The 144,179-nt window shown below is 39.1% G+C and overlaps 1 protein-coding gene across 1 annotated transcript; it reads left to right on the plus strand.

Moving 5' to 3' along the window:
- Positions 1–10,539: 10,539 nt before the first annotated feature.
- On the plus strand, positions 10,540–117,003 carry ATXN10 (ataxin 10). The gene is given in 12 exon segments (XM_059816780.1): positions 10,540–10,667; positions 15,718–15,909; positions 18,862–18,944; positions 40,827–40,923; positions 41,863–41,923; positions 41,925–42,028; positions 54,090–54,170; positions 60,192–60,357; positions 65,399–65,507; positions 68,820–68,989; positions 99,406–99,469; positions 116,331–117,003. Coding segments are annotated over 12 exon segments (1,443 nt in total). The 3' UTR covers positions 116,519–117,003.
- Positions 117,004–144,179: the final 27,176 nt, after the last annotated feature.

Genomic DNA, 144,179 nt, shown 5'->3' on the forward strand with positions numbered 1-144,179 from the left:
TTGCAGACTGGCACTGGCTTCAGCACCCTGCTGAATTAAGGCTTACGTGGCCAATCTGCATTATATTTTTTAATTGCAGTGAACAATTTTTGGTAACGGTGTTTTTTAACTAAGTCTTTCTGTAATAACAAATGAAAAAGTGGGTATAGATAGCTTGGGGCTGCACATAACTTTTTCCCAAGCAATTCTTATCTTCTTATTGATACTATTTTCCTTTTCTGATACAAATAATTCAGCCCAGGAGACCTGTTCATAACTGCATGATGAATAACTCCTAAAGTTAAACACTGAATTGAAGAGACTTCTTACAGGATCATGACTTGTTCTTGAGGGGTACTGAACCTCTAGTTACTAGCGTTTGCTAATAATTGTGAATTAATTTCTCCCCCAAGATCCAACCATCGTTCCAACATTTCTTCCCATTTTCATCACTATTCTAGTGACATTCTCAAAGTTTGGGCTACATAATTAGCACTGCTAAAACATGGTCATTTAAAAATGCTACTAAGATGGAACAAATAGAGCTAGAGGTTCTTAGCTCATCGAAGTTTAGGAGCAACAACAGAGGATTATTTCCCAGAAGAAAAAAATACACTGCATGCCTAACATTATGGAAGGGAATAAAACCATGATCCGTAGTTGGATAATCTTTGTAACTACTTTCATTAGTCCAATAGAGAAACAAAATTCTTCTCTGATATGCGAAGTTTTAAATCTATGGCAATTTATTCAATGCTGGAGTTTTCACAGTTCATAATGTACATGAATGATTAAAAAAAATAAGTTCTTAAGAATTTAAGTGGTGTTTCTTCCCAGGATTATTTTTGGAAGTTCCTATTTGCTGTACGTTATTCCTCTCCCTTCTGTCTTGAAACATAAGTGACAGTGAGTTCGTAAGCAGCTTCTGTTGCAGATCTGAAGAAGGACGTGGGTACATAAGAACTCCTCTGGTTTCTGCAACTCTGTTAATGGTCTAACAAAATATACCTTTTCTTGCAAATCTTGCCTCTTTTAGACCATCCCGACTACAGCAAATTCCCGGTACTTCCAGACACAGAGGACAGCCTGCTACTGGAGCAAGCGGTTTCCCTGCAAAAGCACCCCATCGGGACACCTCTCTCGGGACATCCCGTTGACTGTGCCGTGGTGACGTGCACGTATAGAGGAGAGACAGGGGAGAGCGGCTGCACGGCACAAGGAGGAGGGGGAACTCCGTTGACCTTCCCTGGGAAGCTCCCAGCCGGGTGATGGTGCCACACCACATCACTGCTGACAGTTCCCTGAGCAGATTCCTTCCATGGGTAATTAGCCATCACGAAGCATGAATGGACTAGTTTTCTATCAGGAGGCTGAATTTTAGCTGACAAATTAGACAGATTCCCCGAGGCCAGAGTTATGCAGCTCTGCCAGTCTCACTAAAAATGTGATTTATAATAGATTCCTCAGTACAGGCACTCCTTGCTTCAGGAATGAAGGTGCACACCACGCTCAGACTCTTCGCCTAATGTGACGGTCTTATAAACCTTCGTCTTCTGCTAGGAAAAACTGACTCTGTTACCTGCTTTTTATTTACCAAGTGACTCCTCTTTTGCCTGACTGAGCATGATGGTGCTGGGAAACTACAGTCCGTATTCAGAAGTCAGGCGTGCAGAGGTGTAAATAAAATTTTAGGAGGTAAGGGGACCTTAGTTTGGGAAGTCATACCAGATGTAGCTGCATAGAGTTTCTGGCTGGGAAAACAACAGATTTCGCCTAAGATACGTCTCTGGCTTTCGATGCCATTGGCATAAAACAGAGCAGAAGAGCAGAGGTTGTGGCCCGCGGAGTTCAGACCTCTTACCTTGCATTAATTACACAAGAAATACCTCATCCTGCTTTCGATCCTGCAGTCATCCTGCATGTTCCCCTGCACTGGGGCGACAAACGGCATGAACCCCGATGCCTGTTATTTCTGAGCATAGCCCCAGGGGCGTGATGAGCCTGCTATGCCAATTCACCCTGCAGGCAAGGATGGCGATGTGCGGGGTGAGCACAGGTAAAAGACAAAACTGAAGTCTAGCAGACACAAATGCCATATTTTGCTTTATTCCCCTTCTCGTCCTGCCTCTAAACCAGACCACACAGAAAGGGAGACAAACAAGATGTTTTCCCAAGACTAATGGGAAGACCCAGAGTCTTGTGCAGTTGCAGAGTCCCAAGTAAAAAAAATGATGGGCAAGGAGAAAGGGGAAGAGAGAAGTCAGGAGGGGCTTTAGACTAACATAATCCCAGACCCAGTTCTTGCCAACAGAGGCTCCACCTCCGACTCACCACTCTGTCTTCTCCTTATTTACCCCTCCAGTGAAACCAGTTTGTATTCGGTGAATATCAGCACTTGCTCAGATCAAAAAGCAGGCTTGCCCATCCCTGACAGTGTGTTGAACATGTCTGTGTTTGCACAGTATTAATAGTTAATATTTATTTTAATTATTAATTTATATTACTTAATAACTGCATGCAGTGTTATTGAGGTACCAGGCACATCCAGAGGCAGGTAAATGATGTGGGGAGAGGCTAATAAAACCTACGCGGTCTAGATCTAGCAAGCGGCTAATGTGTGGCAGACAGATGCAGACACGGTGGGCTGATTTAATTCGTGCGAGTTTTGGGCTTAAGGAGGACACTGCACAGGTGAACAGATGGACAAGCCCCTCCTTCAAAATTTGCTTTTATCTCCATGTGAGCTGGGAAATTTATAGCTCCATAGCATTATTACTCCCAGTCGTTAAAGAGTGGGGGATTTTTAAATTTAGAAAATCAGAATCCTGTAATGTAAATACAAATAATGACTTCTGCAGAGGCCGAATCTTATAATCAGCACATGCAGAAGGAAACTATCTAATTTAATTTATAGTAACTTTATATAACTTACAGAAGTTAATATGGCGGTTTAAAAAAATAATAATCTATAGATCACTTAATCTTAGTCCACTGACATGATCTTGTGGGAAAAAACATATAAAACATGAATGGATAAAAGCTTCCCTTCAGATACATAATTCAAGGAACTTTTTGGACAGCCTTTACATACTGGTTTAAAAGAAATATAATTTTCTTTTTTTCAGGTCCACAGGTATGACAGCAAAGTTTCATCAGGTATTTCTTTGGTGTGTTAAGGTTTTAAAATTAAAAGGCAGTAAAATATCCTCATATCCAAAAATCTTCTGAAATCTTCTGAAGATGTTACTTTAATAGCAATATTTGTTCTCTTTTTTAAAGTTTAGTTTGCATGTTTCTTTCAAAGGAATATAAAGCTAGCATAGGACAATTCTAAGAAAATAAGTTCTGAGATTTTTAACTAGATCTTCATGTGTTTCATAGTATTATATTAAAATCAATACTCACTAATTTTCACTACTCTTTTCTGATGAGTATTAAGCTGCTCTTATAGTTGCAAAAGTTGACAAAAACCTAAAGAAAAAAATTCTGGAGAACCGAAGTTTGAACTCATTATTTCTCAGTTCTGTATCTGTCAGTCAAACAGCTCCATCTACATAATTGGATATAGTCTGTACTTAGAGAGAGACAGAGAATGCATGTGGCAACTTCTGAGTTACCAACAGCATCTTCTAAAATAGTATTTCTTAAGGCGACGTAAGACTGGCTTTCATAAATGCTCCGAAACCAAACTTTGTAGGCATTTGTTTTCTAGCACCCAGTTAACCCCAGTTAATCTAAATCCCAGTCCTGTTACCCTTATCTTATAAAGCTTATCTGCTGACACAGTATCTTAAGGAAGGAAAACCTTTTAAGTCTTGTTTTTATGTGATTTAGTTCGCGCCTCATCTTATTTCCGTGTAGGCTAAAGGAAATGCTGCAAATTTACTTACCATCTCCTGTGATTTAAGTTTACAATAAAGAGTCATAGATTCACTCATGAAATTATTTCATATTTCAGAAATGGAATTATAAAAAAATAAATGAACTGAACATCTGTGGTGAATAATATGAACTCGGGATAGTCGTTCAGAGAGATGATTTTAGGTTGAGTTCTGCAGCCCATTGTTTTACCTCCACTAGATGTCAGTCTGGTGACAGAGCTGGAGGGGTTTAATCCCTCTTTCACAGTGAGGAGCATGGTCAGGATCACAGCCACAATTCTTCACTTCCAGTCACCAGCAGACATCCAAATTGGAGATACTCTGAGTCACTAGATTGGTTTTTCTTGTTCTTTGCTCTTTTAGCCCCTGTCTTTTCCCTCCAGCAAATTTCTCAGCATTGACAATGTCCACCAATGCTGATAAATGGGAGCGATGCTGAGTAACGCAGAATTCCCCGCGGGCATTTCCCTTTGCTCAGCCATTCATAAGGGGCCAGGCTTGACACATCTACTCAGGAGGACTACTTCACTTGTGAGTTCCTCAAAAATATTTAAGCACATGCATTTTGACTTGCTGACAGCAACCAGGTGGTGAGGAGCTTTTTGGTTATTTCTGTTCCTTAGGAGGGATATTTTTTTTTATTTTCTGGGAAGGAGATGTAATTTCAGAAAGTATTCTCACCACTCCAATACTATCTTTGTAAGACAGCTGAAGGAGCCAAGCTTAACTACAGGCTTAAGCAGATGAATTGAATTCCCCAAGCAGCAGAATCAGAGTAATGTTTCCAGGACTGTACAGAGGATTTTGGAGGATTTTGCGCACAGATGCTAACTGGTGGCTTCTGCAGCCCCGAAAAGGTAAGTTGCCCATGTGCAGCTCTGTAACCATCATGCAAGTCCAGCATGTCAGGTTTAATGTGCATGTGGAGAGTGACTACACACTGCATGTAAAGGTAGTGAGTCTGCTTGAACTCTCTGTCCTGTGACACAGTTACTCCATGTGTACACAAAAGCCTGGTGAGCTCAGTATAGAGCACAGGAGTGACTTTTGTGCAGGTACTTAATAGCAACTTTTTGGATGCTCAGCTGTCCAGGCTGCTGAAAAACTGTTGCTGCTATAAAAACACAGGAAAAGTCAAGATTTTCACATGAGAGATGAGATCCGATTGTATTTGTACAGGAAATCTGTATTATATGGCACAACTTTCAAACTTAGCACTGCTCATGGGAGCATTTTCACACAGGAGTCTAGGACTTAAAATAACACTGGATAGTTGAAAAGGTCAGAAAAGGAGAGTAATAACTACACAGTCTCACCTTTACTGTCCTCAAGGATCCTCCTCTCCCACAAAACCTTAAACAAAATGCTTGTAACTTATTTCAGCTATCCTGTCTCTATGCAGCACGATCCATTTCTGGGCATGCCTTTCTGCAAACCCGCTGCTTACTGTCACCTTCCCCACATCCGTCTTTTCTTCTTTACTCTCATGATCAGTGTCAACGGCAGCCTGCCTTGTGGAAAGAGATGTCCTTCCCTGCTTTGCATATTGCCTGGAGCATCCCTGTCCTTTCCTATAGACTTTAAACTGCAGTCACTGCATTTTTTCCCTGCCACAGTGTTAAACTATATTACTGTCAACTGAGACTCCAAAAAAGGAAAAATCTGTGACTTTTTTAAGGTTTAGTTTTATCCAAGTTTGCATTACCTCAGTGTACAGCAAGAAGAAAAACATCATACACAGTGTTTGATGTGTCAATTTGAGTCCTGATTCAGTGTGCACTGTACAATAACATAGAATAACTCCCCATGCTTTTTACAGGTCTTCCTGTCTCTGATACGCCGCATGCCATTTTATACGTGTAAGCAGGTGCAAACACACATGCAGTCATGCACAAACTGAAGAGGATGTCCGCTTCTGTACCAGTGGGTGCTGTGTGCCGCAGACAAAAGGGATCCTGCCGTGCCCGTCAGGCACTGGGGTTTTAAGCAGGTAAGCCCTGTATGCGATGCTGCTCCTGCAACATGGAAGTCAGTATGGGGTCCGCCACTGGGTTCCTTCCAGTCCTGGTAATTAAATCCCAAAAACCTGTCAAACCCTGTAACAGGGAGATTCTCTATCCATGAGAATAAATTTCTAAACAGAAGGAGGCCTCTCCCTGGCCAAGGTTTTTGCTTTGCTTGCGCCCTGGCAGCATGGGAATCACTTCTTGTCCCAACTACAAAATGCCTGCGAGGGAAGAGGTTGCCACGACAAGGGAGGGAGCCAGTGGAAAGGCAAGCAGAGAAAGACACTTGCTAGGCTCTCCAGAGGATGCCCGGCCAGCTCGCATCCAAGTTCAAGCAGCCCAAGAGGTATTTTCAGCTGGAGGTCGGGAGAGGCGGCAGCTGGGAAATGCATGGAAGGTGCGGGCAGAGCAGCACTCAGCGCATATGCGTCGGGATGAGGAAAAGGAGGAGGTGGTAAAATAGCACAAGCTTTTCCTCTGTCCTCCAAGGCAGCTGTTGCCAAGGGCAAAGCTAATGACAAGCAGAGAAAAAAATAGACCCTTCCCTGGGTGCTTCCTGGTAGATACTGTTTAAAATCAGAATGATGGAGAAGTGCAGAGGCAATGAGCCAGGGCTGACACGTACTCTACTGATGTGTAAGACAATCTCTGTGTCCCTTACACACAGAAAAATGCAACACTATGTAAGTCAGAGTGCAACCAGCCTCCTTTAACTTAGCACCAGCCTTCTTACAATTCAGCTGCATTTCTTGCCATACCAGACCAAAACCCGATGTTAAATTCTACATACTATATATCAAATACATGAATGAGGTGAAATTCATGTACTGTGAAATTCATGTACTATGAAATTCCCCAGGTTATGAAGGAACTAGACTTTGGGTAACAGATATCCTAAGCAGCATCTCTCCAGTCCAGCTGAATAGGGCAAGGATTGTGTCCTTCCATATGCTCGTGCAGCTGCCAGACACGATGATGATAGTGCTCATCCTGACAACACTCCATGCAGATGTGGTGTAAAATCTTTGTGAAGGGCACACGACAGTTATGAAATTCCTCATTCACTCTGGAAACTGGACTGCATCTAACAAATGAGGCGAGAATAAATGCAGTGATTCTGAGCCTGACAACTGTCCAGCGGACAGGATTTCATCCATATTTACTTCTTGGAAGACACCACTCCTTTGAAGGACAAACTGCAAGCACTTTGAACATCTCCTCCAGGGCCTTGCAGGCTTTCTTTCCAGCCGGCGGGATTTCTTTCTTATGAAAAATTAAATTTACTTCTGCTATTACATAACAAAGGAGTGACATGTACATCTCAACATCAAATGCAACCGCTCTTTTATGGCCCTCGGATGCACGTGTAACATCTCATTTGAAGCCAAATAACCTCTTGAGTTGTTGGCTTAGGACTGCAATAGCTGTTCTTGGCATTAAGACAGTCTGCGGTATCCATTTCATATGGATTCTTCATTGCTCTTGAATACCTGCAAAAAACATAAAAGCTGCTTTGTGTTCCATCTCTGGCGGTTAAGAAGATGGTGCTATCTCCTCTCAGACGTGGTCTTCCTTGTCTTAACATAGGTGTTCAGAATTCCTTGGCTAATTACTGTAATTTGCCTGGTATAAGCGGGAAACTGAGGACCAGTGTGAGGGTGCGGTGTGCTCCTCGGCTCAGTGGATCCACCGTGGGACTCGCTGCTCAGCAACAAAGGCTAATCAAAAGCATTTTCCCAAGTGCATCAATCAATTTCACTAGATCCTATTAAACACTAGACCAAAAATAAAAGCTTTGGTCTATAGCTTCAAAGCTCTCTGGCCCAAGTCATACTTAATCTAATACAGGCACAAAATAAGAGACAGAAAACTAATATTTATGCCGGAAATATAACATGCTGTGGGATTTGCTTCTTTAGTGTAAAGTAACTCTTTCCAGAACCCAAATTTTATCTTCGGATGGAAGTTACCTCCAATAAGAAAAAAGGCAAGGCTAGTATACATCTTGTGATTAAAACAAGCAGCCATCTCTCAACATTTGAGACAGGAGGGATTCCGAGTCTTTGACCTGCTTTGCCACCTGCAGAGCCAGCACTTGCTGAAAGAGGGTAACTCTCTCCCTCCAGAGTCTCAGCTGTGACAGATCTTTCTCTGCATCCAGCTTCAAACACCGGTGCCTCAAGAGACTGGTCTACCTCTTAATTTGAAGCAGGACTCTTAAAAATAGGTTCTGCATCATTTTGTTTTCAGATGCAGTAGTTGGCTCTAGGTGGATCATTTTCCTTCTTGTAGTTCTCTAAATCTGTGCTAAGAAAAACTAATGTTATTTAGATTGTAAACTCTCTGGGGGAAAACCTGGATCTTTAAGGGATCTGCCTGTGTTCACAGAATCAGGCAGATCAGATGAGCTCAAGATACCTGTGAATAATCTGGTAAAAATGACTAAATTCTATAACTGATATCCCTGAGAGCCTGCAAAAACTCCCTTATGAGAAGCCTATCTCAAAATATTGCATAGCCTTGTAATAAAGGTGGTTTTAAGTATGTTGTTGAGAATGAATGAAAGCACGGAAAGACTAAAACGAGGAAACCCAAAAACGCTGTGGCTGTTTAAGGCAGAAAAAAATTTCAAAAGAGATCATATGCATAGGCAAAACTATTTTTCACAAGGATCCACAAGCAATAATCAATAATACCAATTCAAGAGGCATTTGATGAAACAGGCAGCAAATCTAAACATGGTAATGCTGGCCTATGGAAATTGTTGGAAGAAGATAGCACCAAGATCAGGACTCTGTTAAAATTGCCAGAAAAAAAAGACTTTTCTGTTCTGCATTGTTTTCTAAGTGTTCTTAAAAAGAAAATATTTATATATGGAGCTGCTGTATGCTATCTAACCTTCCCCCAGGGTAAGCACAACTTACTTTTGTTTTCCTTTATGTCAGCTGGGGTTAAGTCGAAGCCTTAACAACGTACTAGTTCGTATTACAGAACTAATGCATCTCCATCCTGATGTCGTGGACACCTATGGTCTAGTCTGTATTTTCAGCTATTTGACCTGAAATATTTTGCAATGTAACTCATCAGTACACTACATGAAAAACCTGTCTACTTAATGGAGTAAAAGCTGGATAACTGTTGCCTTAAAACATCAGATGTCATTGAAAAAGTCCCTAAAAAGAAATGTTTATAAGGGGTAAACAGGAATTTGTTGATTACAAGATTTGTGTTTGACAAAAGACAGGCAAAATGGCAAGTAAAAGATGATGAAAGTTGAATAAAATCAGACTGCTGGGCACACTGTGTCCCTTCCCAAACAGGGTAGGATAAAACCAAATACACAAATATGTATTTGCAGATAATTTTCACAGAGCACATGTGACTATCTTGTTGGATTTTAGTGTACTCTACTGCTTCCTTCATTGAAGTTGTGATCTGCTGGTTGCCCAGACATCCTGAATCAGCAGTCAGCAAGAATGTGCAGAACAATGCGTAGCCTTATCTTCCCCGGAATCATCACTGTTGGGCACAACACACTCAGCCACAGCCGGGACACTTCTGACGCTTCACTAGTCTTAGTCTTGAGTTTCATTGCAATTGAAAAAATTACTCTTTCCTCATGAACAGGCAATTCTTAAAAGTAATAGGAACTATTAAAAGGAAGAACTTGCGTGATTGCAAAGGCTCTCGCCTGGCATCCTTTGCGGACTTAATTTCTACTTGTTATTTGAACTAATTTATTTTTGCTGTAGAGCTGTCGAGAGCTGCTTGTTTGTGCACTAGTAAGTAATACACAATAATTACCCGGAAGAGGCCTGGAAATGGCACTTACTGATGGACAAACAAGTTTGGCAGTGGACTTAATAAACGGTCGGCCCCACTGGTAACCCAAGGCATGCAGGTTTCTTTCTAAAAGAGGGAGACATCCTTCAGGTGTGTAGGGATGGCTCTGGGGTGGCAGCGAGGTCCCCTCCGCTCCCTGTAGCACTGGGCACCGCTTACGTGGCCTCGGGTACCAGGGGCACGCGGGGAAGCTCGGAGGAAGGCGTGAACGGGGAGGAATGAGCCACCGGCGCGTTTTTCTGCCATGCGGTTTCTGTTGGAGGTATGGCTTTCCGGTTCCTTCAACTACCTTTGGGAAAATTAGTTCAGTTCCAACTAATGAGACTTTCTACAGTATTTGGCCACAATTATCCACGGGAAGCTTTTTTTTTCCTCAACGTATATATGTTAACTTGCTGTACACACACCTAAAACCTGCTGAAATATTTATTTGGACCATTTAGAGGCAGGCATCTCCGAAAGCAGATGGGACGAGCGAAAGGACCGGAGCCGAGATCTGTGGTGTGCAGCCAGCCCTCACCCCGCTCCCTGAGGAGAGCCGAGGGGCAGCCCCGCGGGCCGCTGTCAGCCCGCGGCAGGAAGCGAGACCGAACGCTGTCCCCACGGTTTGTTTGTCACGGGGGGAAAGGCAAGGTTTACGCCTCGTGGACGGACGCGGGACACGGACCCAGCGCCCGCCCGCGCCCCCACAGGCGCGGCCGCCATTTTCCTGCCGGGCCCCGAGCCGGGCCTGTGAGGCGCCGCGCCGCGCGCACCGCTCCTCCGCCAGGGCCGGGCCGCCGCCATTTCCGCGCGGCGAGGGGCGGGGCTGGGCCGCGCCGGGGCAGGCGATGGCGGCGGCGGCGGGAGAGCTGCCCGCTGCGGCGGAGCGGCTGGGGCGCGCCGTGGCGGCCGCGCCGGAGGCCCGCCTGGAGAGCGTGCGGGCGCTGGCGGGCCTGTTCCGGGAGGCGCAGCCCAGGTAGCGGGGAGGAGGGGCCGCCCGCGGCCACGTGGGCCGGGGGAGGGAGCTCCGGCCGCGGGGAGCGGTGGTGCCGGCGGGCCTGGGTGGTCCCTGCGGCGGCGGGCCCGCCCGTGTGCCGGCAGGCGGGGCTCGCATCTGCCCCGAGCGCGGTCCTGCCCTTCGGGGTGTCGGCTGCGGGCTCCGCTACGAAGGGGGCCCTCAGTGCCCACAGAGGGGTGGCCGGGCGCCGCCGGTTCCTGCTGTGAAATCGCTGCTTCCCGGGGGCCGTTCGTGTGGAACCCGGGGGTCACCTGTGGGGCCCGGGGCCAGTGGGGGTGACCTGTCCCTTCTCCCCTCCTTTCCCTTGGGGTCCCACGGGGAGCTGGCAGTCTGCTCGCGTCCCTGCACTTGTGTAGCCCCAGGGCAGGGAGGAAAGCTTTGCCTCTCCCAGTCGCGGGTGAGAACAGTTGCCCTTCTAGGCAGGTACGCTCAGGTGGGTTGTAGCTGTGGAAGTAGCTGCTGCGGGGCTAAACCCCACAGCGAGCCCTGCAGGGCTCAGGTGCCTGTGTGAGGCCCTGCTGGGCGATCGTTCCCTGCCTGTGTGAGGGCAGGGCCTTGGCACGAGGGTGGTTGTAGGCCTTGGCACGAGGGTGGTTGTAGGCCTTGGCAACCGAGGGCACATGTTGTGCAGCAGGATGGCTGCTATGGCTTCAATGGGAGGAAAGGTTGGATGCCCCTTAGTAGCTTTAAGATACAGAGAGAAAGCCATGGGGTTACTGGAGAAAGCAAGGGGCTGGTATAGAACATTGCAGTTCCTGTGAGGTTGGGGGGACCTCTGCAGTACCGCACAACGCTGTTGGCTTTGGCGAAGTTTGGGCATGTAGAGGTTCAGCTGCATGACTGGGCTTACATTAGGGGTTTGTGCTCTTCCTGGAAGGTGTGAAGCGGCATAGGGTGCTGTGAAGCTCATGCTCACTCCTCCTAACAGTTGCTGTTTGAAGGTTATAACACATAAGAAATCAAACTTTTTAGCTTAGCATAAAATTGTGGTGGTGTTTTGTTTTTTTAAAATTCCCAATACTATTTTTGTTAATTAAACCACATTTAAAAGTTGGGGGCAGGGGGGAAAGATGTACTTACAAATATTTTCTTATGATCTTTGTGTGTACAGGAGACCACCTTCTGGTGTTCATCTCAATTTCTCTAGGAAGAGAGGAGGACCTGTGCAAATTTTGGGTTTGCATGCTGATGCTTTCTCTGCCTCCTTCTTGCCTTCCTCCCTGAAACCTCTGCTACTGTGTTTGACAGAAGAGTAGATATTTCCCAAAATAGCCAAATTTTGTGGGTGCAGGTGGGCTGGAAGAGAGATGCTGTAATTGCCCTTCCAGAAGGACAAGGCTATAGTGTTAGCTTACATCCTATAGGACATGACAGAATGGATCTGAGAGCAACTTTGGCAATAAATTTGTCAGCTGTGGAAAATACTGTTGTTGGTGCTGTTGAACCAGAAGACACAACCCAATTGATGGTTGGTATTTGAAGTTGTGCTATTCAGTGACAATTCTTCTGTTATTACATGATTGTTCAGTGCCTGTGGAAACAAAATAATTTAAAAATGTGAGTTCTAGTGGTCTGTAATTCAGAAGCAAATGTGAGGAAAATAATGCCCCAACTATGAGACTGTGGCATGGAGTTTAGGAGACTTGAATTCAGCTGTGTGCGTTACACAAGACTTCCAGTGGTTTCGAGCAGATGACTTGATTTCTTTATGCTTCTGTTACTAATCTACAAAAGGAAGAAAATGGCTTTATTCTGTTTCCAGGAATATTGTGAAGATAAATACTTTAAAGGCTTTTTAGGGACTGTGCTTACAGGAGTGGAATTGTGTAAGTACCTAAAACACAGAGTAGAAATAGAGAATTGCAAACTGCTGGATTGTTTGCGTAATTCCTGACTAATGTAATGATTTTTGGAGCCCTGGACTTTAGAACAGGGTTGCATTAATGTTTTTAACTCTGTGTTTACTAGGATGTTACCTTGTACAGTTTCTATTTTTAATAATCAAGCACTTAGATCTTACAAGGAGTGACAGTAATCTTCCTTTTGGCATGGATACGTGAATTCTGACTCTTTGTTTTGGTTTACCAAGAAACTGTGCGTGTCTTCCTTGTCTGAGAGCTGGGATTCTGTACCCTTTGCTTCTGCTTCCTTTTGCATTCCTGCAGAATGCTTGATGCTGAAATCAAGGACAGGTGGCAGTAGCAAATTGTGAAGGTCCTGTCTTAGGCAACAAAACATAGGAGACAGAAGTTTGTGGAATATCCACAGAGCAGTTCTGAATGAATGTCAAGGCCTGTTTACAATAGAAGCTATTTTTTAATCTAAAAGCTACTTAACAGGCTCTTTCCTATTTTTATAGATTAATATTTAAAGATTAGGGAAAAGGTTATGGAAGGAAAATATTTTCCGTTTCAAAAATACATTTTTAAATGCTTGTAGCTGCTATTTTTATCTGTATGTGAATCTTTGTAATACTGCTGGAAAAAGATTATTTTTTTTAAAAAATGGTGTTAAGCATTGCTGTGAAACAGTTAGCTGAAATCACTCCTGACTGATTTCTTAACATAAGATGAACAGTTCCTGCCCTCCTCACTAATTGGAGAATTTCGGTTTTTGTGCAGAAAGATGATTTTAGTTAAGAATCCTTTGTAGTACACAGTCAAATTGCAATGTTGTATAAATGCTTAAGTTTAATGCATTTAAATTTTTTCTTGAATAGAATCTTGCTTTACTAAACAGCCTTTAAGTCATTCCTTGTTTGTTGTTGCTTGTTACTTGGGTTTTTCTTTTTTGTTGTAGGAAGGGGGTTGATTTCTGCCCAGAAAGATCTGGCTTGAGCACATTCATTTTCTTTCATAGCGTGCACGAGAGAGGTTTGGAGTTCTGTCTCTTCTCACTGATACATAAAAATCCGTATCTACTTCCACATTCACAGTGAGGAGAGGCACTTCCTTGTGTACCTCACATTCGCTCCGTTAAGACAGGCAAGAATTTCATCTTCGTATTTTACTGGAAACACTCTTAGGGTTTTTTTACTTTAATATTAAGAGAAAAGTTGTCACAACGGCCCAGTATGTTTGTGATTCAGTATCTGACTAAAACGTCTGTTCTGCTGCATGACTCTGTAACAAGAGTAGAAGCTTTTCCAGGATAAGAATAACTTTAAGGTGTCCTTTTAATGGCAGAGTCACAAGAATGCACACAAAAGTACTTGCAGCTTTTTTCATTTCTGTTTTACCAATTTCAAATAATTGAATGTTGTACAGAGTACATGTCTTGCACTGACCACTGATTTCTCTATTTTGAAGTTGGGTCAGGAAATGACCAGTTTCATGTGATAGTCCAACACATGGCATAGGCAAATATAAGAGAAACTGAAGTTGGACTGAGAGTTTCCTATTTTAGAATAATGTCAGTGTTTAAAAACTCAGCTGACTAACAGCTAATGGTTCTGTATGGCATCTTCGCTCAATAGAGAAAATACGGCTTTTGTGTGTTTGGGACGGGGCCTGGCTGGGCACTCCTTTACCAGACCTTAGCTCTTCAAATGTTTAGAAGAACTTATGTCTGGATGCGTTTACCAAGTGTAGCGTGGTACATCAGCCATTGAATCTTCTTTGGCATGCGTGCCTGTGATGAGACGGCAGGAGCCGCAACACTTCTTCTAAGTGGAGGGTTCAAGTCCCATGAATGGTCTTTTCTTAGGTCTTAAAACCAAATTCCAAACCTTCTTTCTGATTATATAAGGCTCACTGATTTCTTTATGACAGCGGACCATGTCTGCTTTTGGTCTTTCTTGTGCCACTTTGGTATTGTTCCCTCAGTATTACACCACTGTAAAATGCAGCTGCCGCCCCCCCCACCTCCCCCTTCCCTGCAGATAATTTGCGCTGATGGTGTGGTGGTTTTTTTAATGTACCTGGAGAGTGTGTAAGTATATTGGTCTTGATCAACTGTGAGGTTGTAGAATAAAATACATATTCCCTGGAGATCTGAAATCTAATGTAGTAATTTAATGCTATTTGTGTACATGGTTTGTTTTATGGAGGTGTGATCACTTATGATAAAGAATAGGTAGTATTTCTAATTGTGCAAATGTTTAGACATTTGAGGGAACAGCAGGACACAGGTAATACTGTATCATCCACTAGTGTTTGATCAAGAAATTTTAAAGCTCTCCTTTAGGAAGAGTTTTCTGTGTGAACATGTTTTGTTTAATATAACTTCCCATTTCATCTCACTTTCTTCTGTTCATAGCTTAGGAGGTATTTCTCAACCTTATGTCTCCTAACTTTCCTGTTTGATCTTGAGTACACGATAAGTCTGTTTAAGGTTCACGGAGGCTACATGTGGATTTTGACTCTGGCCAGAAGTATTGGATGAGCGAATTTATTGAACTTTCCTGTAGCAATGCCATAAACACTCTTTGGTGTGGCTTCTTTGCACCAGCATGTAGTATCAAAACTGAGTTAGCAAGGTTTGTAATGTGTTGCCCTCATCTCCTTTCTGAACATAAAATCAGGGGAAAGAGTATGTGAATAGCTGTAGTTTGGAAACATTGTGCATATCTGTGTGACAGATAACCTGCAGATGTATGTGTCAGTCCTGGGGAGTCTGGTCAATCTTTGAGGTGCAGCAGCATCATCTCTCACCCATTCATGTGGTATCTGTCTATGTGCTTATGGTTTTGTATTGTCATGTATAACCATATTAGCTATATGCATTAAGGAGACCTTTTTTTTTAACTAAGATTCCAAAGAACTGTTGGAAAGCTGTGAGGAATACTAAGGCAATGCAACGCTTTCACAACCCCTTTTCTGAAAAGGCTGGTGGGATGATTGTGTGCCTGTATTTTGCTCTTCCTACTTGAAAGACCTTCTATACTATGGATAGTTAAAGATCGTTGCAGAAATATCTTCGGGTTTACTGTAAGAGGTGTAATTGTTGTAATATGAGGCTTTTTGATAGAAGTGCATTTTTTTGTTCACGACAAATTTATTTATTTCAGAGAAATGGCAAAAGAAAGTATATTTCGGGATCTCCTGGAAATCCTGATGAGTGCCTCAAGTGAAATTGAGCAGGCTGACAAGGACTCCTGTGAATTGGTAGATCTAGACACCTGCCTGTTGCTCATAGCAGAGTGTTTCAGATGTCTGAGGAATGCCTGTGTTGAGTGTGCCAAGAATCAACATGTCATGAGGTACAGTTATGATCCATTTTAACCCATACAAAAATATAACCTTCTGATGTTTGTGTGGTTTTATATAGAGATTCTTATTTTACACTACTGTGTTAGTTGATTTATCAACTGGTATTTCCTGCTTGATGCAATCGCTTGAAATGAAGTATGCAAGGAACAAAAATAGTTGACCTATTTGTAGGTCAGAGTTTGGGGCACTGCTGAATAATAGAAGAAAGTGTTTATGTCCTTAGTATGAGTTGATTATGCAAATGATGGAAGCCTTTGGGAAGTCTGACTGTAGAACTATCCTTTTTTCTCTTTCATTTCTTTAATTTTTTGGATAACATAATGAATAAGTAAATAGTCTTAATTATCAGTTACAGGATTAGTATGTTTTTTTGAGGTACATTTAGATCTGTCTGACACTCAGAGCAAAGTACAGCATGTAGAATTGTGCATATCAACCCTGATACATATACAAGTAAACTGATATGAATGGATAGTAAGAAGTCAGTCTGGCTCCTTAAGCTATTTAATCTCTCTTTTTTTGCCTGCATCTGTTGCAGCATTGAGTGGATGCTTGGGGTACAACCAGCTGTAGTTACTGAAAACCTGGTAGTCTACCTGCTGTTTTTAAAAACAAAAACAAAACAACAACAACCATCTCCACTCCACCCCACCCCACCCCCCCGAACCCAAAACCAATCAACCAAAAAAACCACCCCAAAAACCTGTTACTAGTTTGTTAGATCACGAAGAATTGTTGTGGAGTATAATGTTAAAATTTGGTTTCTTGGGACTTGCCAAATTCAGTTTATAGAACTAAATATAATTTTGACGTGGGACAAAGTCGCAACTTCTGTGCTGGGGCAGGATTTTGTTAATGCAACAAAAGTTGCAGGACTTTCCATAGAAGGCATTAGTTTTAGAAGAAGGTAAATCTAAGTTCAGGCTCTTACCTTTTTGTTCCTGGCAGTGTTAGCACTTGTGATCATGTTGTGGGTCAAGGAACTGATCTGACAGAAAATTTATATGCTTGTTCATAAATTTTTGCTGGGTGGATGTTCAACCAGTCTGGGTTACTTATTGTAACTTGCTGTAGCTCCATAGTTAACTCACGTTAACAAAATGGGGGGAACAGAATTGCATGGCTGGGCGTTGGTAGGATTGCCCTTTTCAGTAGCATGACAAATACAACCTAGTTATATCTGAATTCCATTAGAAAGTAAAAAGTAATTTTTACTTTCTAATGGAATTCAGATATCCATCCTGCTTCTGAACAAAAATGTGCTCTGCACTGGTTATATTGTGTTGTGTACTTGCCCTCACTAGGCAGTTAGCATAGCCTTACTCATTTAGGAAACTGGATGCTAATAATTGTACTTTCCTTTAGACTGCAGGAAGGGGAAGGCCTGTGTGGCTTTGAGCCAGCTGTATATTAGCCATATGTTTGTGCTGATTTTTAACAGTTGCAAATGCACAACTTGTTGAGGAATTAAATGTCCTGTATGGTCAAAAGTTGTGAATGGAAAGAAAATTATGTGCCTTTTGGTGTTGGTTTGAAGTGTGCAACATTCAGATATTCCAAAACCCCCAAACTACAAACTTTTGGTAAAAATCAAAACTGATTGTTTCTAGGAAAGAATGCAAAGATTGTAAACACAGGGATTGTGTAACAGCTTTTAAACTATTGGGGAATATGAAGCTTTCTTCCTTCCAGGGTCAGTTTTTCTGCTTTGTGTGCTGTGAAGTAATTTGGGGTCTGAAGGAATGGGAAATGTTTTGATTTTAATAGATTGTATGTATACCAGTGTGCATGTGTGTATTGTATGTTTATAAATGTATCTTTGGCTTCTCATCTGTGTTAGAACTTAATGAGAAGGAGTATATGTTTGTCTAGAAAACATCTGCAGAAGACAATTATTCAGCATTCATATGTGATGATAGGATATTTTTTAAGTAACTCGTGCATGTTTGTGGAGGTTTGATAGAGATAGTATTGCTGTGCTCTGAAGTTTCAGCCACTCTATCTTGGCTGATCTCTTCTCAAAAAGCTTGACTACTAAAGTACAAACAAGTCAAAAGCTGAAAACTTCATCTGCTTATACTGTATTCTTTGACTTTCGTTTTTTTCTCCTGTTGTGTGCGCATCCTAGCATGTATGTTGTCTGCCTCCAGGATGGCTGATCTTTTGGCTGTAGAATTAATTTGGTGTGTTTCATTCCAAATGCCTTCACTGCACTGGTTTGTCTTCACTATCACCATGTTTTTCCATGTCTGGAAGAGTTCAAGGTCAGATTGGATGGGGCTTTCAGCTACCTGATCTAGTGGAAGTTGTCCCTGCCCACGGCAGGGGGGTTGGAGTAGATGATCTTTAAAGGTCCCTTCCAACCCAAACCATTCTATGATTCCACCTATGATTCCTTCTCACTGGAGAAAGGATAAATGACTACTTGTCCTTCCCTGCTTCCCTCTGGGAGTTTTACATGTTTCCCTTTGAACTGGCTCTGTTCGTTTGATGGCCATCACTAATCATTTTGTTGGTATTTGAAATCCTCAAAGTTTATTACCAAGTAACTTAAGTTGATACTTCCCCTGAATACTTGAACTTCAAACAAAGCAAAGTTTTTACACAAATAAAGCTGTTTAAATTACAGGAATAACCTGCTAATTTTTAACATCTGATTTAGAAGAATAACAAAAAGAGAGGAAAAGGTACTTAGCTCTGAAGGTACTGTGTCCAAAATTGTTAACATGCAGGCTGAGGCAGTAAACCTGTTCCTTTTGCTTCTGGTGGCAGTAGTGTGGCTACTCGTAGTCAGGCACAGTTAAGTAGGAGAAACTGCTTTTTATTTCAGAGTTTCTGAAGATGTTAAAGACTTGCTGTTAACTTCAGTGAAAAACCTTTTCGCTTATCTGAGTGTGTTTCATATTGAGTGACTTCTTTTTTTTTTTCTGATTTTATGATAGGAACTTGGGTCTCATCTCTACATCTGTCCATTTGATCAAATTGCTTCATGGAATACAAATCAAAGAAGAATTGTTATTGACTGGTAAGGCTGTGGATTTTATGAAATATATAGCCTGCACTATGTTTTTTGTCATGGAAAGTCTTGTGGTGATATGATGGCACCTTACTGATGCATTTTTTTTGTAAGTAAGCTTAATTGTTTCTTGAATTGCAGTTAGGAATTAAGGGGCCTTCTCTTACGCTGCTTGAAAAAGATCTCAGCCCCCAGTCTAGTCCAATTGTATTTTCCCTCAACTGTTCCCTGTAGATTGTTAAAGGAAAGATATGTGGAAACTTCTTCAAAATTAACGAGGATATTTGAATTGCAAAAAGGAAAAGTTCCTGTAATACATCCATTCAAAATATGTTCTGCTGTTTTACTGTCTTTTTACTTAACCTGTGAACATAGTGAAATGAGGAAATACTTCTTTTTTATTTTGATGACACTTGAAATAATTTATCTGATTCCAGGAAACAAATTTTGGCTGTGACTTTTGAAAATTATTTTTTAATTTTCATTTCTCTACTGTGGTTGCTGGGCAGTCAGGGTATTATCTGCCGAGAACTAAGTACTGATTTGAGTAGTGTTCGCATTTCCTTAATGGATGAGGATTTTTTCTTTTCATGCAGTGAAGAGAAGATCTGACTATAGTATCCCTTCTCCTTAACGGCAGTTATCGCTACCGATTTCTACCAAACTAATTTCATTGGATATTGAGGCATTTTCAGTAGTTCTCTTCCCAATCTGCATTTCACTGTGTGTGCATGTGGGGCTTGATACAGGGCACTGGACCCCAGTTTTTACCGTCTGTGGTTGCAGAGAGTAGGGAACATTTGGTTTCTCTTCCTTCTTGTATTTCTTTTCACTCCCTTTACTTGGATGAGGTTTTTACTGGGTTCCTGTTGCTGCTTTTCTATCATTTTGTGAAAGCAAGTGAAACTACTGTCATACAGTAACTTACCCTCAAACACCTTTATGAAGCTGGGAAAGAGCAGCGTAGTCCAGGATACTGTTTTTCCTTTTGCTGCTATGTTTGGCTCAAAATGAAGCCTTTGAGGCACGTGACCTTATTATGCTTAAGCCACGTTCACTCCTTCAGCTGTTGCTGGAATCCTTCTTCCAGGGAAGGATCAGTGATGCTAGCACAGCCCTTCAGCGTGGGAGGACCAGAACTAAACCCTGTGGGTGGCAAAAAGAGGGCTTGCTCAGTGACCGTAAAGAGGAGGAACTGACAACACACAGGAGTGACTCTCAAGCAGTGTCACAGGGTCAGACAGGGAGGACTGGGAAAAGGCATGGGGGGCAAGAATGTCCTGCCCCACAGTTGTGAACCCCTTCGTAGACCAGTAAGAGAAAAGGAAAAGCAATGGGAATTTAAATGCTGGTTTTGTCCAGCCTGACATTGTCCCTGCTAGGGTCCATGACAGCAGTAGGCTGGAAAGGCTGTCCTGGGGAAGTGGGCTTCCCACCTTCAGCTTATTCAAAGCATCAGGAATTGTGGTGTGAGAATACCACCTTTTGGTGGAGCCTTCCAGCATCTGCAGGAGAGTGAGCAGGATGTACCCCTTGTTGGTTACATGCATGGCCTGAGGTTTCCCCCTCAGTCTTGTGGCTGCTGATGCCTCCTTGATGGGTTATCATATGCATGTGTGCTGTTCTCCTGCTGCTGGGATCTGAAGAAGCAGCAGTGAGTGTTACTCAGCAAAAAAGAAAGGAGAGGGTGGAATGCAGTAATTTGACTGCTCCAGACTCCTTTTCCTAGACAGAGGATGTTGTAAAATCTCTTCTTATCACCATTGAAAACTAAGTGGGGCATTAACGAGAAAGTTTTTAACAGTATTTCAATAAAAAATGTTTTTTGACTGTTACTCTACATAGCCGTTCAACAAATGAGTTTGAGTTGTAACTAAAATTTGATGTATTGACCCAGGATAGATGGTTCATTTGATACTGTATGTAGTATTGATCTCATTGGGAAACACCTGTGATGAGTGTGGCTTAGGTATTCCATTTATGTTAGTACAACAAAAAAAAATTATAGAGAAGCAAGTGTTGCTAATTCCTTGCTGAGTGATCTGATGAACTTTATTCTAAGTGAAAATTAAGCTAATGCCTAGAGCACCAGCTCCTTCTACAGGGTATACCTCAGAAATTAACAGTTGCATTCAACTGTGGATTATTAGTCGTACTTTCAAAAGCGAAGCAAATTGCTAAATTGGACTTGGATAGCACTGCTGAAACAAAAGAAGCCCATGAAATTAGTAAATGTTACTGTGTTTATTAACTATATTTCTGCTTCATGATTCTGCTCCTCATATTTCATCTAGGAAATCCGGTGACAAGGCTAGAGTAGCATGTGTATTTTGTTCTAGCAGATAATTAGGCGTTAAGTGAAATATTTCAAGTTGTTCATTTGGATATGTGTCCCGTTTCCTCCTTTAAATGGCTGCTTGGATTTGATGATCCCTCTCGGTGCCTGTTTATATCCTTAAGGTATTTTAAATACCTTCATGTTGCTTCCATAGCGACAAAATACAAGGATAAAGAGGTAATGCTGTATTGCAGAGTGAACAACACTGAATAATGTTTCAGTTCATGTCCCTGTGAAAAATTCCCAGAGCAAATCATTGTAGGTTAAATAAATTTGAAGTTCCAACATTATTGTATTTATAAAGAAGAGAGATAGAAAATTCCTTATGCAGACTGAAAAATTATTTTAACCTGATGTTAACGGTGGCATGTTTTCACTCTTTATTCATTGGTAACTCTTAAGACTGGTAAGTCTCTGAGTGGTGTGGTAATTTTTTGTAGGAAAGTTCAGTGTAGTGCAGTTTGCCATGGATAAAACCAGAAATGAAATAAAGTATATATTCTCTGGCCACTACTGTGACCAGTGTGGTGGTTCTAAGGGAGGGGATGAACTGACTGTTCTAACAATACATTAGTGATCAAAGCAGAAAAAAAGGAGGTGCTGTGCAAAGTCGTGTAATTAAAACTGTTACTAAGATTCATTCAATTAAATCCAGACTCCTTTGCATCTTCTCTGCTAGGAGAAATATTTTTTTGTAATAGTTTATCTTAGGCCCCAGTGTTACATACATGGGTACTTTGGCTCCTCACTTCAGTATATTTACTGAAACAGCTCTACTGCAAGTTTTCAGCATCTCTCTCTTTTTTTTTTTTTTTTTTAACGCTATAAAAAGTTAGATAAATTCCTGTATGCTTGTAATGTGCTTGTCCCAGCCAACTGTGGAAAAAGCTGTTGTTTTGAGTGCATGATATGCCACTAAGGCAATGAGCCAGAAATCTTGAAGGTGAGTTAGTATGTCTGTATGTCTGTCCTGGAATAGTTCTTTAAGGCTTCAGATAGGTTTAAAAATAACTAGTTAATTCATACATATGGCATATAAAGATTGTCCAACCCCACCTGCAAGCCAGCCATCCCTGTAATAATAATCTTCTTTCTTTTTAATACATTTATTAAAAGAACATTTTTAGGCCTATCCCATGTGGTGAAAGCTACAGATAGCTGTTTGTCCCCACTCTTCCTCCCTTCTTACTTCCCAAGTTAGTTTTAGTCACATTCCATAGCCTAGTTTCTCTTCTCGAATTTGCTTACAATCCATAGTAGTAATTCGTCTTGAGCAATTCATATTCTGTAGTACTTAGAGAAGGGAACCTGCTCTAAGGAGTTGCACAGTGAAAGCCAACAGATAGGTAAGTGCAGGGGGTTGATGGGCAATGATGCTTAACAAGTGTTTAACGTTTGGTAGTCCTTCTGGGCAGTGTCAAGACTGATTTGTGTCAGATAAGTCACACATACTTGTACATGGCTTCTGTTTTCTTGTTGCTCCAGCAGTCCTCCCTCCTTCTCTCTGCAAGAGAGAGAACTTCCCAGTGAAGTAGAGAAAAATTCAAGTGCTGCACTTTGACAGTATCTGAAAACTGGACTTCACCTCAGTGTTCTTAAAACTATACATGCTGAAAGTCTAGGAAGTGGGTGATTGTGTAAGGAGGTACTTCACTTTTTAAATTACGGAGCTTGGATATTCCTGGTGGAAAGACAAAGATGACAAATGCTGCGCCCCTCTCCCCAGTTCAGAATTAATTTGAATAGGGGCTGAAGATGCAGGAACTACCTACTCATGCAGAAATGGTGCATGCCAGAAGGTCCATCACATTTCTTCGTTAACTGATTTGAGACCACGGTCTTCCAACAATTAGCTAATAAGATATTCCAATTTTTACTTTGAGTCTTAGGAAGAAAGTAAGTCTCTGCAGAATATAGATTTAATGGAATTTTCATAGCACCCTCTCCACATCCCTTTTGTTTTAGTTATTTTTTTAATTAAAAAAAGCCTCATCATAGCAAGCTTTTTTTTTCTGCTGCGGGTACAAAGACCAAGAACACTTGCCAGAGGAGCAGGCTGATGTAGCTGCCAGATGAACTTTAACTGAACTTAAAGCAGACCCAGATCTCTTAAGAGCTAAGAAGTAGTTCAGTATGTTAGGGATTGCAGCAGACATAGGAAGTATCCTTGTCAGAAGCCCAAGTAGAAAATCTCCTTCACTTCATAGCATATGTCTTGGTTTGGGTGTGGGTTTTTTTTTTTTTCCCTTTTTCCTATGGCAAATCTTAAGCTTTCCAGCAGAATCTAGCAGACCTGTGGGAAGGTACGTTGAAGTTTGTCAAGATGATGGATCTTTAGATTCCAGAGTGTGAGATCTGGATTTAGGATTCATCTCTGAAATCTGGATAAAAATGATAGTTTTGTTTCTCCTTAATAAATTACAGTGAGGGCATGCCTGTTTTGAAGGAAGCTTATGTTCAATAGGCTGTGTCCTATTTGATCCTTTCATTGATTCCCACCCCCACCCCATCCCAGACAGAAGGAACTTTAATCTTTTTGTTTGTAAATAGATCATCTCAAACCTTTCACCGCTTCAAAATATGGCCGATGCTGAGGAATGTGCTTTGAATTCCAACGTAATTGCTTAAAAAGTATTTATCTGCCAAAATACTTTTCTCTCCTCTAGGATGAAAAGGCATTGAATGCCTGATAGCTTCCCTGCGTGGGACAATTTGTTGTGCAAGCTCTCTGAATGAGTTGATTGTCCTCTCTGAGCAGAACTGAGCGCAACTGCACCATATCGGCCGCAGAGCAATACTGTGCTGTTAGTGTGTGCCTGAGAGAGGTGCTCTGAGCATCGTACCAGCATTCCTCACTTCCAGGCTGCTGGTGATACTCGAGATAGCTTTAAACCAAGCAGCACAGGTATTATTACCATTACGCTGTGCTGATGCCGTGCCTCTTAAGTTTTTAGGGGTTTTAACCAACCAGGCTAAGCTGCATAAACATGCATTAATGGGAGGGTATTAACAGCATATGTTAATGTCATGGGTACTCCTGGAGATCTCGGTCAAAATCAGGGCCCAGATATGCTAGCTGTTGTACAAAGGTTTAGGTCGTTTGCTGCTCCTAATGCTATGAAGTCCAGAAACATTGGTAAATTATAGTGGATGGTGAGCTCGAATCCTTGAACAGGAATTTGACTCTGCTTCCAATTTTCTGAAAAGTGTTCAGGTGTAGTTAAACTGCTACAGGTACTCTACTCAGAACAGAACTTAAAACATTCCTTCAAAAGCAGTGATGAAAGATAACTCTATGTAGATTTTTTTAATGCTGCGCTTACTATAATAACTTGAGCATTTTCTGGTAGGATGTTCAGCAACATGAATATCATATGTCTAACACCTGTTCACACCACCTTTCTTGAGGGAGGATGTGTGGGAAAATACGGAATATCTTCTCCAAATGCCATGTACTTACAAGGGAGCTATAAAGAAATGTTTCTTGCGTTGAGCAGAAGAGGAGAAAGCATGTGATGGTGTTCAGGTAAAGATGACCACAATGAATCTGAAATGTCTTCAGTGCTTCTTTTTTATTTTTTATTTTCCTCTGCCTGCCAGCAACAGTAATAATAATTTGGGTTCAGCTTCAGTCAGTGTTCTTTAAGTACTCAAACTGATTTGGACTTGATCAGCTATCATGTGTGTTTTCTTTTAGTTAGTGAAAAAACAATTGCTCTTGACCCGTTGCTGCCTTATGGGTTGATCATGGTCTAGGAAGAAGGTGTGTTGGAAAGTACTTTTTAATCTGTCAATGCAGAAGAGAAGTACTCTGCAGAAGAAATGGCAATAAGTAACCTTGGAGTTCAGAACTCTTTAAAAATAAAAACATCATAGCTCCTTCATAGAGATTAAAAAAAAAAAAGCATAAGTGTGTGTGTGCTTCAAAAATAAGAGGTAAGGAACCTAGGCTATATATAGCTTCCAGAGATACTATTTCTTGCAAAAGCCAGATGGGATGGAAGCATTTCATCTTTGATGAAATAACAACACAAAAACTTTCTCTTGAGGTCTGCAGGAGGAGAACATGACACAATTGAGCAAAGTAGGATACCTGATTTCTTTGTAAACTCTTGAAGGTGAAGGCATGCTGTGTTTAAAAAGCCACTGAATCATAAGCTGTAGGTGTTCATGTAGTACTAGAAAATCATGTTGACATTTCGTTATGAGAGATCCCTGAAAAGAAATGGGGAAGAGGAGATCAGAAATTCCCAGAAGCTGCATTGGGTAGCTTATCCCTTCTAAAAAGTTGTTAATTCAAAGTAATTTTCAAGGGTTTACAGAAAAGGAGATGTTTAATCAAATGTTTTTGTTTTCCTAAAGTAGAATCTGAGTAAAACAGGGAGCTTTGAGTTGTTATGTTTGCAAAAGTATTCCTGAAAACAAAAATGAATGAATACCAGTTAAGTGATCCAAGTGATTTCTCCTTCCTCAGGAGAGGCTAGGAGAAATAAACCTTTCAGTTCTGTCCTCACTCAGTGAAACGAAACATAAGATGTTTCTTTGCTCTGACCTGTTCCTAGTTCTGCACTCAACCATTTGCAAATTGAAATTGCACTGGAAAACCAAGACTGGCCAATTTTGAGGGTATGGAAAAGCAGGGGAAGGTGACGTTCTCAACCCTGCCAAAGGACACTAAATTGATTTTCCTTTATGCTTTTTTAAATGGGCAGCCATGTGTCCTAACCATTTCTTGATTCTTGTCAATATTTATTTATCTATCTATTTATTTATTTTCTTCCCCAGAAGGCAATGGCAACAGGGAGATTGTTAGTTTTGGTCCCATTAAAAAGCCTATATCCTGGCAATAGGAAAATGAGCTAGAATTAAATACTCAGACCTTTTCAGAATGCATCTGAGTGGTACCTTTGCAGAACCAGTTAGCTTGAAAATCGGGGCATTTAGAGCTTATGTACTGGCATAGGCGGATAACTATATATGGCCTAGTTTTGATACTTTCTTTTTTTCTCTACTTTATCATTTGGAATGACTGGTCATTCAGCAATGTATTTTAAATTAACAGGAAAGAGAAACAGAGTGGTCAACTATGGAACCTAAGTATTCTTTAACGAATGCCAATATTGACCAAAGGAGTCTGTCTCTTACCTTTTGCGCTTCTCTCTTATTTCCTGTTCAGTATCTTTCATGTTTCTGTTTTATTCTTTAAAAAATTTGCATTCTGCTTTCACTGCTTTTTGTACTTTAATCATGTTGCACTGAATGGTTTCATTCCCAAATTACTGCTTGTGTTTTATATGTGAAAAATAAATATTTTAAAATATGCCTGGAAAGTGTGATGGAACAGTAAATTTTTACTAGACAGACATCATAGCAGAGCGAATATCCAGAGCTCACCCAATAGATTTGGGAAACCATTGCTAAGTTTTATTGCCTATAAACAGAGGTCTTTTTTGCTGTCCGAACAACAAGTGTCTCCACACAGGCTTGGTTATATGGATTTGACTGTAATGTGACTACAGTTGGAGAAGGTGTAACATTTAAATTGTATCCTGGAGAGTCTCAAACACAATGGCTTCTAAATTTAAACCAACAGGACTAAGGAAGGAAAGTTAATCCTTCCTCTCTTCCCACATCAGTGCCCTCTATATTTATCTCTGGAGGAGGAGGCAAACTGTTTTGTTGGGGTTTTATTTTGTTTTGGTTTTGTTGTTGTTGGTTTGGGTTTTTTGTGAGCAAATACTGTAAATTATTACACTGCAGATTTGTTGTGCGAATCATATGTTATGTGCTGATTTACGGGGAATGAGAGAGTAAGTGGTTATAAAGCTTGAACCATTTTACTTGCCTACAGAGTCAAAACATCATGAACTGTTAATAGGTGACATTTGTCAATTTAAGTTCATATTCATATTAGCTTTTCTTTCAAGGGAGAGGAAGTGGGAGAGAGCAGTTCCTGAATGGATCCACAGTCCATGGGGTTATCCCAAAAAGCAGCATGAAAGGAGCATGCCTCAGGTGCTTGGAAGAAAAGCAAATTTAAAAAGCTGCACTTCCATTTATTTTTGTATTTGGGGTTTCCTTTTGCGTTCTGTTAGCATAATTAAACTACTTATGTTTTACAGCTTAAATAAACCAGTTGCTAATTTAAGCAGGTTTTTTAGCCATATAAATAAGGGACAGCCCTGATCTTAAGAGTTGCCAGTTTCCACGTGTGATCTTTGCTTTGTCTGTCTAGGCTTTTTGTATGGGGGATTGGTGCCAGTACTTTGCTGCCACTGTTAAAGCAAAAACTATAATTACATTGTCAAAATAATATTTATAGTATTTTCAGGGAATAATTGTGGGAGTGTGACGAATATATTATACTCATCAAACTTTTATGTAAACATAAGCATGAGTTTTTTATTTGAGTTATTGCTGTTGTTTTTGGCCTTTGTGTTTTTCCAATCTGTAAAAATAATATTGGGATTTTCATGGTCTTTGTAGCATTTTCAGAGTGTATGCCCTAACAATCAGTTGATATACTATCTGGTAGAAGTAAACTGCTATTTGCACTTGTATTGGGATTTTGGTTTCATGTTTCCATAGCTTAAGAAAATCCTGTGTTTTTTTGAGTTTTGCTATCCCCTAATTATTATAGCTCAGAGCATTTTACTACTTTACCAAACAGGAAAGTTTTAAGTAATTGGTTTGTTCTCTTGGTACCATTTGGGGTTATTAGGGTTTTGGTTTGGTTTGTTTGTTTTTTTTGTTTTTTTTTTTTTGTTCCTTTGTGTTTAGCTCATTAATTTTTATTTTTTTTTTAACTGAAAGTGAGTCTAGGTGCTTTTGAAAGGTGACTGTGAGCATCTCCCAGAAACATCTATGCTAGGAAGCAAGTACGAGGCTTTCTAACAATAGACAGTTGCCCCTTTGATAGTTAATGGTGCAGGTAGGACTTAGGCATTCTTGCTGCTGGGCAGTGGTAAGTTACCAGATGTAAAAATACTTCAGTCCTGCCCTATACTGCAGTTTTAACTTTACAACTGCTCTGTCTGTGCTGTGTTTTGGTGAATATTGCCACAGCTTTTTAATGAACTGTCTGTCTTCAGAACATCTACAGCAAGGATTACAGCTATGCAAGCTTCACCCTTCCTAAGCATGTCCACATAGTTTGGTCCAAAATCCATTAAAGACTGTGGAAAGACTCTGATTCGGATGGGCCTTGGTTCAGGTCATTGTTCCAGGTCCTTGGCCTTTTTTCAGAAACTGCAAAACAGGGAGCCAGCTTTTACACTTCTTTCAGCTGTCAGCAGAAGGAAAAGAGCCAAATCTGGGCTAAGGCAAGTCAAGCTGGTTAATTGTCCTAAGTTAGCAAACACTGAATTCTCTTTAGCTCTTGTGTGTGTAGTACTGCCCCTCTCTGCAGTGGTTAACTCTTGCTCCATGCACTGAGAGTCCCGCACTTTGAATCTTGTGCAGTGCGTACAGGCACAACTAACTGTGCCCTGCGTGGTTAGTACAGTAAACTATATTTATGTTGTACAGCAGTAACTGTCATTTTGAGTAAATGCCAGTGTTACCATTGTTTTCAGCCTGACACATCTGTGTTTGCGCACATGGCTTGGCTGTGTCTTCTGGTATTAATATGGAAACTTCATACATGCCTTAATTTCTTTTTATAACATCTGGAGTGGAGTGAGGTTTGAGGAGAGCAAGTTCAGATCCATTGAAGAAGGGCAGCTTTAGGACCAGGGACACTGTTTAAATACAACATTTTCTTAGCTTAATGGGGGGAAAAAAAAGGAGGAGGGAAGTGGGGCTTCCAGCTTCCAACAGGGCCTGGATCATCATTACTAGACTCTTGATACCATAGGGAACTGTAGTTGTAGGATCTTGTGTCCGAATATAGTAAGCTCCAGCTTGCTGTGTTTATCCCTTGTTAGTCCTGCGGAAGACTCCCCTCTTATTTTAAAACCTTTTCCTACCTCTGGTCTAAATGTCCTACCGAGTTTGAATCCAGTGGTTCTTGATATTGCAGTTTTTTCCTACCTTGGCTTTGATTCTCTGCTTGAGTCCTGTTGCTTCTGCAGTGACTGACTGAAGCTGTCCTGAGCTGAATTACTTTATTTACCGTGGACTGTGAGTATAAAAATGTATTTTTGCAGCGGTTTGTTAAGGTACAATTTGAACTACAGACCAGATCCTGCCTAATGAGGTTCACCTGTCAGGTACTGATGACATGGATGGCACTAGAAGCAGATTTTGAAATAGTGACAAAAAAGCTGCTGCTTTCCAACAGTTTGATGTTTGTTGCACTGATGATCAAAACTGTCCTTTCCATGGTACTCATGGAAAAATTTTTTGATTGCTGGACTGGGAGACAGAGGCCATGACTGTCTCAGAGTCAATGTAAATAATTTTTCTCCTTCTAGGAGAGAGACTAACCTGAGCTAATATCCTGAAGTTGTAACAATCAGTAGATCAATGGGCTGCCTTGTAGGGTTCCCTTTTCTAGTTGATGATGCTGCTTTTAGGCAGTGTGTATAGCTGTTTTGGTTTTTTTTCCTTGCTCCTGCAATTTGGAGACTTTCTAGTACAGCCTGCCAAGATGTTGCTGATTTATGACACATGCATAGTGGTTTTATAATGTGGACTGATATCCACTTGGAGCACAAAGGAAATGGGAGTTTGCTGATGTCTATTTAATTAGAATGGTTTCTGGTTACTTTGGTTGAGGCTTGAAATGAACAGTAATGCCTATATTTCTGTGGACCTTTAAATACAGTGTTCTGTAAGCCCTTTCCTTCCTTCCTTCTTTCCTTGCTCTTTACTGTCCCCTACACTACCAGCAAATAATGCCAACAAGACTCATAATGAGGCAGGTTTCTAATCTGCATAAATACATGTGTATCAAAACTTGCAGAAATATATGTAGATTTAAGATGGTCAACCATTGGTTGACTGTAAAGGTGTGGGGAAAAGAAAAATTTCTGTTCGATTACAGATGGAGAATTTGTTGCCTGCCTTTTTCTTTTGATGTAAAGGCTGTGGTGTTTTTACTTTGCTCTGACATTGTGTGCTGAATCAGCAGCTGCACAGGGCAAATATCATAATTCTGATCATCTTACCTCCCAGCAGCTGCTCGGTGGCTGTTTCTAGCTTCCTTCTACATCAAAGACAGGAAGAGGAACCAGTCTTTATCTCATAACCTGCTGCTAGACTTTGGCCAGGAAAGGGCAGGTATCAATCAGGTTTGCCAATTATTTACTGTCTATAATAGATCCTGTGGTTATTGGCAATGATGGGCATAGTGCAGGACACATGCTTCTTCCCTGTTGTCGTGGTTTAGTCCCAGCTGGCAACTAAGCCCCACACAGCCGCTCACTCACTCCCCCCAGGTGGGACGGGGGAGAGAATCGGAAGAGTAAATGTGAGAAAACTCGTGGGTTGAGATAAAGACAGTTTTACAGGTAAAGCAAAAGCCACGCAGGCAAGCACAGCAAAACAAGGAATTCATTCACTACTTCCCATCGGCAGGCAGGTGTTCAGCCATCTCCAGGAACGCAGGGCCCATTCATGTGTAACGGTTACTTGGGAAGACAAATGCCATCACTCTGAACGTCCCCCCCTTCCTCTTTCTTCCCCCAGCTTTATATGCTGAGCATGACATCATATGGTATGGAATATCCCTTTGGTCAGTTGGGGTCAGCTGTCCTGGCTGTGTCCCCTCCCAACTTCTTGTGCACTCCCAGCCTACTCACTGGTGGGGTGGTGTGAGAAGCAGAAAAGGCCTTGACTCTGTGTAAGCACAGCTCAGCAGTAACTAAAACATCCCTGTGTATCAACACTTGTTTCCAGCACAAATCCAAAACACAGCCCCATACTAGGTACCATGAAGAAAATTAACTCTACCCCAGCCAAAACCAGCACACCTGTCTTACGGCTGTGATGAAGGAGAAGAGATAAAGGATAAATAATTGTACAGATTCCATTATGTTCTTATGGGATATGACCAGATCTAGGTTGGTTTTGTTTTTCCCAGCAGGGGCGTCAGGATCGTAAGATCAAGGTAGGAAGAATGGGGCAAACAAACCTTTTGATGCAGAGAGCTTCCTAAAGACAGAGCATCCTAAATTTGATGTAGGAAGAAGCAGCTTAGCTGTTTTCACATGTTCTGAAAGGAAATGTGCCTACTAAAGAGCCTTCCACGGAGGCCCAGGAGTGCTATAGTTCTTACTCCAGGGAAAGTGAAGTTGGAAGGAGGTGGAAAGGAAGTGGAGGAAGATCCAGGCGAAGAGAAGAATGTGAGGCATCTGCTTGTCTTCGGGTAAACTGTCACCTGTTTGGATCAAAATCCAAGTAGTTATAATTAATGTAGAAGTTCACCAGGGCATTCTTCCAACCTTTTGATTATCATTGCTATGACACAACTTCCAGACTCTCCAAGTTACACAAGCATTGTTCTGATAGAAAAGGAGGGGGCCATTTGTAACCGTGGCTTTTCAGGCACAAGCTACAAGACTTTTTTTCCATTCTGCACTGTCCTTTTTGCTAGCAGGTTTGGGCTGGGAGAGAAATGCCTCACTTCTCAGTGAGAATTTTAGGGAGTATTGGCAGTGTAGAAAGGAAAAGTTACAAGATTTGTACCAGGAGACATCAAGATCTTTCCTTTTCTTCCATCCTCCGGACGTATATCATATGCAATACGGAAGGAACTGTAACAAGGTATAAAAAAATAAATAAATGGTAATGCCCAAAAAAGTGGATGCTAAAAGTGGTGCTGTATATTAATGTGGATATGCAGGTAAAAATACTAAAAGTAAGTTTACTTGTTGATCTCTGCCTATTGCAAAAGGAGCATGATCCGTTATTAGCCAGGTAAAGAATATGAATAGTCCAAGGGAAAAAAAAAAAGTCGTCTGATATCCTTTCCACAGACTTACAGAAAATGATCATTTAGCTTTTCTAGGGAAAATATAAGCAATTCAGTGGAAATTTTGGTTTAAATGAAACAACATCCACAGTATGCCATCAAAAATAATTGGAGAAATTTGCTCATAATCTTAGTTGGTATTGTACATGTTAATAATTTTCTTTTTTTCTCTTTTTTTCAGACCTGTACAAGGTATCATGTCATATGGTTAGATACCACGAATAACACATAGTGGGTGGCCAGTCCTTTTTGTTATTTTTCTTGGTTTCCTGGCATGGTTGAAGTCCAGGTTGAGACTCGCCAGTGCTTCAGACTTGCTGATTTTTGCTAGACCTGGATCTTTTAAAGAGACATTGTCTGCTAGATTTAGGCTCAACTTTTAGGTTGGTTCAAGAAAAAGATTTTACATCCTAATGCATGCAGGAAGCTTATAAATGCAGTTCCCAAGTCTGCAAGCACTTACATGTGTTTTACTTCACATAGGAGAGTAATCTCAGGCATGTGTTTTTGCTACTTGTGGGGATATAACAGGGCTCCCATTTGTTATGCCTTTAGACTTTAATAGATAATTTATTAAAGAACTTACACACTTATGATGTTTACTTTCTAAAAATAAAACAATGCAATTAAAATACCAGAAAATAAAGAAAACGGTCCTATTTCTGTATTTAATAAGCATTGCTAATGTTGTATGAATTGGAATCAGTCTGAAACTGATCTCATGTTGGGCAGTGGGCTGTCAAACTGACTCTTTTCCTAGGAAATGCACAAATAAATTTTTTCGAATCTACCATTATGAGATCTCATTGGAACTTAATTTGCATCAGCAGCTAATTTGAGGAGTGGTCTGATGGTTTCTTCCAGTTCCCTTCTAATTCACTTGTAACTCCACATTTTTAATAGCTTGGTGGGGATTTTTCTTGTCTTTGAGTCAAATTCTCCTTTTTATTAAGAACAAAGTGTTGATGTTTTGACTAGATGTTTATCTTCCGAGGACAGAATGGTTGTCCACGCACTGTACATAATGTTCTGTTAATATTAGAGTTGGCATTTCTGAAGGGAAGGAAAAAAAAATCAAGAGTGTTACTTTATTTTGGAGGCGGAGGAGATGAGGAGTGGGAAGAGAAACTTATTAAACACAACATTCTTGGTATTCCACAGATGGTAAAAATGGGTTACTAGTCTGCACTGCAGCAAGTGCAGTATGATCAAGGTGGAAATATAATCGGTAACTAGACATTCATTTTATTTAGAGAAATAAAATACTAAGCACTATTTTAATAACTTTAAATGACAGAGCCCATATATGTATTGTAGATTCAATTTGAGTAGTCTAGACAGACTGTTTTCCAAGGAAAATACATTTTCATCAGTATTTGTGGTATGATTCATGGTGGTGAAGAGGCAAATAACTCTTTTTATGACTGGAAGTTGCTTTAACTTGCAGCCACAAGGAAACAAGTCAATGACCGGATGATAGTGGTGGAAACTAACATTTTATAGTAATAGAGGTCTACACCTTATGCTGAGTTGAAGGTTTTATTTTTCCAGGGATGGCAATATATCACAAAAACATTCTGCCATTGTTTACAACCAACCAAAGGTGGTCTGTGTAATGGCTCGCAGTCCACAATTTAGATTTGCAAAGCTCACAGGTGACTTAAAAGGTGTACAGGCTGTTGGGAGGCTGTGATTTGGTCTGAGTAGTTGTAAACCTTTGTGCATGCCCCCAGTATAAGAGGGAGCATACCAGCTATGTCTTTGGTTAGCAGAGCATTAAAGAGGTATATGCAACTTTGCTAGCCTTATGTTTGCAGTCTGGCAAGTGATGTTGTACAGCTTCATACATGCTTTGGTGGATTTATTTTATATCTCTATGTAACTCCAGTAAAGGCAAAGGACTGTACTTATAACTATCTCTGTGTTGTCTGCCCCAAATAAAAAGAATGGAAGTATCTTCTTGTGACTGTTGTAAGCCTCTGCATCTGAGGTCAAGGTTTTTTGAAGTGATTGGTGAGCAAGTTCATGGGCTCATGTTCTTGACTAAAGAAACTCTAGTAGGAACTTGAAAGGTAAGTCTGATTACCCACCAGGAAAAAAACTCATGTTCTGTAAGGAAGACGTAAAAATGTGTATTAATATAAACTTTTAAATAATATTTTGCTGTAGTGTATATGTTGCATAATAACATAATGGTTGTGTGTAGCAATCTAATCAGGAAAGATACTTGGGGGGGAGCAAATAGCAGTTAATCTTGTTGATAGAGGCTTACCCAGCGATAAACTCTTCTGACAATCAGTACTGGAACTTTAATCTTTTTTTTTTTTTTTTAAATATTATCACCTAACCATGTGGAGCAGAAGCAAACAATGGATTGCTTTTTTTAAATCATAATGCTTAAGATCTTTGCTCTAATAACTTCAAAGATTTAAGTTTTCATCTAATACACAATCTGATTCTGCAAATGCCACTGAAATTACGTCTTCATGAGGAGCATGATGCAGGGTTAGGCCTGTGAAAGGTTCATGTGTGTCCTTCAGACCATCTGGGTAGTACTGCAATATTAATTGTTTAAATGAAAAGTGTGCACTAGAGCTTGGTTCAGTTATTGTGTGATCATAAGAGACTGAAAGGAACAAATGGAGCTGTGATCTTGAAGGTACTGAACTGCTGGGGTGTATTTAAGCCATCCTCATGCAGGCCCCATAAAGTAATACCAGCTGCCTCACCTTTTGCCATGGGTGGCATTGAGCGACTCGAAAAGATCAGTTTACATGTAGACAAACATTTAGGTACCAAAATTCATTAGGAGGAGAGTCAGTGCTTTCCCCTTGTACACGTTGCCACCATTGTATAAAGAGGTTATTTTTGTAGGACCTAGAAAATTCTCCATAACCCATTGCAGCTGGTTGTGAAAGCAACATGTAATCTGAGTATTTGCGTTTGCTAAAGAACAATCCTGCTTTTATAGGAACCATTGAAATCTCAAAGGGGGGAGGGGGGAATTTCTTCAGCTCTAGGGTCGATCTGTATATCAGAAGTTACATCTTAGTACATGTAATTTCACAGCAGTTGACCATCAGATAAAAAATGTTGACCACACACAGCGTAACTTTTTTTCTAAAATTAAAATTTAGCTGTGCTGATAGCTACTTTGTTAAAAGTCAGTGCTTATAGACACCAGCAGCTAGGAAGTGGACTTAAGATGTTAAATAAATCAGTCCTATGGAAAAGACATACTTTTTTATAGTTTTATTTCCCAAATACTAGCTACTGCAGCTGGAAAGAGTGGTTGACAATTATTTTTAGCTTCATAAAGATCTTTAAATTTTCAGGGAAAAAAGTGAAATAGTCTTTTCTTTTTTTCCTCCCCTTTCTTTTCTTTTTTTCCTCCCCTTTCTTTTCTTTTTTTCCTCCCTTTCTTTTCTTTTTTTCCTCCCCTTTCTTTTCTTTTTTTCCTCCCCTTTCTTTTCTTTTTTTCCTCCCCTTTCTTTTCTTTTTTCCTCCCCTTTCTTTTCTTTTTTCCTCCCCTTTCTTTTCTTTTTTTCCTCCCCTTTCTTTTCTTTTTTTCCTCCCCTTTCTTTTCTTTTTTTTCCTCCCCTTTCTTTTCTTTACCTTTCTTTTCTTTTCCCCCTCTTCTTTTCTTTTTTCCCCTTCTTTTCTTTTCCCCCCCTTCTTTTCTTTTCCCCCCCTTCTTTTCTTTTCCCCCTTCTTTTCTTTTTCCCCCCCTTTCTTTCTTTTTCCCCCCTTTCTTTTCTTTTCCCCCCCTTTCTTTTCTTTTTCCCCCCCTTTCTTTTCTTTTTCCCCCCCCTTTCTTTTCTTTTTCCCCCCTTTCTTTTCTTTTTCCCCCCTTTCTTTTCTTTTCCCCCCCTTTCTTTTCTTTTCCCCCCCTTTCTTTTCTTTTCCCCCCCTTTCTTTTCTTTCCCCCCCCTTTCTTTTCTTTCCCCCCCCTTTCTTTTCTTTCCCCCCCCTTTCTTTTCTTTCCCCCCCCTTTCTTTTCTTTCCCCCCCCTTTCTTTTCTTTCCCCCCCTTTCTTTTCTTTCCCCCCCCTTTCTTTTCTTTCCCCCCCTTTCTTTTCTTTCCCCCCCTTTCTTTTCTTTCCCCCCCTTTCTTTTCTTTCCCCCCCCTTTCTTTTCTTTCCCCCCCCTTTCTTTTCTTTCCCCCCCTTTCTTTTCTTTCCCCCCCCTTTCTTTTCTTTCCCCCCCTTTCTTTTCTTTCCCCCCCTTTCTTTTCTTTCCCCCCCTTTCTTTTCTTTCCCCCCCTTTCTTTTCTTTCCCCCCCTTTCTTTTCTTTTCCCCCCCCTTTCTTTTCTTTTCCCCCCCTTTCTTTTCTTTTCCCCCCCTTTCTTTTCTTTTCCCCCCCCTTTCTTTTCCTTTTCCCCCCCCTTTCTTTTCTTTCCCCCCCCTTTCTTTTCTTTTCCCCCCCCTTTCTTTTCTTTTCCCCCCCCTTTCTTTTCTTTTCCCCCCCCTTTCTTTTCTTTTCCCCCCCCTTTCTTTTCTTTTTCCCCCCCCTTTCTTTTCTTTTTTCCCCCCCACTTTCTTTTCTTTTCCCCCCCCCACTTTCTTTTCTTTTTTCCCCCCCCACTTTCTTTTCTTTTTTCCCCCCCCACTTTCTTTTCTTTTTCCCCCCCCACTTTCTTTTCTTTTTCCCCCCCCACTTTCTTTTCTTTTTCCCCCCCCACTTTCTTTTCTTTTTCCCCCCCCCACTTTCTTTTCTTTTCCCCCCCCCCACTTTCTTTTCTTTTTCCCCCCCCCACTTTCTTTTCTTTTCCCCCCCCCCACTTTCTTTTCCCCCCTTTCCCCCCCCCTCTTTCTTTTCTTTTTTTTTTCCTTCCTCTTTTCAGAAAGCACATGGCTTATTGAATGGATGTCAAAATGGTTTCAGCTGGTATACTGTGCAATGAAGTCTGTCTTAATCAGCTTCTAGATTTTCTTGCTTTTGCTGTAAGGACAATGAAATTGTTGGTGATGAGAAAAGCAGTATCTGTTATTCTACAGATTTCTAAGCATAGCTGAATCATGAATCATGTGTTGCAGCAGTCAAGTCCAATAAAGGTAAAACAAAAAAGAGAAACATGGAAACTGAATGCTAAGAAGAGACTTCCATAGTTGGAAATGCAATACTTCATTTCTATTGTAGCATTGTTTGCATTTTTAACACATGCATACCTTGCTGTGAATTAACAGCTCTGGTTGGATTTTTTTGGGGTTTCTTTTTTAAAGCATAAATACCAAAGCATGAATTTCCAATGCTTATATCAAAATTCACTGTCACTTGGTAACTTGGTGCTAGGCTATTACGTTTTACCTGGAATCATCTTTGGAGAGAAGCACTGCATGTGAGACATTTGCATACTCCAAGACCACCAGGTGCACCTGTGGAGTTTTGTCGGGGGGAGGAGTGTTTGGTTTTTTAAGCATAACCACACAGATACTACTGTGATGTGATTCAGAGAACATACTGTGATGAGCTGCCCTAGTTGTGGGGCTACAATGACTGTTAATGCTGTTTGTCCCTTTTCATCATTGACTTTCCATCTGAGACTGCTGGACATGGCACATAGAATCATAGCATGGTTTGGGTTGGAAGGGACCTTTAAAGATCGTCTAATCCAACCCACCTGCCATGGGCAGGGATGTCTTCCACTAAATCGAGTTGCTCAAAGCCTCATCCAGTCTGACCTTGAACACTTCTAATGATGGGGCCTCCACAGCTTCTCTAGGCAACCTGTTTCCGTGCCTCACCACCCTCGTCATAAAAAAAGGTCTTCCTTACATCCAGTCTAAACTTACCCTCTTTCAGTTTAAAACCGTTGCCCCTTGTCCTGTAACTGCAGGCCCTGGTAAAAAGTCTCTCTCCACCACTTTTATAAGACCCCTTTATATATTGAAAGTCTGCAATATGGTCTCTCAGGAGCCTTTTCTTCTCCAGGCCAAACAACCCCAACTCTCTCAGCCTTTCTTCACAGGAGAGGTGTTCCAGCCCTTTGGCCATTTTTGTGGCCCTCCTCTGGACTCGCTCTAGCTGGTCTATATCTGTCTTGTACTGGGGACCGCAGAGCTGGACAGGTATTCCAGGTGGGGTCTCACCGTATAAGTCTGTCCAGCTTGTTGGTGAAGACCATCTTGTCCCACTTCATCAGGTGAATCTCATCAGCTCCCAGCAGACCCAGGGTCTCCAAGGTAGATCCATGATCATAGAAGCCAAAACGTGAGTATTCACACTCCATTACACTAACCATATTTGGCATATGTCATTGACCTGGCACAATGATCACATTCAGTACTCTGAAATGAGTTATATTTTTTTGTAATATAAATTACTTTTTTTTAAGGCAAAAGTAGTTCAAGCACTGCAGAAGCAGTGCAGCAGTTGGAGTGTAGTCGTGACAGAGCACATGAATTGATTGGAGAGATTGTGAGCTAGGTCTTGTTGTGTGTAATCCGTACTCCTGGTGTAGCTCAATTACCTCAGGTGTTTGTAGAATCACGTCTTTCTTTGGAATTGCTGAGATTCATCACGTGAGATTACTTGCATGGGGCAATGTTGCATTATCAAGACATCTTCTTTTTCTGCTTAGTTGTGAATAGATACAGTTGCTTTTGTCTCACAGATTATCTGCTTGCCCATAAATTGATTTGTGTCCTCTAATTAAAAGAAAAATGTTAACCATTACTAGTTAAAAACAAGCACTTTCAAATAAAACTGTTTTTTTCCATGGTATATCCACAGAATCGTGACCTTTTCCTGGATCCTTCTTGCTTGTTCAGGACATCACAGTTGAACAAGGACAGTGTTGGCTGCTTTCACAAATATTAAAGACTCCAGTGTGTGATTAATGGAGAATTTGTAGATACTTATTATCATACTGCAAATGTGTTCATAGCATTTCATCATTGTTACAGTGAGAATGGCAACTTTATCTTTTAACTTCTTTTTTCCTAGTCCGTAGTATTTTTTTGACAGCCTAGTGTCTAACGACCAAAGTGTAATTGATAACTGAAAAGGGTCAAGCAAATTTCAGGTGAAAATTGGAGCATGATCATCCAACCTTATGTCTCTTTGAGAGATCTTTCTCATAGTAGAGTAGGTAGGGAGTTCACCAAGAGAAATGGTACCTTGTTCCTAGGGTTTACTGCCTTGTTAGTTTTTTCTAGCAGGGAAGTATTTCCATAATAAGTCTGCTAGAAGAGTAGCGTGCCCATGCTTGCTGTCCTTCAGAAAAATTCTGAGTCAGCAGGATGGGAACCAGACAGATGGGAGAAGCGGAAACATAATGATGGGCAGAAAATAATAAAAAAGTGCACATGTGCAGGGAGAGAGAACAGAGATCTTAAGAACTAAAGCATAAAGGAGAAGATGATTCAAAATGCATTATGGAGAGGGCGTACATATTTTGGGCTTAAAAAATATAACTGGAAAAAAAAGTTCTATTCCTTAAGCCCAAGTGACTTCATATTAGACTTGCTTTCTTTTTGTTCCCAAGAGGACATATGCTCAGACCTCTGTAGGAAATCTGGCTGCCAGCTGGCACAGCACCTTGCAAAGAGACCTAATTTTAGATTTTTCAGAACCTGGCAGTGTCAGCCACCTCCATCTGTAATAGGCTGTTGTTTGTAGTATCTGTTAAACTGTATTTTAACATTTAATTTCAAGTTTCTTTGCCAACCTATTAATAAGGGCAAGGCTATAGAGAGCTGTCCATAGGACCAAAAAAGGTGTTTTAATTTTGTGAGGTGTGTGGGTTCATTCTTTTGTTTTTCATGAATTTACATCTTCTAGCAGGCTCTAGTATATTAACTTCTATGATGAAATATCATCTTCCCATATTTTAAGTCTGTATTGAGAGGAGGCTGGAATAAATCTTGTGTAGTAATAGTAGAAATCTGCCATATTATGGCAGAAATCAGTGTTAAAAGTGGAGGCAAAGTTACTTGGAGTACTGGCTTTAATTTTTCTGGGATAGAAATCAGAAAGTATTGAGCACATCATCATATTATATAATGATTTGTCCAGCTAAATAGAATTTAATGTGGGTAGCGAGGGAACGGATTCAGTCCTCTTGGCTGTATCTGCTGCAACAAAACTTTCAAGCTGTCTCTGGCCAGCTTAGGGAGGGTGCCTGGGGAGCTGTCTTAGTAGCAGGCAGAGCTGCTCTTGCAGAGTTAAGGTGATGACAGGCAGCCTACTTGTGCTAATTTAATACGAGGAAGAAAGCCACCTCAGATCCGGAAGAGGCCAAATGGCCACTGCCATGTGGCAGCCACGGGTTCAGCATGGGTCTGCTTCACTTTGTGCTAACAGTAGCTCCAAGCTTTCACTGATTTCAATCTGTCTTAAACCTTGACAGAGTCAATTAGTTCTTGTAATCACTAATAACCAATGTTTGGTATTCATGTAAGTCTAACTGAAGAAAAAAAAGTATGTGTTTTGGGTATGATTCTAGAATACTTTGTAAAATTATTTGCATTAAAAGAGAACATGCAAGTATTTATGTACAGCAGCAGTGAAATACTGCACCCAAAGCTTAACTGAGATGGATTCTGTAGCATACAGATGTAATATTGAAGTTTGTAATTTAAGAAATTTGTTAGTGTCTCTGAATTCCTGTTAATATATTTTTCTGTGTTTTTTTCAGCACTTCGTTGTAGTCTCCAGTTTCTTGGAAACATTGCAGCAGGAAATGGAGATTCCCAGAATAGCATTTGGAAGTGTGCTTTCCCAGATCTCTTCTTGTAAGTTTGGATGCGGGTTTTTTTCTAATGTAATTTCTGTGGTTATATTCAAATCTTTTGTACATGTTAGTTGTGCCTCTACTAGCACCATGAAGCTTTGAAAAATAACTTTGGTGAGAACAGGACAGTTGAGACCATATCCTGTAGATGTTTTTTTTGTTAGTCAGCCACAGGGGTCAGGACCTTTAAAAATCTGCTTGTTCTGAACTAACAGTAAATTGATTTCATTTAACAGAAACTGGAAGAAAACTCTCTTTCAAATTTTTATGTTGAAACATAAGCTTTATTTCAGAGGTGTTTTCAAGTAGTTATACTAATTTCCAAAACATAGCTTTTTCGTTATTCATTTTGCTTCTGTGCAGACCTGTCAATATTTGTGGAACAGATGAAATCTACAAAAGTGACTTTAATCTTTGTGTCTTCCAATTCTTTTACCACCCTCCTAACCTCACCAAAATATCTTCCTGGAGGTTTGAGGCCATATGTGTAATGAAATATTACATAAACGATTTTGTGCAGACACATGACAATATTGTGGATGTGTTTTGGCCAAATTTTTCATAGTGAGCTAGTAAAAAAGGCACATTCATTCAATTTGATAATCATTCTGAGGGTGGTTTTGGAGCTCATTTGTCAGCACTGGATGTAGAAAGACCTTATGATAATAGAAGCAGATGATTATTATGGTTTCACTCGATTTCTAGATCTTCAGTTAGCGCCAATTTAGCATTAGTTTTGTAAATTGCCTCTTAAGTTTGACCTTCAGCTAGGAGTTGGATGTTTTTCTTTGCAGATGACTTCTATCCCTCTGAGGTGACGACAAACTCGTGATCTCTAAAAGACAGCAAAGAAGAACAACTTAATTAGCTGAATGCCACTAGTCTGTTTTTCTAGGGTCAGTTTTAATTTAATCTCTTAACTCCTTATTTTCTCTTGAAGGACATGCCTAACATACAGCGATGAGAAAATTGTTGCCTATTGTTGTATGGTCCTGTTCACCCTGCCTTAATTCAGAGAAAGTGAGAGAACTACTGGATCCTGGGAATTTGACGGTGGCTCTTCATGTCTTGAAAGTCTACAAAGAGCAGCTGGAGTCTGAGTGGTCGTATGTATCTTTAGATTTATCACCCATCCCCCCCCCCCCCCCCCCCCCCCCCGGTGTTTTTCGAGTGTAAATCTCTGTATTAAAATGTCTAAATTTGTGACACTGCTAAGTAGTAAATGAAGGTCTATTTAGAAGTTAGTAATTTGGTATAGGGATAACTTTCATCATACTTTCACTGTCTGTTCTGATTTCTGCTGAAATAAGACTACTTTTTTGTTGAGGATATAGGCAGGAATTTTAAAATGTTTGTTTGGTTGGCTTTTTTAAATGAAGCAGTGTTCTAGAATGCAAACTAATTTATGCTGGTTTGTGGAAATTTTTGAAGTAAAGTTAACGCAGAATATAGTCTTACAGACTTTGGTTATTGGGTCATGCTAGGAAGACCTGTATGAACAATGCTTGTGAGTACTACATAAAATGTGGGCGTTTTTGGCGTTTGGTTTTTTTTTTTTTTACAAATCTGTTGTCCACTGTGACATGCAATTGTTTTTATACCAAAACAGAGAAGACATTTTGTTTGTGAATCTTGCATGTTTCATTTTCATACTTTTAAGAGCACCTAAGCAGTGGTTTTATTCCATTGAACTTTTATATTTTTTGCTAATGGCCATTCTTGTAAATATTGTTGTCAGTTACGCATTTGAGAAATGTTCTGCCCTGCATCAGCAAGGATACACGTTCAGTTGATTGTTATATGATGCATTCCAAAGAGAAAAAAAAGGATAGTTTGTATGGTTTTGTAGCATTCTTTTGAATGCCATATTTAAATTAAAAATCTAATTAAGAAGAATTGTCAGGGTTTTACTAGTTATTTGGAAACTCTCTAAACAGAGTTAAGATGATTGAATGAAAAGCAAATGTCATTTAATAGTTTGCTTTTGTACTGAAAAAATGACTTTACAATTTGTTTGTGGCTGGACTTTTTTCATAATCAGGTCAATTTGCTTAGGACATAAATAATTTTCAGAAAGCAAACTTAAAGTTTCAGGGTCAGGCAACTAGATTTCTATTTCAAAAGTGACAAATTGAGTCTTTAGTTTTTGGCATCTGTCAATATAAACACATGGTGAAAGATTGCTTTTCAGATAATTGTCTTGATTATCCTTCATTTTCTTTATGTATTGAAGATCTGCTGAAATGTATTTTGACTGAGATATGAAAGCCAGGGGGAGCTGGAAGAGGTTGTCATGGTGTTAAATTTATATTTTGAAGGTAATTGCAGAATAAATGCAGCATCAAATAAATGCCGAGGTATCAATTTCCCTGATCTTCCTAGTTGGAAGTGCATTCTGTTGATGTTACGATGAAAATGTCTTACCTCCACTATGGATGTTTGATGTGGGTGGGAAGCGGTCTCTCTTCAGACCCTTTAAAAAGGGGCAAACTTCTATACACGATATAAGACCATGCTGAAGGAAAAGAGATTGGTAGAAAAGAATAATCCTAGTCCTGCCGTAAGGCAGTTGTAGAATGTTTGCCCTCTAATTCCTGTCAGAACGCTGAGTTCCTCATGCAGGGAATATACAAAAAAGCATTGGAATATCTTCCAGGCATTAAGAAAAGAATACATTTGTTTTTCTTTCATTGTACTTTAACGTTGGCTAGTTAAGTCTCAAAGCTCGTTATCAGTTTTCCCAACTGAAAGAAAAAATGAATAATTTTCTTGGCATTTTATACAGTCGTCTTGCACCAAATTATAAATGGAAAACTTTCAATAACATTGGCACTGTTTTCAGGTCAACACAGGTAAAGTGCATTCACAAGTGCAAAAGCTAAACCAAAAAGTGTATTGCAACAGTGCAGTATCAAGCATTGAATAGGTATTCAAACAGCATTACTTTGAAAGTGAAAAAGATAATTACGTGCTAGAAAGGGGCTGATTTTTCTGTCTCTTTGTAGCTCTAGAGCCTTTTTGTGATTCATCTTATACCTATTTCCCCCCGTTTCTTGATACTCACTCCAGTTGTTCTTCTAGTACTCCATTTCTTATATCTCCCATCTCGAGAAACACATTTACTCTCTGGTTCTCCCTCATGTTCCTCTGTTATTATTGTGAGATAATATTTGTCATGGCTGAGGCTAATTTAAATGGCAAAATATATTCGTTCTTCATATTAGATTTTTTTTTAAAGGGATTTCCATCCTGAAAGAAACTGATATTTATATATTAGAATACATGTAGTATCTTTGGTCTGCTTGCTGCGGAGGGGGAGGTAAGAAACTAACGTTTTCACATCCTTTTTTTGTTTTTTTTTTAAAAAAAAAAAGTTGGTGTAAGAGGTTTACTTTCCATATTTTCAATGGGAATCTGCTAGTGTGTACCACTCCTTAAGCAATACTGATTCAAACAGTCTTTTTTTTTTTCTGGTTTTGGTTATGATTTTTCTTTCCCCTTTTTTTTTTTTTCCAAATTTTCAAGAGTTTTTTTCTTGTTATCTTGGCAGTATTAACACAGCATGTATTTCATAGGCAACAAGTCATTCTTACTTTAGCTTTAATTAACAGAGGATATTCACTTAATCCTATGAATAACTGACTGCATTTCACAAGGTACCTGCAGCTTGTATCTCAGATTCTTCTTTGCATTTTTCTATCATTTCTTCATTTGTAAAGCACATATTGTAAGAGTGTTTACGAATATTGCACCTAATGTCACTCAGCTGAACCTCCCAGTCCAAATAGTTTTCTCTTTTTTTCTAGAATATAAGAATTGGTTTGATTTGAGGGTAGTCTTGAGTCTGAAAGCCCGTTTCTTTTATTAGCACTAATCCTTCTACTGTGAGATAAATGTGGATGGATGCAATTGTGTAATGTAATGATGATACCTCCTGTTGCTTGCTTTCTTGCCTATTGCTGAGCAGCGGGAAGCAAGCTAGCCAGCTTTTGTGCTGACTTTCTTGTGTCCTCCCTACTCGAGCAGTATTCTCTGCCGGTTCTCTGAATTTAGGGGAAAGCTCTACTGATGCCAGCCGTGTTGCATCTATTTGCTGTAGGAAAACTGTTGCAAACTTTTCACTGCTCTCCATTTACTAGCGTAAAGCGCTGCTCTGTTCCGGTGATCAGACAGAGCAGGCAGTGTCCAGAAATGGCTTCCTGACATACACTTCGCTGTGAACAGAAAAGCTGGACAGTAAACAGGATTTCTTATTTTGATAAAAGGAATGTTGTTTACTTTGGCTGATGAAACCTGAAGATTCTTGTCTTGAATATAAGAACATTTTTTGACAACGATAAGTGAAAAGCTAAGCTTTGTCCTTGTGTCAGTGGTGTTCTTTACATGTGGTTCCTTACATGTAGTAATGCTGTCTCTTTAGGACAGCTTTTGTAATTGTGTAGCTTTGCCTGTGCCTTATGCTGGTATTAGCTATTCTTTCATTAGAGACCTCTGTTTCTAAAACATTTTTGGATGTTGAATGACTTGCGGTTTTTTTCAATTAGGTGTGTGAAAGACAGCCAGAGTTGTTTTGAGGATATGTTTAGAATAAGTTTGGACTCCGGTGTATTGCTGCTTTTGCTTTGGTGTCCATTTTTTGTCATTGCATATAATCTTCCTGGTTTGAACGAATTCTTGGTTTATTACTAAAGCACTTTTTTTTTTTTTTTCCTGTCATCAAGGAACTATGTTACTTTCTGATATGGAAGAGTATGCATGAGATACAATAATGTAAAAGTGCATAAAAAGATTTCTGTCCCTTTTCTTACGAAGTCGAAGCTAAGCTTTGGACGCCTCTCTGGCTGGACTGTAGAAAAAATATTTTGTCAGCAATTCATTGAAAATTTGGAGCTGTAGTTCAGCTCTCACTGAAGTACATACCACTAGGATTGCTTAAACGAATTTACATAGCAGCGGTATTTGCAACAGAGCCAGTACTCTGTTGTAAGGATTTGGGTCCCTTGCGCCACAACTAACAAAGTGCACAGCAACCATTTTTAAGCGACTTACGGCATTATATGGCTGAGCCGAAATACAAACGATTCTTCTTCCAGGAGGTTATGCTCACTGCTGGACTCACAAATGACTGAAATTAAGATGTTCTTATTTTTAAAGTTAAAAATATTACTTAATTCCTGCCTACCACCTTGTGTCTCAGCTGGAGCATCCGGTTTCGTATTACACCGAATAAAAAGTGAATGCCACGTGTCTTTATTTCTCTTGGCTGGGCTTTCTTGCTGTCAGATGCTGCTTTTAGGTATTAAAAATCTTTCTTTGAATAACCAGGCGAGTTTTGGTTGTAGGCAAAACTTTTAGTCACAATTTTATTCCCCTTTCTTTTATTGTGCACTGAAATTTATGACTTTCTGTTCCTCTAAGTTCGTATCCAGTAAACACTTACGATGCTCAAGTTATTTTTGCAGTTGCTGCCATGAACTGTTAGGACAGAGAGAGGACATCCAGGACGAATATTTGGAATTAAGGCCATTGGCTGAACTGTAGTCTCTCCCATGGGGTCCTCACTACTCCATTGAGCTAGCACATGTTGGGTTTTCTACTCTTCACCCATCAGAGGAGGGCAAGCACATCTTTAAAATCTTTTTTTGGTGAATTGGCAATTCCTCCTCTGTTCATGATCCCACATTCGTGTTTGGAGTCCAGTTTTCCGTCTCCAAGCTGAAAAAGTCCTTAGGGAAGGTTCAGGAGCAACCTCTTTCCAAGTGTGACGCCTTTGGCTTCTCCCTCCAGTCTCGCAGCAGTTCTATAGGGAGAAGGCTTTGTCAGAGGAAATTTGAGATTATTCTGAGCAGTTCCTCAGAGCTCCTTTTTTGGAAGCAGCTGTTGGTAGCAGACCTTTTGCAATTCCTCTTTTGTCTGCCATAAACCCCTCTCGCAGTTAAAGAGAGCAGAGGAAGCGTCTTCAAAGGCAGGACATAGCTTTCTGGAATTTTCCTGTCATATTTGCCTACTTCTTGAATCATGAGATGTTTGATAGAAGACAAGGATCTCCTGTTGGGGAAGAGGGAATGTCTAAAGTGTTGGCTCTGCTTCCTGAGAGGGATCGGTTATGGGAGATAAGGCCTCCGTTCAGCGACTTCTGAATCTCATCAGTGATGGAAAGCCAAACCATCCACTTTCTAAGCAGTTTTTGAAACAGAGAAGAGCGATTTTGCAGATCAGCATAGTGAGATTTTGAGACTATAAGCTCTGATGCATTTTTAAAATGTGTTTCTGGATTGACAGCAAAACAAAAATTGCCTCAGAACTTGGATGACAGGGAGGTAACAGTGCTGTGATGCAAACGTGTGTCTTCATGAGTAACATGCTTTTTATTAAGTATTTTCTGTGGCATGCTGTAAGCTAAGAAATAGTTAATACATTTAAGAAGGAAGTCAGTTCTGTAAGGAATGCCCTGGTCAAATTTTGTGTTCAGTCCTTGTATGATCATACCTGTTTATCCAGACCAGATGGTCTGAAGGCTCATTTCGTTAAGCTTGTGGTTACTTGTAAGCATCAGAAATGCTTCTCTCTCTGAAGTCTGTGAAGTTGCAGAATGTAATTCACACATTTAATAAATATTCTCTTGATTTAAGAACTGATAGCTCCTCCTCTCTCTTTTAGAAGCTTGATCGTCTAAGCAGCTCCAAGATGTTTTTAATGTTGCTACCTTTGCTGTCTTTAATACTAGATGCTGAGTGGCATTTTAAAATAGTATTAATTAACATATATTAGACAATGTATTTTTAAACTGCCTCTAAACTTCTAGTCAACACAGCTCCTGAACTTGTTTCAGGCTAGCAATCCTGTAATCTTGAATACTAGGAGCTCTTCCGAGGTTGCTACTGCTGGTCTAACTCCCACGAGCAATGATCTGAGGAGGCAGATTGTGTATCTCCAACTGAGGTTCTTCAAAACATTGCCTGACAGGCTGTATACCCCTTTGTTTTGTAGCTTTTGGCTAAAATCTTAGAGCAAGAAGAAACTGGAAGTCTTCAGGACTGAAAGCCGTTGAAACTTACCTGTCTTGTCCTGAATGTTTGGATCTGTAGTTGGGCTTGCGAAGATTGCCCAGAGCTTGCTGCTCTCAGGAAGTTTCAGGGAGTATGATGTTACAGAATATACTTCAAAGCATATGTATTTGCAAAGACACTGGCTCTGCAGAAACAAGTTAGTTTCCTTTCTTTGATTTGATTTATGGCACAGACTAATTAAATGATCCTATCTCCTTGACGGTTCTTTTCTGTGCAGTTGTCTTCTAGAAAACGTGTTGTTCTTTGCAACATGCAGCTACTATCTAGGCTATTAGCTTAAGAATTAATACTCTCTAACTTAGGTGAAAAACTTGCATGCTGTTCTTGTCCTATATTTAGTCCTGAGACCTTGTCCTTTAATGCAGACTCCTCCTTTCAGGAGTTGGTTATGATCTGTGGCTTCCAGCTTGCTCTGCTCATGATCACAGTTGTGGGATTAGCGTTCCCTCTCAAATACTTCCTTGCACATGAGAAGCTTTTCAAACTCTGAACTTCAGTTCTGTTGCTTCCAGCCTCTTGTGATTTTTTTTTTTTTTTTTCATTTAGTATTACCTAGTTCCTTTCTATCTGTTTCCTAAGAGCAGATCTGTCTCTTAAACTGTGATTGGTCTTTCTGCATTATGAATCTTTTGGTTCCGCTTCCTCCACCCCTATGTTCCATCTTCTGTTTCTATTCAAAGGATTGAGCATGGTTTTCAAGCCCTTGTGAGACAGTAATTTATTTTCTGTGTATCTTCCATCTTTCCAATATACCTCTGTAACGTTATACTGATTTATTTCTTCTGCAGTGTTGACATATTAAGTTGAACATATCTTAAACATGTAAGCAAATATACTTACTCTATAAGTTAATACTGTTTTTCCAGTGCTGCTTTCTTTCAGCAGCTGCTGCCTACCAAAGGATGCTATCTGGGAATTGGACATATCCTTCCTTTAGGAAACAAAGCTGGAATACACTGTTCAGTAACTGAAACGTATTTCCTACTCTATTTTTATGTGATTACTACCGAGGTCTGAAGAGTCCTCTGTAACAAACTCCCTTGCAGTTCCAAAGGAAGAAGATAGCACAAGCAGTGTCCCCTGTCATATGTGCAGTATGCTGAAAAGGCTTGCCAAGCACTGCCACTTTTTTTTTTTTTTTTTTCCAGTGAAAGCTTTTTCTTAAAACATGCAGAGAGCTATGCCTTAGGCTCTGGAAAATTGTGGAACCTTTAAAAAGTCGTTCCTCTGTGTTTCCCCACACATCCACATCCATTCCCTTTTGGGTTTGTGTTAATCAACAGCAGAAAAGTGTGTCACACAGTTTAGAAGCTACTGTATTTAGAAGAGAAACCAGCACAGACTATTTTAGACTATTGAACCTGCAAACATATGTGTTTTGTAAAATAATTAGGAAAAAGTAGTACAAAATTACATTATAATTTATCCTAACCGAGACCAATGTGTAGTCTAAAAGCTGTTTATTTTAGAAATACTTTGGTGGTTCCATTAGAGATGAGAGTATAGCTTGTGTCATCAGTTTTTCCAAGTGTGTGCATGGGGCAGTATAGCTACTATGGAAAGAAAAAACAGGTTGTATTTTTGATTCCTGAAGAGCAAGGAACAAAAATCCTCCATTTTAAAATAAGAGGCGTAATACGCCTTTTGGCTTCCAGAAAAACGATATTAAGAGTGTGGTCAGCTGTTTGGCATTGGAAGTAAGATTTTCTGAACATCCACTTTCTCTTTTTGAAACCACAGCTCAATGATGACTGTAAAGATTAGGATGTGGGGCTCCCCCTCCCCATTTTTTGCCTTTGGTTATTTTGTCCTGGCTTATGGAAAGAAGTGTGGACAGAAACTAGTGCTCCTGTGGCAAGGAGTCCTGCCCATGGGCACAGATTTAAAGGCAAAGATGGAACTCCTCAGTAGAGCGCTTGTTGCTTAATTGGTATGCATGTGGTGCAGAAACCAGAAAATGTTACCTTTTTTTTATTTTTCATTTTGGGCTGGCAACTCTGTCTCTTCTCTCTGACAGTTTAGAGTGTCCCCCACTCCCTTCTTCTACTCCCCAGAAAGTAATTCTTATTTTTAATTCCAGGAAAGTTGGAGTTATGTTGCAGGTTCCAAGTTCAACTGTGGTTTTAAATAGTACTGACAACTGGAAAAGTTTCCTTAATTGTAGAGATCTGAGTAGCTTCTACTTTCTATTTGCAGTAGCAGTGTATTGGCACAGATTTCCTCAATCTTTCAAAGACCAGCCTCACACATTTATCTTGTCACCTCTTTCTTCTTGTGTGTTTTGTGGAGGGGGGGGAGCAGGAAGTGATTGTATTGCTAATCATCTTCCAGTTTTTTTCTTGGTAGCTCTTCAGAAAAAAATTATTCCAACTTTGTGCATAAGTAAAAATAAATCTCTTTTTAGCACCTTTCAGATGTAGCTATCAAATTGAATGAGAGTGTCTTCTGAATCGGAGAAATATTACAGGTAATCTGAACTCAGCCTTCTAGACCTGCGAGTTGACTTGGTGGACAGTATTGTGGCCTGTAAGGAGGATGCATTCATTATGGGTAACGCCTTTTGAAGATGGAAGGATGTTCACTGTTGTGCTTAACTCAGCTCAGGAGAGGAATGTTGTGGTGTTTGATACTTGGGGTTGAGCCTTAAATATGGAAATGTTTTTCCTTATTCTTCTTTTGAGCGAGAAGTGCTGGTGTTTGAGTGGGGTGAAATATGTAGTTTCTAGAGGTCTTTGTGACAGCACATGTGTTCCATTTGTTATCAAATAGCTTTATACTTGTAATTGTTTTTTAAAGAGTTTTGATAGGGTGCTTATATTCTGGTGCAAGGACAAAAAATACTTCTGCTTCTAAAATGTGTTCTGGTCCCAAACAGTTCCTCATGAGGTGCATTGCTGTTTTAGCATCTAAAAAAGCTGGTGAAACGGCTTTGAAAGGTTAGCTGTCTAAATTTTCTTCTTTTTTTCTTCAAAATTTGGATGATTTGTTACATTTGTTTGTTAAAGTATGGTAAAAATAGTTATTTTGTTGTTACTAAATATTGTGGATAGAGTGGCATTATCGTAGGATGATGAAAAATGCTTTTGGTTTTGAGATCGGAAGAGGAGTTTGCTGATCAAACAGAGAATCGCCATGTCTTTTTCTTCTTTCTTCTAAAACATTTGGGGGGTTTTTCTTCCTCACTTTCTGAGACCGAGGACACTGTTCTCTAAACTTGCTAATGGGATCAAATCAACTTAATATGGAGCATGACATTTGATGATAAAGTTGATTGCTTACACCCGGCTTTGATTGGAGCAAGCTTAGTGGTCATTTGGAATATACTGTGCGCGTATGTAGCTTATACCATTTCATCTTGGCTCCTTCTCAAGTTCAATTTGGTACAATGCAGCCCTTGTGCTATTGTAAAGTCTTTGAACTGAACATCTCCTTCTGTATTTATGTACAATGTAAGCACTTGATTATTTTTTTTAGGATTTTAGCCAAATAATTTTTAAAAAGTCAAGAAAATTGGCATATTTAACACTGTTCATTTGTTACTGTGTTACGCTTGCATAATAACTTTAATTTTCACTATTTCCTTCACTAAATTACAGTGGTCTTCAATTTATCCCAGTAGTTCTGCTGTTGGCCCCCAAAGAGAGTTTAAATCTCCTACCAAAGCCTTTTGTGTGCATCTGAAATGCCATATTCAGTCAGTAACCCAAAACTGAATGTCTTTTTTTATTTCAGAGTAGTGGATGGTCTTACTTTTCCTCCTCTTCTCCCCTGCCCAAATGAAAAACAGAGAGCTGAGGACTAAAGATACTAGATTTAATTTGCTGCATCCTTGCTTAACTACCACCAAAATTCTGGGCATGGTAGCAAGAGTCGAAAGTGCTTTATTCCACTACTAATTCTTCCGTTATCTCTTGGGGAAGGTCTTGTAAAATATGATAGTGGTCTACTCTTTGATACAGTAACGCAGGAAGTGGATAAGGTAAAAGAGAAACAAATACAGAAGCAGAAATCTCTGAGATGTTACATCATGAAATTAAAAGGGTAAGAAGCATATACAGAAGTCTGTGCTCCTTTTATAAGCAGAAACTTTATTCTGAAATACTGCAAGCTCCTCAAGCAGTAGAGGTCTAGTCCACAGAACGTGAAAGATGTATGTGAATAAATACAAGAGTGTAGACCCAAGTAACGACTAAACTACAGGTCTTCCACTTTGCAGTAGTAATCACTAATGTGCACCTAGTAGCATTAGATCTTTTTCTGTTAATTATTGATAGCTTTTTAAATACTGGGCAAATAGTCAAGAAGATTTCCTCAAAGTAATGTTAATCATGAAAATTAAGATTTTAGTTCATAGTCCCAACTGCAAAATTGAAAAATTGGGCTTCAGGTTGTCTCCTTAAATGCTCTTTTACCATAATTAATTTTCAGCTGAAATTTGTACGTTATGAGGCTAAGTAGTGTTCTGCACAACTCCGATTATTACGCTCTTTTCTTTTGCAGCTCCAGATAAAAGCCTTTGTTTCTATTCAAATCCTTAAAAAAATCAAGTCAGCTGTTACCATTCTGAAGGTTTAACCGTGGATGGCTCATGTGCCATGAATTGTTGGTTCAGGAACTGTAGAAGTGTTCCCCTTAACTGCCCTGCTGATGGCTTGATTCAGTTGTTACGGCTGAGTCTGCGCTGCTCAGTTGGAATACGTTTGTGCTGTTGACTTTGGGAAAGTCTGTAGGCTCAAATTTGTGTTGAGAAACTCTTGAGTCAATGCTACACTGCTCAGAATGCCAATTTTAAATTGATGATTCCCTACACCTATGCTATTTTTTTGCTTGAATGTGTGTACAAATATCAGTAAAAAAAAAAAAAGCACAGCACAAAATATCTTTTCTTCTCCCTCCCCCTTTTAAAAACATCTAGTTTACAGTAACTGAACCAGATGCTGGCTAAGTCCACAGTTACCGTTAGAAATATAATAGCTATTAATCTTTTGGACCTCTTGTTCTCCTATTTCCCCAATTGTCATTGTGTATTTGTCCAAAAAGTACTTCACTGCAGTTGGAAGGCTTCTATGTGATCTTCCTGTTAGCTATGTAGGGGATTACGGATACACAAAATAAACAGCTGTCAGCAAAGTGAAAAGTAAGGAGGAGGTGGAGGGAATGCTGAAATTGCTTGGTTTTCATATTATTTTAGCTATTTTTTCTCAGTAGCTTCATCAGCTCAGAGGATGTTCTGAGATCTGAACTGTAATTATTTTATATTTAGTAGATAGACACGCTGCTTTAAAAATGCATAGTTTAGTATCCGTGTACCTATGCAGCATCTATAACATTGTCAGTGCTCCTAGGAATGTAATTTGAGGAGAAAAATATTTTTACATACTTTGTTTTTTCCCATAATGCTGAGAGTACATGTCTGGGTTGAAATTAAATGACTAGCATCTGCTATTAGCTGCTGTGAATGGTGCTTGGGAAAGTGATCAGTGTGAACACTGGCATTAGCACAAGGGTCGACTGGCCATACCTACCTGCCTCGTAGAGCAAGGAGTTAGATTTAATTATCCACTTGGGTTCCTATTACACGAGGAGGGTATTTTTTGTAAGTTGAGAACAGTATTTTGCAGCCTTGTGTCTGATGAAGAAGTTTCCATTTGTTTTGATGCTTTGTTGAAATTGCTTTAAAAGAGAAATTATGTGGGCACTTTTTTAACTGTTTGGGCTTAAAAACAGTTTTGTGACGAGTAGCGTAATAGTTTTCAAGCTTGAACTTCGGCTTTTTGCTGAGATGCATAAACAATTGGATAAATGTTTTATTGTTTGAATTGTGGCATGCCTTTTGTATAACTGGCAAAAGACTCTAACCAGCTTTCCTTCAAGCATTTGAGTAAAAGTGTGCTGAATTGATGGGAAATGGCCATTGCTGTATTAGGAAAAATACTGCAGAACAATGAGCAATTACTTTGTGATAATTTGTATCTATTAGCAAATAGGACCTGAAGCATGTCACGCTGTCATCTACAAGTAAAAATAACCAGCACCATTTGGAGTAAATGTAGATGCTGTTTTTGTAGCACCAGTAACGCTTTGTTTTTTTCTTTAGGTTCTTGATTGTTACAGACCATATGCTGAAATGTCCAGAGCTGGTAAAAGCCCTCTATGCCAAACTGAGCAATCAAGAAAGGTAACCCCAAAAACCAATGTGGCTTTTAGTATTTAGCATTCCATATAGAGTATCCTGTTCACATGATTGAAAAACTGTGTGGTTTCATAGTTGGCACAAAATCTCTAAATACATGTTTCTATGTCAGTAATGGTTTTAAATTGGTTGGTTAACATTACAGCTTAGCCACAACTGGCAGTGATTTATGTAGGGTTGCAGAATCCAGGTTGGCGCCGTTACTCGGTAAAGAAATACTTCAGGAAAAAAAAAAAAGACAAGATTTCATGCCTGTGTCTTGATTTCATAAGAGCACCACACCCTGCAGTGTTTTACAGCTGTATTTGAAATGTCCTCAGCTGTTCATACTCCTGTTGTAATTACACTTCCAACTTTAGTAAAGGCTTCCTTTTAATTTCTTGTATCTAATACTGGTTAGCAGAACCTGAAAACCATAGATGTGCAGATGCCCATGATTACTTCTTTTAGTATTTCCACTATTGAAAATATAAAATGCTTCAACAACCCTTCACCTTGAAAGAAACTACCTAGTTTTCCTTCAAGTGTTTGAGTAAATGTATGCTGAATTGATGGGAAATGGCCATTACTATAATTGGGAAAATGCTCATGTAAAGATTCAGGGAAAATAAAAAATTATTTTGTTAGAATAATCAACTTTGGAAATCCTGTACTATAATTCTACAGCTCCTTCAACTGCTTGAAGATCTTGTGATCTTGTTTATGTATTCAACGTGGCTACTTTGTTCCCCATTCACCCAGGGAAACTGCAAGTTCCTCCTATAGTTTTTGCAGGTGAGAGACAAAGTAAACAAAGCAGTGCCTTAATGGGTTTTTTCCTGTGTGTTTTGCTGTGACTAAAGCCACAGTGTTATTACAAATGGGGGTACAGATGCTGATCAGAGATTATAAAGAAGCAAAAGGGATGGCAGGCAAAGAAAGAGTATATGATAGGTTGAGAACCATAGATAAAATATCATTAATGTATAGGTGTGGGATGAAAAACAAGGGATGGGAATGGAGGGAAATACTGTTGTCTTCCTTTATTCAGGCTGACCAAATGGCAACAAATGTGAGCTATGTGTTTACTGTGCCGGGAGGTGGAAGCTCCTTAACCAGTTAGCGGGAAAGACTGTTTTAAGTGAGTGAGCTGCGTTTAATTCTTTTGGGGGATGTCATGAATGGCTGTATGTCTTTGTAATCCCCTTGAGGACAGCCAGGAGTGGGTTAGGTTGTTCAGTTGAACTTAAAGCAATAGATGTGATCCATTTCTAGAAAGGTGTCAGCTGTATTTGTTGCACACACCATGCTACAAACAGTGATCAGCTGCCTTGACTGAAAGGCTTTTGGTGTAGGCATCATATGGATGATCACAGATTCACAGAATCACTAAGGCTGGAAAAGACCTGTAAGATCATCAAGTCAACCATCAACTAACACCACCATGCCCATTAAACCATGTCCCACAATGCCTCGTCCACATGTTCCTTGAACACCTCCAGGGATGGTGACTCCACCACTTCCCTGGGCAGCTTATTCCAGTGTCTCACCACTCTCTCAATAAAGAAATTCCAGCCTCATTTCCTAATATCCATCACATGCAGGATGGCTAGTCACAGCATATTTGCTGAATTTATTAATCAATCCCAAGGATTCTGCAAATCAAGTAAACTCAATTAAGTTTTTCAAAAACATAATCACAGTACAGTTTATTATGAATTCGATACTGCTTAATTTACTGTCAAACACATGGAAGTAAGTGGTCTGGAAATAGTCCTTTTGCATCTGAGCTATAGAAGAAAAGCCCGTCATGGCATCTTCTTATATGATGTTAGCATATTTAAGAATGCATTCTTTTGAGATATATGAGGAGACAAATCCAATTCAGATAAAAACATTTTGACTGTCATTAACTGGAGAAAAAAGTAACCGTATAAACCAAAGCATAGGGAATTCATTGTTTCAAAACGAGACAAGGAGCCTTCACCGCAAGAGTTGCCGCATTGGGTGTCCAATAAGGCTGACTAAGTCATAAAAATGAAGAAAGGACAGATGTGGTATTGAGGTGTCTGGGGAAAGCAGCTTGAGCTCATGAATATATGGTAACTCTCAGTTACAGTATTCTCTATCATGCACATTAAATACACTTACTTTAAATGTATTTACTGAAACGAAATTAACTATGCTGAGAAAGTTTGTGAATACATACGTTAGTGGTGACTCTCAAAGTTGGCAGTTGCCTTAGATAACCAAAGTATATGCAGTTGCATAACCGCAGTTATTTGCACTATTCACAGTATTCGCACTATTCTAAGTATTTCCTGTAATTGAAATCTAGTGCATTGGTGATACTGGGGCTGTGGTGCGTGCCATGAAGTAGTTCTTGTTGTAGAAGTGGATCTGGAATCTGAATTTTCAATTAAAAGACAAATTCCTGACTTCTGGACAACTTTCTCTTTCATTTCCAAACAAATTTAAGCACTTTGGTGTCGAATGTCTGAGTTTGCAAATGGCCTGAAATAAATACTGTGATAATACGATCAGGTTTTTTAATGGTATTCTGGGTTTGAAAAGTGTATGATGATGTGACAATGCCTGCTGTTTCTCTGCAAGTGGTTATTGCAGAAACATATGGCTACAGTATTGAGCCAAAAGATTGTAGATTCTTAAATTCTGTGCCAGATTTGAGATTTCCCTGCATGTGTGTGCAAGTATTTGGCAGAAGTATTTAGAAAAAGCCTGCTATGCTTTAATCCAAGTTAGCCTTGAGCATGGACAATGTAAGTTAATGCCCTGATAGTCTTAATTACATTGTAAAATCTTCAAAATGAGTACATCTGTGTTGTCCCTTTTAAGAAAGTGTCTTGCTTTAATTAACAGCAACAAAAATGCAACTGAATAGCAACTGCATAGCTTCGGGTGTTTTTAAGATGCTCAACTACTTGCATCTTTAGTTTGATTTTTGTGTTATTTCATGTGAAGTGTTCCTAGTGAATGATGTAGCCTTTGATCGAATTACCAGCAGGGAATGGGCACTCAAGTAGTGTAAGTGGCACCGCTTCTTGCTTATGTTCAGCTACAGGGCTGGTGATGTCAATGTTGTGGTGGGTTTTGTCCTTGGTAATGCTCACAGACACAGAATAGCTGAAGGTAGCATTGGATTATAGTCCTTCAGAAATTTACCAGTTTTCATTTAATAGAATGTTTACAAGTATCATTTGAAGATGAAAGCTCTGAAAATTCTGAGGAAGGACCTAATATGTCTCATAGAATTATTGCTGTCAGTGAAGTCTTTCAGGAAAGAGAAGTCCCAGTCTCAGAGAAAGAATGTCACAAGTGTCTGGTACTTGCTAAGAGGCTATGAACCAGGCATGCTTGACAAAAAAATTGTTTAGCGATAATAAAATTGGTAAGAATTTTACAATGCTATTTTTAGACAGGCTTAGCAGGACTTCACTTTATTTTGTAATAATGAGCTTCTACCTTTAAACTGCACTTTAATGCTGTGGTTTATTTGCAGACTATAGGAGACATCAACGTATTTTACTGATGATTGCAAATACTTTATAGTAGTTGTTCTAAGTTCTTGCCAATTTGATCAGCTTCAGGAAGAACTGGTTTAAATTTGGCTAGGGGAAAAAATGGCAAGAGATTGACAAAAAGTCTTCCTAAGTGGTGCCTAAAGAAAAGGAGGATGACACTTATGGCATGATCATTTCCAAATAGAAATATAGTCATAAATGTAATATACAAAATTATATTATAGATATTGAACTGAGTGTTACAAAAATTCATGATGAGACATGCTACAAGTGGTGCTAACAGTTGTCATATCTGTTGTACTTAGCTATAGGCAAAAAAGTAGCAACAAACTCTGTCATCTGAATGGCTAAACAGTTGTGAGATTGTTTAAAAGAAATGAGCAAATTGCATTGTGTGGGAGAACTAACTTGGAAAAATTCGGGTGAGTCTTGGAAGAAAACTGAGAGAAACAATAGAAGAAAGGAATGTAAGGGAACTTGCACCAGAACAAAAAGCGTTGCTCTCGGGAAATTGTTGGCTGAATGGCAAGACTTGCTTGAAATTCAGGGGAAAGATGGGCATGTCCTGAATGACTGTGCCTGGAAGAAAACTCAGGAAAACAATTTTGACTTGAATGCCTAAAGAGAACAGAAAACTTTAAAAGAAATTACATACAGGTGGTGTTTTAATGTCACTCCTGTTTCTCCGAAAGGATTATGGTTGTCTAAAAGGGCACCCGATCATATTGCAAGAGGAAGAGTAATGCAAAAAATTCCTCTATGGGCAAGAATTTCATGTCACTAATACAGTTTATGCAAGTATGTGGTAGCCCTCCAACTTCTTTACAGAAGGATTCCTTGTCGTTGTTAAACATGTATTATTTGGACTATTGATGCAACAGTAGTTGACTGGAATTCTGCTGTGCAGGAGATAGTATTTTATTGGAATAATTCCTGTGAGCAGCCTGTTCCCTTAGCTTAGCGTATGCTTGAAAGGCTCTAAACTTGGTAAAAACTGGCATGTAAAATCTAGCCCTGTCTTGGGGTTGAATGACACGTCTGTGCACGTAACTTGATTTTCGGATAGTATGCCAGATCTGAAAGCCTTTGTTCAGTTAGGCGTGTTGGGTAACTGGACTCTGGTAGTTTGTAGATCGGCAAGCGTGTGGTACCCAGCTGTAACCTGCAGAATAAACAGAACGGCTGTTCTGTGTCCGTGCTCTGTCACATACGTAAGCAAAGCCTGTGAGAGAGGTTACCAGTGTTTGACAGTCCTCTGTCTGGAGTCCACCCTTTCCCAAATGTGTTGAGCGCATTTCTGTGCTACCGTGTTGAAAAAGCTTTTTGTCCTCATTCAGGTAATTGTTTAATGCAGCTGTATTAATGACATTGAGGGTTGAGTTGAGCAAGAACTGAGTAGCTGTTACGTGATTAATAGGGGTGGGTTCCTGGAGGTTAATAAAGCAGTGACCGTGCTTTTTCCACAGAAAAAGACATTTCTCTTCCCCTTGTGACAACCTGCTTGGTAAATTTAAAAAAAAGAAAAAGCATTTGAACTATTCCACATGTTTAAATGTCAGTTCTTCCATCTGAATTGCAAATATTTTAGTGAAAGAAAACCCTGAGCCTGCTCTTGAATTCATTCAATAAATAGCACTCTTTCAGGTTGAGAGAATTACAGTGGGACTTCACTAACCCATGTGCTCCTCTGCGCTGGAGTTGAACAGGGAAGCTGTAGGAGGGCCTCTGCCACGTTAAAGTCCCACTTCCACAAAATACTCCCAGTTTGCCCTAACAACATGAAGGGATATCGGAAATAAAACGACATTAAAGCTGTTAAAATAAATGACCCAAGTACATTTTATAGAGCAGCTTCGTTATGTATCCATTTACTTGCTGGTTTAATACGCTGAATAACTATGACTGCATATATAAGCAATTAACTTGGATTTACTGTCGTCCATCTAGTGGCAATTATAAAACAGCTGTAAAGAACCGAGTGTGCATATCAATTTTTATTTCCCCTGTTTCTGCTCAGAATGTGTTTGGGGTTGGGGAGGAGAATTAGTGAAGGTCTGCATGCAAGGCAAGGGCTGTGAAAAGCTGGTATTTTCAAACGGAAGCTGTCAAATAGTCTGTGTTTATTTTGCTGAACTTAACAACAGCTTTTAAGAGCTGTTTTGGTGGAAATTTTAGACATATGGAATATGCATTCACAGTAATGTTATGTTAGGACATAAGAAATTAGAAATTGAAATAGAAAAATATTGACTTGACTGTCTGGCCAGATTGTATTAATTGAATGATGAATTAAATTAATGGTGTGCAGAAACAAACCACTGAACGGGAACTGATTGCCAGTGTTCATAAGACTTACAAATTTTTAAAAATCAGCTCTGTTACTAGCATGCTAATTGTATCATTTTTAACAACTCTATCTGCTTATTCTACTGATAATTCTATGTGGCTTAATGAATTTGATTAACAGCTTGTTTTCTGATTCTAGAGTTACTTTGTTAGAGCTGATGATGTCGAAAGTCAATGAGAAAAACCCAGTTACCAGTGAAGAAATGAATGTGTTCATGAGACATGCTGACTTCCTTGCAGGCTGTTTCCAAGAGAAATGTGAAGCTGTGCTCAAGTTAACTTCTGCAGCAGATGCAGAAGATGAGGTATGACTGATAAACATCATAGTACTAGAATCTGATTGTCGTTGCCACTATTACCCAAGTGACACTTGTGTACATTCCCAGTTTATATTGGGAAAGCAGTGGCAGAGTTCACAGGATAATCTGTAAGACAGCAGCCCAATTTTGAGGATAATAATTTGAGGATGACAAGGAATACGGTACTTTGAGATAGAAATAAATCTACCGCATTGTTAAAGATCTCAACGTTTTTTAAAATGTTCAAGTTGTCACATGTTTGGATGTTTTATTATGTTCTTACTAAGGATCACATCTGTAATTGATTTGGGTTGTGAATTATATTTATTCAAATATGAATCAAAACTTAAAATACTTATTTATAGGTAGGAAACAGCATCTCTCCCCCTCCCCCCCCTTAAAATTGGGGTAAAAATGGAGTAAATGCTTTTTTTCTTAGTAGTACTAAAGTAAGTAAAACCTGGGGTTTTTTAAAACTTAAATAACTTATGATAACTTGATAATTAATACATCATTAAGGTCCCAAATACTAGTTAGTTGAAAATGCATTTGGCTACTTGTAAGGCAAGGTGTTCCCAGTCTGTTCGGGACCTGGATCATCAAGTTCTGATCACACCGAGAGGGTGTGTGTGAACAGCTTGATGGCAGGGGAGCTGTCTGAAATGTATAGTGATCCTCCCTGTGAGCGAGGGCTTTCATTACTAACTCCTCCCTGTTTGCCAATGGTTTGGGGCTCTCTGGTGGACCTCACATGGCTCTGACAAGGCATCACTCCTGGGGCCAGCTAGTGTCCACAGCATCAAGTTGCAGAGCTTGCTGGGCTCTTAGTGGCAGACAGCTCCCATCTCCTGAGCACCCAGACACTTGCCCCAACTCCAGTCCACTTGGAAGAAATCTGTCATTGCTTCAGACTTAATGAACTGGTTCTGTTGAGGGTGGCCGCAATGAAGTCCTTTTGCAAGCTAAATAGGAAGGCTTTTATGGGTCACAGATGGTTTGTGGGTTGCACTTTGGGAACTTCTGATGCTGAGCTGAGTCCTAGATGGCCTTGTTTTATTTCCTCCTTATGAAGTATCCAAGAGTTGCTGGCTACTTGCCACACCATATAGTGCAGTAAGGAGGTTTAGGCCATCTAAGGGTAGAGGTCTTTTCAAATTATCTGGTGTTCTATTTTTCCTCTTACTTTCAACAAGCTGCTTGAAGATCTAACAATGCCTTTGGGGATACAGAAAACAACTTGCACCATAACTTGCAGTGACCTTATTTGTGCTGTATTAGGTCATCGTATTGTGAGCAGGCAGTGCCAGGTCATATTGGTCTCAGTTCTTGTTCCCTCTCATACAGATAAAGTTTCAATGTTTCCAGCTGATTTAGGGGTGAATTTTTTTTTGTTTTGTTTTTTTAAGACAACTAGCCAGAAAACTAAAAGCCTGAGAAATCTATTACGTTTTAGTCAAACGTAGAATTAGTTAATCACTGATTCTCACTGATTAATCATGCTTAGTTTCAGAAATGTAATTAACATCTTTTCTTAATACGATGTTTGAAAAGATACTTAAAAAAAAGTCACATCCAGCTCCTGTCTTGCCAAGTGACCATAGTGGTATATTGAAATTGTATTACCCAATATACATGTAGTCAGAAGCATTTTATTGTTAAAACAAAATTAACCTGTAATAGTTTCATTTGTAGAAACCCTTGAGAATGGCTGTCATAACTAATTTATTATCAAAGTAAAAAAATACTGATCTCCAAATGCTTTTATATGATAATGTTACACAGTATTGTGCTTGCCAGTTTTTTTTGTTTGTTTGTTTAAATGGGCACAAGAATTTTAAATGTATCTTGAGAGGTATTATGAAAAGATATTAAAAATCACTTTATGAGGAGGTGATAGTTGGATGCATAAAAAAGAAAAAAAACAATGACACAGTAATCTCTTCTTAGCTGTCCAAGAAGCACAGCTTCCCCACCCCCAACTGCTTAGTTTAAGTTATGTTAGAAAACTTAATTGGCTACTTCTGGAAAAGGTATCAGCTTGGCAGTAAGAGGACATATACTGAAACAAGTCCATCTCCGCCCCCCCCCCCCCCCCCCCCCGCCCCTTTTCTCTCTGTTGCTCTCTCCCCCCTCCCCCCTCCTTCCCCTCCCCCCCCCCCCTTTTTTTTTTTTTTCCTTATCCTGTGTGGTTACTTTCCAAGTATTCTGTGGTTTCAGTTCTTGGAAAAAAAACATTTGTTTGCGCCTAGCCAGAAGGAAGTCTCTGTCCAACTTGAAGGTGCTGGGACAGCAGTATTGAGAATATTACTGTATAACTTGCCCTGCTTGACACTGACATTTCATCCTTCTCTCACATAAACATGATGTGTGATAAGTTGAGTATCACTGGTGGGAAATGGGGATCCCTTAGTGAGCACAAAATATAATAGCTGAATAAATGGAGAGCAATGACAAGAATAGTTTTTAAAAAGTGGGTGTATATGCATATCGTGTGTATACATTTATTCGTAACAGATGCTTGCCAGGGGAAAAGATAAATTACAACTTAAATTCATAAAACTGTTTCTTTTCTTACTAGAAATGATGAAAAATTGCACCAATTTCTCTTCAGTTATATAAATATTTTAGTTTTTGTGTAAGAGTTGCACTTAACTGAAAAAAATGCAATTGTGCATGTAGAGTCTGTCATTAAAAATGCTTTAGGCAACATCTGTGATATTAAACTAATCTCTGCCTGGACTTTTCTGTGGCCCTGAAGCCAAGTGCCTTGGTCAGCCTGTGTCTGTACTAGTAAGCTGTCTTAGCCTCCGAAACTGGGAGGCCACATTTGAAAACTGTCTTTTGGGAACAGTCCTTGGACTGGCCTGACTCCCAAAATGTTGTCTGGGTGTCCCATCCACTGTTTAATTTATTATATGTAGACACTGCCTTTTTTCCCTAAGGAACTTCAGGTCTTGTAGCTTCCATCTCAAACCAATGAAAAGCTAATCATATGCTTCTGCAGTGCTTAAACCAATGTTTAAAATAGCTTTTCCATTATAAGCCTGACTTCAGCATCAGTTTGCTTTCACTAACTTTCAACCATACTTGCAAAATAAAACCCTTCCCTGGATTTTAAGTTCTTATTTCATCTCTTTATAAGGAACATCTTTTCTGAGTGTCTCTCAAAATATATTTATTTAAAAACTCTTCAGTTATTTCCTTATTTGCTTTTCTTATTGTAGCCACATCAAGATGGCTGTCAGATTTCAAAATATTTTGGGGTTTGAACAGCATCTTGTTGCTGAACTTAAAAAAGGAAGTGTTCTGCTTTATTGCCTTTTTTTGTACAGGTGGAGAGCGGGGGGGAAAAAAAAAATTGGAAAGTAAGGGTGGGGAGAACCCAACCAGAGATGTTTAAACAGTTTTTTTGAAAGTATGAAGTTTCAAATATAGATAAGAATTTGGGGGTTCTTTTGTGCTTTTTAAATAATCTGTTCATCTTCTCAAATTTAGATGGAACAGTTGCTGAACTGAGCCAGATGGTAGGATAAGAGAAAGGGAGAGATAGTAGTATAAAACTCTGGGGAAAAAAACATGTAGAGAACAGTGAAGAAAAGCATTTAAAAATAAAAGGGGCAGTGGTGTGTGAAAAAGGATAAGGCTGAGAAAGGAAAAGCCACACCTCATCATATCTGCTGCTATGGAGCTTGCATTATGTACATGGGCAATGGGGTACACATAACCAGCAAGGGCCGTTGTGCCTTACTGGTATAATTTATAGTTGCCTATTGATACTTGTTTGCTTTACAGTTGTAAAGCACGTAACCTTTTCTTGTGCAAAGTTGTTAAGTGTATGAGCTGAAGAGGCTTTTGGTTAAGCTACTGTCTTGTAACAATGCAAAATGGCTTAAAAATGGTCAATGCCTGCTTACTGTCTGTGAAATACACTTGGGGTAGTCTTACTTTATAACAGGACAATGACCAATGTATTCAGAGGCTGGTTTTGTGCTGTTGAAAGCAATTTATTGAATAACTTAGGGCAAGACCTGCACCTTCCTACACCTGTGTGAGGAAAAAAATGAAAATACAGCTTTAGGACCTGGCCCCTATACTGATTTGTTGTCTTCCAGGAGCATAGGAAGGAGCAAAGAATGGATATAATCATAGTACTTAACACTGAATGCTGTTGTTAATTTCAGATATGTTATATTGATTACGTAGATTCAAAAATTTTATACTGTTGGTAAGTAAATGTCTCTTTGTCCTGGACCAGACAAGTCAGGAATAGTTACTGTGACATGTGTCTGAGCCTTTTCAAGGCTACTTGCAGTTTATGTACCACACCTTGTGTGGAATCATCTTGCAGTCACAGTCTGGTTCTTGAGCAATCTGTGGTGTTCCAAATTATGCCATACGCTCTTAAGGTAGTTTCTGTAAGTGCTGGATTGTCGTTACAAGCATGCATCAACATAGTCTGTGAGGAAAAAAATAGGTCTCTGGCTGCATAAATAATATGCAAATAAAATAGTGTGTCTCATACCTAACCAAAATGCTGCATCTATGATCCCAATCCTATTTACCCAAGAATAATGTAAATTCTCGCAGCCAAAGTTCATTTGACCACAGAACTTTACAGAATTCCTGCGGATAACAAATTGGTGTCTTGCAGGCAGTGTTTGTGTCTTTAAAGTGGGACGCTCCTACTGAATAAACTCAAAGAAAACATTTATACAGAAATAATTTTCTCAGCTAGTAATTTTCGGCATTTCTGCTTTTGGAAGCTACTGTGTTTTTGTTAAAATTTTATCCCTTATGGCTCTGTTTTGATTTCCCCATGATTTTTCAGGGCACATATAACACTGACTGTAGAAAAGAAATTGTTGCAGTGTAATACATTATTGTAGAAGCATGTCCTCATTTTTATATAAATTTATTCTTGGCAGTTTAGAAGACCTGCAAGGAACCTGAGGTGCTGAGAGTTCCTGTCCTCTCTCTAGATAGTCAGTTTTATGCTCTTATGGTATCCTTCATAAGCCATTTTCAGAAATGTAATTTTCATTTACAGGAAGCACTGGTTACAATTCGTCTTCTTGACGTTCTTTGTGAAATGACATCAAACAACGGACAGCTACAACATCTACAGGCTTTGCCTGGTTTGCTTGAAACAGCCATAGGTGAGTGAAAAGCCACAAGGTTTATTAACTGTTGGCTTGCTCCAAATCATGTTGCTCTGGGAATGAAAATGTGTTTTTCACAGCTGGTGGTAATTATGATTCTGACCTTTTAATAAAATAAATAAATAGGAGATTGAGTTAATCTACATTTTCAAATATTTGATTTGTTCCTGGAATTTTTATGCTTCTCTACTTGCTCTGTTGGCTCCTATTACCCAACAGAGCCTTGATTCAACTGTCAGCAATGTGCTATTTATACAGTAAGAGTTGTGCAAAGGACAGCTGCTTCCTATGTTCTTCCACTGGCTCAATGTGCGTGGAAGAATTTCCTCAAGAAGTAGAAAACGGACTTTTCCATGCCTGTTCCCATCTGTTTCCCAAATTCATGAAAACTGAAAATAAGTACAGTTTGACTAAGTACATGTTCTTAACCAAATTCAGTGACTTTTAAAGGTCAGTTTGAAAGAAGCTTTCTTTTGCTAAGGAACAACAAGCGAAGGGCTGTACACAAAGAAATTAAGCCAGGGTAGTCCAGAGAGACCCTAAGTACTTGGGGAGGAAGGAGGAGGAAGTATACATATACTGACCTGTGCCTTCCTAAATCTTAGCACTTTCTGAGACTGAGACATTTTCTGATAAAATCGTGAACGTTTATGGATTTTAAGGAGAAATATGTACTATTTTGGCTAAAAAAAAGAAAAAGGCTGAAACAGCTGTTAATTACGACTATTTTGAGATGTTCAGAGGGTCCTTGCTGTAGGGGGGGGAAGAAAACAAACCCCCAAAAACCAACCAAACAAAAAAACCACCCAAACACCCCCCCCCCCCCCCCCCCCCAAACAACAAAACCTCTATTTTTGACAGTTTCATAGTTTTACTGCTTACAGGAAGATGACTAACAACGAGAGCTATTTTGCACGTGTGTTTTGAGGAAACTCAAAGTTATGCATTGTATCATCTGAATGTTTGTATAAGTCTTTCAACTTAAACGAGAATTTCAAGGAGCTGCAGATCAGTTAAGTTTAGAAGCCTGTAGTCCTCCTTTCTCTAGCTGTGCGCAGGCTGACTTTTCTCCGCAGCCGTCTCCAGGCTAATGAAATGGGTGCAGGCTAGAATATTACTACCATGTGCATCCTCTGTATTTCCCACATGCTCACAGTCACTAGGAATTTATCAACTTGTATGGTTTCTCTTTAAGACTACCTTTTGGCTACAAGACTGCTTTAATCCTGGATTAGTAAAAAGGGCGAAAAACTGTATTGATGTGTCGTACCACCTTCAGTATTTAGTTCTGAAGACCAGAAGAATAAGGATAGATAGTGCAAAAGATTTCCATCTAATAGATCTTTTGATAAAGCAGTTCTTCAGTTTATATCATGAGATATTTCCTATTGGAAATTACTAAAAGATTGATTGAAAGATCTGAAAAATATCTGAATGATCTTTTAATTATCAACTAAGGAGTGTGTTTTGCTATTTTCAGTAATTGTTGGATTAAGTTAGATGGTAATACTGCAGTGTTAATAATATCTTTAGCACTGTTAACAGCTTGATTGCACAGTGTTCGGGGAATATCACCAGGGAGGTAAATGGTCTTTTGGATTGAGGAGCATTTTGGAAGAGTTGCTCTTCAGAATAATGAGAAAACGGCAGACTGAGGTGTCCTTTAGTTGAGAGCGTGGGTGACATCCCATATTGCCGTGTTGTCTTGATGGGCAATGTTTGAGAGGAGCACTGTTGTCTCTGGGTTGGCATCATGCATGGAAGGTGGCTGCTTTTCTTCCAACTTTTCCTCTGCCTCCCTTTCCAGGTAGGTGCATTGCTCATTGTGTTTTTGTCTGCACTGTAATAAAATTTGAAGAGTTTTATTTACTCTTTTTGTGGGTCTCTTGTTTTGTTTTTAATCCTTCTGTTCAGGGGTCCCTCTTAAGGGCAGGCAGAAGGTTTGGGAAGACCATGGAATTCCCTCTTATGTGTTTGTGTGTGGGAAAATACTAAGACTATAAGGCAAGGAAGCCTGCAAAGTGAATGCCGTGAGAAGGATGTGAAACACTGCCGACTTTATGCATTTACAAACGCAAACTAATTTCTATGATAGAAGAATGTGTTTAAAAGCTAATTTATAATGACTTTTTTTAGGGGCAATCAGGAAATTGGTTGGTTTTTCCTAGTTCAAAATAAGAAAAAATATAAGTAATAGCTCTCATACGGGAGGTCTCTAGGCCCTAGTATAGTTTTGTATTTAAAAAAAAACCTACCAAAAATGTAGTTACCTCTATCAGCACAGAGATTTTTTTTTCTTCTCCTGTTTTAGCCGTCTGGGAGTGAAACTGTAATACAAGGACCTGTGAAGTTTCTTCTAATTTAAATGCAGGAAATCTAGTGCCCGTTCCACTATTGATGTTGTCACATCTGGAGCAGGAGGAGCATAGGGCTTAATTACTGCCCTGTGCTATAACCTGGTTTTGCTACATCTTTATTGTTGCAACGGAAGTTGCATGAAGCATCTTGGGGACAATGGCATGCCAGGCCGTTTATTAGTGTTGCAGGTTGCTTAGAGGATAAATAGTTCTTAATTTTTAAATACAGGCACAGCCTTTAGTGAATTGGCTTCTCAGTGGTATGGGCTCTCAGGTGTTCACATGATTTCAGCTTCTCTTCTGGGTGTGGTCTCTTTGTGGAATGTTGTTTTCACAGATTTTAGTTTCCCTTCTCTCTGTCTCTCTCTGGAGCATTGTAGAAAAAATCCTAGTTGCTGTAAACTATCATTTACCGTACAGGAACATTAGTATTTCTCAATTGACAAGATTATGGTACTAAAGGATTTGTAACGATGTGTCAAGGTGCTAGATGTACTCTAAATCTTTCCTTATACTACAGAGCTAGCAACAGACTGGAGAAGAGAGAAAAAAGTAATTCACTCATTAGTATGTGTTGCTGTGACAAGTTTGAACTAAAGGAAGTTTTTAAAAAAATTGTTTTTAGAAATGTATTTACAGTGCCACAGTCATCAACAGCCTACAAATTCTGACTCTTCAAGTAGAGACCGATAGCACCAGCCTTCAGACTTCATGTCTGAACGATGTAAGTGTGTAAAAAGGATGCAAAAGTACCTTCTGACCTTGTGACGACCTTTTATGGTTATACTAGCACAAATTAAGAAATTAAGAAAACTTTCAAAGTTCTTTTGACGTATTGCTGAATATCTGAAGTTACGTTGATTAACTTTGAACCTCAGAATTAATAGTAAAGCTCTATGCAAAGTGATACTAATTTTCATGTGGTAATTAATTAAAATATTGTTTTCTGTAGATACCCTGAGATTAACTCATCTTGCTGGGAAACAGGCTGTAAATATTTTCACTGCCACACATGCTATGACAGAGCAGGAAGAAATTTCACATCCAGCTGTGGGTTTTAAATCTCATCTCATTCGTTTGATTGGAAATTTGTGTTACAAAAATAAGGAGAACCAAGACAAGGTAAGGTTATACATTTTTCTGACAGAACTCTTACATGTGAACAGAAGTGTATGCCTAACCATGACTTTACTGATGAAAATATATTGTTGATCTACAAGTAGAGATTAGAATTGGTCAGGTAAAGTAAGTAATTTTTTTTTTTAGTGTCTTTGAGTTACTATAACAGGTATGCTAACTTTTTAATAACAATGTGATGTGTGCCTGTCTATCTTTTACTACAGTCCTAAAGAGCGCAAGCCAATTCCTTTATTGTTTTCACATTTGCACTTTCTTTGAAAAGAAAATGTCTGAGGCTAAACCTCAACTTCACTTTGAAGGGAAATGGATGGGAATTGTTGCATTAACTTAATTTAAAATCCTTGAATTAGTGTCTAATGCTTTTTTCCTCCCCCTCCTTAAATTTTTTCATGCCACTTTAAAAATGTAGGTCTGCTTCCATCAAATCACTTTGAACCCTTTATCTTTAGAATTCCTGTATGGAAAATTAGTTTTGTTTCCACAATGAGGAAAAGAGGAAACAGCAGCATGTTTTTAAATATGAAACCTTTATTTCTTCAAGTGACAAGAGATATGGCTTTCCTCTAGGACTTGTTAGACTAACCTAATTTCAGCAAGAAAAGCAGTAATGAAATAATGTTGTCTTGCAGTTCATCTGAGCACTTCCAAAAATCATGGAGGTTCCTTTTTTTCATTTGGTCTAAGCAACCACGTAGTGTATTACAGTAGCCTCAGCTTAGTGAAAGCTTTCTGTTTCTCTAGTTCTTCCTTGTGAGTTCCTTGTTGTAGAGAAACCCTCTGTTGATTCCTGTATCTTCCTTTTCTCTTAGAAGTATCTTTCCTTATGTCAGCCTTATCCTGGAATGAAATGGTCTTGAGCAGACTTTATATTTGATATTTGTTATTGAACAGGGAAATTTGGGATTGTTTTCCTTCCTTTACTTCATTAATTTGAATCGAAGTTTTCACCTGCTTTCAGGGAAGCAATTTATAGGTAGGAAAATGAAAAACATAGAAGAAAGGCTGTATCGAAGGATTAAAGGAGATAATGGAGTATTTTTACTTTTTTCTTTCGATGTCAATGAGGCCCATGTCAGCAAGTACCAAAAATACAGTAATTAATACTGGTTACTCTGCAGGAAGTTACATATGATGACATACTCTAAGTCTCGTTCTGTGTTACCAAGGAGCTATTGAGACACCGAGTACTGCAAAATCAATCTCTGTTAGAAGCTTCTGTTTTCTAAGTATTTTTTGTTGTTGATTACTTCATTTTACAAAGACAATAGATTTCTTTTGTACTGATGCCATCAAATCTGGTTTCAACTGCTGCAGTGTCTACCAAGTTAGACTTTTATAATGGCAGCAGGGCATTTTCATAGTGTATAAGGGGAGTGTTCCTTGGGGTTTTTTCTGCAGGGTAGAGAGATGGAAAATCTGAGGAATACTACCCTCTTTGTCTGACAAATGCTAATAATATGGGCATGTAGATGGAAAATATGGTAATGATCCTCCCTTTCTTAATATTACAGTATATAATAAAAGATTTTAATATTACTGAAAAATAGTAGTAATCCTATTAATCAGTCTTGCATAGCTGTGGCTCTGACCTGTTATGATGTAATATATGTTTATGTAAGTGAAATATATTTTTGTGGAATACCTTATGATAGTGGAGGGGAGGGGGTTGCTTTCATTTTGAAAGGGTTGATTTACTGCTTATTGTTCATTTTCGCTGGGATTTTCAAAGGGCCCTGGAGCGATTAGGCATGCAGGCTTAGTGTTTTCAATGGAAGTTGGGTATTAACTTGCCTTAAACTGCCTGCAAATATTATTGCTTTATGCTGTCTTGAAAATTACTTACATTCTTGTGTGTGATATCATGGAACATTATTTAAGTGCCGTTGAAACTTTAGAAATGCCAATAGTATCATATCCTGTCTGTACCTTCAGTTTATTTCATACATTTAAATTGGTTCTGATAAATGCAGTTGTCATTTTAAGGCAGTTTCCATACATAAACACATGCTTGTGAGGACAGGGCAAGCAGCCCATATCATTGCACAGGTAAGAAAACTGAAGTTCTGAGATGGGAGTGAATTGTTCAAAGTGGTGCATGTGTCAGACCTAGAACTGAATGGAAATGGGGTTATTTCCTGGGTTCCCACGTCTCTCTTCAGAGTAGTAGCTCACAATATAGGTCTTATTTTATATCCATTATTGAGTTTACACAGAGTTCACCTTCTATATTCAATCAAAAGTAATGTAATACAGGGTAGATTGTGTCTTTTATATAACCAGCCAACTGACCAATGCATCTGAGACCTTGGGCTTTACCGTTGGCTATTGCTTTTGTGTGACTTACCGCGTGAATTGTAGGCACAAGCTGGGGAAGTGGCTTTCTCTTCAGTCCGTTTAGTTGGTTGCCTGGCATGAGAGAGCTGCATATCACTTACCAAAGGCTCTTGAACAGCACTGTTAGTATTCTGACTCTTAATGAACTGAGGCTTTCACACTTGTTTTCTCTAATATTTTTCTGTAATTTCCAGTCCCAGTAGAGCTCTTTTCCTAGTAACAATGATAACGCATTAGTAAATGGAGTATTAGCACACTACTTACAAGAAATAGTAAAAAATACAGCCCCTATTTTTATAATATAACTTCAGTGCTGGTTGTTGGTCTGCCTGACTTGTTCTGAAAACAGAAGTAGTCCCCAAAGACTTGGGGCTCAAACGGTGACTTGAGCTAAGCCCTCCGAGTGGAGACAATTGCATCACTGTCTTCAGGAGCTTCTTCAAGAGTTGAGTGACAACCTGCTTGTTCTGTGGGACTTGAGCCAGCCTATGCCTCATGCGGTGTGTGTCTCCTGAAGCATGATGGTGCAGTCCTACTGCATGGCGTGCTAGTGACAGAGTTAAAGCAACAGAGAATGCCTGGAGTAGGAGGATAATTGCTCTGCCAAGGCTGCTTCTCCATCTCTGTTTACAGTCTCCACCTGCTATAAGAACAATAATTGCAGGGGATTAGTGCACTGGTTTGTTGGCAGTGGTGAAAAAGCTTGTAATGCTTTGGAACAGAGAAGTGTCTTGCTAGTGCTTTATTGCTTCTTCACTTTCTGTTTAAAACCGTTCTTTGTTTTTAAAAAGCGTTCTTTAGCTTGTACTCTGTTAGCATTAGGAATGCGCTCTTTACAACTTTTCTTCCTCATAGCTTTATTTACACTATTGTGATAAGTTCTTAAGATATAAGGGAGTGGGCAGACATTTGAGCTGTAAACCGAGATGCAGTTATTAAAATTGGTCTTGCCAAACTTGCTGCCCACTTGCGTGTTTTGCGAGGCTGGATGGGCTGGTATTTGTAAGAGAAGTGTCTGATAATATGTTCATTTTGGACTGATACGTGTTGGGTACATGCATGTCCTGAGTTATGCACACTCAGGACATGCGTGAAGAGGAAAGAAGAACAAATAAAAGTGCTGTACTTAGGACACCAAGTGTTGAGCTAGCTCCCTGTTGAACCTGCCAAGAGCCTGCAGTGGATGTGCAGTTCTCCTGTGCTTTCTTTCTCTGTAGGAGGAAGAGCTGTCAAGAGTTATTGGCGTACATGTGGAGCAGTCCTGTGGCTTGTATTCTGTTATGTCTCCTTCACAAAGATGCATTTTATGTTTTAATTAAATATACTGGAAGGGAGGAGGTAGGTTCTCAGGCTGAGCAAGGAATGAAGGTTTTGGCTGGTAGTTGATGAATGAAGCTAGCAGAAAGAAAAAGTGAAGATTCCTCCATACTCCCCTCACCTTGTTTGACTTGCCTTCTAAACACCTTAGGTTTATCATCTGGACAGAATTCACACTGTTTTCTTGGGGGGAGACTTTAGGCACTTGTTTGCCACTCTCACCTGTAAAGCTATGAAGTGATGGATTCAGTGCAGCTCTTTTTGCTGGTTTAGTGTAGTAGAAGTGTTTAAATAAAGAATAAAACTTATTAAAGACACCTAGTGAATGAAGTATAGAGGATATAATCCTTTATTGTAGAAATCAAACAAATACAAAATAGGTCATAGCAATTAATCTGCACCCCTATTTCTTTGTTCATTTACAAGAATATGTACTGGAAGGTGAGATGACTAATCTCTGCCTTATTGTGACAGATAGCACTGCTCTGCACAACCTTATTACCTTTCCCTAAAACTGTTGTTTATGTAGTGAGGTGTTTATGCAGTATGAGTTGTTTAAAGTACATGATTTAATTGCAAGTGTCATCAGTACTTGAATAAGCAATGAAATAATGTAGACCTTATTCTGCATTGCTTCTCTTCCTCTCTTGTAAAGAGAGGAATTACATAGACTTCAATCACATAACCTTGCTAGAGTTAGTAAATAGGGAATTGAAAGGAAGTAGAAAGCTTGACAAAGTTTAATTACAGTCTTTATTCACTATTCACTTTAGTTCACTATTACCTCTGAGATCAAACAGGGGAATCTGAATTGCCGGGCGTTCTGTCCTGTGAAAACTATTCCTAAAGGATGCAGCGTTGTCTGGAACAAGCTAGTTGCGAGACATGAGCTGTGTTCCTTGCAACGGGGGAGCAGCCAGCTGGCAGAACATCGGCGTGCTGAGATCATGCTGTACTGTTGCCTTTTGAGAGGGATCCTGAAGGGAAAAATTGTGACGTTTCTGAATGCAAAGTTAAGCCTAACTTAGTAAGAACAAAGCATTTGGCTTGGGTTTGGTGCTGTAATCTGGTTGCATTGGCTTTGCCATCTTTAACTGACTCTTGTTACAGATAGGATAAGCAGTTTATTGCTACCTGCTTATTTTGTCTAGCAGTAGAGTTAGTACGCTGGGACAGTTTGATACACGCTGAGAGATCTCTATCCCCTGGAGAATAGTGAATACACACAAGTGTATTTTTGAGATGTCTCTTTCTTAATCAGCCTATTAAAAGCAAAACCGATCCCCTCAGGTAAAGAAAGCAATCCATACAAAGGACATTTTAGGTACTGGGGATGCTGATGGACCCAATGATAGGATATTAATCTCGGAATGTGTGTGTTTCGTTGGTAAAGTTGTTCTGTTGTAGGGGAAACAATTTTAAATACAGTGTTGTCTTTGGTACTGGCACCTTCTTACCTAAATGGAATCACTCTAATGAGGTGAACAATTTATGAGGGAAGTTTTTTCACATGCCTGTTGTTTATTTGAGGTGGCAGCAATGCTTCCTCTAATGCAATTATATTGGGTTTTGTCAATGCAGAGTTGAGAAAGGAAGTCTTCTGGGAGAAAAGGAAAAAAAAAAAAGGAAGCTTCTGCAGTTAAAATTGATCTTAATAAAAGTAGCAAGTAAAACATCTGGATACTGTTTAATGTGTTTAATGTAACTTGGATTTTTTTATAAATGTCTAAGCCAAATGGTTTTATATGAGACTAGCTCCTTAATTTGAAGATTATTCTGCCTGAAAGTATGAACAAGATTTGACTTGTTTGGAATTCAGTTTTCCATTCTTTTTTTCACTGGGGCAGGGTGTGCAATGAATCCAGTTAGAATACAGTTAGAAAAAGGTGCCAGCATCCATAGATCAAATTGTCACCATTCAGCTCCTTAACTTAATCTTCTTGCTGTAGTGATTATAAAATAGAAAATTTCAAACTGAGGACAAATACTTTGGTTTATTTAACAATTGGCTCTTTCTCACCTTTGGTTTTCAGAAAGACTGTATGAGCTTATCTGTTCTTTTTCTTCAGGATTAGTTTAACTTTTTAAAGTAATTACATTCTTCCTGGCATGGCAGGATTTGGAGTTACTTGCAGTGAGGAACATACCATGTTTATCTGCATGTCGTGTTGAGAGAGGGGGGAGAGGAATAAACCACTCTGATTTCTTCATTAGAAACCTACATAATTGTGATTATTATATTTTCCTAATGTTAAACATAAGCCTAAAATGGAAGAGTGTGTTGATTTGATTTAGAGTTGAGCAAAAAAGGAGGAGCCTTTTGGATCTGGATGCTCTGAAGTGGTGAGCTCCTGCACAGCTAACTGTAAAGTTCTGCATGGTTCCACTGTTTGGATGGGACTATTCTAATGTTGTAGCCAGCTTTCTAATATTGTAGATATCTGTATTTTTTTAATATTTTGCTAGATAAGGACAAAACATTCAGGGTGTTGCAGGACTGAGCCCTTTAGTTGGTAAGTTTTGTCTAGGTATAGCACTGTGAAAGTCATCAGTAAAGCTTAAAAGGGACTTTCTCACAGAAGTGCTTTAAAAGCCTAGGTTTTGCTGTGGAAATGAGATCTCTACCTATCTAGTATAGAGATACCCCAAGTAGAAAAGCATCTGTGGTTCAAGAGTGTCTTTAAAAGTCTCTGTTGCAACATGTAAGGTAACAGTCTCTAGTCCTGGTCCCATACGGATTTTGTTAGTCTTCAGCTCTGTCGCAATCATGAATCCTTAATGAAGAACCAAGATTTTCATCAAAGTGCTAGAGACTGTTAAACAAAAAAGAATCATGAGATCTCTAAGTGGACAATATGAGTAATAAAGGGTTGGTGTGGAGTTTTTTCGCCCTGAGGTCAGAGATGCATGCCTAATGCAGTATAGTTTGTAAAGCGCTGAATAATTTTTAAAACAATGTGATTCATTTGTTGTTAGAGAATAATAGAAAACTTCATTCTGTTGTGCTGCCTCGTTATAGGCAATAAGTTAATGTTCCCTCTTGTCCTGCTCCTATTCCCCCTTCCGCCCCACCCATTTTTTGCAATTGATACAGTTGATCCAGTTGTTCCTTGTAACTTGTCCGGTTTGACCAATTTCACTTGAAGCCTTGATCATACAATGCATAGGAATTTTTCTCGTGCAAGGAACTTAGATGCACTTAGGTACAGTCAAAGTTTCATATTAAAGGTAATTTTAATAGTGCATAAGCTATGTTTTTGTTTTTCTTTAGGTTTTATTTTAAACGGCTTCCATTTGATATTTAAATTGCATACGACATAGAGACATTTTCACATATTGATTGTCTGGATATGCTCAATGATTAGGTGAAGGCAGACATATATACAGTACCATACTTCCCTTCTAGTATGTTATTGGCCTGCTTCATGTGGACGATTACCATAATTATCATCTAACAGATAAAGGGGTATAAAGATCAGTGTGTATATTGATATGTTCTCATGAATCATAGGCTGAGACTTTGACCAAACCTTGAATATACATAAATGTAAACTACATTGGTGTCTGCCAATGTGTAGATGTCTGTAGAATGATGATTTTATGCAACATACATTTGCCAAAAGCAAGAACAGGACTTGGGCATTTTGGAGTAAAAGAAAGATTGTGGGAGGAGGATTATTCTTGTGAAGCTCATAGTGTTTTAAATTAAGATGTTGGATAGCTCTGGAAATTAAATTAATTGCTTTGATTTATAGTGGAGAGGGAAGATAGAAAAGAGTAAGATGACTAGATGTCTTCTAACATTCAAAATTAAAACAAGCTGGCTCTGCATACATTTCCAAACAGTCAGTACCAACTTAGAGGCTTGCTGGCCTCTTCTTGACTCTCAACGGTTTTTTGAACCCTATTTGGTGTTGAACCCTATTACCACTGCGGTGCATCACAGGGCTCTAGCCCTTTTTAAAGGAAAGCTCAGCACGTCATTGTCAAACATCCATTTCCAGACCTTTTTTAAACTCACAATAAGCACTTATTCTAAGTGTTGAAACTGCATCTATAGCATTGATATTTAATGTGCCTGTTTTAAGATGAGCAGCTCATGTAAAAATACTAATTTTAAACCAGACTGAAATCTGAAAATAAGGTATTGACCTTTATATGGAAGAATTCTCAGAGGTTCCTGCAACTCCTTTCCTGGTCCAATGGGCTGAGTAGTAGTTATCATACATGTGGCAGTCATGAATTAAACGTGGTGTTCACCAGAGAGCATTTCATGCTGTTGCAGGCTTTTTAGACTTGTTGGTTTGCAGAATGGTCTGATGTAGTACTTACTTGAAAGGTGTATTGTGTGGCAATCCTCACTGCTTGGAGTCGTTTCTGTAATGAACTGGTACCTATACAACGAGGGGGTTACAGCTGGTGATGCAGCTATCACGGGTGGTTGTCAGTGTGTTATCTCCTTTGTAAAACAGAGGAGTGTTCTGGGCTTTGTAGGCACTTTCTCTCTTCAAGAATAGCCTCAGCATCTGTTGGTCAAATGCCCTGATTTAAAGTCCACTGACATAAGAAAATGCCTGCTTTTCTCAGCAATCTCGATCAGCCTCGTCATTTCTTTTTCCAGGTGTATATTCTGAGGCCTATAGAGCTGGGAGGTGATGTTGCCTAGCTTCTAGAAAAAGGAGTCTGGGAGTCATGACAACATTTTTTCCTTTCTCCAGCCTGGATTTGGATGCTTTAGTAAGACATGGGATGTTGAAGTTCTAATAGCTTGCAAAATATTCTGAGGTATTAAGAGGGGTTTTGTTGTTGTTGTTCCGGATGTCATTCTCAGTTAAGAGCACGGTATCAACCAAAAATGTTTCTTGCTAGTTTACTAGGTGGTGAAGAACTGAATTTGTCTGGCGTACTCAATGTTAGGAAACCCGTTACTAAAATAACCACCTTCTGATGTGGCTAATATAATACTAAAAAAAAAAGGCTCAGAAGACATACAGGACCCTGTATTGCAGGAAGGGGGTTTATCTGTGTTTCCTGCTTTTTGCCAGTGTTATTGATTGCTGGGGGCAAGACCACCATATGTGGAAGAATGTCTACCTTTCTGAATACTTTTTCTCCAGCTCAGATCTGAGCTGTTAATCCAAATTCTTTCCACTTTTACTGGTGTCAGATACAAGCGACATATATTTTTCCATTACTATAACAAGGAATTTCATTAGTTTTCTATGTTGTTTTTCATTGTTCTAACCTCAGCATGAACTTTGAGTTTCCCTGTCTTTTCTTAACTGCCATCCCACATACAATTTTTTATTTTTTTTTTTTTTAAAGCTGCACCAGAATTCACAATGGGCTGATGTTATAATGCTATGAGTGTTGAACATGATCCCTTTTGGATACATAAAACTTTTTCTTCCTTTCCACTTATGAGAGGTTATGTTTGCTGTTTTAATTACCCTGCGAGGCACAGGAATCAGTCATCTTTTCATCTGTTTCCTGGGTCGTTACTAAGTTTCGGTTACTGTGAGATACTAAATTTTCTCAGCTTGTATTTTTATGACAGTCCTAAAGTTTGTAAACATAGATACAAGCAAAAAAAGAAGATTTTTTGTTTTGTTGGGTGTTGAGATTTGGCCATCACTACTTGTCATCTGTCAGTTCAGTTCACGTTTTGGAAGCACCAGCAAAATAGTTCCGTTGAGGAAATAATGAAACATGACATATATGATAGACTACATTTTGTGATGAATCTGCTGCGGTAAGTCTTGGTTTTAGTGGTACTCTGTGCTACATTCAGGATGAGGAGGACATGAAGGAGACTTTGTGTGAAGGCTTGTGGAAGGGAGTGGTGGAAGATCCCTTGCCGTTGATCAGCAAGCAGGATGCTAAAGGCGTGCCACTGACTCCTGATATTAACTTCCCACCAAAACCAGAGAAGCATCAAGTTAGACAGAAGCTTACAAATGCGCTTACAGAAGTTGGGTGTCCAGTTTCTGTTTCATCGAAGTTACTTAACTCCCTCCACTCCTGTGGCAGCCCATCATCACGGTCTGTAGAGGCGTAATGTCTTGCAGGTTTCAGCCTGGCTTTGCCTTATCAAAAAAGCAGCTGTGAGCCTTCAGTTCTCTTTTCCTGTGTGCCTTCAAGCCAGTATAACTTGTTGCTAGCCCTGAAAATTGTTTGCTAAAACTCCTGTTGAAGCAGGTGAGGCCATATCAGAGCACCTAGTCTTCAGATAGAGGCCAAACATTTGGTTTTCTTAGGTTTTTTTTTCCCCCTTTCTCCTGTTTTTTTTTGTGTCTTTGGGAAGAGAAAGGAAACTGCAGTGCCTGTCATCTGCAGTTTTGAATTTCTGCCATTAGGTGATGCTGTTTGTTGTAAATTACAGACCTGCATTATTCTGCTCTTTGCTGTTCAGTGTGGCAATGCTTGAGCGAAGTTTGGTGATGCTGGTGCCCAAAGGGAACAAAAGTACTTGAATAATCTCATTTTTAAAGGCTGCAGAACCAGAAGGGGGGTGGGGGAGAGGGAGGTGGGGGTTGAAATCCCCATCCTTTTTTTGTTGTTCTGGTTTTTTAAATTGTGCTCTGTTAGACAGTGAGGGTCTACCTGTTTGAGTGGTAAGCCTGGTTTATCCTGCATGTCATGATCGTGTTAGGTCATAGAGGAAATGAGTCTGGTTAAATTGTGCACCATTTCCAACATAAACAGTCCTCTCCAGGATTGTTCTTTTTTCACTTACTTACTACCAAGCTTCTAAATATGTCTCCAAAAAGGGGTATCTCACATATTGTAGAGAGTGTTGATATTAACATGTCTGGATACTGGAGCTTGACTTTTCCTGTTACTTTGGAAGTTGCACAGTTTTCTGTAGAGCTCCTACATAGTTCAGATATTTAAAAGGAAAAATGCCTATTTTAGACCAGGAAAATAGTTCCAATCCTACATAAGCCAATGGGGACATTAAATGACTCTGCAGTGGCTTGATTTTTCTACATTTATTGTGTTTTGCTGATGGTAGCAGTAACATAAAATTAAAGAGTATGAGAAACAATGCTAAAAAAGCCTTCTTTTTTCTCCTAAATGAGCAGTTACACCAACAGTTCATGTGCTGTATTTGTCTTGTTCTGGTAAAAATTTAATTTCTAATCTACTTTGTAAGTCAAAAATAGCAGCAAAAAATTCTTCATTTTAGGCATTTAGGAAGTTTATGCACTCTAAATCCTTTTTATATGTGTGTATTGCAGTACTTAAAATTTGAATCTGTTAGCCGTGGTTTACACTTGAGAAATATTAAAGAATGGAAAAGGGTGTTTTGTTTTGATACTTGCTGAAACTAATTGATATACTGATGTCACATTACTTGTTACAGCAGATCATTTCTTTAACACGTGGGCAGACAAAAGCCTAATTCTGATTTAGTTTTGTCATTTCTGCAGCAAGAGGGGATGGACTGTGATTAATGGCTATAAATCTACACTCTTCAGATCATGCTTATATAAGTAGGAAAAAACCCCACACCTCACTTTTTGTCTACGTAGGCTTTGTGACCCTTTGGGGGTAAGGGGGCAGTGGGAATGGAAAGACAGAAATGCCTAGGACTGTGCAGGCGACACGCTTACTGTTCCTTCTTTGCATCCTTGAACAGGTTAGTGGGGCTGTGATTTCTCCATGGCAGTGTAATTGCTGGAAGCAGGGAGTGGAGCGAGCTGCCCCTCTGGTGCTGAGCTCTTGGTGCTGCTTGTAGACCTCCTAGAGACACAGCTCTGGAGGGAGGAATGTCTCGCCTGTCGTGGAGCGCAGGCTGCTCAAGCTGTCTGTCCATTAATGTATATTCAGCAGGGCAATAGCAATTAATGAGACCTAAAAAAAAAAATTACTCAGTTGGAATTTATGTTAAATGTGGAATGACATTCTACTATTTGAGTTGCAGGTATGCTGTGAAGGGTGTTCTTTAAAAGTTGAGAGAAGTGTGTACTGTAACTGCATTAATGCTAACTGAGGAAATGCTTATGTCAACTCTGATAAACTAATTGAGATATTTATTAGGAATGAATAATAAACAAGAATAGATGATTCTGAGAAGGCAGAATTACAAAAGAATATTATGAAAGCCAAAGTCCTTCCTTGCCCATTGCTAAAGTTTTAATAAAATACTGTTGCACCAAAGTGCATTCTAGTTAGCATTCAGTATTCACTATGTCCACAATTTGCTCTTTTGTTCTTAAACTAGACAGTTGAGAGAGATTTCCACTGCACGCTGTCACAGACTAGGTATTAAGTATTGTCTTCATGAGGTGAACATGTGCATTTTCATGTGCATGTGGGAAGGAGGGAGGGGGACTGGAAATGAGGATGCACATGTCTGTGTAGGCAAAAGTTCTGCCTGTTCAGCTCTTATTTGCAGGATTCCATTCAGTTATCTTTTCTGCTTGAAATGCAGGGCTCTTTGAAGAGCCCCAATATTATTAGAGGGCTGCAGTAATATAAAAATAAGCGGTGATCACTTTTGCATCCTTTTTATTAACTATAGATTATCTAATCTCCTTGCTGTCAACAGCAACAGGAAGAAACCTACCTAGTTTTTCATGCCTTCTTTTATCTATGCAGTGGTAGAACAGATGAAGAGAGGAAAACTTCCTGTAATCTCTAAGGATATTTTAGAAAAATATCTCAGTTCTCACATTGTTTAAGGACTTCATAAATAGTGAGAATCTTCTGTCTGTGATGGCTTGATTGTATGTATTAAGCTTTAGTTGATTAGAGACAGCTAGCAAGATTCCTTCCATCTTCCCTCCAAGCATTTCCACCGGAAAACACCACAGGACTGGTTGCTTCCGTCACATATCCTGATGCTAAGCTCTCCTCTAAGGAAAGAAGAAAGCTGCGCTGCCAATGTGATTTTATTTCTTGCTTGTAAAGTTATCACTCAGTAGGGTAAGATTAAGTGTTTGCTAATAATCAGTGTATATTCAGGTGGAGGATCCCTATGGGGTTAGCGTGAGAGAGAGTAACCGAACAGACAACAGCATTGCACATCTTTTTGTCCACCTTCCAGACACTAATACAGGCTCCTGTGCACTCTAGCAGGATTGTATCTGCTTGGAAAAGAAAAGTGATAATACAAATGTAGTATGGCCAAACAATCCTCGTCTCCAAGACTGATTTACTAAATTTTCAGACGCATCCCTGCAGTCTGAAATGCACTTTTTTGCTACTGATTGAGGATTGAGAGAAAACAAATGTCTGTGTGCAGGTTCCAAATGGCTAAAATAGGTTTAGAAATTGTTGGCAGTTGTGATACACAAATAAGGGATGGTTTTGACCAAAGACATTCTTTGCAAGATAAAGCAAGATTGAAGTTCAATATAATCACTAATACATAATCATTCTGGTGGTTTATCATAAATGTTTGGTAGGTGTAAAAGTTTAGTGATCTGAGGAGGAGGTACAGAAGAGAGCTCTTCTTTGTTTTACATGTCCTTTGAGCACTAATCCACACACTTGTAACGATTTGTTTCTGAAACTGCAAATATAGCCTGTCTGTCAGGGTGGTGTTCTTGTCTTCTTGTTTATTGTTGTCATTTATTAAATGGAATATTTTTTCCATAATTCTAGGGAATAGAGAAATTGATAATCAATAGAAATTAGCTATTTTCTGGTTTACTGTCTGTAATCTGGATAATGTTATATATATATATAGAGAGAGAGAGGCATGTGTATGTGTATTTATACATATATATAGAGGCACCTGCGTGTTTATATACTATATAATTATATAAATGTATACTATATAAATACATACATGAAAAAGAAGCGTGGCTAGCAAGTCAAGGGAGGTGATTCTTCCCCTCTACTCTGCTCTAGTGAGACCCCACCTGGAGTACTGCGTCCAGCTCTGGGGCCCTCAGCACACGAAGGACATGGACCTGTTGGAGTGGGTCCAGAGGAGGCCATGAAAATGATCAGAGGGCTGTGGAACACCTCTCCTGTGAGGACAGGCTGAGAGAGGCTCTGGGGAGACCATATTGTGGCCTTTCAATACTTAAAGGGGACTTATAAGAAAGATGGAGAGAGACTTTTTACCAGGGCCTGTAGTGAAAGGACAAGGGGTAACGGTTTTAAACTGAAGGAGAGTAGGTTTAGATTGGACATAAGGAAGAAATTCTTTACTGTGAAGGTGGTGAGGCACTGGAAGAGGCTGCCCAGAGAAGCTGTGGATGCCCCATCGTTGGAAGTGTTCAGGGCCAGGTTGGACGGGGCTTTGAGCAACCTGGTCTAGTGGAAGGTGGCCCTGCCCATGGCAGGGGGGTTGGACTAGATGATCCTTAAAAGGTCCCTTGCAACCCAAACCATGCCATGATTCTATACACATACATACATATGTGTATACACATACACACACACAAACTGATCAGTTGCCACAATACACTACTGTGTGTGGGCTTCTTTGGAAAAAAAATACAGAAGAGGGGTGTTATTTTTGGTTGAAACTAATTGCATTGTACATCTTTGATTTACTAACCTTCCCACAAGCAGTGTTTAGATTGTATTACTCATATATACTGTGAAAGAGATTCTCAAATATGAGACTAATTAATCTCTTGAGTGAGAATCGTAACTTTTGTTCCATTCCTGGGAAAAAAGTTGCATTGTTAAATTAAAAAAAAAAAAAAAGAAGAAAACAGAGTAAGTTCTATGTACCTTGTCAGATCTTTTTTCACTGGTGGCAAGATGTTGTCTTTTGGCATCTGTCGTTGAACTTTGTTAAAAAATGAGCTATGGAGCAGTCTTAATGATGTGAAAAGGAAAAAAGAAAAACAACGCTGATACTTGAAAACATGAAAAATTTTGTATGAACATAAATTATATGAATTTACAGAGGATGAAAAATCTTACTTTGCAAGCCAGCAGTACTTTGAAAACTACGAATGCCAAAAATGTGCAAGTCTTGAACAATGTATGTATCCCACTGTGCAATTTAGATATGATACAAACCATGGAAATTATATTCCCCTGCTGACGGTTTCCTGAGGAGCAGAACACACAGTGTAAGGGATCTATTTGCAATATGAATGGATATAACCAAGACTGTTGCAGTATTTTGATTTGAGTTTGAGAGTCATTCTGCTTGTGTAACTTCAGATATGTAATTTTGCTGCTTTTAAGTGTAACAAAAAATTTTAGATAGTTGACTGCCTCTAAAGTAAAAATACCCAGCGTGCTTCATTTCAGCCTAGTAATTTCTGAGGTAATATGTGCAATATTTCAGGTTGCTTTAATATTTTTAAGTTATTAAAATCTGACTGGTGTTTCAAGTGAAATATTGAAACTGGATTTAATATGAGGATTAGCTTCATCTTGAGAAAATAAAGGTTTTTGTATTCTTCACAAACTAAAATAAACATTGAGTTGCTTGCCTTTTTTTGTTTTGTTTTGTTTTAGCATTACAGTCTGCTTTGATTTGACATTAATCTTACCAGTGACAAAATAATAAGGATTTTGATTTTGGTCTAGAAATTACTGTTCTAGAGCACAATTATGGAGCTCAGTGAATTCATATTGAACTTGGCGACGTTTCTGTTGAGTTTTAGTAAGGGTAAACTGCAACATTTACCTCCAGATCGATTTTTTTGTGTCTCTTTTCAAGAAGGAGGGGTGCTACCCATGGAGCTGTTCAGGGCTTGGAATTTTCCATAGGCCAGTTTCCAACTTTTCTAAAAATCCTTTCACCCTTTAGTCCAGCAAATTTAAGGTTGTGCATTTGGCTTTGGAAACACTGAAGAGCGTTATTTCAGGCAATTGTTCAGTATTGTAGTGTAAAAAAAAAAAAAAAAAAAAAAAAAAAAAATTGTAGTGTTTTTCCTGCAGCAAAAATGGAAACACTTCAGTGAAATTTAATAATAAACTGGGTAAGTTCCCTTGAACTTTAGTCTAACTTATATTCCCTTGAACTTAATTAGATGTCACTACCTTGGTATTTTCCAGCCAGGTTTGTTTAGCTGTCTCAGCTCTGCCTGTTCCCCACAGCTCCAGTCATGAGAAGCTGATGCAATTTGAGAGGACATTCACTGCTGCCCATTCTTCTGGAACTTGCAATCCAGTTGGAGTATTTGGTGATTGAGAGTACCTTCTTTTAATTCCAGCTCTTGAGTCGTACAATTTCATGAGCACCTCACCATTTAATGCATGTTTTGAAAGTGCTTTTAGGATTTGTAGCTGCTTAAAAATGCTTTCTTAATTTTAAAAGTAAAAATGTCATTTTTAATGCCCTACAGTAGATCAATCTGGTGGCAGCTGACTGAGGTTCTGATTCAACGCTTTGTCTCCTCTCACCTTCTGACCCACCATTACTGTCAGCCTGCTCCTGCAGGCTTTTCTATAAAAGTGTCGACCTGTCCCTTTGAAAATCAACTTCAAAGAAAACAGTGTTTATTAATAAACTCCTATAGACATTTTCTTTGTTCTTTAAAAAAAAGTAATAAAAAATAGTGACTTGTTGATCTTAAGAATTTTTTAAAAAATGTTTCTAATTTTATGATTGCGTTTATTTTGATACAAATTTCAGCTGCTGAAATGTACCCTCCAGCTCTGTTCATATGAGATCTCTTTTTCTTTAATGGACTTGCTAGGAAGCGTTGCTGTGCATGTGTAGGTTTCCTTTAGCGAAGTTTTAATAACATGGTGTATATAGATATACTTAATGTAGAGTAATGAAACTGTGTCTTGAAACAGTAAGTCTTTCTAGTTTTCAGTTACAACCTGCAGTCTTGACTTTATGGGTACAGACCTGTAATCACATTAATAATCTGTTGCAAGAAAGGAAATAACAATATAAATAACCGAATATTTAAAATTTTATAAACAGTTGGCTTAGTGCCTGAGGATATATACACATACCTTGTTTTGCACAATAATATTTTCATGTAAATTGACCATATTAAAGGATACATTTATTATGGAATTTTTAAAACAATTTGAACAACACCTTTACAAATTTGAAAACTCATATCTCCATGATGAACAGAATTCTGAGTTCAGCTAGAAGCTGGGAATTTTCCTTTCATAGTACCTGCAGTTGTTATTACCAGACAGCAAGACATTTAGAGATGCAAATACTCAAAAAAAACCTCTGGTAGTTGTAATTTAGAGGTAAATTAAGAAACTAGTATGCAATCTCCTTATGTACAGCTTCATGTATCATCTCGCTCAATACCCTGAGGCATTAGCAAGCTTTCAGCATGAAATTTAGTGCTAGAGCATGCATACCTGAGTTATTGTATATCATGCATTCTAAATATATGGCTTTTATAGACATATAAATCACAACATCAGGATTCTTGTGTTTTCTAAATGTAAAGTTGATCATAATCTCAACAAGGTGGCTAAATTTATCTTAATAAGAGAATCTGATCCTGTGCAAAGGTTATGCTTGGTGAATTGTTAAAAGAAAATGCGTATTCTTAGAATTTTAGGAAAATGTAGAGAATAATTGCTCAACTTTCTGTAAGTTTGGATTGTCAGCAAAGAAACACAGTCAATGTCATGTGAGGACTGGGTCAGTCCCTAGTGGGTGCAGCAAGTAAAATGTGTTAGGGACCGTTTCTAGCCTTGAGGGCAAGTTGCAGCATTTGGCACGGGCTCACGTCTGCATGACAGAATTCTCCTTTATGGGCTTCTCCTCCTTCATCTTCAACTTCCCCCACCAAAATCAAATCACAGAACTGCCTTTCCCATATCCCTCCTTGGGAAGAGCCCATAGCCTACACTATATACCCAACCATTCCTGAATGTCCAGAGGAGTGCTAGTTGTCATGAGCCAGCAGCCCCTTGGGGACCATCCGAAAAGTACAGCAAGAGAGGGGAACCACAGGCTGGGGCTAAAGCCCGGCATCCCATCTCTGCATCTCTTACTAATGCAATTAGAAGCTCTGCTGAAATGAGTTGGAATTACCCAAGTTTCTTGCAGCCTTCAGACTTCACTAGTGTATTGTTCATCCTAAAATGAGGTTGATGATTCTTTTCCTTTCTTCCACCCTATGTTCTGCATCTCCTGTAATGATTCTTGTACTTATTTTGATCACAGTAAGAGGAATTAGACCTTGGGTCCCATTGGCTTGGGCCATGGAGACCCCCACCTCAAGACATTCTGTGTAGGTAAACCTTTGACAACTCATTGTTGAACTAGGTTCATTTGCAGATCTCTTCAATTGCAGCACATGGTTTTGAAGCTGCTGTGCCCTGCTCCTGTATTAACCTCATGGTGTTCTTTCCAGTAGCTTGTTTTCCTTGGAAATAGTTTTCAAAACACAGATAGCTCTCAACCTGTAGGAGAGGTTTGTTAAGTATTGTATTTATCTGTTTGTCAAAGGGTGCTGTGGGGGATGAGTGTTCAGGCATTTCAGAATGCGGTTGAGCTGGGTTGTGAAGCAAGTGGACTATGTCATTGGATAACTGATTTCCTCAGCTGTCACGGCGGTGTAGTGTAAGGTGCAAGGTTTTATTCTGCTCTTACGTATTGGTATGTTTGTAGATAGCTGCTGGAAGGGGCCAAGTGAACACACTTGTACTCTAGTGTAACCTAGAGTATAATTTGGCTTGCTTTCTGAATCCTTTTGTGGTTTGCCATTGGCAATCTGGGACTTTCCAAAACTGTAATGGAAAAGTTATGAAAACTTTCTGCCACCAGAATCACACTTTGTAATGATTGTCAGTGGGAAAACTCTCTAGCAGTTATTTTTAACTGCAGTTACATTAGCAAAAGGGGTTGCAGGTATCAAGAATGATGAACAGTCATTAAAGGATCAACAGTCAGATTTCTTTTTCAGTTAAAAATGAAACACTATTACTAGTAAAGTCCTGGAATTGTTGAGGATTTGGCTCTGTTTGTATAAAAGCTGTAAAAAAGACCCCAAACCAAAGTAAAACCATTTTTGTTCTGTAATGTGAGGAACATTAAATGCTTGAATAGTATGCACAGGGATTTCCCCCACTTACTTAGTTAAGCTGGTAAAGAATAACACTTTAATGCAACTATACTGGTTTACAAAACTTAGGTTAACATTTTTCTCTTCAAACGACAGAAGAGGCTGGTTTGTCATCTTCCCATACATTGATATTTTCCAAGTTTCATATTGGCATACAGTGCTGCTAGCCACTCCATAATAGGTTGCCAGTTCAGAACACCTTCATTAGTACAGCCCTACTTCTCATTAAATGACTAGTTTTGTATAGGACACAGCTGATGAGAACTCAAAACTAAATTTGATTTTAAAAAAAAAAAATCAAGTTTATAAAATAACATTTGTTGAAATAGTCATTGTTTTTCAGAGTGCCATAAAGTGAGAACGGACACATCGTTTTACTGATTGTTAACTTGAATAAAGGCTCTTTTAATGTATTTGAACACTTTTTCCTTAGAAAAGTGTTTCTCTCATGCCACAGCTTCTCTTGCATTGATAATATGAAATCTTTTAAATATGGCAATTAAAGTCTTCTGTTTTCTTTTAATTTTCGGTTTCAGCGTGTGAGAAATCATTTAGTCTGTCTGGGATACTCTGTTATCAAGAGAGTATCTTCTTCAGGCAAAGTTCTTAACCACAAGATTTCTTTATTCATAAAATGTGTGACTATAGTTGTCTTAGTAAAAATGTGGCTGAAGTAATTTGTGGCATTATTTCAGTCATGGCGAAATAAATTCAGTCTGACTTGTAATCAGTGCTAAACTGAACCAAAAGTTACTCTGTTCATTTTATAATCACTTAATTTATGGTAATTTCCTATTTTTGACACTGCTTACAAACAATTTGTTTTACTTTGCAGTAGATGCTTTCTACAAAAGCACAATACCAAGAAGAGACACAAGAAACTTAAGTATGTGAACCCCAGCACCTGTCAGTCAGTGTGTTAGTGTTACATATGAAGCGAATGTGGTAGGTTTTAATTGCTGTTTTTCTAGGTAGTATGGGCAGAAACTGATAGCTGAGTATACAGAGCTTGTGAAAGAGTATTGAAAGCAACTTTGTGTTTAATGGTGTTTAAAAGAGGACCTGGTCCTCGTTACGAAGTTAAGCTGAACACTTCCACCTTCTCTTAGCTTTTCTGAATGTTCTAGTGAAAGTTGTTGGGATTTATTTGTGTACTGAGCATTGAATAAATAAAAATTGTACTGAGTTTGGTTATAAAATTACTTGGAGGAAGAAATGAAAGAGCTTTACAGGGAATTACTTAGACCAGGATTGATATTTTGTACAGGATTATAAAAAAAAAAACACGAAGGCAACGAATTACTTTTGAAAAATGAAAGAAGGAGTACTTGCTCGGCTTTGTATTTGAAATGTCATGCCACCTGTTCTATTTTGGATGAAGAATACTCTCTGACTTGAAGTTATCGTAAAGGAAAAAGTTATTCAGTGTCAGCAGAACAGTGTATGTCTAAAGCTTCTTTCGTCCCCACTCGAGACTTGATTTGCACCTGCATTAACCTCCTTTGAAACCATCCCCAGTAAGCTGTACATACTGCTTTGCAGTAAATTGAGACCACATCTGTTATTCCTGAAACAAAGCAATTATTGTAACTGCAAGATGTGGGGTTTTTTCTTTAGAAAGGACCATAGTTCTGTTATTTACATGTTTCTTGGAAAATGTAACATTTCATATAAAATGGAGCATGAAATTGGCATTGCTCAGTGAGAAGTATTATTTACTGCAGTATTAAGTGATGGAGTTGTGTGGCTGGCTGCGGACTTCTGAAGGCTTCCCTGACTGGTCTGATTTAGCACACAAGGCGCAAACACCGTTAAACTGTCTTCCTGCTTTAGTAGTCAGCCGGGTCCCGCAGTCTGCCATTTACAATTTCTGTAGAGTTCTAGAAAGGCATTTTACAGGCCTTTCCGGAAACACTTGTTTTATTTTACTATGCTTTAACCTAGAGAAAAATGTAATTATTATCAAGGATAGCTTTATATTTAACATGTAATGGAGTGCACATCCTTTACACACATACTAGAAAATTAATGGTTTGTTCTTTGACCCGTCACTAAAATCTTGGAAGCTCTGCATACAAGGGATTGTGGAAACAGAGACTAGTGAATGCCATTAATAATGTTTATGTGCTGTTTTCAATCTTCAAGCCTACTAGCTTTCTCTTTTTTTTTTTTTTTAATCCCTGCCCCCCCCCCCCCCCCCCCTTGGCTGTGAAGTTTGGGGTGATAAAAATATACTGAACAACTTATTCTTTACAGTGCCTTAAAAAAAATAAATCACTACTGAAATCACTTCATAATTGCAATAGGAAACTCTGGGGAATTATGGGAAACTGCCACCACTTGGGTGGTTGTGGTACTTTGCTTTTAGTCTTGAGTCTGTCAGTGCACTCCAAGTGCTGCAATTCAGTGTGGCATGCTGTTGTATTTAGCTGCAGAATTTTACCATGAAATGCAGCAATCACCAGCACAAATCATTACGTGTTTTGAAATCATCCTAAATGTCTTCTCACATGTTATTTTCATCATTGAAGTATTGTGTGTTGCTCTCTTCGGCACAGATGAATTTATAAGTCTGATATTGAATTATTTTTAAACCCTTTCACTTTTTCAAAGTGAAATAAAAGGAGGATGCTAAGTAATGCTGGACACAACAAAAGTCTTAATTAGAGCACAGAACATCTGACTGGCATGTATTTTTGCTTGCTGAATTCAGAAGTTTCCAAGGAAGCATTGTAATCCCTGATGTTGGGAGTGGAAGCAATTTTGGAATACGGTAGTAATGTGGGAGAGCGATGACACATGTGGCCTCAGTGAGGGTGTGTATTCATCAAAAGAGGGTATGAATTTGAATTGCTTTTTCTCATTTTCTATCCCACTCACTCGAAGTTATAAGCAGCTGGTGGTTTTCAGGGATATTTCAGCTGAACTGGGTTTCAAGGAGCAATTGGAATACTGAGAGAAGGTAGCAGCAAAGCAGGTGTGCAGGCTGTTGGGGGGGAAATGAAGTAAATACCAAAGTTGGCATGAGTAATAGAGTGAAGAGTTTAATGGAGAGTCACAAAAGTGTTGTGCTGATTTTTGGCTAGAAGAGTGTGTGATCATGTGTAAAACAGTAATGAGGAAATCTTCAACAGAAACATTCTCTGGTATGTCAGTGATTTTCAAAATTGGGATATTTTATGGAATGCCTGGAATTTTGTTCCAGAAGGAGAGCTAGTCCAACATAATATAAAATGTGAAACTGAAAAGAAAAAAAAAAATAAACAAACAACTGCACCCCAAAACCAAAGTCCCTCAATTTAATTGAGATGCTTAAAATACTTTGTTAAGCTTGACATGGAAGACAAAAGTACTGTAGCCACCAAAACAATGGCAGCTTGCCAGAATGACTTGGACCTTCCTATTGCAATGGTGATTATAATGGCTGAAATGAATCATGTGACCTACCCAACCTTCACCTCTTTATTTTTTCAGAACTTCGGAGTCATTTGAAGTCTTTGGTTTTCACTCTGCTTTGAAATAAAATACAATTTTGAAGTTTTCATGATCTTGTATAAGTTTTGTCTTCAGCCCAGTTCTAGTCATATAGCTAATTCTTCCATTTGATTTCCTTTAACTTTCTTTTTTTGTTCTGGTGAAAGAAAACAATTAAGAGAGCCTCTTATAATGATGATTTGAAATTCAGCAAACTAAGACTGTCTGATCACTGTTTTTTGTGGACTGAGAATAAGATAGTGAGTGACTAGAAGTAGAGAAACATATACTCCATTGTTGATGCAAATTTGTACAAATTCAACTGATAGAAAGCACAGGGGGTTAATACTGGATGATGCTTAGCACCATTGTTTTCTCTTACTGCTGCTGCCAGGATAGGCAAAGACCAGACTAGCAAATACTGGGTGTTTCAAGCAAAACATCTTGTGTTGGACCTTACTTTATCCATATTAAGTAGCAGATCTAAACCTAAAAAGAGCTAAGAGCCTACTCCTCTTAGCAGCATCTATTTGTTACTGAAAAGTGGTTTCTGTTTCAGGATCTGTAAATAAGTGAATGATGAAAGCTGAATTGCTTAAAAAACAAATGAACCAATTGTGTTACTGTCTCTTGCGGGAACCTATTCCGAATTCTCAAGTGTTTATATTATCATCTCAATGGCTGGAAACTCCTGTGTTTTGCTCTTGGAAAGACTAGTGGAAAAAATTATTCAGCAACTGAGATGGCTTGTTACCCTCTCCTAGTAGCTGGACACTCTAGCTTCTGCTTGTTTTGGCTCAGTCCTGATTGTGTGCTTGGTACCTTCATGTTCTCTTCTCTTCCCTTCCCCCTCAGTAAGGCCAAAACCTTCATCTTCTAAACCAATTCTCTTTGGAGAGTTTTAGGACATCACAAAGGAATCTCACTTCTAGAGTCTAAGGTATTTTTTTTATGTCTCAGAAAGAGGCAAGGGTCACCTCTTTTGGAAGAGTTGAAATAAACCTCATGTCTCTCTGGGAAAAGATGATGAAAGAGGGAGAATGTATTTGAAATCAATGTGGCAGGAGCAACAACTTTTGTTGCCGTGATTTCTGAATTTCAAACATCAAAATGTTACATACATGCTTACCTAAACAGTGTAGTAAGTGGAAGAGTATTCTGGGGACGCTGCCTTGACTGAAATGGATATAAAGATCTCTCTTAGCTCTCAAAGTCATTCATGCTGGTGCACGAAGCTCTCAAACTAGCTAAGCAAGTCTGCTGTGATGTCCTGGAGAAAGGAGCCTCTGTCCACAAGTATTTCAGTAGATCTGCAGGATGTGGTGAACTCCAATAATAGACTTGATTGCCGCAAACCACAGCTGCCTCTATTCTAAGCCAAAGTGCCTGTAGTTTGCAGTAGACCTAGGAATCCACTAGCACTAAGGGATTAAAGTGTTCTTTTGTCCTTTGAAGTAGAACCTCCTGTGTATCTCCTGTCACGTCTGCTGTTTGGAAGAACAAACTAAAAAAGCCAAAACTGTGACTCACAAATGAACAAAATGAAATAATATTTTTCAGTACCATCACAGCTGCAGAGGAGCTAATTTGTGAACCTAACCAGTTGATATATTCCTACTCTAATTAAGCCGCACTGTTACTCAAATCAAATGCTGGATTCTGCCCAGATGTCCAATTACTGATTACCCATCTTGTTGAGCAGGTCTTCAAGGAAAACTGACTCCTGTTGGTCAGGCTGTTTGGTGGCAGGGCCTGAATGATATATTTCTCATCATGTAGCCATTATGTAGTCCTCATGTGATAGATTCAGGAGGAATAAGACTTAAACATATCTTTAACGATGACCAAAGATCAGCAACAAATCCCCAGTGTGTATTTCATTGGATCACTTTTCTTTGGCGTGATTTATTCTAGTATGGTTTTCTGTGTGAGAAAGTCATGCGGACAGAAGGGACTCAAAGGGTCATAACCATTCACCTGTCCAGAGCAGGACTGGTTAGGGTATTCATGGTTAAGATTTGTCAGGTCATTTGTGGAGACTTGCTGTATTGGAGACTGTTCCAGGAGTCTTTGAGACTCATGTTTCAGTGTGTTGCAGTGCTTGACTAACCATTACTGCTAAAAATATTTTCCAAATGTGTAATGTGAATGTTCTGTTCATCAGGCCCATTACTTCTTGTCCTCCTGGATGTAGATAATAGATCACACTTTATTCCTTGAAGCTGCGTTTTTCTAGAACTCTTTCTGTTTGTTACATACTCTGATAAATTGTTTCTGACAACTTCTTCCAGCTTTATAACCAAGAAAAGGTCATATTAGGGTAGAAAGAATCTCGTCTTGAACTAATATGAGGAAAAGAATGGACTTATCCTTCTTTCCATGGTCTTAGCCCTTTGATTTTTGTTGGAGTGAGATGGAAAGGTCTTAGACTAGCACAGTTTTTCGGGTGGGAAGGGATTTCAGGAGGTCTGTAGTCCAACCTCCTGCTCAAAGCTGAATTCAGAGCAGGTTGTTCAGGGCTTTATCTAGACAAGTCTTGAAGGCCTCCAACATGCCCACAGTGTTTGTGTGCAACCTGCTCTGTATCTTCGTAGTAAATTTTTTTCCTTCTACCCAGTCAGAACCGTCTCAGTTTCATTTTTATGACTGTATTTTTTCTATTTAAACTACTGTGAACCCAAGTCAGGAGAGCAGCTCTGTCTTCTTAGTAAGCTCCTTGTAGGTATGGAAAGGCTGCCATCAGGTTTTCCTGAAGCCTTCTCCTCTCCAGGCTAAAAAAAACCAAGTTCCCTCAACCTCTTTGTGCATGGCATAGCTTCAGCCACTTGAGTAGGTTGCAGTCTAATGAGTACCAAGGAGAGTAATTGTTTCCCTTGGTCTGTTGGCTATGGTCCTGTTGATACAACAGCTTAGGATACTGTTATTTCATGTAAGATGGATGTTAATATCTTGATGATTCAGCTCTTGAGAACTGTGTTGAAAGATAATAATTTGAGTAATCTAGGGTACTAAGAGGAAACAGAAAATATAGTCAATAAGTTCGTTTTCCGCGACCTTAATACATTCTTCAGGTTTTCGGTGGTCATGCCATCCCAGCTGTGTTATTCTTCCCCTTCTCCCTTACTTTACCTCCTCCAGCTTTTAAATCCATTAGCCAATTTAAATCAAATTTGTCAGAGAAATACGAGTATCAGAAATATTGTTATACTGCTACTTTTTGCCTCATGAGAATTGGCAAATAGATAAATGAGAAACCCAAAGTAGTGCTCCTGAGGGAGGGAGTTGGATAGTGGCAGCTTAATCCCTGATCCACTGCAAACTAAGGCTGACGTTTGGCAACCAAGCAGCACACCTGTACCTATGAACCATGTGCTGCTACTTGTCTGTTCTTCGACACATTTAGCTGTGTGACAGAACTAGGAGCATCGCAAAGAGTGAAGTGAAGGCGCCAAGCCCATAAAAATGTAAAGTGTGCCAATTTTCTTGCTCACAGAAACCTTTTTTCTTTTAAGTTCCATGTCAATTGAAATCTAATACTCAGGAGTTAAACATGGTTGGAGGTAGACTTTTCCTCTGGTAGGAAACTGGTGATCTATAAAGAATGTCCTATCTGGAATTTTTCCATATAAATGGTTCCTGCTTGTTCCCATTTTTTGACTTGTTTCTAGAGTATGTGTTTCCCCCCCAGCCGCTATGTAAACTAGAGATTTGTCTTTCTATATGTCAATGCGCTTGTCAGTAACATGTAAAAAGAAGAGTAAGTGTTAGCGTGGATTACTCAAGCTGTTAGTAGTCCACTTCCATTTGTGAGAACACATTTGTTTTTGCTTATCTATAGTTACACCAAACAAAACTTCTAAGAAATAGAAGTATTTCTGTGGCTGAAACAAACACATTTCTCATTCTACCTTCTGCATTGATTGGAGACTGAGAATCAGTTGCATTCTGGTAGAACAATTTACATTTGAGCTGTTATTATCTAAAGGCATAAATCTACCTTTTGCATAATACTATTCTTTTAGTTGACTAGGTAATGTTTCTAACGCCTGAAGTGTTAATGATTCTTTGAAGAGAGTATTTTTGCTGGAGGTTTTCTGTTATTGTCTGTATCGTTGCTGGACCTGGAGATTGTAGTTGCATTTTACTAGATGCATGCAGATTTCTTGTTCAGCAACAAGCACTGTCATGCTTGGAGAATTTGCATTCTTACCCCTGAGCTTGGCTCCATTGCTGCTAGAGGGAAAGATTCAAGAAACCGCCTATGGTTAATTTCTGCTTTCTCTGGGCTCTGTTGTGAATGATTATGTTAAAGATAATTACCTCTGTGAACTTCATAAGAAAATACTGGGAGATTATCGGAGGTAGTTCTATTTAGGTAGATAGCCTTAATTATTCTAGTGACCTTATTTATATACTGCTCAAGAAATGTGAATTCTATAAGATAACATAAAAGCTTTAATTTTGGTCTTAATTTTTTCATTGGTTATCAAAAGAAAAAACACAGCTTTTTTTCTCAGGACTGACATGTCCCAAACCATCCGAATAAAACACTGTCTTGTTCCTTGGCTGTGAGAGCAGTGGGAATATATGGTCTGGGCTGGTCGCTTTCATAAGCTCTTATTTAATATTTATATAGCATCTCTGCCTACATGGGCTTCTGTTTAGTTTCTGGTTTAAGTAATTGAAATAGATTATTAAATTCCAGGTATAGAGAAAGAGAAAAAAACGAGCAGTCACTCTGTCATTGGGGAAGGCATTTTCTTTTAAGTGTAATACATTTAAATGTCTCACTGGCATGATACCGATCTTCATTATGTTTCAAAGGCAAGTACAGAAAACCAAGTGGAACAGCAATATAAAGTTGTGTTGTGAAAGATATTTTCTTAAGTGGTGGAGATGGACACCTGTCTTTGAATGCTGGAAGTTCTGTTTTTCTGCTTTTTAGAAAACAGCTTCAGAAACTGACACAATAACATTAGGGCAAAATTTTTGGTACTGACTTGACTAAAGCGCTAGAGATCACTAGCACAGAGCTGTTACGTTTTTAGGTTTTAACTTGTCATAAATAACCTTTGTAATTAACTTAAATGTGGTCAAGATTTCAGCCTACGCGTAGGTTGCAGGTTCATTTATTGTTTCAGTGTAGCTCAGTTTAAAGCACTGTAGTTCTTCATAATAAAATAAACTTGGTTTTTTTACAGTCCGGTGCAGTTCCATGTTATTGGTCAGCTATGTTGTCAGTAATGTAAATGGAGAATAGGTTTAGAGATCTTTTGTAACACAGGCCAATATGAGCAATTATGTTTACAAGACAGACACCAGAACTGTCCTATTCCTTAGTTTCTGTCTCTAATTTCTTCCAAAATCTGGATACATTGCAGCCAGTTTCACACCAGCCACTACATGTTTTCTTCCCAGGCTATTTTTGCACCTTATTTAAAATGAGATTTGAGGCTTGTGCAATATTGACTCCTTTCCCAAGCCCTGCAGAAGATCCCTGCAAAAGGTCCACTGCCTTACTCTGCACTGTGCATTTCACAGACATTTCTCTTAAAAGGAAAAATTCTGAGGCCAATAATTAGTTTGAAAAATTCACTAACCTCTTCATATTGGGCAGTATAGTTCCAATAAATCTGTGTAAGAGGTTGAGACCTAGGGTGATGGTTTCTCGATATTTACAAAATCTGCTGGTGTGGGAGATTACAGGCAGATAATAGAAGATTGGAGAGACTCTCAGCATGCAAGTGGGACAGCCTGGTGGGGGACAGTGATTCCTTCCTTTGACTATCTGTGGCACTCTCATTGCAGAAGTGGCTCTGCTACAGGCAGAGCAATTACTGAACTGGCTCACTTTGCAGCCTGCATTATTACAGTACACTGGCATGGATTTTAGGTTACCATAAAATGGTGTTGCAATGGATCACTGGTGGTTCACGAACAGCTGGCATGGACTGGAACTTCTCTAGCAGCGGTTGCTCAGGAATCGGAGCTCTTCACCTCATGAGTCTTCTGAAAAGTATATAGACTTGTCCTAGGTGGGTACATTGTAAGGTTTCTTCTCCCTGCTTCATTTTACTGTGTAGTAAGTTACAGGTGACATAGTAAAGCTGGCGTACTGGTGACAAAAGCTATACCTAACTTGGTCAAATTATATGTATAGTTTAATTGTATGCTGTTCAAGAGACTCTCAGTGGGTGTGTAAGGCAGTGGTAGTTAGCAACTGTTTTTTACACTAAGGTATCACTAAGGCTGTGGTTTGCTGCTTCTGTTCCCACTTAGCTTTGAAGGAATCTCATTATATTCCCGCAGCAACTTTTTGAAGCATGTGTGGATTTTAATTAAAATTTTTACTTTCTAACCGAACGTCTCATTTGTATTGAACTGGAACAGACTGCATGGTTTATTTCAGTTGACAGCACTTAATCTAGATTAATTTGTACTGTTCAGCATTTCACTGATAGAAAATAAAAGGTGACATTGTAGGCACATCAGAGTTCAGCTACAGCATAAAAATCAAAGAACTAACGTTTCCCAAGCACACACAAGTACTGTATTAGGGAACGGTCACTGTTCAAGCTTTGAAGTATGGCGTCATACATGATGCATGACCTTTGGAAAACACACAAAAATGTTGTGGAAAGAATGGATATTTTAAAACCTGCATTACTAACTGTATTTCGTGTTGGTATAGTTATGCATGTTAGCACAGATGTGCCAGTTAGGTCTCAAGAGCTAGCAATGTTCTTTACTTCTCTTATACAAACAGGCAAGGCTTGTATTTATCTGTCTCTGTTACTCTTACTTTCTCATGTTATAGCTTGAGACTCTGCAGTAAGATTATCTGAAAAGGAACTTGTAAGAGGGATGTGCTCAGATTTGTCTCTGAATTCAGTTTTATTGATCGATAGTCTGTTTTGGATTTCACATCTAAATCTTCTCCTACCCAACTTTCCTTTCTTACCATAGAACTTGCATTTCAGAAGGCTGATCCATCCTGCAGTGTAAACTTTGTGATTCGTTGTTTTACGTGGTACATAAAAACACATCTTATTTTGGGCAAAAAAAGATGGAAGAGAGAATCCCATCATCAAGCCACAACCTAAATTTATGTTCTGTCTAAATTCCTTTGCCTGCCAGTTCTTGATTTGAAATTAAATTTTAAGGAATTAAAGAATTTAAGTTTTGGGCAAGTATGGTTTGGCTATCACAGAATGGTTGAGGTTGGAAGGGACTTCTGGAAGAACCTCTTGTCCAACTCTCCTGCTTAAATGCAGGTCAGGTTGCCGAGGACCATGTCCGGATGGCTTAAGGAATATAAATAATATGCAGGTATAACAATATAAACAATTAATCCTTATGCTCTCAAGTCTTTTTAAAACTACTTTTGTAATTAAAAAAAAAAATGCTTATATGTCTTAAGAAGGTATTTCCAAGGCTGAAATTTTGCAGATAACTTAGAACAGATTTTCATTTAAATAAGTAACACTTTCTAAAGCTATAAGTATGCATGATGATGTATGGTGTTACCATGTACCTCAGAATTCTGGATAAATTTCTTATGGAATATACTTTTCTTAAGATAGTTGTGCTACATATTTATTGTTAACATCAGCTTGTCCTGAGTTCTTGGTAGTGTGGGTGTGTATGTATTAGGATTATACATTATCTCATCCATGCACACAAATGCATTAGTGTAATTTGTGAATTCACATGTGTATGTATATACAGAAAATAAAAAAGGACAGACGTCATCTTTGCTGGTTTGCTAATAACATAATGAACACCTGATCAAAGGAAAAAAGTCAGTAGCACTTACCTGATATAAAGAATTTGTGCTTAGGTGCATACAGGTGACACATTGCTTTTGAAAGTTCCATAGATACAGAAGACACATGACCCCATGCTAATTCATGTGCATGTGTATATGTATTTTTCAGCTTTGGTTTATTTATTTATTTTCACTCAGTAGTTTTTTGTGGTTCTTCCTTCTGGAAGCAAGCATGAGCTGTCAATAAGCATAGCTTTTCTGGCTCAGTGTGAGAAGCACGACATAGAAAATACCTCATTCAAACACATGCTAAATGAAGGGAGAATATGAAATTAATGTCTGCTTGTGTTACTATTTTGTGATACTTATGGCTGATAATACCAGATTTACTCTGCAATTTATTTTAACATGTTTAATATTTTTGATGAAACAAACATCCCTGTTATGTTTTTACATATTTCTTGCACGAAACATCATTAGTATTGTTGAAACATCTGTTAAATTAAACTTTTGGTTTTATTTAGGTTTATGAGTTAAATGGCATTCCCTTGATCCTGGACAACTGCAGCATTGATGACAACAATCCTTGTATCCTTTACAAAAGAATTCTAATTATTGAATATGACTGATAAGAAAAGGTCTGGGGGTTTAATATGTTTGGTCTGGGGGTTTAATATGTTTATGCCAGCATTGCTTTCACTTGGTACCTAAGTCTAACTGGCCTCATGAGTTTCTAGGTTGTATTTAAATGCTTGGTTCAGGAGTGAGCAAACTCATAAATATGCTTTCATGAACTGGATTCTAAGTAAGTTGAACTGTGGTTATATTCCGTTTCCTAAAGTAATAAATATTACTGGTTTACAAATGTCAATTCAGAGAGCGAACTGTGATAGAAATCTGAATTAAGACTACATTTGGTCATTGTATCAGATCTTGGAGCTTTTGCTTTAAGTGAAATCTATTCAGCAGACTGAAATAAGTACCCCATCAATTCTATACGCTTATTAAATCCGGCAGGAGAACTAATTCTAAGCACAGAGACAAGGCTAGCAAGCTGTAATGCAAATGTGTATAATTGAGAGAATTAATGATGCAGATTACTGAAATGTTGGGGAGATTTTAATATAAATGGCATTGTGCTTAATAGTTGGGAATTTTTTTTCCTGGGATTTAAGAGCAGAGACTTTCCAAGATAGGTTGCTGTTGGAGGGAAATAGCTTTATATTGAAGATAAACAGCTGTTAAGCAGACTTAGCCATCTCTTCATGAACTGCATAGTAATCCTCCTGGTGTGTTCAGTGGGTGAGCTGCTATTTTCTGTCATTTAATCATTAGCTCCTTGTAAGTTTCTGATAAGTGCATCTGGAAATCAAATGCCTTTCCTGTCTAGAGTAATGTCAGCCTTCTTATACTGAACACATGAAACAGTTTTTTTAAATTGATTTGTCAGAAAAGGATCACTTTTTAACAAGTATCATAAAAACAAAAAAGTTGTGAAAATGTTACATATTCTCATAATTGTGTGCTGTCGAACATAATCTACATGTAAATATATCTTAAAAGGATGAAATAACATAGGGATAGGTGTCAGCAAAATGTTAACAATCTGGGTGGAGGAGCAATGGGTATTAAGTATCCTGTGATTTATTCACTTTGTTGCTTTATATGCAAGGTTTTTACATTCATCACTATTCCTATAGTTGGAGACCTGACAGTGTCTCTTGACAACACACCGAGTAGCAGAGTTGTACTTCCACGGCCCGATTCTGGTAAGGGGCACTGCTGGATGCGATGGGAAGGGCGAGGAAAGTTACCTTTCCCCAAGCAGAAGCGCAGCCCTGAGAAAACCTAGCAAGGAGTTACGATCCCAAGTTGCTCTTCCTTTGCTGGCAGGCTCAGCTGTGCAAGGACTTTTAGAATTTCTTTCTAGGATTAATCCTTCATTTTAGCTGCTAGTAAAAGAGGATAAAGTTTGAGGCCTTCAAAGGGTAGAGTTGTAATTTACGATCTTGAATGAAATGAAAATAAAATAGCATGGGAGCCTTTACTGCATTTTGGGCAATGTGGAACTTCTTACACCTTTTGATACAGGCTGACGTTTTATGGTTGAACTATAAACTTCTTGCCGGAAGATAAAACTTTGCTTACTTGGTTTTAAAGACTTACTAGACACCTCCTAATATGAGCTTTCACCTCTGACCCATAGTGTACCGTATTTGGGCATATGAAAAAGCAGTAGCACTTGGGCAGAGAGGGGATCAGCCTGCTGTGATGAAGTTTGCTGCGTCAGCTTTTGGAGCGCAGCTTCTGGCTAATACTCTGTTTATTGTTTTCACCTAGAGCTATTCCAGGTGCTGTTGTGCTACATGAAGCTATTGCTCCCGTGCTTCTCTCCTGCCTCTAACGTTCCTCATCTGCTGCGTTCTCAGCATGTCTTATGCAGGGAAGCAGAAGAGGAGTTTGCCGTTTGTATCTGTCTCTACTTTCATCTGCTTTGCAGTATATTCTGCTATTTCTAGACACCACAAACCAAGTCCTTAGTAGCATGTAGGTGCCTGACTCCATTGCATAACCATCTTCTGAAGAGATTCAACTGTTTCTCTCCTCCCTCTGTGCACCCAGTCCTGTCTGGCACAAATCTATTTTGTGATGCTTGTAAACCAGAGCAATACTCTTGCTAAGATTTGAATGCCTACTTGCTTAAAATTGAAACACCCTAAAATTGCCTATATTGTAACTTTGTGATCGAGAGTGAATATATTTCGTCTCTTTTCTCTTTTCAAGGAAGATGAATTAAAAGGAAGTATTTAGACAGCTCTTGAGCTGGGTGTTGAGAGAGTTGCTGAAATTTGAATATGATCCCTCAGTGGTGCTGCAGTTTGCCAAGGCGATGTAGCAAGCTGCGAGGGAAGGCTTGGTGTAGCTCTTCAGCCAGGGTTCCTTTGGGGAGTCATGTCCAGAAACTTCTCTTTACGTTCTTGTTTCTAATGCCTGTTTTTGTGGTTTCAGGCTGTGTTACTTGGATTTTTTCCTTGGATAAAGCTGACTGGAAAAAGTTTCATCCAGATTCCTTTTATATAAGAACTTCTTAGATTTCTTAGTAAAGTCTTTGTAGATGCACATTTTTGTTTGAGCTTTATCTGTTTCGGAGACGCCCATGCTCTACAGTTAAGATGTCATTACATTTTCTACTGAAAACAGAGTTGATATACTGATTTTCTACATTTTAGTTACTAAGATCTGCCTTCAAATTACACAAACAAAATTTTCCAGAGAAAAATGTAACTTTTGTGGTAAAAGTGATGGGATGATTTTTTTTCTGGATTGGAAAAAAAATTCATTTCCCTGAAGTATGCAATTCATCAGGAGAAGCTAGACTGCCATGTTAGATGTTAAAAGAGCTCCTTATTACCTTTGAGAGGAGAAATCCTTTGATAAATCTTTTTATTTGTAGTGTATGGAGGCATACTGAAAGAGGAAATTGATCTGCTTTTATCCTAAAATAAATTCCTTTGTAAACCTGTCATTACCTTTAAAATTGCATCCTTTGAGATCCTGAACAGTTCTGTAATGTGCATAGAAATATCAGGAGGTTCATAGCTTTTGAGATTGCTAGCTGAAGCTCAACTGACATGTTTGCATTGCTTCAGCTTTTTAGGTTTGAATTCATCTTTCAGTGCCCAGTTTGCAAGAACTGTTATCTTGTCTAATTACATCTCGGGCAGGCTTGTATCTTTTACATTTATACTAACAAATAGTACTTCTTTCCTTCAGGGCATTTCATGAGTAAAAGCAACAAAAAAACCCAGCCTCGTTAGTAACAGACAGGAAGATGATTATGGAGAGTTAAGAAGAAATTTTCTGTACCTCTTGCAAAGACTGTTTGAATTTGTATTTTAAATTTTCAGCTACTGTAACTTTCCATGGTTCCAAGTAAATTCAATGGAGAAATGCTGAAAGATGCCAGATTTTCAACTGTTAGCTATCAGGCTTTTAGCACAGGGGAAGACGTAGAGTGAGACTGGGGAGATGCAGTTCATTACAGAGCTTGGGGTCTGAAGAGTTAAACTTCAGAGGAGATTGAATGTCACTTTAACTTTTTCTATAGCCTTTAAATCTTCCATCTTGGATTGGCTGTATCCTAATCATAACTGTCCTTCTGTATTCAAAAGAAAAAAGGTTGTTTCAAAATGCAGGTGGACTTGTTTGCCTTTAGATTAGGGTGAGGTTCTTTCATACGATAGATTTTTGGTTTTGAAAATTCAGTTTCTTGTTCTGCTTCTGAAAAGTTGGGAGCGTTGTGCTTTACTTATGTAACCTGTGTTTAAAAACAAATAAATTTAACCTGCCACAGAATAGCAGAGATGCCTATCTGGGTAATACCAGTAAAAAATTTACTCCAGATCCTGCTTTTCAGGTTATTTGGGTTGAAAAGGTGTTCTAAATTAAAATATCTTCTATTTTGCTCTCCGAGCCACCATCTACCTCATCTCTGACAGGCTCTAGCATCAGACAAGAGCCCTTCTTTTTGTTCTTGTCTTTTACCTCGTCCTAATCTCTTACTGCTCCTTCCAGCTTCATTTCTGACCTTTCACAGATTCCGCTTGCTTAAGGCAAACATAAGGAGGGAGGCCAGCCCATTCTGGTCAAAAGACTATTGACCCTAATCATACAAAAAAGGTGCTTATGAAAGACTTGAAATAAACTAACCTGTTTATTATTGAAGACTTTCACTTTATCTTAACTAAGTTGTCTGCTTTTTTTTTACTCCTTCCTAACATTTAAGGTCATGAGTAACACACACAGATGTGCCTTCTCTCTTTTTTTTTTTTTTTAATTTAATGTCTGTCCTTAAAAATATTTATTAATATTTTAGGAAAAAATATATTATCCAAAGTACTACAATGTAATAGCTGTTAGTTAAACTGTTAAAACTTGAAAATCAGAAGTGAAATGCAGTTTTGACAATGGAATATTCTTGTTTTTTCAGGATAATAGCCAACCTTAACCTTTTGAGATTCTTATAGTAGGTCTCTTGGTAAATTGGTTTTGTGAGTGTCCGAATTTAATTGGAATGACCTTATGTAAGTGTCCATTTTATATTAACCCTTAATCAGACATGTTTTTCTGTTGGCCAAAAGTGCAGTCATACTTGAATAAAATAGATCCTGCTGTGTAGAGCGTGTGTGTGTACACGCACACATATAGATGTATTATATATATGAGTAAACACCCAGATGGCTATGTTTTAGGACTAAGAATTTTCAGCATTTGTGAAAGGAAAACCTGTGGTTGCTGTGGATATCCATACATAGGCCCCTTAGTTTGAATAAGGGATGAAAATGTAGAAAATGCAAGTTAATGTTCAGATACTGCTTCCCTAAGCTTCTTCTATTATGTTCAGTTTGAAAGTCATCTGAGAGGTAGATTGAAAATACTTTTGACTTCGTGGCAGCAGCAAGTATAATTGTGGTTCATGAAACTTCTGGCTAAAGCTAGAAGAAATCAAGTTGCTATGGTCTACAACAATGGCAGTTTGTTTTTGTGAGATGCCAGCAAAGACTTTTGGGGGAGCTGACAGACATTTTATTTCCAAGTTATAGAGTGCAACCTAAAACAGGCCACATACTGTAAAAAAGCCTCACAGCTGAATAGAAGCCAGTAGAAAGCAAAAACAGGAGTGTGAGTTAACGTTTTAGAGTAAACCATCATATAGTTGAGCATTTTTACGTAAATGTGGCTACCTCATGTATGCTGGCAAGAAAATACAGCATAATGTTACATCAGTAATGGTTGCCTTTGTTTGGAAAGCTCACGTTAGGCACTGCCAATGCGTTTAGTAGTTTGAGGTGACCTATTTGAGTCTGTATTTTCATAAGCATACATAAAATCACGTTATTTCAGTGGATATGGTCAGTGCAAAGGACCTAGACTACTGACGAAAGCAGTAATGACTTCCTCATGCCCAGTCAAGTTCTGCCCACTTGGAAGAAATTACCCTTTTCCTCATCCAGTTGACACTTGCCTTGCTGCACAAGTAAGTCCGAAGTCTGCCTGGGCTGAATGAAAGTGTATTCTCTGGTAGACGGCTAAAGTTTTGCATTGTCACAGGTTGGCGCTGCTGTAGCCCTTATCCTCGGACACAGAGCACTGTTAGAATCTTATTTTCTGTAAACCAGTACTGATTGTCACTAGGACTTTAACAAAAGGTAGATAGTAAGCTTTTAGTGACCTAGCAGTGGTTGAGGTTGGCAGTGGAAGAATGGGTCTAGTCAGCACAGGTAAAGAACAGAAATATGTTGGCCTGAACCTTTAGGTTCCTAGGGCCACAGACAATACAAAATACCAACTGAGTGGCAGCCAACTACCATAGATTGAACTAGAATGAAAAAAATGGTCAAGCAAGAAGAAATCACTGCCATACTCCAGTTCAGTCCAATTCAACTCCTACATGCTGAGAATTCTTCTCTAAAACCCTGGAGAAAGTGGAGGATTTCTGGTTTGTGGCATATGCACGAAACTTAGCTCCTTCTCTATATCTTACAGTTATATTCAGATGAACTGGTCAGACTGGAAACTGAACAGGTACAAGTGTGGTTATTCATTGAGCAAGAACAGTCTCTGAGAGGGGCTTATTTCTTTCACCTTATTCAGCAGACCAAATCATATCCTGTTCCTGCAAGTTGCTGTGAATTCTTTATAGCTATAGTTTGTTAGATACTAATGGAGCCTAGGGGTCTGTGTGGCTCACAAGGGAATCCCTCAGTGTTGTATGATAAGGGGTTTTTTAGCTGTAGCGGTGGGCCAGTTTCCTAAATGATTCCCAAGAGGCTTCAACCTTCTTGTTATTTCTCATGGTGAAAGGGGAAAAACACAGCTATTCCCAAACACTACTTTTGGTTTTATTTGGGAAGGTCCTCTGCCCACCAATGCCTATTTCTGTCACTATGCATCAAATTGTCTTTATGCTCTTGAAAGAAGCATTGGAAGTAACAGGTCTTGTTCTTACAGAAGCATTAATGGACTAAAGAGGTCTGGATTTCATTCTAAGTAGGGTTTTCCTATACAATATTGAGTAAAGTCTCCAAAGTGGGATTATTGTAAAGCTCTGAAGGGGGAGGAACTAGGTGCATGGTCCCTGTTGAAAAGGGTACAGGAGGCATTCGTGTAACCTAATCCTGTTTTAGATCACACTTGACATTGGCTTCACGTCTGAAGAGTTGGGATAATACAACTTCCATGTCTTAACCCATTGTTTATCTTTTCTGTATGTTGCAAACTCTTTGGAACAGAACTCGCCTAAAGGTGAAGAACCAAGAAAAAAAACTACGTCAGGATTAAGCATATTTGGTAGATTTAACTTCTGACTCAAAGACTGCACTTCTGAAATGTTTGTTGTAAGAAAATGTTTACTTTAGAATGAAAAATGTGAAGTTTTCTTGTGAGATGTTCTACGTCTACTAGCTGTATCAGTAATCCACACTGTTCCCCAAGAACAGATTTTTTCTTGTCAAATGCAAAGTTCTCTTTAACATGAAAAAGAGTAAGACCACAGGAGGAATGCGGGGTGTAATACAGGAAAAGATACTCTGGGAAATGAAAGCGCTCTCCCTTTTTTTCTTCCAGAAACGACCACAGATTAAATTTTGTGTTTGGACATTTAGCGGAGTAATAATTCCTAATGGTATATTTCAGGTTGCTGATGCCATAATTTCAATATGCAATTTATTTAGTGCATCTGCAGGATGGTTAAATACTGAAATTCAGAGGTTGGGGGGGGGGGGGGGGAGGTTATTAATTTTCTTGACAGTATATAAACTACTAAAGCAGATTTGCGGAGATGTAAATATGAAGTCTGTTCTTCAGTATCTCACTTCTACCCAGATCCAGTAAGTGACAACTACCATCATTAAGAAATCTGTGTGATCTTAGAGCTGGAGAAAGTTTGAGAAGTATACAGAATGCAAGAAGACTCTTTCAAATGTTACATTATAATATTTCTAATCCCTTGAGAAGAGTAATCTCTGTAGGCACCAACTCATGCATGTAAAAGTGAGGAATTAAAGTTAATAACTCTATTTCTAAACCAAATATTGTCATATTTGTCCTCTGCCCTAATCCTCTTGGTGGATTTAAATCCATGACAGGCTTGAATTCTTGAAAGAAAGCAGATCTTTAGTTACCAGGAGCACCAAAAAAAAAAAAAAAAAAAAAAGAAACAGAGAAAATATAATATTTCACTGCTTTTATAGCTCAAACAGCTTGCTTAATTTTTTCTGTAGACTTTCTTTTGAAAAATTCCCCTCTGGGCTGAGACGGAGCACTAGAAATTTGAGACCCAAAGGTTTTTGGTTTTTTTAAATAAAGCTAGGAGTGGTTCAAAAATATTGTTGAGAATGGAATGCCTTCTACAACCGCCTTATCATATTTCAGTCTGTCTTCTTGACATTGTTTCTTGCATGCCTCCAAAGAATATTCAGATGTCATATGGCCAATGCTTTGCATAATATCTTTATTCTGACATTTTTCTGTTGTCCTATTTTCGGTCACTATTATTAAAACAATCTGTAACTTCAGCTGGTGAATGCATTGTCCTGTGTGCCTCCTTCCTGATCCTTAAATCGTTTTCCCTCACCTCCCAGATCTTTGTTTAGACTTTGTTCTTTCTATTTCCAAAATGGTTTCCCAAATCTAACCTTTCCTTTCTCACTAAGGATATGTTTGCAATCCATTCCACTGACCTTGTTGTCTTGTTCTTGTCTCTTGGTGTTCTGAGATTTCTTCAAGGAGGTGCAACCATTTCCTGAAATTGTAGCAGGTATAATTGTGGCTAATAGCTATTTTGCAAAACATGGGAGAAAAAACTTAGTTGGTTATAATTTAGTTGCATCTTTCAAAACACCCATTTATTTAACTGTTGTTATTTTTGGATGCACGCTGGACATCATCTGGTGTCTATGAGACTAGAACTGGAGTTTCATTTACCTTCATTGTTTGGATTCTTTCTCATAAAGTGATGTTTGAAATTACCAAAAGCAGCAGGGGTGGGAGTTATGCCACATAAATTATTCAGAGACCCTGAATCAATAAAATACTCAAGTTCAATGCTGATAGATAAGCTGGCATACAGATCCTTGTTGAATGTATATAAATAGATTAATCTCCAGAGAATATAAATAGAAAAAGAGGTTCTATCCAAATTGTGAGTCAGCTTATCTTGTCATCTACCTTAGAGTGATAATTTATAATTCGCTTGACCACATCTCAGGTATTAACTAGGTTGGGTTTTTGAGTCTGGTGCCAAATTTTTGAAAGTTTTATTTGATTGCTGTAATTTCCATTTTAAAGCATTTTAGAGAAGTTGTTTATTTCTATATGTATGCATATAAATGCACATGAATATATTTCTGTGTGTAGGTGGATCTTTTTTCTTTACGTGTCCAAGGAAATTTAAAATTACTACAGTCTGCCTGATATTTAATCAGTTAGTGAACACAATTACCATTCCCCTATGCTTTAGTGCTTTACATCTCAATGTTTGTGGTAGGTTTTAATAGTAATTTGATACAGGAGTTTCAACTTAATGGAATTCTGCGTTTTTTTTCTGTACCTGGGAAAAGAAGATAAGCTAAGGCATTTTTAACAGTTAGGTAACAGCGATTGAAGCTTTTTCTTTGTAATGTAACAACCTGCTAACTCTCTGGTACCTCTTATAGATAACTAACAGATTTAGTGGTCTTGAATTCTTAAAATGGGATTAGTGTAATAGAAGGGACTGTAAGAACAGAATATTGTAACTGTGGAGCATTAGCTTGAGATTGATCAAAAGTGTGATTCTTTCTGTTTTAAAACCAGATGATTTATAGTTACTCATAAATTATGGGTTTCTATTAAAAATCTAAGTCATAATTTTAAAAAAGATTGGCAGCCTAAACAGCAAAAATGAATGTGTCGTATTCATGGGTTTAAGCTAGTATTACAAGTCTGAGTATAGGAAAAAGTAAAACAAACTAGAGGTTATGGCTTAATTTTTTTTTAAAGTTCTGTAAGTTTTGGCATAAGAGGCATTATAATAAAAATAGCCTGACAGAGCTAAACATGTACTATGGGTTTTGTAGCTCTGGAGTACTTGACCGAAATTTTGTGTTTAATTTCATAGTATACTAAGGTGTGTTGGCACTGTGCTTTTAAGTCCCGTAGAGCATGAAAGGAGGCACATAGAATATGGATTAAATGTTGTTTAGCTGGCAGGCATTAAAGACTAATAGCAATCTGGGTATATAATACTGTTCAGTGGTGTCTTATGTAATGTTAACCTAGAAATACTAGTGATCTAGGGAGAAAAATCCCCACATTGCTCTAGGTAAGAAATGCCTTAGTAACCCAAATTGCTGAAGTGGTAAACAGCACTTCAGTGAACATTGGGTACTATTTAGCTGAGTATGTGGTTAAAAGCAGTCAAGCCTTGGAACTAAGAATGAGCCTCGTGATTTGGGTCGGGGTGTCAGAATGGGACAGTGCTGAAAATGTGTTTCCGAATAACTTGTAGAGAGCTTGGACTCTTCTTGGTAAGAGTGTAGCTAGGAGTGAGAGGGCAGCTGAATGTTGGGAGCTTTTGTTTTTTACTTTTTCTGAATTATTAATAGCCAGAAGGAGCAGACAACTGCGTTGCGTCTGTAATCAGCCATATGGCCAATTTTGACAGAATTTGTTACATAGCTCTGGTGCCTGTGCTTCAAAAGGGATGCTGAAAAATACAAATGGAGGGAAGAGGTATAAGAATTATGCAAAGCTTGGAATATCTCCCTCAGGTTCTCTTTGGTTCATGCAAAAGATCCTTACCGAGTGCCTTGATTATGATCTGTGAGTTGGGGTTTTTTTTAATCTGTAATGAAAATCAGTGTTTGGAAACAATTCTAAACAAATCTAAACCAGAAATAAATCACAGGCTGTAATGAATATTTACCCACTGGAACAGTTTATTTAGGGACACAGTGAAATCTCCCAGTCAAGATTGGCTGTCTTTCAGGAAAAGGCATGAAAATATCTTGTACATGAAACAGAATTGAGAAGCTTGATTTCAAGACTGACTGGCCTTTGGTTGTCTGTGTTCTGTGCAAAAGAAATTGGGCAAAAGAAATATAATTGTCCATTCTGGTCTTAAAGTATATTTGTTGGCCATAGATACTTAAATGGCTGAACTTTCAGTGAAGTTGTACGTGAGATATAACATGCCTGTCTGATTATACAGAAGATATCAGTCCCATTTTAAAGAAACCTGTATCCCACAAGGAACACTTTAAGAAATTGATTCATCATTACAGATGATAGGTGGGATGTTCAGAGTCTGGTATAAATATAGGTAGGCAGAAAGATGGTGTTTGTCTGTTAAAGGAAGAGATAACTGCTAGTGTGGGAGGTTAGTGAAGACGTGGGAACTGGAAAAAATATTTAATGTACAATTATTTTCTGCTATGGATGTTTCCTAATTCCTGTAGGCTGTGAATTACAGAGAATGTTGCCTTAGCATTGAAACTATTTTGATTACTTTAAACTGAGTAGCTTTGCCCATGTGTCTATTCTGAGATGGCATCACTGGAGATCTTTCTCTAGCAAACCAATGTTCTTCTACAGAGTGGAATTGGAGCTGCAAACTCCAGTTCAGGTTTTCGGGTGTAGGCTTTCTGTCTTGACCAAACTGTTCTGTGGAGGCAAATTTGTATGGGGAGTGCTTGCAGTAAGCATCAGCAGCCTGCCCTGGTCTTCCTGTCCCAGGAAGGAGTGGGAGCCTTGTTTCATGCATCTCCAGTGAAGCTTTGCTGCCACGTAGTGGTGGAGATTGAAGCTTGGTTGGTGGTGGATGGTCCACCCCTCCTACTGATCGATCGCTCTTGGACCAGGTGAGAGTTACCTGGAGCAGAAATGGACCTCTGCTTTAGGTTCCCCAGTGTTACAAATCTTATCCCTAAAAAGTGTGGTCAGGAATAAATGCCTCTTCCAGCATCCAATGGTGCCTCTCCTCGTCTAACCTAGAAGCCTCCAAGGTGTTGTGCTGTGTCTGCTCTACAAGAGCCGGGTCAAACAGGGGAAGGATGAACATTCCCAGCTGATAGACACTGCCTGTTTCTAGCCTTTAACCCCAGAATGTGGTGACTGCAATAATAGATGATAATAACTGATACGGAATAAATAAAAATACAGGCAGCCAAAATATTTTAGACCTTTTTATTCCAACTTTTAAGCAGAGTGTTTTAAGTTTTTATAGGCTGAATTTCTGAAGTTTCCTGATGCTGATGATTTAATGTTGGGAATAAATAGAATCCAAAATATTAATTCTAAAAATATTAATTAGCTTCTTTAAGTAAATGAATTAAGATAAAACCTTTCGTTCTTTACATTTTCTGTACTTTTTTGGTAACGTCTTAAACAGAAGTAAAAGTTATGTAAAAAAGGTAAAGGAGGAGTTTTAAGGAATTGCTGTCATTTTATACAGCTTCTAGGACTTCATAAAACTACTACAACCCCCAACAGGAAGAAACTTGTAGGGCTTTGTAAGCAATTTGGCTGACTGTGAGGGACCAAAATCATGACTGTCTACTACGTGTGGGCAATCACGACACAGTGATCTGAACTGTGATTAACAGTTGTGGTAGCTGTCTAGAGACCTTTTTTAATGGTGAAAAGAATTATCTTCAAGTTGCTGTGAAACAGAAGTACTTAAAAGGACTGAAAGACTTGAAGGGGAAATGGTTTCTGTCTTTTCAGTGTGGTCCAGTCAGGTCTGTAAGTGGAAGTGATTCTTCTAATGGTGACGCTTTAGTATTTCATTCTTGTCTGCAGAAGTTTTAATGATAATTGGATTACTTGTTGAAGAACTGAAAGAAATACAATTAAAAAGAATTGTATTTTCATTATCTCTGGGTTTTACCCATATAGACCTGTTCCAGAAAAGCTCTTAGAGAAGTTAGGTGGCTTTAGCTGTTGCATAAACAGCCCGTTTGACTAGGGTTCCAACCCGTGTGGGTTGTGTTTCTTGATAAGGTTTTATATCTCTTCCTATATTTGATTAAAATGAAGTTAATATTTAAATAGTCAAAATGTGATTTAAATGAGGTAATAGAATTGGGCAAAGAATATCCTCTTTTTCTCATTAGGCCAAATGACTCTTAAGGAAGAGAGTTTCCTAAGTAATCATTTAATTATTGAAAATCAACTGTAGTGCAGGAAATGGTCTAACTAAAAAGAAACTGTCGACACTATGTAATAAATCAAACTCTCCACTGAGGATGTTATATTTAGAAATTCCTCAGTATTAATAAATATCAAGGGGGCTTAAGAAAACAGATGTACATGTCTCATTCTCCTTATCACCACTCTTCAGTATCTTGTATTAGTTAATGATAATACTTAACTTTTAAAACTTACTAATTGCCTTTTTCAAGCCACATACTTTCAACATTACTTATGCATTGCTGTATATCTACCTTGTCAGATTCAAACTTCATTAATAATTATGTCTACTATCTTTCATCTATAGAATCCAAATTGTTTTCTAGAACAATTCATAGAGGTCCTGATGGCTGCAAGAGACTTGCCAATAACATTTAGTCTAAATTGGACCTCCTAATATGAGAATGAAAAGCTGGAATACTCTCTTCGGGAAATGGTTTGTAAGTCCTCCTCTCCAGAAATGCATCGCAATAGGATATTGGTTAGCGACTCCTGACAGTATGTGGTTGTATTTTCACACACCGTTAAACTTATAAAAGAGTCACCATGCTATTGCTAGCATTGACTCTAGCAACCTCTTGTAGCAGAATCCATATGAAAAGAAATGAGAATTGTGAAGAGTTCCCTTTGCAGTCAATGGCAAAACTTCCACGGGATTTAGTGGCATAGATTTTCATGGTTTACGTTGATTCCAGATAAACAGTATCTGTATTCCCCCCTCCCTGAGAACTGAAGTTATGACCCAGGGGAGTTTAGATTATAAATTTTAAATTGCTGTATGAAGATGTTACACAAGTATGGAACACAGGGCAAGTTGATTCAGTTTTGTAATTGTTTGTGTAAGTCAAAATAACACAGGAATCCCATAGCATACAGTACTGAAGTATTTTGAAAAAGAGTTGCTATAAATGCATACAAATGCTCGCTTTCATTCCCTAAACACAGGTAGTCTAGTAATGAAGCTCCTGCAAGATAAAATGAATTTTTTTCTTTCTTTTTTATGCCCTCTGCACTGTGACAGAGATATTGTAATCTTCACTTGTCTATAATATTAATTAATTTGAGAGTGCAATATGTCCTGTTGGAAAAATCTAGACAAGTCTACGCAATCAGATCTACTGTGCTTGCTGCATTTCTTTTCTTTTATGCAGTTTCACAACAAACCGGCTCATGCTCTTATTTGTAGTAACTATGGAAACTTTAGAAGCTGTGTTTCTAAAGCTGAGCATACAATAAAGTGCTTAAAGTGTTGGTAGGATTAGAGACTCTAGAATATGTTTAATTTTCTCTCTGTGTCTCTGTCTTTGGAGAGGAGCAAGAGGGTAATGTGAATATTAGCTGGGGACTAGCTTTAATCTCTGCTGACACTTAAGTCTGTCTAGGTCTGCACACAGCCATCCAAAGGTCTTAGCCTCACACAGCATGTGAACAAGGGAAATCATGCATATTCATGGCTGAATTTACAATGGAAAACCTACATACAGAAAAGAGTTTTTGAATGAGTGAAAACGTTATTGAAACCGTTTTGCAGCTTCAGCTACAGTAGTCAATAATGATAAATGCCATAATGATGATAGAGTTCATAAGATAATGGGGTTGTCTTAGATATTATGTAAGCATGAATGGATATGATAATAGGAAAACATCATTTGCTGTGGGGTTTAGCAGTGTTTTTGTGTTGAAGGACATAAAGATGATGGTTACAGGATTATTCGCAAGGCTAATACACAAAAATGTTTTTTGAGAGTACTTTTTTCTCTGTGTGGCACTTTGCGTGATTGAGAACTGTCACTCTTTGAAAATTACTTTTATTGTTTTAGGAGGTATTCTTTTATGCAAGTGCTGTACTTTATGTAGAGCTGTATTTTAGAAACACAACAAGAGAAGTCTGCTCCTCATCCCAGGAGCAGAGCCAGGGAGGGTGGTACCATGTTTCTCAGAGTCCATTGGGTGAACTTCACGTTAATTTGTGGCACCCGTGAAATGCGCTAAACCAGACCTTGGAAAGACCTGCTAGGTGTCAGCCTTTGTTCGTCTGCATATATCAGCTTGCATACTTTACTATTCTGAAATATCTTCTCACCTTTGGAGCTGATGAGTGAGATTCTGCTCATATATGATTCTATTTCTTTGGTATTCTATTGTTGTTTTGTATACTCAAATGTAATCTTCAGTGGAAATATTCCGTTTATGTTACTTGAATGTAGCTTGGCATTTGTCTTTTCACTTAGCTATAGTAGTGATGCACTGACAGAAGAGAATACATTGATATTCTCTGTCATCTTCACCTGTTAAGGCTTTGATGTGATACATAATTTATTTTTTTTTCTTAATTTCTCTCCTCTGTCATTACCGCACGCCAGAATTTTTTAAATGAAGGAGGTGTGCAGCATGTTTCCTGACAAAGCTGAATCTCTGAAACTCTGTCAGAAAAAAGCCGTATGGTTGTTACTGCTTTGCCATTTTTGATTTTCAGTTCTGGGCTGCTTGAATGTGAAAATAAATATAAACTGCTATTAAAAGGCAGGGGGCTGTTTCACTGGTGCATGCTGATGCAGGATTGTTCCCTAGCATGTATGTTTCCTGTGATGTTTGTCCAAGCTACTCTTCATCTAAACCCTTCTCTCTCTGTTGAGGATTCCTTGTATGCTTTTTATTTCAGTCCCTTCTCTGTTCTTTTTTGGCATCTAAGTAGCGCTGTGGTTAGCTATGGTCGTAAACTTTTTTTTTGGTCTCCTGTATTCTCAGTTTATCACTTCCCCTCTCTTAAAATGTAAGCTTGTGAAGGCAGGACCTGGTCTTATATTAAGAAAGCTGCTTCTGCTACATGCATCCACATTGCCTGGTGCATCCAACAACCCGGCATGAAAGACTGCCTCTGCTGAAAGGGTATAAGCCTAAGGGCTCGTTGGAGGTGGCAGCAAGGTAGGCACAACAGTCGGCGCAAGGTGCACAGAGCAAATGGCAAGACTGCTGCTGTAAGAATGTGCACACAGTGGTACTGGATTTTCCAGATGCTGTCATGATAGATTGTGTAAGAAAGTCCAGTTCCTGTATTTCATTGTTTTGGCTGAAGTTCCCATCTTCCACAACTGAGGAGTTTTCCCCTCCAGTCACCCCCTGGCAAATGCCCATAAGAACACTATCTTATCTCGGCGCTTAGACACTGTCCAACCCAAAAGACGTCAAGGAGATGAGTAAATTATGCATATTCTTCTACTGGATGTGAAGCTACATGTAGTAAATAATTGGTGCCCTGCAGGCAAACCACTTTTGTGTGATTCAGAATGGTTTGCCTCCCATATGGGTAACTTGGGAAAGATTATATCATAACATAGCTTTTCAGCTGCAGAATTCGGGCTAACATCTCTGACACTTCATAAAATGAACACTGTAGTTCACTTGGAAGATGCCTGACTGATAATCCTGGGAATTTAAATCCTTTGTCTATGGCCCTGACATGTGCCTCAATCCTGGCCTCAAGGGACCACCTTAGAAGGTGAATGAGTTGCAGCTTGTGCCCATTTAAACATAAGCACGAGCTACCTGCTGGTGATCTTAGTGTCTGTTCTGTTGGCAAGTTTGTAAAAGCACCCAGGCACAAAGGACAGAGTTTAGATAACATTAGAAGTCAAATATTTTTAAGTGTCTCCCACATTGTTTGTGCTATTTTCAGTTGTTAACCTGGATAGGATGTGCTTCTCTTTTTCTACATTTCTTCAACTTGTACAGTGAAAATAATAGTTGTCTTCTTTCTTGTACCTGATTTACAGCTCATTTTGTTTGCCAGTTCTTGGAAGTGCAGTGTCGAAGTGTTCGGATCATAAACACAATGACTGACTTTTTTTTTTTTAATCTCACTAGGAAGATCATCGGAACATTTCAATTAACTGTAATTTCGGTTTAAAACAATATGTCCTTTTAATTCCTGCAGTTCATTTGTATTTTGTTGGTTGTTTTTTTTTTTATTCCAGATAAAACCTAGTAAACTTGCCTGAAGTTAATGGGCATACCTCATTTAAACCTAAATTACCTCATATGCAAGTATTTGCAGGTTCAGAGTCATTGCCTGTAAATGTCTTACTTTTTCTAACCCTTCATTTCTACTGGTTTTCGGGGTTTGAGGGGGTGGGGGGTGGCAGGGGGAGGGGAGTGCAGTAATAAAATAAGCATTGTTTCATCTTTAAATATATAAATGATCCTTAACTTTGTCCAACAGTTGTGAACCAGTGGGCAGTATATGCTATCCGAAATCTCACTGAACGGAACGAGAGAAACCAAGAGCTTATTGCGCAGATGGAGGAGCAGGGGCTGGCAGACAATTCTGCCCTTGAGAGTATGGGTTTAGAGATAGAGAAACGAGATGACAAGTTAATTCTGAGATCTGCCAGGAAAAAGCCCTCATGAACAAAAAATTAAGAACAGCCAAATGATTAAAAGAGGATTTCTCTTTTAAAATATTTTTCCCTGCTCAGGCAATCAAGATTTCTTTAGTTTTAGGTCCAGTCTGCTGGAAGTGTTACGTTCATTCTCAGCAAAACTGCCAAATGATACTTCTGCCTCACTGTTGTAAACAAAAGGACACCTACGCATTTTCTAAATACCTAGGTAAATTAACCTATGGAAAAAGATCCTTCTTTTTAGATGGTTGAAATTTCATTACTTTCTTGTTTTGTTAGTAGAAAGATGTCATGCCTGCAGTATTGAGTTGTTGTAGTTTCCATTGCTGAACCTGGACATAACTATCATTAAAAACTCAACAAAGAAATAACTGCTTTGCAGTCTGCCTTCTCCGTTTAAAAGATCTATGCTGAGTCAGGGCTAAACAATGAAAGTTACTCATTTTCAATCATACTGCTTAAATACCTTTGCTTATGTAAGGGATCAGTGGAACACTGGATGTACATAAATACTTAGCGAATTAAGCACAACATGCCTTCTGTGTATTTAAATTATTAGTAAATTGTCTTTTCTACCTTGTTACCTTTCAGTCTTCATGACAAGTATATTAAAAACAAAGCTGAAGCTGTTGTGGCAACAGATGCTACATTCCTTTGCACTGGGGCATGTCTCTGTTTTGGAGACTTGGGTGTTTGTTTGAATTTTATTTGTTCCTTTGGATGGTAAGTCAGCCCACTTTCCTTTTATTTTGCACTTCTCATGGGTTTTCTGAACTCTGGCAGACTGCTGAAGAGGTAGTTTCTCACTGTGATTAATTCTAGCAGTTTCTTTTCACCCCTCTGCCTTTCCAAAACATTGACAAAACTCATTTCCAGTTAATTAATTCAAGAGAGGCAGAAGAATGGAAGGCCCTGCCTCTTCATTTTGGGTACCCTCCTATATTGTTGTTGGACCCTGCCACTGTGGAATGTGGCATGAATGAGATGGGGGGGAAAAGGGGGGGTGAAGAAAGGGTGGGGGGCACGGTTAACTCTGTGTGTGCCATAGCTTTGCCCTGGTAGCCAAAAAATGTAATCCTCCATGCAGAAGCAAAACAAAATTACAGCTTAGTATTACTAGCACTTGTATATCATTGCTGTCATTTGGTTCTCTTCAGTTGTGTCTAACAGGAAGGTCCCAGAAAAGTTAAATTGTTCATGTTGTTGTCGTCTTTCAATGACATTCTTAAATGGAAAGGCAGGATTATGTCCTAAAACTACATGTACATGTAACAGACACTCAGCCATGTGCATCAGCTTTTGCTCCTCCAATTCGTTTTTTTGATTTAAAAATAGAAAAAAAGCACACAGTACTTTGAACTATGAGAAATATATAGTAATACTTAAAACTGATGGTGAGTTTAGCCGGACTACTAAGATCTTTTCAAGTTAACCGTAAGATTTCAGTGTCTGCCATGTTCACCAGGTGGGACTATGGAATTGACCTAGTGGGATTTTAGTCACCTGTTGGTTTTAAAGGCAATGCTCTAAACCTCTGCTGTCTTATTATGTAAAGGATGTATATAAAGGAATAATGGCAGTACGAACAAAGACTGTAACTTTTGTTGCTTGTAGTGACTTCGTACTTTAAAAAGTAAGGGGGAGAAAAGTGTTCTTTGCTTATATTCATATTTATTCTTTGCTAAAACCAAGTGCTTTATTTGCGTTTTAAAAATAATTTGACAGGAACATTTCAGAGGATATTAGAAACTGTTGTGTTTAAGTGCTGGTTTATAAAGTCATTTGTTATACAGGTAGGTGCCTTTTGCTAGCTGAATGGAAAAGGATATACGGTTTTGGTTCTTCCTGAAGACATGCTCTATCAGATTGTGGTTTCTCAATGATTTCCATAAGCCTTAATTCTTGTGTTTAGCACAGAATTCATTTAGCAGTTTAACTACTGTGTCACATAAGATTTACAGCTGGTTTTGTTTGGGTTTTTTAATCTTCATCTCCATAACAGAATGGAAAATTCATACTTCTAGCACCTAAAAGGCAAAAAATAGAATTTTACTCTTAAAAAAAATTGGGTTTATTCAGAAGGCTACATCACTCAACTTTAAAAGGAAAGAACTAAATTTTTGCTAACAAAGGAGCATCAAATGTCATAGCACCTAGAAATAAAGTGAAGTTGTTTTCAATTGAGTAATTATAAAACCTCAAACATTTTTATTTTAGCACCACTACTTAGGAAACTCATGTTAGATAATTTAACAAACTGAGAAAAAAATAACATAATTATCCTGAACAGAAAATGAACTTTCTGTGTAAGAAAAAAAAAAATGCCAAGAATTTCCTTCTATTTAGGCTAATAAAGAGTTAAAATCCTGTTCACAAAGCAAATCCAGAAAGAACTTTGGTTGTGGAAAAAGCAGTGGGAGTTCCTTTTTCCTTTTAAGCAGTTGGGAATAGACGGGTTTGGGGTTTTTTTTTAACTTGATGGTGTGTACCCACCAATGGAATACACACAAACCCATAAATAAATATAAGCCAAATAATAACAAACACAAATAAATAAAGGGGGTTTGTGTGTTTCGGTACATAATGGAGTAATAGTCGTGTTTTCTAAATGGGAAATGTAGGGCTTTCACAGTGGAGAACATGCTGATTACTGTATTGTGAGTGGCTGGCTTTTGATTTTCCTAGATGGATTAATTCTCAGAACACAACAGCTTCCCTGTCCTCCCCCAGTGGAGTCCCAGTCTCCAATAGGCTTGTTTTATATGCTAGGGGATTAATACAGCACAGCAATCAGTCATAAAAAGCAAGCTTTATTGAGTTTGTAAAGGGGCAGAACAGTCAGATCAAGTCTTGTGACCATCTTATTGCTTTCGAGTGCTTTCAAACAATAGTGATCAGACCTTTTTTTCAGGTCTATTTGTTATTAAAAGGGAATAGGGAGTTGGTTTTTCCTCATAAGTGGATAGATTTTTAAAGAGCTTGCTTGCAAGTTGTTAGGAATAAGCTTAAATGTTTGCAAAGTTCTGAATTTTTACTGCTTCTAATAATTTAGGTTTGTTTTGCCTAAAGCGCTTGTAAAATACATTTTTAAACACAACCAACAAAAGATAAAATCCCAGGCAGTTAATGCCATTGTCGCAATCTTTATACAGCGGTTGATTTTGTATTTTGAGGTTGGTGTGAGTGTTTCAATAGCGAGACTCCAAAAAACTCCCCTTTAGTTGCAAATGGAAAAGCATTAAAAATGTGAGCCTGTACCCAAAATTACCTTAAGTCTTTGTACCTAGCCTTCTGATGTTGTTGTTTTATGCTGACTTAGAATTTGCTGTCGTCTTACAGTACTCTAAGTAGACTTCTTCATGTTAAATGTTGGGGGGGGGTGGAATTTTATGAAGTAATGCAGCAGAACCCATATTCCCTTGCCTTTTCTCTTCCTTCTTAAAACCCCTAAGGCTTCCCTTCTGCTCTGTACACCACTTTGGTATCTGCAGGCGGCAGTGGCAGCCGGGGGTAGGGAGGGGAGGTGTGCTGGGGGCCGGCACCGTGCCCGCAGCCCCGGAGGCGAGGGGCCGGAGCCGGCGCGGCGGAGCTCCGCGGTGGTGGAGTCCCTTCAGTGCTGTCCAAGGTTCTGATGAAACTGCCCATCGCTCCGCAGGAGGAGAGCTCTGCAAACCTCCAGTGGCCTTCCCGTGGACAGCAATTTCGGAGTTTAGTTGCCACTGTTTTCCTCATTTCCTTTAGAGTTTCTCTGCAGCACGTTGAGATCACAGCCGGGTTAGTAGTGTGCGTGCTGGTTTTAAAGTATACCCGAAGGCAAATGTTTCTTACTGCGTTACATGTGGAAGATATTTAGGTCTTTGTTGTTTATGGGCAGACCTGTTAGCAGTGTCTCTGTTTAGGGTTAAATGATGCTTTCCATGTTAAGATCTGGTTCCAGTTGCTTGTAGCTTGGCCAAATCGTAACCGTTCAAGTGGAAATTTGCCATGCTGCTGTAGGCTTATTGGTTTCTCTACAGGAACTTTCTCTCACAGTGATTTCTTATAAAATCCAGTAATTTATGAGGGTGAGAAACTGGTGTTGTTTTTTGTATATGTTAGTAGTATCCCTAAAATAATTCTTTTAAAGACTAGATATTCCTGCTATAAATGAGGGTTATGCATTTTCCTCTGTCATAATCCAGTCCAAATTTGGCCACATTGTAAGCTCTGGAAATCCTTAGTTTGTCCATCATAAGTAGAGACTTGTGAGAGCTGAGCTTCTGAATTTGCTGAATTCACTTTTGCATTGTCTTTGTTCCAGTCGTGAATCTGGGGTCTCTACAGGGCATTTTCAACAGCTATTGCTCCTCACTAGTGGTGCTGGCAAAAGAAATCAAGAACTGGGAGATTCTCTGCACTTTGCTCTGAGCTGCCTGCTGATGTCCATCTAACGTGGAGTAAGGAACTGCTTAGACTGGAGATGGCAGCAACAAATAAAAATGGATCTCAGAGGGTGAAAGAGGGAGTAGCTCAGGTCCAAGAGAGAACTTCTAGATGATGGAGAACACATTATCAGTCTGTTTGTAAAACAAATGAGGGAGTATTATTATTTTGCATCATTCCTCCTAGACTCTGACAGTTGCAGAAGTTTGCTATCTAAAAGGTATCGTTTAGAAAGAGCCTCCCCTTTCCAGACTAAGATCAAAGCAATGTCTACTTTCACCCCAAATTTATTTTGGACAGGATTGGCTCTGTACTGCTTTTAGTTGCCTTATCGGAATCAAGGATGCTCTGCTATCTGGCTCAGCATTTTCTGCAGCCTTACAGCTTACTCTAAAAGTAGTATATAATTCAGAAAATACTGAAATAGTTAAAAGATTTAAATTGAAAACAGAAAATATATTAAATAAATCAGAGAATTCTAATTTTTCATGTCTTTTCATAGGAAAGGAAAAAGTAGCTGGAGTTAAAGACAGGTGGAAGTCCAGAGCAGTTAAAATTAACCTCATCCTCTTTTTTGCTGCATGGCATCTCACCTCAGTTCAGAAGCACAGCTAACGCCTCACCAATAGTGATGTAGAGACATCACTGAAGCTCCATTAGTAAAATGCACTGTAAATTGGACTTGGTCTTATTTAAACTTCAGGTGACTTCCATAACATATTTATGCTAAACTTACGAGTTTCCTATCAGTGTTGAGTACAAGCAAGCATAAGTTTAGACACACAACAGCACAAAAGGGATTTCTGTTTGAATTTTTACTCTGTCATTTTTACTTTGCCATTGAACCCGTCTCGCCACTTGTGGGGTTGTTATGCAACGCCTTTAGTTTTGGTGGGGTATTTTGTAATAATTCAAGAGTGCTGAACATTGTAACACTTTTTGACATAAATTCATAGTCAATATTTGTTAGAAGATGAACAGTCCAATTTGGTTTTTAGTGGGGTGGGTTTTAAGAGTTTTTCTTCTCATGGGGTTTTGAAAATGTGATAAAAGTAGGCACAAAAGCTATGTAGCCTAAGGAAAAAAAATCTTAAAAATACATCTGAAATCTGTGAACTGAACAGGCCTCTCAACAGTAGTGTTAACTCTAAAACATAAGCATAGCAAATGTTGGTGATGATAGTTATTCTACTGTTGACCTCTTTTTCAGAAATACATGTTTATGTTGTATTCACAGCACAATAATAAGAAAAAAAAAATGAATTCATTTATCTTGTAGTCCTAACTCTGGGTATAGAGGGGATTTTCAGCCGCTAGCCTGGGCAATTTGGGTTTTGAAATTGTGTTTGTTGAAAGTTATAAAGCCAAATCCTTCTATTATTATGTACCTTTTAAAAATCTATTCTTCGTGAGCATTTAATGAATGCTTATAAAAGCATTTTGTTGGGTTTTCATGATAAATCCTTTATATATTGCTTGTTTTAAACATATTTTAAAAACTTTAATGAGAAATCAGTTTAACACTAAGCATTAGCATGTTGTTTGACACATTTCTCACAGAACAGATCATGAAACTAGTGTGTGTGGGCTTCTGTAAGATAAATCGCTTATGGGCAAATTGGGGCAAAATTAGGGAAGTAAGCGTTCATGACAGAGGACTTTCTTGTGGCTAATTACTTATATAATTCACAGCTTGACTAGCTAAATGGTAAGTGATGATCCCTTCCCAGTAATTTCTGAAAATATTTTGTTAGTGGAAATGTCAAAAAGTGATACTGAATTTGGGTAGAGCAATGCCTAGGAAGAACAGTGGAAGGAATGGTAAGAACCTGTCGTGTTCTGTGTGGAGTGCCTGGATTTACGGTCTCACATTGCAAGGTCAGTGTCTTGTGCTGGGCTTTGCAATCTACTTTTCTTATTTGTGGGTTGGGATTTTTTGGGGCAGGGGTGGAAGAATCCATTTGCTGCTTCAGGTAACCTGTTCATTAACTGTGGATGAAGTTGCCTACATTTGCTATAGAACTTTTTCAGCTGTTAATGTTGTGTGTAAGAATTGAAGGGGAAGAGCATGCTGGAAGAATATATAAGACAGGCTGACTAAAAAAGATTAGACCTAGAAATACAGATCTAAACAGTCTAAGTTGTCTGTGTTTAAAAAAAAAAAGAAAAAAAAAAAAAACAAGCCTTGCAGATCAAAGTCCTCTGGCAGGGCGAAAGTAGCTTATTTCTTTGGGGGTGATTTTAAAAGAAAAAAGCCCATAAATTGTTGATAAACCAATTAAAAAATTGTGTTTTCCCAGACATAGGTTGTAGAGCTGGTGATATTTCTGTTAAGTTCCTTAACCCCGTTATTCTGCACCACACGTTCCTTTTCTTCTGCCCATCATACACTGTTCCCACTTTTGATTAAAAGTGATGTTCAGTAGGCTGATTTATATGAACACGGCAAAAAAAATGCAGAATTGCGTGTGCAGTAATAAATGGGAAAATGTTGGACCAACAATATTAATGAAAAGAAACATAGAACTGTCTTATATTACCCTGTGTTCCCCTTCAAACTCCTAGGGCAGCCCTCCTGTTGGGCTTTTTATAGGCCCATCATGATAGGTTCTGCCAGAAGCGTTAGTCTGTCAACAAGACTGAGCGCTCTGCATCAAAGGCAGCCTTCCAGCCTTGCTCAGAATATTTAAGATAAAAGATTTAAATCCAGCTTCTCTGTGAGATACGTGTATTCCCCCTGCCTGTAATTTCCTTCAGTTCAGTTTGAGTTTTGTTTTCTCAAAATGTTTTGAGAAGTCTTGGCCAAAATGTCAACAAAACCACTTCATAAGAGAATAATGGATGAAAATGCCTAGCTCCTTCCTGGGGAAAAAAGCATCCTTATTGACTAATACCTGTGAGGAGTCTCATCCTTAAGGACAGGTGGTCTTAGCTGGAGCAACAGGCTTGAGTACGTAATTTTTACCCCTCATGGGGCAAAGTGCATGCATAACGCTGTTACAAATCACCAAGGGTTTTTACTAATAGCGTCATTAAAATTACAGCACATTCTTTGTCATTCTAAACATTTGCGTATCGTCCAAGTCTTTGCAGGCTGGCTTCACTCTCTTTTCCTTGCCTTGTAAATTCTTTGTTACAGTTGTTGTTCATTACTGCATTTAGATAGACCTTGGCACCTACTTTCTACTCTCAACTGCTCTCTGGACCAACATTAAATATTATTTAATAAGCAGGGGGTTTTTAGCCATATACTTTATAAAGCGGTGCATCTTCCAATCTTTGGCCCAAGCCCACGTCTATTTAATGATACCAAGATGTGTCTGAAGAGTGTCCTCCTCAGTTCTGTGGATTTTGCATTGTCAGTGCTTTATTCTAAATTGCAGCCATCCGTTGGGAGCCTGCACTTCATGGGTTAAAGTGTTTTTTGATATTAGAACAAGCTTTCATTATGTTTTCCCTCTTTCCTCCCTTATCCCACCCCCAACAACTTGGAACTTTAAGCTTTCTAGTTAAGCTATTATGGTGGCCATAAACAGGTGCGTGCTTTACAGAGGGTCTCATTCTGTCGTTTCCACTGGCGTCCCTGGCCTTCTGAACTCCCCTTTGCTACCTCCTTCCCCCTCAATAATTTTTTTATGAATGATAGCTTTTCAACACCCTGGGAACAGCTTGTTGGGAAAAACACTCTTCATGGGGTGCAGTCAAATCCTACACATTTCTTCAAGGGAGTTTTTATGAAAGGAATGGTACTGTGCTGCAGGTATGACGTATGCGTGGACCCCCCCCTTCCCCGCTCACTCCCCTACCCCCTGCCTCTATGATTCACTGTGATAAATTTGCTTTTTAATAATGCCAGTAGACTCTCTCACCACAGGTGCTTCTCAATTAAAATCCACTTTGTTTAAAAACTGGAGGCTTGTTTAACTGAGCCCCTGGTGAGAGTTGTCAGATCCCAGGATAGGTGACAAAAATAGATTGGTGGACCTCTGGAGTTGCATTGAAAATACCATATCCCAGGGTACCAGAGGGCAGCGTCACTCTTAAAACAAATCTGCAAGTTTGAGAAGCCCTGCGTGGAATCCCTTGGAGTTGTCGTTTTCAGCATGGGGCTTTTTTAATCCATCTTTTAGCATTTTGTTTTGTTCCTGCTACCCTTCTCACACCCCCAGCCTCAAGTGCTTTCCCCTTCTTTCTACTCTTGATTCGGCTATTCAGAAAATACAAAGGTGAAAGGAATATTACTATTTTTTCCCAATAACAGTCTCTCTTTCTTTAGTATTCTAATGATATTTGTAAGAAATGAATTGAAATGGCAAGGCGGGGCGGCAGGGGGAGGCCTCTTACACTTTTTTTTAAAAAAAAAACAAGCTCGAAGTGTTAGAATTGTGATTATTCTTTTTTCTTTTTTTTTTTTTTCCTTTATTTTCTTTTAAAACAGAAAGGAAAATTTACTTTTGGGTGATCTGGTCTTTTCCCTGCCCTCTTAGACATGTATTTTTAGCGTTTTGAACACATGTAATGTCCTCAGATATTGCTTACCAAAGCACTTTGAAATAACTATAGAGGGTGGATGGGATGACTCAGGGGACTGGTAATTGAATATGGAGCCTTTTCACCTCGAAGTCACTAGTTTGAATCTAACCCAAGTTGCTAGCGACCTAGTGGTTACCCTCAGAAGGCTGTTTAGTGGCCTGTCTGAAGTGAGTTGGTGGTCTCAGTCCAGCTTTTCGCAAGCAGCTGTCCACATCACAGAAACCACCGTCACAGTTAGTACTAATTAGCAGCCTTGTTGGCAGTATCGGTAAGTGAGGCGAAGGACCGAATTAGCCACTGAGCTGTCTTCTGCTGTTAGAGGTGGTCTCTGCAAAACAGAGCCAAGGCACCCTGCTCTTGCAGCAGCAGCTGGGTTTTGACACTGAGTGGATTACGGGTGTGTTTTCTCCCTCTGGGGAGACTGCAACTTTTCCTACTCCCACAATATCGAGCTGTGAGCTATGTCCCCATTTTGGTTTGGTTTTGCTTTGCCCTCTGCAGTTTATCGATTCCTGGGTTCAGGGGCATCTCCATACCTGGCGGCTGGACATTTGGACATTCCCACGCACCCTTTTATCAGTCAGATTAGTCCCCTCACATCTCTAAATCCACCACAAACAAGATTCTTGACATTTCAGTCTGTCTGTTTTGTAATGGCAATCGCACCAATGTTTCCATACTATCCCCATCGTTTTGCAGTCCTCTTTCTGAAGCGTTCTTATATCTCTGCAAGAGGTTTGTTCTTTCTGAAGCTAAACCAAAATGTAGCCATTTTGAAGGTGTGAGGATAAAATAGATAAATCTGACCTTTTAAAATATCTGATAGCTGAAAAAAAGAATCTTGCAATAAATAATCATGTATTTGGGAGTTTTAGAGTACAACCCTCACGTGTACTCTGAATGGTACATCAATGGATTCCAAGGCCCACAGAGGATCCCTCTTCTGGTAGTAAGATTTTGGGTCGATGCATAAGTCTCTCTCTGGTAATCCATTTGCAAGGTCATGAAAATTTCCACATTTAAAAAAAAGTTGAAGTAAACACGGTTTTACAGCATTTTAAGCTGGAGGCAATTCTTTCTGAAAATGGGGAATTCAGTGTGCATACTGTGAATTCCATGCAGGGGAACAATAGTAACACAATTCTAATCAAAATACAGTGGTTTTCTTCCCAAGTACTAAACTAAGCCCTGTAGGAACCCATTTCTGATTTTTTTTTTTTTTTCCCCTGAGTTTTAATGTTAACAGTGGTTTCTGCAAAAATAAACATTCCCTCAAATATTGGCAGCCCAAATACGAAAGCCAAAACTGAAGGTAACAATAGTGACCTTATTAGCTTTTCTTCTCTAATGTGAAAGAAATGGCTAAAGTAAAGAGCACAAACAGAAACAAGCAACGTAGATTTTTCAAGCTTTTGATTCCTGGTGTTGGTAAAAGGGTAAGGAAGAATCTGTATAATAGAGGGGATTTAGGTATTGCCTTTTGAGGAGGAGGACGGTGTTGCAGCTTTTGGAATCTGTGGTTTAGGTTAGGGGTATCATCATGCTACACACTTCCAAGTAACTAGTTTCATGGTTTCTATTCGTGCACTGATAGATGATAAGGCTTAACTGGGACTGGATCTTATCTTGTGTATCTTTCTGGAATATGGGTGGTTTTTTGCCAGCAGGAAGGTATAAGGAGGCGGGTGGGAGAGCAGCGCTCTAGCTGGGAGCTGCACAACTGGAGGCGAAGGGAAGCCTAGCTCAGGGCTTGCTCTTACATTTTGGACAAGCTCGGGGAATTAACTCTTTTGAGCTGATTGGAAGGGTCTACAAGGAGAATCCCGCGCTGGCTGATACCTTGAGCAGTCCAGAAAAAAAGAGGCAAAAACAATTGCTGTTTACAAGTCGGAAAAAGTGCATTAAGCCAAGAAGGTGTTTGAAGTGACTTGCCTCAGCAGTGAAACAGGTGTATAACTAATCGGGAGCTGACAGTGGTAGAGCATTCCCTCTTTCAAGCTCAGGCAGGAAGGAGGACTGTACACAACACTGTCCTGAAAATGTGTCTTTGGATAAGTGTTCATAGTAGAAGTACTGCAAGTCTGGAGGAGACGAAGTCTTCTAAATAATGATGGTTTTGTGGAAGAGGTCATGCTCTCCTCTCATGAAGGAAGGAGATGGAAAGAACTGAAGTGGAAACAGTTGGCAAGGCCAGTCTGTCTTGTTGTCACAAGAGTGGCAGGAAGGAGGCCTCCAAACAAACCGAAGCCCTGGGAGTGAGGCAATTACCATTTCTTCCTGCTCACATCGAATTCTTGTTCAAGGCATTTCCAAATAAGGGTTAGGAACTGAGCGCTGCAACCGCAAGATGACAGTGCAATGCTGTTAAAACCAAGACTCCTTTTTCCTTCTACTTAAAATAATCTATGTCCAGCCATGAATCAAAGCGTCTCTGTAACCTGCCATGCTCTAAAATAGACTGACAGAAACCTATACAAATCCTCCTGAAAAAATAAATGATGAAAAAAGCTTTAGCTGGCAATTCCAGAGTAAGAATGATTAGCAAGTTGCTCTGTTGAGTTAACATGATTTTAATCGTGTGTTGCTTGTTAATCTCAAGGGAAGAATTGCCACCATGTGTCTGTTGTGTGAGTACAAGGCACACATGGCAGAAGTAATTTTTGCATAGTGGTACCAGTAAAAACGAAAAAGAGAACGAGGAGCAAAATTTCCTGGCTAATGTGAGTTAGCCTGAGATCAGTGGAGCTTTACTCACCTATGCCAGCAGAAGTCTCCTTTGTCACCCATACCCTCAAAGCCCTTCCCTTTAGCTTGCCAACGTTACAGCAGCAAAGAGCCATGGAATAATTGTTGAGATGCCTCACTGATGTAAAAAGCAGACCAATGTGATACAGAGGAAAAGAAGGAAAGAGCAATTTTAGCATTTAAGACTAGGGCAGTGCTGTCAGGGCAGGAGCAGCTTTGAGTTGCCAGTATTTGAGCCCACTTTCACTTTGTATGAACTTTTAAATATTTGGGAAACCTTTCAGTGATGTTTTGATTTCAAAAGCTATCTGGTGGCCTAAATGTCCATACCCAACAATTAAACTAATAAATTCAGAGGCCAGTCTTTAAAGTTCTGAGCTTCAAACGCTGCCGCTAGTGCATTATTCATGGATTTGTTTTTTTCCTTTGATATCTCTCTATGGTGTGATCTATATAGCAGAAAAGAACCCACATCTGTCTGTTTACACCACCCTGGAAATTCCTGTGGGCAACCAAAAAAGTCAACCACAAATAACTGCTGGGCTACCAACAAACATAGTATCTGGAGTGCCTCCACCCACCTGCCATTGGGCAGATTTCTAAATCTTATTTGAAAATAGGAAAAATCAGTGGTGGGAAGAATAGAGGGAGGGCTGGGGGAAAGGATCCATTTGAAAAACTATCCTGAAATTAGCTGAACTAGTGTAATTGTTGGGTTTTAGGGGGGGGGTTGAGTGTAGTAGGTTACATATAGGCCCTGAGCTGAGCATCACATCATGACACAGTGCATCTCTTTGAAGCAGATCATTTGACTCATGGGGTTTGGGGTTGAACTCTTTTGTGCCAAGAGTGGTCAGGTTCTTCTGAGCTCCATCTTGATGAAAGGTGGACAGAAAACATCCCGTAAACCATTTTGAAAACTCAGGAAAGATTCTCCAATTGGATACTGGGAGAGGCTTTAAATTCCAGTTCTGCCCTAGCCAGTGGGGGCTGTCTGGTCAATCTCATTTTAACCATGGGGTCTCTCTACATTATTATGGGTCTCGTTGGAGTTACAATTTCCATTGGTTTGAAAAGCTTCTCAAGGCATCCAAAGGTGAATTCCTAATCAAGACCTTCATTCACCCAGGTATTTTTATGCATGTACCTGAACTAAAGCAATTGGATAGCCTTCTCAAAATCAATGAAAGGAGTTATGTACTTAAAAGTAGGCATTCAACAAGCTGAATCTCACCCTATGACTCCTTGCATCCTTGAGAAGTATGAAAAATATGCCTATTTATTGAGCTGATTCTGCATTTTGGTACTTGATTTGCAAAATTCAGTGAGCTTTTTAACTCTGCTTTGACTATTTTTTATCTCACGCTAGTATTCAATCAGTCAGATGTTCCACTTTAACTTGGTACACGATTAAAAAAATAAAGCCGTAGTGCAGATGGTACAAAGATTTCATTGTCTGTAAATAGTTTTTTAGTCAGGTGTTGTATCTATTTTTGAGCCTTTAAGTCTTGGTGAGGTAATTTCTATCTGATGCAGATCATCTTATGTACTGGAATATACCTCACTTATGTTGGCTTGTCCCCTTGCAAGTTTGTTACTCTTACAGCTTTTATTTCCTGCATCTGGGTAACAGTTTTTCCCTTCTAGTTGTGCTCAATTTTCTGGCCAATACTTTTTAAAGTAGCATGACATAATCATTTTTTATGAGGAGACATTCACATTTGCTAGGATCTTATGGCTAGGTGACAATATTCTCCACATCCTGCACCCCTTAAACAATAAAAATTATCATTTTTTTAAAAAAGCTTTTTTTTTTAATCTGATGTGTTTTCTTAGTCTTTTTCTTAAATCAGAAACTTAAAAACTTGATTTCCTTTTTTTTTTTTAATCACTAAACCTCCAATTTATTCATGTCAACTGAAAGTCTAACCAGTTTTTGGATTTGGAGTGCCTTTTTGGCTCTTCCTGACTTTCTCCCTTGTTCTCTTTATTGCGGAAGATGGCCACAATTCCTCCATTTCGTGCAAATCAGAGGTGGTGCTGGGGTCCCTGGCAAGTTCCCAATACAGGTCTCAGATGACTTAAATCCTTCCCATGGGTACATCGACACGTTATTGAGCAATTACATTCTCTTGTGGCAGTCATCTGTGGAATAAGTAAACTCCCTCTATTAGCCACACAATGATATCGTGCACCATAAATGCATGCTTGGCCTCCATTGTGTCAACACTCAGTTACATTCTCAAAGGAAGAAATGCAAATATAATTCCAAAACTACACTGACTAATAAACCCGTTTAGTTTTATTACTTGTTTCTACCTTGAATGGCAAGAATATATTTAATTTAAAAGACTACCATAAGAAGAGAAGGCATACAGGTAAGCATAAAGTTGTTATTTATTCATTGTAAATATATTATTAATTTTTGGATTGGGAGGTGGAAAGGGAGGCCAAAAGAGGAGAACTACTTACATTTAGATCTTTATTTTTTCCGTTGACTAAATGAAAGCTAGTCGTAAAGATAATATTCTCATCAATAACTTTTGCAAGACTATGACGTACATTACTGATCATTCGTGGATCTGCTTGCACAAGCAGAATATTTATGCAACAAGATGTCAAGAAACGCCCTCTTGAAAATTGGGAGATCTCTGATTACACAGTATAGTGTACAGCTAATATTGTAATGAGTCTTCCCCCCGGCCTTTAAAAAAACGTATGTAAATGTTTTGTAAAGCTTTGAAAACTTCCAAGGGCGGAGTATATCTAAAAAGGTGACTTAACTTTCTGGGTACCCTTTAATAGCACATACTAGCTATCGTGAATTGGATAGCCTGTGCTTGGATGCTTTCTTCAGCCTTTGTGTCTCTGTGTGTCATTCAGTGATGTAGTTGAGGCTGATCACTCTCACTGATATGGTATTTTAATTTGCTACTCTGGGAAACTACACCCAGTGATGCCTACATAATGTGAAGACTGGCTTCCTAGACACATTCAAGATGGGATGAGGCTAGCAAGCCAAAAACCCCAGAAAGTATTTTTACAAGGGAGGGAATTGGGAAGGTTTTAAAGCTTCATACCATCCTCAGATAGATTTAATGGCCACCAGGTGGTTTGGGACCTCTGAAAGGGAGAAGCCCAACACTCTTTCCTGCCTGGATCACCCTGAAGATGGAGGTGGGCAGCACTGGCTGTCCTGCACGCAGGGCCAATCAGAGGTTGTTTCCCATGGATCTTACATTCTGGCTGGGGACAGAGCACGGATCCCAGTGTGCTTTTCAAGGTTTTAAAGTATTATTCAGTCTGGATGAATGCCTACCCTTTGCTTTGTCATCAGAGAATATTTATGATCGTCGAAGCAAGGCTGAGTTCCTGGAGACGGGATAACGCGTGGCTTTATGCTGCCAGACAGAGAGTTCCTTTCGGTGGTCACACCAATGTTTTTTCATACTCCCACGGACACCACAACTTTTTTGGATAAGGAAGAAGATGATGGAACACAGATGAGGGAAAGAAATGGCCTCAGAGAACTTGGATACGTGGGGGTATTTTTACCCTTTGGGGTTTTTTCTTCCTGAATTTCAATGAGTGACTTATTGGAAACTTCGTGGGGTTTGAAGTGTTTTGTTCTTGTTCCACACACACAAAACTGTTTTGGGTTGTTTTGTTTGTCTTTGTTTATAATGCAGCTGAGATAGGGTGAGTTGATATTTTTAAAATAGAAAACTGATGCCTTCTGAGGGAATGGGGGGAACAGAGGAGGACTTTACAAGCTGGAAACATGGGTCATGCCAAGGACAACTTGTTGCTGTGAAGGACGTGTTGGAGATGGAGGCGAGGATTGTGTAGAAGCTGGGATGGAGGGAAGAGTAGTGCTGCTTCTCCCTGAGTGCCCAGTCCACTGACGGTTCTCCAAATGCTGGACCCAAAGCGTTCCTCCACCACAGTCACATATCTTCTTTTATTTATTACCCTTTTTTTTTTTCTCTCTTTCTTTTAAGGCAAATCCTAAATTAAACTGTTCCAACCCACGACATTAGCAACTATCAGGCACTGAATGCCAGATACCTTCTGTTTCATTCACTGCTGTCCTGCTATCTCCTATCACTCCCTAAAAAAAAAAAAACTTAAAAATATATCCAGTCTTATTGTTGAGGTAACAAAGTTAATGGGATTACAAATCCAATTGTGTGAATTGCTACGCAGCAGAACCCTCACAGAAAATGTTCAGCATCTTGTCCCTTCTCATTTTAATCATTACTGGAGCCTATGAGGCACTGCGAATTTAGGAGCGTGCTGGTTTGGAGCCTGCTACAGACCGGAGGCTGCCCAGCACACCCAGGTGTAATAGCAAATTATCAGAGGAATAAATTGTCAATGAATTGTCGGATGTATTGTGGAACAGGAGGATAATATGCCAATGGCAGAGAGTCTTCCAGGGGTTACTGATCAATTTAACAGCATGAGTCTCCACACGAGACCTGTTTGTTTCCACTTTATGCTTGTTAGGAAGAGTGCAGTCCTGTTTTCCATGTTGTGCAACTAAATTCATGAGTAGCATAAGTAAGGTATTCTATTTTTTCAAAATGATCACCCTTGGAAGAACTTAATAGTTTGAAATTAGTATTTCCTGGGCATTTCTGTGTCTATAATATAAAGAATATGGCAAATGCTATGATAATGGAAGGCATAACTAAACTATTGACAAATGATCACTGTAAGGTAAGTCTCTGATGATAATCCTCTTTTCCTTATCTGCCATCATTGCCATCCCACCGCTTCCTCACTTTTCAATGTGAACTGGTCAAACTGGAGACAGGGACCAAAAATTAGTGGTAGTATTGAAATAAACTCCATTGTTCTGAGATTTCTGAATAACACGTTCCCACTGGTGCTGATGGGGTTCAAATACAAATTTGGATAGGCTTTGCTAGCTCCTGCTGGTGGACTGAGAGAGAGAGAGAGGAGATGGCATTGGTTTTGCATATCCATTATTGCCTAATTTTGATTTTGTTGTTCAGAAATAGTTGAGATTTCATATATGTTGAGAAGTTTAGCAAAGGTACACTTTGTGCAGATTCACTTCAAACATCAGCAGATGCTGAGAGAGCCAGGAAATAATGTTGGACAGGGCAGTGTTACAGTCATTCTTTCTACCACTTCCTTTCTAACTGATGTAAACAAATGCATGTTTTCATGTTCTTTCCCTTGGGAAAGGGAGAACGCTGAACTCAAATGATCAATATGTGGTTTTCCCATGGTTACTCAGGAAACTTCATCCCAAAAATCTTTTTTAATCACAAGTTGTCTGGCATCCATTGACAGGATCCAGCTTTTCATTTTTGGTCCACTGTAAATGATGGAATCTGGCTAATAGGAACAAATCTGGATGAACTAGTTTATGGAACAATAAACCCAGCTATGTGTGTTTGTGAAAATCAAGGAATTTTTAAAAGGGAAAGAATCGCTGTTTTTAAAACGGTGATTAATTTTAAATTTTATATGTACCATAGATTTCCATATTCATTTATTGCTCTATACAAACATTTTTCATGTTTGTTTCATTTTTTTCCTCAGCATTTTTAGCAGATTTGTGGAAGCTGGATTTGATGGCACAAGGTGCAGCAAGCTGTTTTGTGGTGATCAGTGCCAGGACACAATGGTATGCAATTCTCAGATTGTTTTTCTGGTGTGTGCTTTGCAGCTCTAGACAAATCACATCAGGGAGGCTTTCGAAGACACACATGCCTGGTATTTATTTCCCATTGACACGCAATACATGAAGCAGTTAACAGCCGGTTGTATTTTTGACTCCCTCCCATATACAGTCTTTCAGTTTCCATGTTCTGAGTTATCCCAAATAAAAGGTGAAAGCTTCGGGGTTTTCCTCCCTGGAATTTAAGTTCTGCAAAAATATATTTGCAGAGGTGACATTTACTGCATGGTCCCTCCTAGAGCACTGGCAGCTCGCTCCTGCAGCTGGAGCTGGCTGGCTGAAGCTGCTGGGCAGCACAGTGAGCATGGACCTCCCAGGCCAGGTAGGAGATGGGTTTCTGAAACGCAAGTACCTTCCAGACACTAATGGACGGAGAAGACTGACATACCACGCTTCGTTCGGCAGCTATGCCGCCAGATTTGCAGGTTTAGCAAACAGACTGTGAGGCAGATTGTGTTCAAGAGATTGGGAGGAGGTGAGAGGTCTGTGGGGATGTGTTCGTAGGACTGGCGAGAGGTGGGCTGTCAGTGCTGTGTGTCTGGGAACGGCGGTGGAAGGGGCTCCGGGACCTCCGTCCAGGTTTGAGGGGGGGTTAGGGCTTGTGAGGCTGAACACGGGGGTTATCGGAGATAGGAACTGGTGTTTTCTAATGGTATCGAGAGCTCTTTTAACAGAACGTGGTAAGGGCAAACAATATATACAGGTACAAAACAATAATATGAGTTGGAAGACACAATAGTCTTGTGGTTCAGACAGTGGGATAGGAACCAGGAGTTCTTGGATCAGTTTTTGACTTTGCCACAGACTTCCTGTGTTACTTTCAGCCAGTCACTTAATCTCTGCATCCACCATCTGTGAAACAGCAAGGCTTGGAACAGTTTGTGTCTCTGAAAGCATGTATCTAATTTAGCTGTTATTATAAAAGTTAAATATTAAGGAACTGTTACATTATCACAGGACAAAACCATGCCACATCTATTTTCACTGTGAACTTTGTTCTTTTGCTATTATGTTGTTTTTCAGGAAAAACAGTTTTCACTACGTAAAAAGAAGTTAAGCAGAAATTCATGATACAAGCCGTGAGAGCCATGCTTGTAGATCTGATACTAAAATAAGAGATGCACATTAAATGCCACGGGAAAGACTTCAGAGCTGATGGTTCAATAAAATGAAGCACAGGTCTGGACATTGAAAGTAAACAAATAACATCAGTCCCTGTAGAGATCAGTCTCCCAAAGCTGTTCAAAAAGCTCAGTCGCTTGTGCCTAAATGTAGACACTCCTCATCCACTTGTCGACAGGCATGCTGCTCTAAATTCTTTGTTCAGATTTCCATTAATATTCTGTGTCAGAGAAGGGAAATAACTTAGATAAGATCAATTTTCAAACATGTTTCTTCAGGAAGGAACTAAAGAGCGATCCTGGAAACTACCACCTGGAATGTAAAAATTCTGATCTTTGGTAAAATAAAGGAACTGCTGTGTGAGATGAAAAATGTTAATATATTTGGAGGACAGGTGGGTTTGTTTGCCAAACTTGACTGACTTGCAAACTTCAAGTCTGTCTTTTAATGTGTGTAGTCAGTTTGTGGGGAGGTGCTTCCACATGTAGGAAACGCTGATTAAAGCCAAAGCAATTTACACTATTCACATTATGAAACATGGAAGTCTCCTGTGACAACTGGCACTGTGTCCGTGTAGGGGAGATTATGACGGAGACTTTTGAAAAGGTCGGTATGGGTTTAATTCTATTTTTCAGTATTCATTAATACTATGGGAAGAGGTAATTACCTAGTAGAAGACTGGACTAGTATATTTACCCAGCAGAGCTGAAGGGCCATCTGCAGCACCATTACAGGTGCCTAAACCAGCAGGGAAGCAGGCAAAGTGTGGCCGTACATGTGCCATTCAAAACAAGCAGTCTGACCAAGCCAGCTCTATCGGTGTCTTTGTTCTAACCGATAAGAAATTTCACAGCATGAAGGCAGCTTCCAAGGGACGTCACCCCAAAAGGCGTGTCAATTCTCACCTCCCCCTCCCAGCCCCAACCTAGCAATGCGAGCTAGTAATAATGACCCTTAGCGTTTTGCAGAATTTCAAATATTTTACCTGTGTTGTGTCTACACTGTCACATGCACTGAGGTCTCATCCCTGAAGCATTCGTAATGCCATATTAAGTACCCTGTCTCAGCTATCTCAGCTTGCTCGCTGGATTTTTTTTTTCTTTTTTTTGTACGAAAAACTCTTTGGAAAAAGGCCTCACCTTTTTTCTCCGCTGAGTATTTAATATGGTCCACAGACTATTTCAGACTGGTTATGAAAAACTCCAGAGCAATATTTTTGAGAGCTTTTGCTCTGAGATCTCTAATGTAGGTGTCTTCCCAAAAACTCCAGAAAGCATGCCTAGAACCATCAAATCAGGGAGGTATTCAGTTGGAAAATCATTCACCTTTAGTGGAAAAAAACCCATCCGTATTCTTTGGATGGCCTTGTGTAATGCAGGGACTGTTATAAACCTCAAAACCAGAGAGCTCCTTCAGCTTCTGAAACTGCTGCAGATTTGCACAGTTGTGTTCTCGGATGGTTTGGCACAGCTTTAGCAACGCAGAGCCTTGCTCCAAAGCATCTTTGTATCCCTGCCTTGTCTGCTGGGACAAACGTGTTTGGTGATGTCTTGAACCTACTGTGAATGACTTGTGTGCCTTGTTGCAGTAGCATCTTCCACAACATATGTTACTTCTGCTAATAGAGGTTATATCACTGAAGTTAAATCACAGCAGACCTGTCCGCTACTATCGGTGCAAACTTGACTCTCCAGAGTCTAAAATGCTTGGGATTTTTTTTTCTTTCTTTCTGTGGAAATGTCAGGAACCAAACACCATTAGAAAGGAGGCATAGTTTGAAGCTAACTAAATTAAAAACTTCAGATGGAGGTCTGCTGCACCTCATGACTCCACTTGGAGTTGCACAGTCGGAGCCTTTCAGCCGCCCAGAGCCCTGCAACAGTAGACAAGGGGCACAGAGGTCCCGTCTGCAGGAATCACATTGCACCTAACAGCGTGATTTGTGCAATAACCTTCCAAAGAAGTAGCAGAAGTCACTGCTTGGAAGGGCTGACTAGACTTTATACGGTAGTAGTGTAATATACTTCAGAAAAACGTGTTACAATGGATCACGTATGATCTAGATAGAGCCTTTCTACCTGTTTTCTCTGATACATGTGCTGAACCTTAAATACCACATGACACTAAATCCACACTGTAAGGCAAAAGGCTTCATTTTACTCATTCGAAGATCAAACAAATTCTATGCCTGATGGTGTCTCTGACAGTGGAAGGCAACAGAATATTTTAATTAAAAAGCTAAAGCAAAGCACTAATAATACATGTTATCTCACCAAAACCACAGTCGTCTCCCCTGCAGCTACAGGATTTGCCCAACAAAAAAAAGGCATAGAATAATGGCTTAAAGATGCTTTCCAGCCTGGAAGCTTTAGACAATACATTACCAAAATATGATTCTCAATAGGAGTACTGTGAGGAGCATCATCATTTAGAAACCTAGCCAGCAGGCATTAGATTCATTTTTTTATTTCTTTTTTTTATCGTTGCAGGCTGGCAGTACTTCTCTCCAGATGTACCATTTGGCACATTAAGCAATTCTTTTCTTAGAAGGGGAACCTATGGTTTTGCCATGTAATGCAAAACACCAATGGAATCACTACATAAGCAAAATGCCAGTAATGGTATAGTGGTCCAGCCGCAAACACTGGTATGTTAATTTTGTTTTATTTTTCCCAGTGTGTCATCTGTAGTACTGTATTTTGTATCAGGACTATGGCTGGGCTGTTTAGTATCAGATTTTAAAGTGCATTTTCAGCGAGAGATTTAAGCTAGGAAACTAATGGTTTTGGTGCTTTAAAAAAAAAAAATAAAAATCTGTACTTAATATGGCTCTAACTATCATTTTAGCCTGATTTTAGAGACCAGGCCAAATTTTCCCCTCAATTATAGCTGTTCAGCCTTTCAGCTGCATGCATGCACTTTTGCTAATGGTATCCAAATACGTTGGAAAGCAAGTAGTTTATGCTAAGGATGTGGCTTATACTTGCCCTTGCTTCCTAAGACTAACTATGCCTTCAAATAAAATTTTGATTTATTTGTCAGTAAGAAGACGAAAATAATTATACCATCGTTTGCATATGGAGGGCAGTGACTGGCCTCTCAATCCTCTCTGCTATCATAGTTCTCTAATGGATCATCAGATTGTTTAGTTCTTGCAAATGCAGGAGTAGTAGCTCTTACGTTGTATCTGCTGTATTTCTGCTTACTTTCTGATTTGTTCTATGCTATTGATGTTGTATGGAAAGGAAAAAAGTTGCAAAAAAATTTTTCAGTTTCTTTGTTTTTCTGGCAGCAGAAAAAGTGGGGAGGGATTACATAGTGAGGGATTTTATCTATCATCTCCCTGTTTTTGCATGTAGAAGCAGAACATGAGTTGTTCCTTTTTTCTTGTGACTTTTCTAGATGAAGATGGGATTTAACCTACAATTTCTTCTGTAGACCTTGTTGAGGGCATCCAAGATGAGGGTTTGTTTGTATTAAGTGCCGTTCATATGTACCGCAAGGCAGGCCTTGCCCAGGTGTGCTTCCATCTAAAGAGCAGGAAAAAGGGTTTGGGGAAGGAGGGCAAGCCAGGGGAGGCACAGAAGGATGGTGATTTGCACAGGTCCATGAAGCACATCAGCAGGAATATGATCTGGTTTTTTCTACATCCCCCTGTAATACTCGGGATTGCTGGAAGACAGGAAGGAATATCTCAAGGAGGATTGTTTTATTTTTGCTGTGTTTCCTATACACCTACCCTAGGCATCTGCTGCTGGATACCATCAGAGGCAGGATATTGGGTTAGACAGCGGTTTGGCCTAACCTGGCATGCTCTTATATAGTACCTTCCTAAGCTGGGATCCGTTTTCTCACCCATCTTCTGTCAAGTAATCACAGAGCTCGTTGCCTTTTCCTACTGCCTTTGCCCTGCTATAATACTACTGGTGCCGTTAGTCTTCTTTCTGGTTTATGTGTTGTAAGAGAATTGTGGCCATAATCTCTCATCAGCTGGCCACGAAATCTGGCTGAATTCAAAGGAGTGAGCGCATGCCCTGCGCTCCCGCGGCAATCCTGCTTCTTGCTGCATTAGACCAGTCCTCAGGGTGCGTGAGGTCCTGAGTTCCCCAGCTTCCCTCTGGTAAGGACCTTCGTGTTCGTCATTGGGAAGCATTCTCCGGATGATTATTTAGAGACTCAGGATGGTAAGAAATGCTTTTTCACCTTGCATAAATGGTGACAGCATTACTATAATTTCGTTCTCTTGCAAGTGAAGGACAGCAGAGGAGCAGGGACATTCCCCGCTTCCCTCTGTCACTATACACTGACTCTTTATGTCTATTACAGAGTATTTCTTCCCACTGATAGGCCTTCCGTTTCCCCTGTCTGAAGCTTTTTGAAGAATCTCTGCACTTCACGCAAAACTTTCTATTTTCAGTTCCCTATATGAGGAGAGCGCAGCACTTCACACGGAACCATAGCCACGAACAGCAGGACAACTGCCTCCTCCTAGCCTTGGAGCCAAGGGTGGAAAAGGAGATTGGCTTTGCAAATAATGAATTCTTCCTTGGCGGGGCTGCTCTTTGCACTGGGAGAAAGGTTGTCACCTTGAGGAGAGAGCAGCAACACACTGCCCAGCCTAACTCCTGGCTTAGGTCCCCTAGTATTTTTCTGTTTGTTATAACAAATATCCTGTATTTCAAGCTCTCTGTAGGTGGGGTCAGACTCTGCTCAGTAGAGTTTCGGTAGATAGCAGGTTTCTTTCTATTTAATATGACAGGTGTTTAGTTTTTAACTGGCTCCTGCCATTCACCATAAATCTCACCTTTCCTCCTCCCAAGTTAAATATGTCAGTTCTGGCTTTCGCCTGTCCGCGCAGCCTGGAAATGACAGCTTCTGATTACACACACACAGAGCGGTGGAAGATCAACAGTAAAAAAAAAAAAGTTATTTCTGTCCAAGTTTCTGCTTAAATTGGGTTGTGTGGCCTTTCCAGTTTGATTAACTATGTAATTAATAATGACCAGGTGTGGCAGGGTAGGCACTTTATCCTGGCTTTTTTTTTGTGTCCCGTGAATGCTGGGAAAGAATGCAAGGAAGGCACTTAGTTGTGAGAACGTTTTCCCTCTCCTGTTGGTCCAATTCCTAAAATCTCGTCATGTTTTAAACCCCCGGGAAGAGGAACAAGCAAGATTTCATTATTTTTCTTCGGGCCTGTACAGGCTAAAGGCTAGAGGATTTCTGGAAGGAAGCTAATCCTCACTCCGGGTCAGCCGCAGGAGCGTAAAGGACAGTGCTAATGCTGTGCCCTCTTTTGCTTTTTCTATTTTCTTTTTTTCTTTTCTCTTTGAAGCAAATGACCCAGAGCAAAACATGGTTATGAAGGTTTACGACTACCCTTGGAGTTGAAGTGGAGAGAGACACCACCGTGTTGCTGTGAGCTCTGCCATGCTGATAGAGCATGGGGGGAAACAGGATGCATATTCAAGGTAAACTACTTTTTAAAAAGTTGCTAGCCAAATGTTTCAAATCATATTTAGGCTTTTCTCACTCCCATTTATGTTGCAGAAAGTCGTCCCCTCCCAGCTGTAGGGTGCCTGGAGTGGGGGGATTGAGGCTGACTGTGAGATTACTATGGGACTGTTTCTTCTTTGAGGCAAATGTGTTAAATACAGTTAAAGTTTGAATTGGCATGTGAATGTAACTCGAAGCACGGGCGCTGCTTTACTCACCAGTATGCTATGAGTGAGGGTGCATCCATGAAAGAAATGTTGATTAGGCAATCAACCTGTGTAAGACTTTGCCCTGTGGCACACCATCTACTCTTCATGTTTGCTATATTTTCATAAGACTTAGGTAACTGAACTTACATATTCTCCATTCCAAAGTCCATTCCATTTTTTAATACTTTTCAGTTAGAGGTGGCTTTTCATGCCTGGCTGTCATCCAAATTGCATGTCGAAGGCATTTTTGAGGAAACTTGACATTTTAGAGTGTTAATAAAGTGTTGCCTGCTAAAATAAAGCCAGATTGGTTCAACATTAATGCTAAAGAGTATGTAAATAGTAAAGGCTGAAATGTCAAAACAAATAAAGATAATTAAAAAAATATCACCCTGTGCTCAAGGTACGTTGGCGACATTTCATGAGCTAGTTTAGTGAAGACTATTAAAAGTATTACATTGCCATATGCTGAATATGTCAAACTTCCCTTCTACTGCCACTATTCATATGTCAGAGGATTCTTCTATAGTCATACAAAATCGCATATTATGTTATTTTCCTTCAAAATCTTCCTTGAGCCTGCACTGCGAGAATGCCTACAAAGAAAGTTTTGTCTACAGCACATACTTCCACAAGGCTGTTCTCCTCCTTTGTCTCTGTGCATCTTTTGTCCTTTACCTGTCTGCCTGACTCTACATCTTCTCTCTTGACCTCTTTATTTGGAAGTTCTCTTAGGCAAGAGCCAAATCTACTTTCTAGGTGCATACAGCACCTAGATCCTTGCCCATAATTAATGCTCACTCTCCATACATCCAACAGCATATGGTACTTCCTAAGAAGAATGAGTCCTTTCCTTAAGAGAGGAGTTAGGTTAGTCTTTTATAAGGTTAGTCTTTTAGTCATTTATTTTGGATGTTATTACAGCTTTGGCACAAAAGCAGTGGTCCGTTTACATGAGGCTTCACCTAGAAGAAGAGACGGCAAGCTCATTAATAGGGCATGTCCTGTGGGCTTTCCCCTTTACCTCTGCCCCACACTCTTCCACATGCTTTTGTCCAAAAACTTTGGGGCTGTGGGCGCTATGTGCAAAATGGGGTTGTTGGTGCTTTGTCCTTGTGAGTTCTTTGGGATTGTCATAGGCCATTTCATGGAGACTAGCACAGAGATCAAGAGAAGAATGATTCTGGTACTGATTCCTGACCCACTGAGATCCAGTGGGTACGTTTTCATTTGGCTTACACGATTCACTGACAAGTATTATGCTAGTATGTTGTTGCTTTCCAGATGAATGAAACCTTTAAAGGCTTTTCATGTATTAGCAAAGAAACTGGGTTCCAATAACATCAAGACAACCTTTACCACTTTTTAAAGATGCCTTGAAGAGCATATAAAATTAAATTTTACATCAGTTTTAATATTCTTTCATACTACTAGGCTCCACTGTAATATCAAAAACAAGTATTGAGTGAGGTTGGATTTGATGTAAAGAATAGCATTATGTCATCAGAAAGGAAGGTGCTGCTTAACCACTAAAATCTTTTTAAAATATTTTTCTGAGTAGATTTGTTACTAATTATACTATATAAATTTAAGAGTGGAAATTTGGTTTCTCCATCATCATAACTTGCATGTCTAATATTTTGCGCTGAGCTTTGGAGTGCAGCCGAAGTGCAACTCTCCCTGGGAATTTGTTTTTAATATAATCCCATTTTCTAGTTAAACATTTCAAATGAAATATACTGAGCAAGAAAAAGAGGACTACTTTGTTTGGAGTACTCTATAGACAGAAGATTGCCTGAGGACTTCCGTATTGAATGTACCTTATCTTGCTGTGTATCCAGTAACAGATCAAGTTGGGGTGTAAGGTACCTCAAGCTCTGTTTGATTTTCTTTTTTATCTTTTTTTTTTTTTTTTCATCTCAAACTACATGGATTAGAGCTATTAAGATGTTGGTCTAAGTCACAAGAGTTTTGGAGACTGGAAATACTTGATTTCAGTAGTTGAATTTAAAGTTATCTGAAGGTAAATATCTCTTATCTAGATGGTGTGTAAATTGTGTATTCATCTGATTTCCTTTCCTTACTGGATATCGTTTTCCCTTGGTGAGTGGTTCGTTTGGCTTCCTAAGCAGAACTAGACAAACTTCCAAATCACTTCATGCTTTCAGTGAGCTGTGTCACCTTTCTCTTTATTTTCTTTAATCATGCTTTTCATGCTTCCGGAACGATTGAGCTGCAGTATTGCGAAAGTTTTACTATCATCTTCTGCATGCTTGTCTCAAACTTCATACCTTAAAATTAGTGTGTTTGATATTCACCAACCATCTCTCTAATAATGCTAATGTGACTGCAAACATTACCTTTCTAATGATACCTTGTGTTGGATTAAAGAATGCAAACACTAGAATTGTGAATACTAGAGTTAAGTACCCTTACCAGTCTGGGGAGCTGGAACCCACTGCTGTAAATTCTTATTCAACACCTTGCCCAAATCCTTTATTAAATGGCTATTGTCTATTGCTAAATCATTTGTGTAGAGCCCAAAGCTGACTGAATTCCAACAATACTCCAAGTCTTCAAAAAGGATGTGTTTGATGGATACTATACTTGTTGTATGGGCATTTTTACAAGTACCATGTGTGGATACATGTGCATATTTGTTCTACTACCAAGTAATGGTCACTAATATCAATAAATATCAGTAATATATTAGTTAACCCAGTGCTTTCCAGAGGAGATTTCTACTTTGAAAAGTCATTCTGAAAAAATTTCACCTTTCCTCCATACAATTATCGCTTCATAACATACTTTTATCGCTCTGTAACACACCATTATCAGCAAATACCTGATAACATACCCCTATATGCTCACTGTTGTGAAGGAAATTAGTATTTACTACTTTTATTGCTGCAAGCATTGCCAAAGTGTGCAGATGTCTCCGTTTTGGAATAAGTCTTGGCATTGTTAACTGTTTTGCTACTGTGGATGCAAATTCTGCCTTTAATTTCCCTTCGTTTACCTTATTGGAAACAGGGAGTTGTCCACATTGAGTTGAGGGCAGAGTCAGCTCCAGGAATCTCTGTTACTGGTGGTGCTATGCAGGCCAAATGAAAACCAGCTTGACTTCAGAGTCCAGGCAACCACAGGTACCATGCTGCTCAATACATTGGTATGAGGAGGGACTGATGCACTAATGTTGCTAGGTTGACTGCATACTTTATGGTAATACAATTAAAATTGTTAAAAAAAAAAAAAAAAAGAAAAGAAAATTCTCCCAGAAGCACTACCTGGATCTTCTTGCAATCCCTACCCGTTCCCTGCATGTGCAAAGCTGCCCGTTCTGCATTTACTAGGATAAGGGGCATGGAAAGTACTGCATTGAGACAATTGTTTTCATCACAATTCTTGATGCCCTTTCAGAACTATGA

The sequence above is a fragment of the Gavia stellata genome, chromosome 4 (assembly GCF_030936135.1).
Source record: "Gavia stellata isolate bGavSte3 chromosome 4, bGavSte3.hap2, whole genome shotgun sequence".
NCBI lineage: Eukaryota > Metazoa > Chordata > Aves > Gaviiformes > Gaviidae > Gavia > Gavia stellata.